The sequence below is a fragment of the Physella acuta genome, unplaced genomic scaffold (assembly GCF_028476545.2).
Source record: "Physella acuta isolate Inbredline_101_S28 unplaced genomic scaffold, ASM2847654v3 ptg000264l, whole genome shotgun sequence".
Lineage (NCBI taxonomy): Eukaryota > Metazoa > Mollusca > Gastropoda > Physidae > Physella > Physella acuta.
The window spans coordinates 639,170-783,348 of NW_026731783.1; the positions used below are offsets into that span (position 1 = coordinate 639,170).

The 144,179-nt window shown below is 33.7% G+C and overlaps 2 protein-coding genes, 1 long non-coding RNA gene and 4 pseudogenes across 4 annotated transcripts; 4 read left to right on the forward strand and 3 right to left on the reverse strand.

Annotated features, from left to right (window-relative positions):
* Window positions 1–21,938: 21,938 nt before the first annotated feature.
* Window positions 21,939–22,883, reverse strand: LOC131939097 (eukaryotic translation initiation factor 6-like). The gene is given in 2 exon segments (XM_059297329.1): window positions 21,939–22,375; window positions 22,377–22,883. Coding segments are annotated over 2 exon segments (738 nt in total). The 3' UTR covers window positions 21,939–22,144.
* A 5,146-nt stretch (window positions 22,884–28,029) lies between these two features.
* Window positions 28,030–28,797, forward strand: LOC131939063 (26S proteasome non-ATPase regulatory subunit 13-like; annotated as a pseudogene).
* A 10,795-nt stretch (window positions 28,798–39,592) lies between these two features.
* Window positions 39,593–41,390, forward strand: LOC131939102 (eukaryotic translation initiation factor 1A, X-chromosomal-like; annotated as a pseudogene).
* An 8,173-nt stretch (window positions 41,391–49,563) lies between these two features.
* LOC131939100 (uncharacterized) lies at window positions 49,564–50,919 on the reverse strand. The gene has a single exon (XM_059297332.1). It carries the CDS (start codon window positions 50,759–50,761, stop codon window positions 49,955–49,957), a length of 807 nt encoding a protein of 268 aa, XP_059153315.1. The 5' UTR covers window positions 50,762–50,919; the 3' UTR covers window positions 49,564–49,954.
* A 4,576-nt stretch (window positions 50,920–55,495) lies between these two features.
* LOC131939064 (26S proteasome non-ATPase regulatory subunit 13-like) lies at window positions 55,496–59,192 on the reverse strand (annotated as a pseudogene).
* An 11,749-nt stretch (window positions 59,193–70,941) lies between these two features.
* LOC131939065 (26S proteasome non-ATPase regulatory subunit 13-like) lies at window positions 70,942–75,663 on the forward strand (annotated as a pseudogene).
* Window positions 75,664–81,278: 5,615 nt separating this feature from the next.
* On the forward strand, window positions 81,279–84,799 carry LOC131939046 (uncharacterized). Of its 2 annotated transcripts, none has more exons than XR_009386385.1 (5): window positions 81,279–81,293; window positions 83,524–83,642; window positions 83,810–83,952; window positions 84,302–84,366; window positions 84,683–84,799. It is a non-coding gene; the product is annotated as an uncharacterized LOC131939046 (long non-coding RNA). The 2 variants fall into 2 exon arrangements; XR_009386386.1 differs by lacking the exon at window positions 81,279–81,293 and adding an exon at window positions 82,099–82,117.
* The last annotated feature ends 59,380 nt before the right edge of the window (window positions 84,800–144,179 follow it).

The following is a 144,179-nucleotide window of genomic DNA, read 5'->3' on the forward strand; positions in this document are numbered from 1 at the left end:
TGTAGGAGAAAAGTTTATGTAGGAGATGTGTTTATGCAGGCGAAAAAGTTTATGTAGGAGAAGGTTAATATAGGAGAGGTGTTTATGTACCTCTCTCCGACATAATAAAATATAAATTTTATCCTAACATGAGGTATATGATTAAAGTTTGAACAGTAAAATATACGGATGCGTACGTGTCTCTCTGGGACGGAGTGGTTTAGCGGTAGAGAGCTGGATTGCTAACCCGTAAGTCTCGAGCTCGAATCCGGGTTCAAGTCAGTAAACCGTCCCAGAGTCCACCCAACTGTGATGGGTACCTAATTCACGTTAGGGTAAGTAATGGCGGCTGGGCATAGTGCTGACCACACTAGCTATGCATATATCTACTTCACTTGCCCCATAGACCGTCAGGTTTGAAAGAGAAACTTTACTTTTTCTTTACTTATCTCTCTACTCAGCTGTTAAAATTTATGTTGAATGTATTCAAATTTGTCCTTCAGATATTTTGTATGGTAGTTTTAATGCCCCAAAATTCCCCAAAGTTAAGTGTTTTGAACGGACACAAATTTTGAAAATTCATAAAAAATTAGTTTGAAGATATGCACTTAAAATCTTTAGCTGATTGCCCCTAAATATGGAAGAAGATTATGAATTGATTGTTTATTGGGCTTAAAGTGTAATACTTTATGAATGGTGGAAAACCTACGAAGGGGTTAATTTTTCAAGATGGCCGCCATTGTCATAGTTACCAAGATTTTTCCACCATTTTTTTTGTGGAAATGCCTATGCGGATGTATCTTAATAAAGCTGTAAAGAAATAACTGTTATCTAACGAGTATTAAAAAAGTTTTTTTTTTTTATCGGAGCCTTCCCCCTTAATTAATTTTTATTACGATGTATTAAAACATTTTTTAAACGCGAAATAACAGTTAAAATTCGTTTTCTAGCATTGCTTTTTACAATGCAAAACACCCCCCTCCCCCTCATCTCACAACGTCACAAAATTACGGAACCCTTCTTTCCTCCTAAGAGTGTGACGTCATTTATGGACACCCCTAACCTGAGATAATTTTCTTCTCAATCGGCTTATGATAAATTCCCGAAAAAAAAAATTTTTTAAAATAAAACAATAAAGAATTTTCGATTGTCCGACTGTCTGGAACTAATTTTGTGGTTTTTTTTTGTTGTTTTTTTTTAAATTTAAATACATATCTGCCAAAAACCTTTGCCATTTTTTATATGTGAACAATTACGAGGGAGACAACGCAAAGCTAATGACTGAACTGTCGATTTTAGTAAATTTTAGAAAGATATAATTTTAAAAAAATGGCCTCAGTATGACTTATCAAACAAAACTATTTAAAAGTTTTAGAAAAATATTAAAAATGTGTAGTCAAGCTAATATACATACAAAATCTCTCAGGTTATAAAATTTGAAAACAGTAACTTTAATGGATACATTTTTCTAAGACAAGCAATTTATTCCCCTGAATCAAGGCCAAAATGTCATTTTTGTTTCCCAGAACAATTATTTTAACAATAATACATTCAAATAAGTTTAATTATCAGCCAATAACCCACCCCCCCCCCCTCCCCTCAGGGCAGGAGTCGGTAACCTTTTGCGACGGAAGAGCCAAAAGCTACAATGTACGGAATTCCGAAATAAAAAATAAAACAATAAAGTGATTCCAACTAATACGAGAATTGTGTGAACTTAATACAATATATTTCAGAAGAGATACACGCCTCAACTTAATACAATATGTTTCAGAAGAGATACACGACTCAACCCCCCCCCCCCCCCCCCTTCCACCCACCCCCATCCCTCCATCCGGACTTGCGGATAGATCAAAGCCAGCGCTCGCACACGCCAGGGGCCAATTTTAGATCCGTTTTATTTTCTTATCATTTCATCACATTTAAAAGCTTATTGGTATAGCATTTTATTTTTATTTTGTTTTGCAAGCTTTTCTTTTAGTTTGTAACGTCTGTTTGTTTGCTGATTTGTTTCAAATGTTTTACCTAAATTTAACCCACTTCTAATGCACAATTTCGTTTAAGCTCCATTTCAATTAAAATAAAAGTTTATCTATTTTTAAATTTAATTAGATGTTTAATATGTCATTAAAATTAACTAAACGATTTCGAAACTAAGGGGTGATAACAAAATAAATCGTTTGTTAGATTACTATTTTTAATAACAGAAAGGAGATAATATGCAAAATGCTATCACTCTAACAGTCTGATGAGCTGTGGTTCACGAAATGTTTACAATCATAGAGCTAGTAGATCTAGTTAAGGCAGGGGTCGGCAACCTGCGGCTCGCGAGCCGCATGCGGCTCTTTTGGTGTCCAGTTGCGGCTCTTCAGCAGAGCAGATAAATAACAAACAGCAAATAATTTTCTTTCCAGCCAAACAAGAGAATCAGGAATAGACGTTACTGCATGTTTTTATTTATTTTTATTTTTTTTTAAACACAGTTTAACTAATTAAGAATAAACCATGGGTGATTAAAGGACCGTAAAAACGGACTAAAATTGATCAGCTGCCTGTGATTGTGAGGTATGTTTCACCAGATGATGAGCTACCCGTTACTCGTTTTTTTAAATTCCCTAGACATGGGTAGCTACACGGGGAATGTATGGCTGAGGTTGTGTACACCTACCTTTATAATGTGTTGTATTAATGAGTGTTGGATAATATTGCTGCCCGTGCCACTATTCTCTACATGATGGATCATGGTTTTAAGAAAATTTACTTTGTTTTTAGAATGTGACCGTTATAAAATTAAATATCAAATCTTGTCGATTAAAAACGCTAACTAACAACTGTGGGTTAAACTATATAATGGACTATTTCGGTGCATCGATTCAGTTCAGTCAAATAAATGAAGTTGGAGCTATCTTTCATGTATCATAATTTAGAAAGTCAATATTTTTTTTTAACCAATGGCTTATCTATAGATGTAAGTAAAGATGGGAATACGGTGCATGTTTGGTTGTCTGTTTGTCTGTCAGTGTGTCTGGTGTAGACTAAATAATGTAATTAATTTTAAAATTCATTTCTATTTCATGCGTGTCTTCAACCTTCACTTGCATTTGATAACTGACAGTGTCATTTAATACAGTTAAAAATAAAACACAACTGCAATAAATCCTTCCGAAAAAAATGTATTTTCCATCACACTTAAATTTAAATGTGCTGCCCACACTATGAAACAAATTAAATTTGACAAATTTGACACCAAAACATATCCCCTCACATCAGCATGTTTTATTCCCTGTGTCGAGTGTAGACAACATGTTATGAATTTTAATCCCAACAAGTCTATAACAGTGAAATGTTGGTGGATTGTATCTTGGGAGTGTGCGTGTTGAGGGAGGCGATATTGCATCAGAGAGACAAGGAATGTGCGCATGCGCGAAAGGAACAAGTGGAGAGAAAGGAGGCAAGAAGATGGCGTAGCTTGAGTGAACACGCTGCCTGTGTGAAAACGAAATAAATATGAAAACTGCAAAAGAAGGCTTGTCTTTTGATTTTGTATGTGTAATATAAAAGGTAGGAGAAAGGCCTGTGACAAAGTCATACTTGTCAAAATAATTGTATTGACCATTACAACTGTCCCTTATGATAATTGTTTTTTTTTTTGGTCTAAATAAAAAAAAAATAGTCATTTCAATTATAATTTATTTTACGGGCATTTAAACAAATGATAAGTGACTAAATTAAATTATTTCTCCTTTAAAGTATCTAAACTTACAATCATAAATGACTGTTGTTTCTTTACATATAATATAGCAACATACCTTTATTTATCCTTATATAATTGCGATTATTCATGATTAATGAAAAATAAAGCATTATAACACACAAAGTAAAAAACAAGGTAATTAAAAAGTCTAGTGACAATTTTAGCGCAATTTCCTTATGTTATCTAAAAATAGCTCTGTCGTAGCGTAAATCAAGAGCAGGGTTAGTAAAACCATTGGTTAAAATACATGTTTTATTTACAATAGAGTTACATGACTAAAAACCATTGCGCGCCTAGTTACTGAACGTGATGACGCAGCCATTGAACGTGATGGCGCAGCTATTGAACGTGATGACGCGTGTGGTGTGGTTGGATAAACATGCCTACTAATTCGGTCCAAATTTTAATTAATTAAAAAAAAATTGTGACCGAACGAAATGATATTTTTGAAAACTTTCTTCGGCAATATTGTTCTAAATTATAGCAGGAATCGATTGATACATGTTTCAAGTCGCTAAGTGGTCTGGTTGCCAAGATATGGGCCTACAACTGCATTTTTTCGAGGTTTTTTGGCTTTTCCGGGAAATCCATGGAAGAAACCCGGAATTTTTTTGGCCTATGTTCATCCTCGTAATTTGCTTTTGGAACTAGTCCTCGATATTGCTTCGTTGAGGAGGAGATACGACTTAAAGCTGCGGACACACCTCCATTCATTCATACATTCATACATTCATACATCCAGAAATGACGGGTTAATAAACGCAATTCTCCAGAATGGAAATTGCGCTAAAAAGTAATTTTTTTTTGGACACAAACCACTTCTTCAAACATTACATGGGATAGAGTTTTCTTTTCTTTCAATTTTACTCTTAGCTTGTTTAGTTTCTTTGTGATATACATTATGAAGTTGAATGTTTTAATTCGTAATGGACAATGTAATAGAAAGTACATTAAGATAAGGAGTGGCTAAATATTCTTTTAGAATAGTGAATGTTTATTGTTTATATTAATTGTTATATCGTTTATTACCGAGTGTTGCAGACTAATATTTTTATGAGTTTTGAAAATAAAATAAATAAATTATTAATATTTGTGCAAGGAGCTGAAGAGCCGCAACTGGACATCAAAGGAGCTGCATGCGGCTCGCGAGCCGCAGGTTGCCGACACTTGGTCTATGTCAGATCCTTGCTTAGGGGGTCGGCGTGGTCGAGTCGGTAAAGCTCATGGTTGCTAAACCGAAAAGTCTCGAGTTCGAACCCTCGGGCAGATGAGGCTCGTTAGCTGGGGACAGCCACTCTTCTAGGAGAGACAACTCCAAAATTAAACTACTGCTGCCTTGTAGTTTGTTCTTGGTTGGACAAAGGCTATGGAAGCAAATCCAAAAAGAAAAGCAGGCTGAAATCGGAGTCAATGGCCTCAATGGCGCATAACCAGTTGATACGTAACGCTTAATTGTGTTGGAGACGTGGTCGAGTCGGCAAAAAGCTCATGGTTTCGAGTTCTAACCCACTGGCAGATAAATCTCGATCCCCTTCAACACTAATAATTAAGAACGAAGAAGAAGAAGAAGAGAAGATCCTTGCTTTACCAGATATGATTATGTATCGGATATTTCCAACAAAATGTTTCTTCAGGACAATACTTCAACGTACCGACATTGCATGTCATGTTTTGCATTTCTCAGAATCATGTATGCATACAGTTCACTGTTTCAAAATATATAATTATATACTTTTAAATTTTTTATATTAGCATACAGCTTCACAATCTTCACGGTTTTAAAAATAAAAAATAGTTTTTATATATTTACATCGTATTTTTCCTAAAACGTTTTAATTCTTAATTATGACGAATTAGATAGCAATTATTATGCGTTTTCTTAATGTTACCTCCCTTGTTTAGTTTAAGTAAAAGAAATTGCAACTGACATGCAAGTTTAGATTTGTATTAAAAAGTGATATTAAAAAAAAACAAGCCACAAAATGACTCAACAATAGACTGCCAACAAGCAGAGCAGATAAATCATAAACAGCAAATAATTTTCTTTCCTGCCAAACAAGAGAATCAGGAATTGACGTTACTGCAAAGGTTTTTTTTTTTTTTTTTTTTTTTTTTTTTTTTTTTAAATACAGTTTGACTTATTAAGAATAAACCATGGGTGATTAAAGGCATACAGAAGATCAACCATCCATTCTTTATCTGTGACCTTCAAGGATGCCAAGATATCATTGGCAAGGAGCTCACCAAAACTGTATACACCCTCGCCGATTACAGCTGCTAAACCAATATTAAAAGCCCTCTTTGCCTAATCGGCTATTGGCATGTCTATCAGATATATGCAGCCTAAGAACCTAAGGGCCTTTTGATAGTACTGAGCATGGTTGCTCATTAGTTTATGATATTTGCTCGTTAGTTCATAGAAGCGTTTATGTACTGTGGTCACTCTCTTCATCTATATCATTTAAAATCTTCTCTCACTCTTCCATTAGGGCCTTCACTGGAGGAAATTCTTTATTCCTGAGACATTTTACCCGTTCATTTTTATTGCGTTATTAAAATTACAAAATTCTAGCCTAATATGTTACAACCTTATACAACCTAATCACACCCTCATCCCGTTCTGTATGTAGCTTACCGCCTTGAATATTGAAACACTGAGTTGGCATAATATGACGTTGTAGTAACTTCTTTCAATGTCAACTGCTTGAAATAACACATTATTAGATGACCTGACATATGCCAGATTAAGATTGCATCAAGCCATCCTTAAACAAAAACATGTCATATGAAACGTGAAATTGAATTATAAATGTAAACCACATGTTGTATTTATAATTATAAAGTTGGATAGTACTTAACCAATCAGTAAATAGCATGCACTTGATTAGAACAATCAGTAAAACTGAAACATTGTCTCTAAAAAAAGCACTGTTTCTTGCAATTATATAAAGCTTATTAACACGAAAAATATGATTGTATAGACAGCGGTATCATATCCCCACTGACACCCCTGTCTATAACAACATATTTACAAATAAAGAACATTCTAGAAGTTATTATCGTATAATGTATTTAATTAAAGTTTATTAAATGACATACACGTGTTTACAGTCACGCAATGTATTTATACGCCGACCCACATAATATGTTACGAAAATGTATGCAGTAGTGTCCCAATGTTATATTTTATACTGAGTTTGAATTTGAGTTTAAAAATGTTCATTACAATTAAATTCATAAGATTAAATTGTTAATTGTGTAAAGAATGTTGTAGCACTTGAATAGAAAAGTTGATTATATTATTTGTTTTGTTACTATCTAGTGCGTTTTATTATTGTTAGGAATATGATAGAATGTACACTTCATACTTTTTTGATACACCAGTTTTTGTTTTTAAATTTCTCTTTTTACACTTAAATATATGATAGAGTTAGCAAAACGATTATGTTATGGTTACTTATAGTTTGTACGATGCCTAGTCACTACGAGTATGCATAAATATATCTATGACGTATTTACCTTTCAGTGATACTGTTAATCTCTAACGTTTGAGGAATAGCTATATATTTCACCACTACATTTTTTAATCTTAACATTATTCATATCATTGTTCAGTCTAAATTTTCTCTCAATCACATTTTGCAAGTAAAAAAAAATTGCTTCTTTAGAAATCATCCATAAATGACCTAAATTCTTTTTTTTAAGATTTGTATCTCTCCCTCCCCGCGACTCCCCTTAGTCGCACAGATTCACAAAAAGCCAGACCCTCCCCCCCCCTAAAATGACGTGACACCTCATCCTACAACCCCCCCCCCCCCCCCCCCACCTCCCCTCTCAAAATCACCGATGAATGTTCCTTAAAACCGAGATATTTTCCCATTTTTTGTCTGAACTCTGTGAACATAGAGCACGGGTTCCCAACCTGGGGGTCGCGAAGGTCTTTCTAGGGGGTCGCCAATTGGTATACTAAACCTTAGTAATTTGAAACAAAACATAAATATTTAGAACAATTTTTGAAATTCGGCTTCATTAACATCACTGGAAATGTAATAGAGAAGAAACAAAGCGCACTGTACAAAGTTGTTCTCAGTCTCGAATCTATGAAATCTTCAAAACTAAAACGTCATTTGAGACGAGTCATTCGGAACACACCAAAAAATATATGGAGTTCTTTCGTCGGTAAGAAGCTAGTTGCAAACGCCAGAGACTTGATCGAACAGGAAGTTTTCACCAGCATTAGTGCAAGCATCAAATGAAGTCGCGATTGAAAATGCCAAGCAAAAAAAAAAAAAAAAAAAAAAAACAATGGGAGAAAATCTCATCAAACGCTGCATGTACGTAAATGTTAAATAACACATTTTTATTGAAATTAAGCCTTCACCATTGTTTGCTATTCAAGTTGATAAATCAACAGACGTGAGTTCGTGTTCGCAGTTGCTGGTCTGTGTCTATATTCATGCGGATGATAGCAAAGAAGAGTTGCTCTTTTGTGAAGATAGCATGGAGAAAATAAATACGTTTTTTGAAACTGGATGATTAAAATGTTTTAGAACGGCTGTGGGGGTTTGTACGGATGGTGCGCCATCTATGCTTAGCTCAAAATCGGGGTATCAGAAAACAGAAAAGATTTAGCTCCTTAACCACTGCCCTAACCAATTGACATCAAGAGTCCATTGCTAGTATAAGTCGTAAATTATATAAAATCTGGAGCCTTCAAAGAACTGAGCAAAAACATTAATATAGATCACGAGGTTCTGCTCTTCTACACTACAGTACGCTGGCTGTCAAACGAAATGTTGTTAATTGTGTTTTTGAATTGAAATCTGAAATCAAATTTATCTTGGAAGTGCAAAGGAAACAAGACTTTTTGGTATACTTAAAACGACATAGAGTGGTTGGAGAGAGTATCATACCTAGCAGATGTGTTCGAACATCAAGATAGGCTTAACCCATATTCTGCTAGTAAATTATGTTTCATTGTATTTGAAAATGGTTAGCCTATTGAATTTGTGTGTGTTTTGTGAAAAAAAATAATTTAGAAAAATGTTATAGTGCCGGATTTGCAGGACTTGTCAAAATGGAAAAAAGAAAACATGCGCACAGGAAAATGCATATCTTCTAAAATATTAACATTTTAAGTGCAAAATACATTTGAAACTTGTAGCAGTTCCATATTTCTATCTGATAAAAATTTAAGAATAACAATTTTTTTTTACTACTTCGTTATATCAAGTGTACGACAAGCGTCCCATAAGTGGGACGCTAGCAACGAATGGCCCATGTAGATTGTTACTCAAACGTCACATTTATTGGACGATAGCGAGAAACACAGATGCAAATGTTTATGTTAAATGGTTATTTATGGTGAAACAATGGTTGACTTTGTTAACTGCTGACTTTGGGGTGTTAAGTAGTATTTATAGATATTTAATTATGACTTTGATCTATATTTTATGCAGATTGTTACACAAACGTCACATTTATTGAACACTAGCGAGAAACACAGATGCAAATATTTATGTTAAATGGTTATTTATGGTGGAACAATTGTTGACTCTGTTAACTGTCGACTTTGGGGTGTTAAGTAGTATTTATAGATAATTTAATTATGACATTGACCTATATTTTCTTATATATTATTTTATTAAAAAATTGCAAATATTGAAAAACTTACATTTTATTTTTAAGTTTTCAGAATTACACTTACTGAAGTATTTAATACTATTGAATACAAACTAATTTAGTATTGCTGTAAATTTACTAGCGCGTGGTATTAAAATTATAACAAACCAGAATAATAACAATGGCCACGATTTAGGTGAAACGATTCAGTCATGGGGGTTGGTTAACTCTCTTTATATAAGAGAGCTTAAGCTACATATAGCAGAGATGTGAATTAGCTGTGTACAGTTGTCATGCCCCAATAATATTACCCTGCAGAGGTTCCTGATACCAGTTTTACTTTGTTAACTTTTTAAGGAGATTCCTGGTGTTAGATTGAGAGATGTTCGCATAGTGAGGTGCATACACGGATGAGAGCCATGAACACTCAATACAAGCCCCCAGAGACGGATCCGTGGCCTAGAAATAAGATGTCTGATGTCCTAATGTACGCCTGTGAGGGGGGGGGGGAATAGCGAGGGTAACAAAAGAGAAGATGCCTGGATGACATCTGAGACTGGACCGGATCATCTTTTGCAAATTCACTGATGGCAGAGTTTCTTTCAGGCATCATTTCGGAGGAGGGGGAGGGGGTGCTCTGCCCCCAGAACAAAATGGAATTTATATACAAAACATACTTTTACCAATGTCCAACCTTCCCCTGAAATTTAAGTCCCCACCTCTGAAAATTTCAAGTACGCCCCAAAAAAATCAATTATTTATATTTAATTATATTACAGTTTCGATGAATAAAAACAATATTTGTGATCATGTGTGTATAATTAGATGTAGGTCTACTAGTCACAGCTTTACTTATTTCCAAGTGTTGTTCACTTTGATGGATGCTAGATTGAAAGAAAACTAGACTTTTGAACATAATTTCTGCATTTTCGACAATGGTATGGCTAACCCAATTGATCATTATCAGAATTTTTAGCTGTCCTAAACAATGTAATCATTGGTCTAACAATACAAAATCAGTATACAGCTTAATTTTCGCGTGATTAGCCATATTTTGTGATAAATGATTTTATTTTTCAATAAATGTACATGGGGCCGTTCGTTGCTAGCGTCCCATGGGACGTTTTTTAAAAAATCGATATTTTAAAAAGTATTGATTTAAAAAAAAATCCATAGTCATTCCTTCATTCAGTGCCCAAAAACTAAACCATATCAAAAAATTATAAAAATTTGAGACCTTGGGATAATATGGGTTAACCTGAGGCTTCAGGGAAAATGGACGAATATTATAACTTTCCATGATAATCTCGGAGCATTTTTTATCAAAACTGCAAAATCGGTAAAGAAAATAAATCTTGGAAATATTGTAAATTTGAGAAACTCTGCGGTGTGGTAGATGAATCTGATTGTGAGATAATTAAAATTTTGAAAGAAGCAGTTTCTGGGCATCTTAAATCTCTTAAAAACGAACTGCTTCGCTATTTCTCTGAGCTGAAAAAAAAAGAAGAATCTGCATTTACGCATTACCCATTCTCTTCTTCCCTTGATGTTGCCAGCATTCCCGATGAATTACAAGATGAATTCTTTGATTTGCAGAATGATTCCGAGTAAGATGAAAAACTGCAGACACAATTTTGGTGTAGCATTCACCATTCATACCCAAACGTATAATTTATTGACTTTTCGCAAATATATTTTCAACACTATTCTTCGATTAAAAACAAAATTAAGATAATTATAACGACATAGGTTGGCGTTAACAAAAATAAAATTAATTAAAAAGTTAACCACGAAGGTTTAGTAAATAGTATGCAATTTTACTCATGCTATTAAAACAATTATCAAGAGTAGTTCATATTGAAAGTTTACTAGAGAATCTTATTTTAGTGCTTATTAATTTCTATACTAATTTCGGCTTTTTTAATTCTATGGGGGTCGCGGGTCACTTACTTTTTATAAAATGGGGGTCGCCACTCGAAAAAGGTTGGGAACCACTGACATAGAGTGTTGTAGTTAATTTTTATTACTATTTAATAAAACTATTTATTAAAAACAAATTTTAGCTTTTATTTCGCGTTTTAAACGCAAAATAAAAGCTAAAATTTGTTTTCTAGCATTGTTTTTTAAAATGCAAAACAACCCCCCTCCTCCCTTCATAACAAATTCCCAAAATAACATTGACGAATATTGTTTGCCCGAACGCCGTTTGAGGGAAGGCCGTTTTACCAAAACGTAATTGTGACAAACTAAGTCTTAAGCGTTGCGGTGTTTCACACTTGGACTTAAATATGTATACATTGGAGTGCTACGAATTATTGCAACATGTGTCCAGTAGGTTTGTCCCGCATATCTCTAACGGGCCCAGCATATGTCTGGCAAGGGTCTAACATAGACGTTGTCAGGATCGTGTGATATACTGGAAGGTAAACCGTCTAGTAACTTGTCGTCTGAGTTATAGAAAGCTGAAAGAATTATTGTTTTCTCTATATACGGTATGTAAACAATAAAAGTCGAATGTGTTCTGACACCGTGCTATGAAACTTTGACTCCATTAGAACACTCCATGGGAGGTTTCTGTGAATATATATATATATATATATATATATATATATATATATATATATATATATATATATATATATATATATATATATATATATATATATGTATATATATATATATATATATGTATATATATATATATATATATATATATATATATTATACATTTCGCAAGGGTGATGATATAGTTGGGCCAGAACGACAATGAGACAGAGGTCAGTGATGTGATAATGAAACATGTTGAGAACTATTATTCTAGCTAAACAAACCATGGTGTATTTTTGTTTAAATCTCTTAATTGATTGGTGTGCATGGTTTTAATATCGATCAACGGAATCGATCAATAAGTTAAGATGCGATGAGACTAAACTTGTTTACGACTAACAGTTATTATAAATACGTAAGAATAACTTTACACTCGTTCATTTATAACCGACAGTCTAGAAATTATTTAAATATGTAGTTTGCTCATAAAAATGCTTGTATTACAAAAAGATACAGTAAACATATATAAAGAAATATAACAGCTGCAATTGCATAGATATGAATTCATCATCTGTTTAAATCAACAATACATGGCTAATAACTTTACACTCGTTCATTTATAACCGACAGTCTAGAAATTATTTAAATATGTAGTTTGCTCATAAAAATGCTTGTATTACAAAAAGATACAGTAAACATATATAAAGAAATATAACAGCTGCAATTGCATAGATATGAATTCATCATCTGTTTAAATCAACAATACATGGCTAAATAATAAAACCAATTTTCAAATTTAAAGGGAAACAACGCACAGAAAATAACTGAGCTTTCAGTTTTAGTAAATTTAAAAACATATATTAAAATTAAATGTGCACAGTACTAATAAAGCAACGAAACAATACGTGTATGCTAGAAAATATTAAAATAAATATGTACTTTCGCTAATATACATTTAAAATCTTCTCAAGTTAAAAAAAAATGTGAACACAGTGACATGAATGTATACATTATTATGTGACTAGCTATTAAGTCAGATTTATAAATATCACTCTCTTTCTTAACATGTTTTAATGAACATAATGTCACATATTATTTTCTGGAGATATTTTCTGATGGGCCAAGACACAAAAACAAAGAACGGGTGAAGATAACTTGTTCTTTGACGACTGCTAAAGGGGATTCAAAGTCTTCTTTCACGAACCAAATACGGTAGAAATTACAATCCTTCAAGGCCGTTGGCTGACCACAATTACAAATGCCGAGTTTCTAACTCAATTTGCCAACATAATAGGCTGCCTGGAGTTCAAAAGGGTCTACAACTATGGAGAAGTGAATGTCTGGTATGCCACACTGGGTTCAAGGAAAATGTACGAGAGTCTTATGCTCACTGAATTCTACGAGCCAAAGACACTAACCAATGAAAGGTCGCAGAGGTTATTTAGAGTATGCCATAAGCAGGCAAAGAGATTTGGAAATGTGAAATTAGGACATGTCGAGCAAGAGTTCAATAGGCTACGTGATCAGATAGTATTATAGGTGTGATCATAAAGATGTTCCTGCCAGCAAAGAAACGTAAACATTATGTTTGTGTTGATGATGCAATAAAAACAATAGTTTAACGTTACAAACCTGAAGAGTAAATTTGTTATAATTTTTACTTTTTCAAATCAAATGCTACTACACAGTTTAATAAATCTTTTGATGGTTTGTTAGGTTTAACAAATTCATTTTATTCACAATTATTAAGCGTAAAATAGTAAACAAAACCATATTAACAGTCAATAAAAAAGTTCAAATCATCTAGGGTCTTCGTGCATACTATTAAAATTGCGCTGTGAGATATTTTGTCTGAGATATTTTGTGAGATCATCTGTCCGTGAGATCATTTGTCCTGAGATCATTTGTCCTGTAACCAATTCAATAATTTATAATATTTGTGCATGTAGCTCGAGAGCCGCCACTTTAAATCAAAAGAGCCGCAGGTTGCCGACCCCTGGCTTATATAGATGTATTATTATTATTATTTTTTAATTTTATTTTTGTTAAAATATTTGTAAATCATATCAAGCAAACCGTTTAGTGTTGATATATCTAAATAAATTGCTTGTCTTAGAAAAAGGTATACATTAAAGTCACTGTTTTCAAATTTTATAACTTGAGAGATTTTAATGCATATTATTGGGGCTACTAACTTTCTAATATTTTCTAATATTTTTACGTATTTGTGTCTTATAATTTGTTTTATGTTTTTTTTTTAAATATACATTTTTTAAAATTTACTAAAACTAACAGCGGCTAGTAGTTTGCTTTGCGTTGCCTCCCTTGTAATTTTTCCCCATATAAAAAAATAGCAAAGGTCTTTGGCAGATATGTATTTAAGTTTAAAAAAAAACACACAATTTGTTTTAGACAACATTTTAATGATTTAGAACTCTAACCAATAGAGTATGAAATATTAATTGTAATGGTATAACTGTAAAATTTATGTATAGCGTTTAAATAGCGTTATTATTATTTTTTTTTTTTTTTTAACTTTAACACCGCAACGCTTATGAAGGAGTTTGTCGCAAAATACGTTTTGGTAAGACGACTTGTACCCGGGCGCCGGGAAGGGTCGCTAAGCCTCTGAGGGGGTGTTCAGATAGTGTGACGACCCGGGCGCCGGGAAGGGTCGCTACGTCTCTGAGGGGGTGTTCAGATAGTGTGACGTCACCAATTTAAATTGTAATAAATTGTAAAAAGATAAGGGAAAAAGATCGCTGTTTTAAGGAAAATTCAACAGCAATGTTAAGGGGATGGGGTTGTAGGCTGATGTGTGACGTCATTTTAGGTAAGGGGGGGGGGGGGCGCTTGGCTTTTTGTAATGATGTGTGACTAAGGGGAGGGGGGAGGTAAAATTGTTTTAAAAGCGTGACGTCATTTATGGATGACTTCTTAGGAAGTTTGATGCTTTTGTGGGGTTCTCTGCATGGTTTATTTTATTTGGTGGGGGTGGGGGGGGGGGTGTATGGACTTTCCTGAAACCCTGCTCATATAAACCTATAATCTAACACAGTCTTTTTTATTTTTATTGTATGTATTTACTTTTAAAATTGCAACGCAAACATCAAGTATACTTACAATATTTCAAAGTCTTAAGAAAGAAGAGAACAAGAAAAAAAGTAAGAAAGAGTGTAATCAATAATGTAGTATAAATCTAGAACAAGTACTGTATGTAGAATATGCGTGACGCAAAATAATTAGTAACAAAGGTCAAAGATCTAAACGCTCCGCTAGACTGTAAAAGTTGAAATTCAATAACCTGAAGTGTTTGCTTTGAATGAAGTAGGAGAGTGAAACTAAAATGGCTCTGTATGCTTTTCTCATGCATAAAAAAATTAGACTACATTAAGTTTAACAAAAAAAAAAAAAAGAATAAAGAAAAGTTTAAATGTTAGGATTTATGTGCGACTAAGTATAGAGCCCGACAAAACATGTAAATGATTTCCTCCATGTATGTCGTGCGCAACTGCATTTTCTTCTTATCAACAACTCAACCATAGAAAAATAATTAAAATAACCTATACTTGTTTAGTCGTTGATTTTAGCTAACGTCTGATATAAACATGTCAACGTTCTGAGTGAATGTTCAGTAAACTATCCTACCAACCTTGATATAAAACTATCCTACCAGCCCTGATATGAACTTATCCTACCAACCCTGATATAAAACTATCCTACCTACCCTGATATAAAACTATCCTACCAGCCCTGATATAAAACTATCCTACCAGCCCTGATATAAAACTATCCTACCTGCCCTGATATAAAACTATCCAACCAGCCCTGATATAAAACTATCCTACCAGCCCTGATATAAACATATCCTACCAGCCCTGATATAAAACTATCCAACCTACCCTGATATAAAACTATCCAAAAAGCTCTGATATAAACCTATCCTACCAGCCCTGATATAAAATTATCCTACCAGCCCTGATATAAAACTATCCCACCAGCCCTGATATAAACCTATCCTACCAGCCCTGATATAAAACCATCCTACCAGCCCTGATATAAAATTATCCTACATGCCCTGATATAAAACTATCCTACCAGCCCTAATATAAAACTATCCTACCAGCCCTGATATAAAAATATCCTACCTACCCTGATATAAAACTATCCCACCAGCCCTGATATAAAACTATCCTACCAGCCCTGATATAAAACTATTCTACCAGCCCTGATATAAACATATCCTACCAGCCCTGATATAAAACTATCCTACCAGCCCTGATATAAAACTATCCTACCAGCCCGATTATAAAACTATCCTACCAGCCCTAATATAAAACTATCCTACCAGCCCTGATATAAAACTATCCTACCAGCCCTGATATAAAACTATCCTACCAGCCCGATTATAAAACTATCCTACCAGCCCTAATATAAAACTATCCTACCAGCCCTGATATAAAACTATCCTACCTGCCCTGATATATTGACACCATACAGTCGGTGACAATACCTTCCAGAGATTAAGTCCATCAATGTATATGCTGCTATATCATATATCATATGTGGGGAAACTCAGCTAGGCTCTCTATATCAAGTTTAGCGGTATGGGAAGGGGGGGTGGCATGTTAGCGTTGTATCTCGTTAGACATTTGGTTAATCTTTTCCCCATAGGTTGCCCCTGCTCTCTCTTTCATTTAGGAAATATAGTAGACTTTTAATTAACAAGTCCATGTTTTTAGGGATATGTAGATTCTAGCTACTTTTTATAGTTAAAAAAAATAACCGAGGTAAAACATACGGAGAGTTAACAGTGGTTGACTAACTAAAAAATTCAACTGTATTTTTAAAAAAAAATGATTATAAAATTGTATGTATATTTTTATTAACTAATATATGGAATCAAGGCTGATACTCTTTATATTTCGAATTATTTTAATTTTAAATGAAAATTGAAATTTACCGATCACTTACTATTTCTTGTGAAGAAACATTTACTAACACATTGATTCGTATAACTAGCTCTATCAGTGAATGTTTAAAACAATAAACATATAATTAAACAATGTATTAAATTTCTGAAAAATAGATTTTGCGTTTTGAAAACGATTTTTTTTTTATTTTAATATTTCCAAAATACTTGTATTTGATTTAATTGCATTTTTTGAAACGTAAATGAAAACTTTGAGATACATTTATCATTGTTTAAAAAAACTATTATGAATAAGCAATATTCCTAGACATATTAAGTTTGTCTAATTCTATTTTGACTTCATAATCACTACTCATTAGGGTGTCGTCTAAGATGTTTAACTTCATTATTGTTCAAGATGACTGAAACAACTAAAAACTATTTTTATTTAATACCTTTAATGTGATACCAATTTTATTTATCAAATTTAATCGAAAGAAGGTTTTCTTTTTTTTTAATGGCTACCATGATATGACTAATTTTCTTCGGGGGGGGGGGGGGGGGGGGGTTCATGACCCGCTTACTATTAGATATTCACAGCAAGTATTATATTAGCTCAGTGGTTCTTAGACTAGGTTCAATGAAATACCAGGGGTTTGGCGAGTCAGTCTTAGGGGTTGGGCGCGGTTTAAGACACACACCCTACTAACGATCGGATTTTCTCAGTTCTGACGATATCACTATTAAGAACGTTTCGGCGAATGCGCATATGAAACTGGTAGGGTTGGGTACATTCAAAAACTTTGAGAACCATTGTTCTAGCTAGACTAACCATGATTTATGTGTGTCAATCTAATAATAGATTGTTGTGCATGATTTCAATATCGATCAACTGAATCGATCAATAAGTTTAGATTTGACGTGGCTAAAACGAGATACCCTGCACATTTATGTTATTGAACATTTCTAGCCTTAATAAAACCCGAAGTCATTTTGTACTAATTTCACAAGCAGTATAAAATAATAGTATCTATAATAATAGTTTCGCTGTCTGTCTATCTATCTATCTATCTATCTATCTATCTGTCTGACAAGAACGCTCTAGAGAAAACACAAGGAAAATAAAAACATGCATAGTAATTCGAAAAACGAAGTATGACGTCGACACATTTAGCGCACAGAGTAGAAAATAATCTCGAGCCGGATAGTGCACACATTAATATGACGTCATTGATTATCGACAGACAGCGAAACTATTATTATAGATTCAATACAAAGGCAATTTGGTCTAATCTAAGTGGTTTGCGTGAAGAGTTTCTTGCATAGAATTCTTCGAGTAGGGGCGAAGCCCCACCCCCCGCGTAAGAACGTCTGAGCCCCCCCCCCCCCCCCCCCCTCCCCAACTCAAAAGAAATTTCCTCATCGATACTCTATAATAAAATTACCGCCTAATTAATGTGTCTAATCTAAAAAGTGGTTTTCTTGCAATGGGACGGTAGACATGTTTTTTTTTTGGGGCGGGGGGGGGGGGGGTGTGTGGGGGGGGGGGGTGGTGTGTGGGGGTGGGGGGTGGTGTGGGGGGGGGTTGGTTTCATTGTTTCTTTCAGACTTTTTCCTCCCCGGAGAGGGGTGGGGGTACTTGAAATTTTCGGGGGCGGGGGTAGAATTTTCTGGGAGGGGGCGGACACTGGAAAAAGTATATAATTATATTTCGTTGAATGGGACGGTAGACATGTTTTTTTTTTTTGGGGGGGGTGGGTGGAGGGGTGGGGGGGATGGTGGAGGGTGGGGGGGTGGGGGGCGGTGTGTGGCGGGGTGGTGTGTGTGGGGGGGGGTGGGGGTGGTGTGTGGGGGTGGGGGGTGGTGTGTGGGGGGGGGTTGGTTTTAGTTTAGAGAAAAGAGACAGCACTATCAGCCTAGCGCCCGTTGTACCCTTCCTCAACGGGCCATTTTTCTCGTTCTATAATAATAGTTTCGCTGTCTCTCTATCTATCTATCTATCTGTCTGACAAGAACGCTCTAGAGAAAACACAAGGAATTTAAAAACCTGCACAGTAATTCGAAAAACGAAATATGACGCGACACATTTAGCGTAGAGTAGAACATAATCTCAAACCAGAGAGTGCACACAGTAATGTAATGACGTCATTGAAACATTGACAAAAAGGAAATGTTGTCTAATCTAAATGGTTTGCGTGAAGAGTTTCTTGCATAGAATTCTTCGAGTAGGGGCGAAGCCCCACCCCCCGCGTAAGAACGTCTGAGCCCCCCCCCCCCTCCCCAACTCAAAAGAAATTTCCTCATCGATACTCTATAATAAAATTACCGCCTAATTAATGTGTCTAATCTAAAAAGTGGTTTTCTCGCAATTTCTTTAATGCAATTCTTCGCGTAGTGGCTAAGCACGACACCAGTGTTTCTTTCAGACTTTTTCCTCCCCGGAGAGTGGTGGGGGTACTTGAAATTTTCGGGGGCGGGGGTAAAATTTTCGGGGAGGGGGCGGACACTGGAAAAAGTATATAATTATATTTCGTTGAATGGGACGGTAGACATGTTTTTTGGGGGGTGGGGGTGGGGTGGGGGTGGGTGGCGGTGGGTGGGGTGGGGTGGGGGGCTGGTGTGTGGGGTGGGTGTGGGGTGGGGGGTGGGGGGTGGTGGTGTGTGTGTGTGGGGGGGGTGGGTTGGTTTTAGTTTAGAGAAAAGAGACAGCACTATCAACCTAGCGCCCGGTGTATCCTTCCTCAACGGGCCATTTTTCTCGTTAAATAATTAATTTTGGTTGAAACATATGCTTTCTGGCAACAACGAATTGGAAGCATTTTGAACAAGCTGTTCAAGAATACTGTTTACATTGCAGTAACTAAAGGAAGACGAGAAATGGCACCGTATCGTTATTCGAGCTGAAATTATTATTATTATTCAAAGTTAATGTACTTTGTCTCAAAGGTTTAATTTTTAAATTTATATTTCAAGTTTTAACGAAAATGGCACACATCTAAAAGTACAATTTAGCATACGTTTTACTTATTTATTATAACTAATATTCTTAACTACAACCAGTACTTTTATTTGATTTTATTAATTTGATTGTGTTTGTTCTTATATATTGTTATTATTAAAGAAGTTGTTTCCCTTGAAAGTTGAACGAAAAGCACGGACCTTGAAAGGTTTATTAATTTTTTTAAATGTAATTAAATATTTTTTTTTCAAGCAATTTTCACTGAGTCGAGTAAAACAAAAAATACCTGTCATGACGAAATGGTATAAATTAACCGCCCATTGATAGTGTATGCCTCAATAGCTTAAGGCGTTGAAGTCACGTTTTTTTTAGTTCTATTATTTTTACTTTATTTTAGGAGCTATTATAATATACAGTACTTCACCCTTATCTTTCTGTGAACTAAATAAGTAATTTGTGTATGTCAACACTAGACACACTGACCATTGCATTCATATGTGGTTGGATTCATTATTCACATTTTACGTGTGACCATTGCATTCATATGTGGTTGGATTCATTATTCACATTTTACGTGTGACCATTGCATTCATATGTGATTGGATTCATTATTCACATTTTACGTGTGACCATTGCATTCATATGTGGTTGGATTCATTATTCACATTTTACGTGTGACCATTGTATGCATATGTGGTTGGATTCATTATTCACATTTTACGTGTGACCATTGCATTCATATGTGGTTGGATTCATTATTCACATTTTACGTGTGACCATTGCATTCATATGTGGTTGGATTCATTATCCACATTTTACGTGTGACCATTGCATTCATATGTGGTTGGATTCATTATTCACATTTTACGTGTGACCATTGTATGCATATGTGGTTGGATTCATTATTCACATTTTACGTGTGACCATTGCATTCATATGTGGTTGGATTCATTATTCACATTTTACGTGTGACCATTGCATTCATATGTGGTTGGATTCATTATTCACATTTTACGTGTGACCATTGCATTCATATGTGGTTGGATTCATTATTCACATTTTACGTGTGACCATTGCATTCATATGTGGTTGGATTATTATTCACATTTTACGTGTGACCATTGCATTCATATGTGGTTGGATTCATTATTCACATTTTACGTGTGACCATCGTATGCATATGTGGTTGGATTCATTATTCACATTTTACGTGTGACCATTGGATTCATATGTGGTTGGATTCATTATTCACATTTCACGTGTGGGAGATAGTGTAATTAACTGCTAGGTAATGAGACGGTCTAATGGTAGAGCGTGTTACTACACTGTGAAGCAACAGAAAATGTATCTGGCCAAAGCTGAAATATCAACCTCATCAAATACAACATTGTTCTAATCCAAACCCAAATCAGAATAGTCAGATCATATGGAGTCAACACAAAATGTACTAGTAATACTTATCCAAACTATAATAAGTATTCACTAAAATACTCAACTAAGTTATAGTGCTGAAATCGACGTACTTTATTTTTGCAATAAAAGTACTTAAAATTTGACATAAGGCAGAGAATTAGATATTTTACTTACATGCGAATTTTCATTTATCTATCTGAAATAGTACCCAAGTTAAAGGCTTTTTGAAAAATTGAAAGTATAAAAAGTTTCACTTCCGGTTTCGGAAATCGCTGAAAAGTTGAGAGATCTACAAATTTGATTTAATACTTATATATGAAATTTCATTAACCAAGCTGTAAAGTTAGCTTGTTTACAGACAAACACTCAGACACACAGACTCTCTCTCACACACGCACACACACACACACACATACACACACACACACACACACACAGACATACGGACAAGATTGTAAAACTGTTTTTCGGACTTAGGGAGGTGTAAAACGTCGAGATTTGCAAAATTCTAGATTTTTTTTGCACGATTAAAATACTTTCTCTTTATTTTGTATACGAGAAAGTAAAAATGTACGGATGTCGATTCGCGTTGCTACATTGTTGATTTCAGTTGAGGCAATATTTATGAGATAGCAATTTAATGTGATAGATACAATAATTCATTGACGATTTAGTCATATTTATACTTAACAACTAGATTCTAGATCTGTATGGAATATTGGTATGGTTTTATTTTTTTTATTTTTTTTTTGTACTTATGGCATGATGAATCTTTGAATGATGTACCATAATTTATTGGCAGTATTATCAATGGTAGTCAACATAACATGAACCAGATACAGGATAAGATACAAATGTTTTGTACAGAAAAAAATGCCACTGGTTATGTATACAAATGTAGTCCTGTTTCACAATCCCTAGAGGTTTTTCACATCTTGCTTCCCTTTCATAGTAAACCTTATGACAGCGTGTCAGTTAAAGAATCTCTCATCTGTGTCTGTATCTGTGACGGCTCATGATCACTCAGCTTGAAGACATTCTCTATGACCGAGACTTCTGTGGAGGTGGTATCATGGCCGCAGATGGCCATCCAGTCATTGACCACAAGGCCCCCAGCCAGAACCTCACTGCCTCTGTTTACTGTACCTGCCACAAGAGGTACTTGAAGCAGGGACGAGAGCTCATCTAAAATCCTCCACTGATGTTTTAGGGGGGACCATGCCTCCTTGATCACTAACTACTGTGTAACTGCCAACCAAGACGTTGTTGGCGACTGTGTGACGAAAGACTTCAACGTTGAGTTTGTCAACCAGTAAATCTTCTGTTTCGTTGTCTAAATCTGGGTGTACCAGTTCCACATAATCATTGCAGGCAATCACATTCCCCAGGGCAGACAACTTCTCTTCAGCTCTGTAAATCTTGACTGTGTCTGGCAGGGCATTCCTTATGTACTGCAGCTCTTGGTCTGTTGTTGTGTTTGGGACCAGCAAACCATGACGATTTCCAACACACATTCTGCCTATAACACGACAACCAGCAATGCTCGCATGGACACCAGGAATTGTGTCCCCTATTTCACCTTCAAAAACACTGAAGACATTTTCAGAACCTCCAATCCCAACTAAGCAATAACTATTTGTCAGTTTGGCAAAAACTCCAACTTCATTATTTCCTTCAAATTGAGCGCGAACTGCCATTTTTTTTATGTAACAGACAAATATTTGACGATTTTGGGAGTAGATCTTTTGGAAGAGTCATTACGAGTCCGAACGTGGTTTAAATGGAAATGTTCACGCGTCTTAGAGAAGAGCATACAAAAAAGACAAAGGTTTTTAAATATGTAACTACATAAAGTTTTTAATAAAATATTATTGTTGTTAAATATATTCAATTTTTCCTACAAAAATTTTGTTTTAATTTAACAGGTATCAACTATTATTTGTGTAATATTTTAATTGTTAGAAGACATATTTGAGAGTTTTCTTGTTTTGTCTCCCTTGTAGTGTCTCTAAACGCAACATGTAAATTAATCTGTAAGTATGTATTTTAACGACATAATTTTTATTCGGACATCTCAACTGATTAAAACAATATTATTAATAGGATATATATTGAAATATTTGATATCAACGTAATAATGTATACGATATTAGACATATGTATATAACTGAGACAATATTAACATAATTATCTCAAACAAAGAAGTGAAGTAGAATAACTTAGAATATATTGTCTTTTATAAGCAGTCTAAGTAGGTAGGAGTAAGTACCAATCATACAGCCGACCAATCAAAAGAGAGATGAGCAGTCACGGTCAGTTGGTCAGAGATAGCGTCAGTTGGCAGTCAAGCGTGTAGAAAGTCAGTCGAGTGTTAGAAGCAGTTGAGCAGAGATAAGTCAGTTAAGTTACAGTTGTGGTGTTTCAGTTGATAGAAGTGTGAATATATTGTCAAGAAATATGGAATATATTTTATTGAATGAGAAGTTCAGTATTCTAGATATCGATATAATTAAGACTTTGGTATTTGAAATTGTGTAGAAATAAAAACGTTATTTTATTTGGAACTTGGAACACTGTCAGTGGTGCTATATTTTACAATGAATAAACTCTCAGGCCTCACATAAGAAAGTCAATCCCCATACACATATACATTATAAACACAGAATGTATAAACATTCTCACACCACAACATATGGTAGAGCTGTAGAATTTTCAGCCTTTACAGAATTGTGTGCATGTAGCGGATTAGCACACAGTGGACGAAAAAGTGGCGCTGTCGACTTAAGTGAAAAGATAAGAAATTTCCTTAATCGCTTTAAACGTATGGGATTAGACCCGTGCTGGATTTGTTTTGTACCAGATGTGTTTCTGTCTTATGTGTTTCCTGTGTTACTCATGTATTTTAATTCTTATGGTCCAGTGCAGTTATTTGATCTATTTTTAGTAACACATCACAAGCACTAATGGGAGTATATATTTAGATATATAGATTTTAGTATAGTTTGTATGTGCTATGTAACTAGGATAAATAATATACATTTACAATTAGTAAGTCAGCTTTCAGCTTTTCTCAAAAGTAATATGCAAATAAATAGCAACAAAACAAGATTTACTTTGACCGGCGAATGCACTTTTATTTCATTTACCGACATAAGCACTTTCTTTGCTTACCCTGACCGTGAGATCGTTTTAACAGATTGGGCGAACCACGTGACATAATTATCCAATCAGACGCTGAGATGGATTTAAAGTCTCTGACCTAGCCTGGTTTGTTATTTCCGTAATTTTTTTCTTTTTTTTTTCGGATAAATTATACACGACCAATAAACATAAATTTAAAATAAATAAATGTATAAATATAAAACACGTATAAGATCTTATGAGCGAACGGAGCTTTTGCTAAAGAATGCCCATTAATTGTATGTAGCCAACTAATTTTCAGAGCATTTAAATAGCTTGTCGCTGTAAATTTTTATTTTTTTTATTATTTGTTTTATTTTCTTCTTTATTTTCTACTTGATTTATGAAGTAGACACGACAAAAAATATTTGCTTTAAAATACCACCAGTAGGTCGCGATATCCGAAAGACGATTTTCTGCCCTGTGAAAGCAGACGTCAGGGACCACAATGTACAGACAAAACCATGCTGAGAAAACGAAGGATAGTTCTTTATCCTACTACCTCCCCTTAAATTTAAATAGTTTAAAACGTTTTTGTCTCCCCTTCCCCATAATGTCCTTAACTAGATCTACTAGCTCTATGATTGTAAACATTTCGTGAACCACAGCTCATCAGACTGTTAGAGTGATAGCATTTTGCATAGTATCTCTTTTCTGTTATTAAAAATAGTATTCTAACGAATGATTTATTTTGTTATCTCCCCTTAGTTTCGAAATCGTTTAGTTAATTTTAATGACAGATTAAAATTCTAATTAAATTTAAAAATAGATAAACTTGTATTTTAATTGAAGTGGAGCTTATCTAGAACGTTTAAACGAAATTGTGCATTAGAAGTGGGTTACATTTAGGTAAAACATTTGAAACAAATCAGCAAACACAGTCGTTGCAAACTAAACGAAAAAGCTTGCAAAACAAAATCAAAATCAAATGCTATACCAATAAGCTTTTAAATTTGATGAAATGATAAGAAAATAAAACGAATCTAAAACTGACCCCTGGCGTGTGCGAACGCTGACTTCGATTTATCCGGATGGAGGGATGGGGAGGGGGGGGGGGGGGTTGAGGCGTGTATCTCTTCTGAAATAGGTTGTAGTAAGTTTACAAGGTCCTCGTTTTAGCTGGAATCACTTTATTTAATTTTTTTTTTTATTTGGGAATTTCGTAAATTGTAGCTTTTGGCTCTTCCCTCGAAAAAATGCTGCCAACCCCTGCCCTGAGGGGGGGGGGGGGGGAGAGGGTTATTGGCTGAGAATTATATAATTTATGAATGTATTATTGTTAAAATAATTGTTCTCAAAAAAGAATTAACCGGTGTAATGTTAATTTAGCCGAATAAATTGCTTGTCTTTGAAAAATGTATCCATTAAAGTCACGGTTTTTAAAACTTTATAACCTGAGAGATTTTTGAAGTATATTATCTAGGCTACAAATTTTTAATATTTTCCAAAATCTTTAAATATCTGTGTCTGATGAATTGTACTGAGACCATTTTTAAAAAAAAATATATCCTTCTAAAATTTACTAAAACTGACAGCTGAGTAATTACCTTTGCGTTGTCTCCCTTGTACTTTTTCCCATATAAAAAATGGCAAAGGTTTTCAGACAGTATCTTTACTAATTTAGAACTCTAACCAATACAGAATGAAATATTAATTGTGTATAACGTTTCAATTTCGTTATTTTTTTTTTTAACTGTTAAACACCGCAATGCTTAACAACGAGTTTGTCGTAAATACGTTTTGGTAAAACAGCAGTACGGCAAACTTCGTTCGGGCAATCGAAATTCGTTAATGTTTTTTTTTTTTTTGGAATTTGTCATAAGCCGATTGAGAAGAAAATTATCGCAGGTTAGGGGTGTCCATAAATGACGTCACAATTAGGAGGAAAGAGGGGTTTCGTAATTTTGTGACGGTGTGATGATGGGGAGGGAAGGGTTTACATTATAAAAAGCAATGCTAGAAAACGAATTTTAACTGTTATTTCGCGTTTAAAAAAAACTGTTTTAATAAATTGTAATACAAATTAATTAAAACACTCTATGTTGACAGAGTTCAGACAAGCAATGGGAAAATAGTACTTAATTTTGGGGAATTCTGGGGCATTAAAACTAGTGTTTTGAACGGACACACACTTTGAAAATTCATAATAAATTATTTTGAAGATATGCCAGAGGCGTAGCGACGGGGGGGGGGGGGGGGGCATATGTCCACGGGCGCGGACCTTAGGGGGGCGCCAAATTGAAATTTTGAGGTGGAGGGGGTGCAAATGAAAAGTTCGATGGTGGTGCAAATCTATAGTTTGAGGGGGAGAGAGGGGTGCAAATGAAATGTTCGAGGGGGGGGGTGCAAATCGAAAGTTTGTCCCCGGGCGCCGGTAAGGGTCGCTTAGCCACTTACAATTTTTAGCTGAATGCCCTTAAATATGGAAAAAATATTATGAATTCATTATTTATTGGGCTTAAAATATATTTTATGGATGGTGGAAAACCTACGAAGGGGTTAATTTTTCAAGATGGCTGCCGTTTTAATAGTTACCAAGATTTTTCCACGATTTTTTTATTAGTGGAAATGCATATGTAGATGTATCGTAATAAAGCTGTAAAGAAATAACTGTTTTCTAACGAGTATTAAAAAAGTTGTTTTTTTTTTTTACCGGAGCCTTCCCCCTTAAGGCACATTCAACGGCAATTTTGAAGGGGGGGGGTTGTAGGCTGAGATGAGACGTCATTTTAGGGGGGAGGGGTCTGACTTTTTGTGACTATATGTGACTAAGGGGAGTGGCGGGAGGGGGGGGGGGGTCGTAATAAAAGCGTTAGGTCATTTATGGATGACCCCTAAAGAAGCAATTTTTTTTTTGCCTTGCTTAAGATGGAAAAACTAATCAATACAAAATGTGATTGAGAGAAAATTTAGACCGGACAATGATATGAACAATCTTATGATCAATAAATGTAGTGGTAAAAGATTTGCAGTATGACTTAAAGGTAAATACGTCATAGATATATTTATGTATACTCGTAGTGACTAAGCCTCGTACAAACTATAAGTAACCATAACATAATCGTTTTGATAACTCTATCATATATTTAGGTGTAAAAAGAAAAATTTAAAAACTAAAACTGTTGTATAAAAAAGTATGAAGTGTGCATTCTATCATATTCCTAACAATAATAAACCGCACTAGATAGTAACAAAACAAATAATAGAATCAACTGTTCTATTCAAGTGCTACAAAATTCTATACACAATTAACAATTCAATCTTATTAATTTATTTGTAATGAACATATTTAAAATCAAATTCAAACTCAGTATAAAATATAACATTGGGACACTACTACATACATGTTCGTAACATATTATGTGGGTCGGCGTAAAAATACATTGCGTGACTGTAAACACGTGTATGTCATTTAATAAACTTTAATTAAATACATTATAAGATAATAACTTCTAGAATGTTCTTTATTTTGTAAATATGTTGTTATAGACGGGTGTTATTTCAAGCAGTTGACATTGAACATTACTACAACGTCATATTATGCCAACTCAGTGTTTCAATATTCATGGCGGTAAGCTACATACAGATTAGGTTGTATATGGTTGTACCATATTAGGCAAGAGCTTTGTAATTCTAATAATGCAATAAAAATGAACGGGTAAAATGTATCTCCAGAATAAAGAATTCCCTCCAGTGAAGACCCTAATGGAAGAGTGAGATAAGATTTTAAATGATATAGATGGAGTGACCACAGTACATGGACGCTTCTATGAACTAACGAGCAACTATCATAAACTAATGAGCAACCATGCTCAGTTCTATCAAAAGGCCCTTAGGTTCTTAGGTTGCATATATCTGATAGACACGCCAATAGCCGATCAAGCAAAGAAAACTTTTAATATTGGTTTAGCAGCTGTAATAGACGAGGGTGTATACAATTTTGGTGGGCTCCTTGCCCATGATAACTTGGCATCCTTGAAGGGCACAGATAAAGAATGGCTGGTTGATCTTCTGTATGCCTTTAACAGCGGAGATATTGACAAATTCATAGGACTGAAGGTAAAATGGTCTACTCAGCCGGATCTGAAAGTCAATGAACTTGTAACTAGGAAACAAGATCAATCTGTTATGTTTGGTGGAGATGACATTCCAAAGGCCAGCAACAGATACACAACGGACATTTGATAGTATTGCCCAGACTGTCAAAATTAACAAAAAATCTGGTTGAGCTGTTAGTCATGAAAGCTGTGAGGCTTGGGTTAGTGAGAGAATCTATTGATGAAATAGAACAGAAATATCACATGACATGGTTACAGCCTAAAGGATCGCAAACAGATTTCCGGCATGCAGAATCGCCTTGAGTTGTTTGGAAAAGATATTGGCTTGATGGAACGCTTGGTACAAACAGCTACTTATGCTATTCTCAAATAATTATTGAGGCAGTAGCCTATTGCATTTTTTCTTCTTTTTTTTTTACTCTATTTGGTTTAGATCGATTTTTTTTTGATTAACCATAAACAACTGCAAGTATATAAGTATAAATAAAGCTAGGTTGCTTTATTATATGTAAAGAACTAATAGTCAGTTATGATTGTAAGTTTTGATACTTGTCAAGGAAATATATAATTTGGTCACTTATCATTTGATTAAATGCTCGTGAAATACATTACAATTTAAATAATAAAAAAAAAAGTTTATTTTGACAAAGGAACAATTAACATAAGGGACAGTCGTAATGGTCAATACAATTATGTTCACCAGTGTGACTTGTTGGGATTAAAATGCATAACATGTTGTCTTCAATCGACGTATAATATGTTGTCTACACTCGACACATAACATGTTGTCTTTAATCGACACATAACATGTTGTCTTCAATCGACATATATGTTATCTACACTCGACACATAACATGTTGTCTTTAATCGACACATAACCTGTTGTCTATATTAGACACAGAGAGTAACATGTTGGTGTGAGGGGATAGGTTTTGGTGCAGTCTATCAAATGCAATTTATTTGATTGTGTATGTGTGTGTGTGTGGGCGTGACACATTGAAGTGTGATGGAAAATAGATTTTTTTTCGAACGGACTCATTGCAGTTGTGTTTTATTTTCAACTGTATTAAATAACACTGTCAGTTATCTAGTACCAGTGAAGTTTGAAGACATTCATTAAATTGAAATGATTTTAAACTTAGTGACATGATTTAATATACACCAGACACACTGACAGACAAACAGACAACCAAGCATGCTCCGTATCTGCATCTTTACTTAAATCTATATATAAGCCATTGGTTAAAAAATATTGACTTTCTGAATTATAATACATGAAAGATAGCTCCAACGTTTAGTGAAATATTGAGTGCAATATTTGTGGAGTACATAATTTCATATATATATATATATATATATATATATATATATATATATATATATATATATATATATATATATATATATATATATATATATATATATATATATATATATATATATATATATGTTTTTTCTAACATTTTGTAATTTATCGAGAGTAGAAAATTAACCACACGTACATGAAAACAAAAACTTTTTTAAAACATTCTTTCATTTTTTTTTTAACTTCAAACTTTGACTTTCAATTAAATAAAACGTAAATGAAAACACATAATTAAGTTGCGTCTCTTCATTTATTTGACTGAAGTAAATCGGTGCACCGAAATGGTTCATTTTACAATTTAAACCACAGTTGTTAGTTAATTCGCGTTTTTAATCGACAAGTTTTGATCTTTGAGTTTATGACTGTCAGATTCTGATAATAAAGTAAATTGTATAAAAAAAATAGCCATCATGTAGAGAATAGTGGCACTGGCAGCAATATTATCCAACACTTATTAAAACATATTTCTCCACATTCTAAAGATAGTTCTGCACAACCTTAGCCATACATTCCCCCGTGTAGCTACCCATGTCTAGGGAAGTTAAGAAAAAACGTGTAACGGGTAGCTCATCATCTGGTGAAACATACCTCACAATCACAGTCAGCTAATCAATTTTCGTCCGTTTTTACGGTTCTTTAATCACACATGGTTTATTCTTAATTAGTCAAATAAAAAGAAATAATAACATGCAGTAACGTCTATTCCTGATTCTCTTGTTTGGCTAGAAAGAAAATGATTTGCTGTTTGTTATTGATCTGCTCTGCTTGTTGGCAGTCTATTGTTGAGTCATTTTGGGGCTTGTTTTTTTTAATATCACTTTTTAATACAAAACTAAACTTGCATATCAGTTGCAATTTATTTAATTTAAACTGTACAAGGGAGATAACTATAGGGAACGTGCATAATAATCGCTATCTTATTCGTTATAATAAAGAATTAAAACGCTTTATGAGAAAATACGGATAAATTTTAGTAATCTACTTTATTTCTTTAAAACTGTGAAGATTATGAAGTAGCATGCTTATTTTAAATTTAAAAAGTATATAATATTATATTTTAAAACATTGATCTTTGCGCATACATGTTTCTGAAAAATGCAAAACATGACATTCAACGACGTTTAGACCTCTTTCATTACTTGGGAAACAATTTTTTTTTCAGAGAAAATATTAACCTGTACAATGTATCGATATGATTATGTCATAATCATAACTAGGAAAGCAAGGGTCTCACATAGACGTTGTCAGGATCGTGTGATATACTGGTAGGCAAACCGTACAGTACATATTCATTTAGTCAATGTTGATGTTACATCTGTTACATCGTCACCATCAAGTCGGCCAGCTTGCTATTTTGTTATTTTTTTTTTAAATTAAGTAAACATACAATTCTATACAAAATTATCTTACATTACATTATATCTACTTATATAATTATACGTTACTCTTGCTGAAATGTGAAGATCAGCCAGTCTACATCTATTATTAGCAAATCCTAAATGTTGTTATAAGACTAATATATTCTGACAGACTGAAGTTAAATATAGGCCTACACATAGCGTGTCGTCCGCGTTATAGAAAGCCGAATACATATGTTGTAGTTGATGCGAACATAGTTTTCTGGGGGAATATGTATACCAGTGTCCGATAATAGAATCTTCTTTAAAAAAGGGGTGTTAGGTTACTGGTAGTTAACTAAATCCACACATTGCTGGCTAATGTCAATGCTAACCCTGTCCCTAACTCTAACCCCAACCCTAGTCCTACCATACGCCTGACCCTAATTTCAAACCATAAAATTAGTGGAGGTTATAATTCTACTAACAACCCAACACACGTATTTTATTATTGGACATCAGTATCTAAAATCATCCGTTTCATGTAACATCGACAAGTTTTGTTATAACAATAAGTGTAAGCATATACACTACGTTGTATCAAAAGCAGATTACATATATGTGATTTGTCACATACAATTTCTATTTTTTTTCGAAAATCTAAGGGAAACATCACCGATTAAATAATGCTTTTAGAAGCATCAGAATGAAACGCATATTACAAATAAGCGAAATCAATATTTATAAAAACATGTAGCCTCGTGGGGATAAGTTTGACCGTGAATGAAATATTACTTTTATTTATAACTAATACATTAATTTACTTTTAAGTCATAGTTTTTAATTATTTTTTATTAACGGTAAAAATTGTTTGTATTCCATTATTAAACTTAATTTTTCTGTTGTTATGTTTTATTATTTTATTTCTAACATAATCAATTAATTAAAAAGTGTAATTATAAGATATATTATATATTTTTTTCGCAGATATCATCAAGCATGGTAAATATTTAGAACTCTCTTCCCTTGATATGTAAATTTGGACGGCGGGTGTTGGTAAATAATTATTTTAATAGCAAAACAAAATAATTTTTAAAAATATTAATTTCTACTGCAATTTTCAGTGAGTTAGCTTAGACAATTTGCAGCATACCCGCCTCATTGATCGTGTGTCTCAATAGCTTTAGACGTATCAGTATATTTCCAAATGTATCTTTAAACATTTGAGCATAATACAAGAACAATTAAAAAAATTGACTATGTATCTTTAAAACATTAAAATTAAAACAAAATAAACACCCACACAGGTCAGCAATTCGGGTGGTATTATTTATGTAGTTGTTCTCTTCCCGGGTTTTTTAGTTACTTTATTAAAACCATAACAAAAACAACAACACAAATACCATTACGTGTGCCGTGAGAAAGTAGAACAAAACATGTTACAGATGTTCTAGAATCTAGAGAGATGTGTACAAAACGAGAGCAGTGATTCTTAACCTGGTTTAAATATCTAATTCATAAAAAAAGGTGACATTTGTTTTACAGAGCCATTATAGTGAGACTCTCCTAGTTCATTCAAACCAAAACCTTAGACAATTGTCTATCAACTTTTACTGTCTAGAGTAAATCATGAAAAAGCTATCATCTTTAAATTAGCCGTAGGTCAGTTTGGCAATCATATAAAGCTAGAAACAACACATTATACGCAACCATTTCTACATATCTGTTTTGGATAGCTATATAATTCCCACATATAGAGTTACATTGAACTTAAATTAGTCCGCTCCAATTTGGCGAATTTAACCCGTTTTATAAAAAAAAATATTTTAAAAAAAATCGTGTTCAATCAGAGGCGTAGCGAGGGGTGGGCGGTAAGGACCGCACCGGGTGACACCATTTAGGGGGGTGACACCAAGGCAAAAAATAGCAAAATTTAAAGAGAAAAACTTGATGGGGGGTTGCAAATCGAAAGTTTGAGGGGGGGGGTGCAAATCAAAAGTTTTAGGGTGGGGGGGGGGGGTGCAAATCGAAATTTTAAAAGTTTGTCCCCGGGAAGGGTCGTTATGCCTCTGGGGGGTGATACCATTAAGTGCCGCACCGGGTGACACCCGACCTCGCTACGCCACTGTTTTCAATACTAGTAAATTACATGTGAAATTATTGTTATTAACTAAAATATTCAATCATGATAGATAATTATATTTTTTACTATTTTAATTTTTAACGAAAATTAATATCTACCAATCACTTACCATTTGTTATTCAGCAACAATTGCAGGTAGATAACCAACATATTTGTATAACCAACTGCATTAATAAATAGTTTAAACAATAGTAAGAAGTAATCGAAGAATTATTACTGTGATAAAATAGAAAATGCGTATTAATTAATTAATTTATGTATTTATTTATTTTTTTTTTTTAAATGTGTGTATTCGATAGAATGACATTATTTAAAACGCTGATAAAAATATTCGGTGTTTTTGTAATTGTTTTAATATATGCGGTAAATTAAGCTTAAGCGATTTTTAGGTCCATTTGAAATTTGCTAATCTAAGATTTTTAAGCTTTACTAACAATTGGATTTTCTCAGTGCAGGCGATATCACTATTAAGAAGGGTTCGGCGAATGCGCATATGAAATTGGTGGGGTTGGGTACCGTCAAAAAAGTTGATAATTTTTGTTCTAGCTAAACTAAAATGTATGTCATTTTGTTGATCTAAAAAATTAATTGCTGTGCGTTTTTTCAATATCTATCGCCTGAATCGATCAATAAGTTTAGATTTGAAGTGACTAACAATTGTTACCCGGCACAGTTATTTGAGTGAATATTGTTAGCCTTTATAAAACCATAAGTCATTTTGTAATTATTTCACAAGTATTATAAACAATCAATTTTGGTTGAAACATGAGCTTTCTGGCAACAATACTTTGGAGCCATTTAGAACCAGCTGTTCAAGCCTATTGTTTCTTTTTCATTCCATTGCATTAACACATTGTAGAGAAGCGTTAGAAGTTGTTGCAGAACAGTGCCGAGTGTAGACAACAGGTTATGTGTCGAGTGTAGACAACATGTTATGTGTCGAGTGTAGACAACAGGTTATGTGTCGAGTGTAGACAACATGTTATGTGTCGAGTGTAGACAGCATGTTATGTGTCGAGTGTAGACAACAGGTTATGTGTCGAGTGTAGACAACAGGTTATGTGTCGAGTGTAGACAACATGTTATGTGTCGAGTGTAGACAGCATGTTATGTGTCGAGTGTAGACAACAGGTTATGTGTCGAGTGTAGACAACAGGTTATGTGTCGAGTGTAGACAACATGTTATGTGTCGAGTGTAGACAACATGTTATGTGTCGAGTGTAGACAACAGGTTATGTGTCGAGTGTAGACAACATGTTATGTGTCGAGTGTAGACAACAGGTTATGTGTCGAGTGTAGACAACAGGTTATGTGTCGAGTGTAGACAACAGGTTATGTGTCGAGTGTAGACAGCATGTTATGTGTCGAGCGTAGACAACAGGTTATGTGTCGAGTGTAGACAACATGTTATGTGTCGAGTGTAGACAACAGGTTATGTGTCGAGTGTAGACAACAGGTTATGTGTCGAGTGTAGACAACAGGTTATGTGTCGAATGTAGACAACAGGTTATGTGTCGAGTGTAGACAACAGGTTATGTGTCGAGTGTAGACAACATGTTATGTGTCGAGTGTAGACAACAGGTTATGTGTCCAGTGTAGACAACAGGTTATGTATTTTAATCCCAACAGTCATACTGGTCAAAATAAATGTATTGATCATTACAACTGTTCTCTATGATAACCGATTTTTTTTGTCATAATGAACTTTAAAAAAAGTCATTTCAATTATAATTTATTTTACGGGCATTTAAACAAATGATAAGTGACTAAATTAAATTATTTCTCTTACAACGTATCTAAACTTACAATCATAAGTGACTATTGTTTCTTTACATATAATATAGCAATCTACCTTTATTTATAATTATATAATTGCGATTAGTTATGGTTAATGAAAAATAAAGCAATTTAAAACGAATAAAATACAAAAAAATGAAGGTAAAATGCAAAAATGCTTTAACAATAATTTGAGAATATCATTAGCGGTTGTTAGTATCAGGCATTCCTTTCATGACTAACAGCTCAACCATCCTTCAAGGATGTCAAGATATCATGGGCAAGGAGCTCACCAAAATTGTATACACCCTCGCCTATTACAGCTGCCAAAACAATATTAAAAGCCCTCTCTACCTGCTCGGTTTTTGGTATGTCTATCAGATCTGTACAGCCTAAGAACCTAAGGGCCTTTTGATAGTACTGAGTATGGTTGCTCATTAGTTTATGATAGTTGCTCGTTAGTTCATAGAAGCGTCCATGTACTGTGGTCACTCCATCTATATCATGGAAAATCTTCTCTCACTCTTCCATTAGGGTCTTCACTGGAGGGAATTCTGTATTCCGGAGATAGATTTTACCCATTGTAGTCATACACAAAACATTTGACTTCTTCACTGGCTTTAACTTTCTCTTTCATTTTCTCAAGAAATTATATGGCTTGTTTTGGATCTGGTAAAAAACACTGGTATAAACACAAAGCTCAGCCAGAGAGGGGGGGGTGATTATGTGCTTAAAGTCGGACAGGGTATTTACATACAGCCGTAGTATTCCATCTCCTTTTCAAAAGGTTTCTTACAAATTACACAAACCTTAGAATTGATGCCATATTTTTTGTTGTATAACTCTTGAGTCCCCATTCAGTAAAAACATCATCCGTACTTTCCTTTGTTGTTCTGCTAGATAACCAGCTACGTTAGGTATGATTGATATGTTTCTATAATCTATTATTTCTATCGTCCACAGATATTTCTTTCTTTCTGTGACAGCATTTGACGTTAACATACTAGGACGCAAGTCTCATCGTAAATTGAACCGACCTAATCTGTTGTCTTTGATAAATGTATAACTCATAGCCACTTATGATTAATTTAGTCACCACTTATTTAAAGACACATATAAAAATAAAGATAGACATGTATCCGTGTATCGAAATATCCTCTTGATAATTTAATAGTATGCAACTATCGGCCTTTTTTAGTATTTAAAAATAAAAGTAAATGACATCAATTGCAGTAGAAGTCAAATTTTCAATTAGAGCCCTTGATATGTTTTGGAATAAGACGGTAGTGTATTGGAAACATTCATTTTTATTGCAGTATTATAATTAAGTATTAAAAAACCGAGTTGGCATAAACAGACGTTATATTAATGTTCCATGTCAACTGCTTGAAATAACACATTATTAGGCGACCTGACATATACCAGATTATGCTGTCATAAGTTGACGTGAAATGTAATTATATATGTAAACCATATGTTTTATTTATAATTATAAAGCTCGATTTTAGTTAATCAATCAGTAATTAACACGCCTTCAATTAGACCAATCAGTAAAACAGAAAGCTTGTCTCTATATACAATCACTGTTTCTGGCAATAATATAAAGCTTATTAACACGAAAAATATGATAGTATAGACAGCGGTAGCTTATCCAAACTGGTACCCTTGGCTATAACAACATGTTTGCAAAATAAAGAACAATCTAGAAGTCATTCGTGTATAATATATTTAATTAAAGGACAGACACGAGTCAACAGTCACATAATGTTTTTCTAGGCCGACCCACATAATTTGTGGCGAAAATGTTTGTAATAGTTTTTCAATGTTACATGTTGAATAGAACATGTGATTATATTGTTTGGTTTGTTTCTATGTGTTTTATTATTGTTATGAAGATATTTAGAGATATGATAGAATGCGTACTATATTTTTTTGACACAACAGTTATAGATTTTAAATTTGTCTTTTTACACATGAATACATGATAGAGTTAGCAAAACGATTGTGTTATGGTTACGTATAGTTTGTACGAGGCCTAGACATTACGAGTATACATAAATACATGTATGACGTATTTACCTTTCAGTGATTACTGTAAATCTTTAACGTTTGAGGGATAACTTTAGATTTTACCAATACATTTTTTAATCATATTATTATTCATCTCATTGTCCGTTCTAAATTTTCTCTCAATACGTTTTGTAATTATTAAATTTTCCACTTAAGTAAGGCAAAAAAAATGATTCTTTAGGGGTCATCCATAAATGACCTAACGGTTTTTTTTTACGATTTTTACCTCCCTTCCCTGCCACTCCCCTTAGTCACAAAAAGACAGATCCCCATACAATGACGTCACACATCAGCCTACAACCCCCCCCCCCCCTCCCCTCAAAACTTCCGTTGTATGTTCCTTAAAACAGTTATATTTTCCCATTTCTTGTCTGAACTCTGTCAACATAAAGTGTTTTAATTAATTTTTATTACAATTTATTAAAACATTTTTTGACTATAAACAACAGCTAAAATTCGTTTCTAGCATTGCTTTTTACAATGCAAAAAAGCCCCCTCCCCCTCATCACACATTGTCGCAAAATTACGGACCCCCTTTTTCCTCCTTAGAGTCAGTGGCGGAACTAGAAAAAAGGGGCCACTCCGCAAAAAAAAAATTTTAGCCCTCCCCCCCATATAAATATATAGGCCTATATATGTACACAGCATACGAACATAGGATACTTATTCATGCTGGCCTGTTCGTGTTATGAGAAATACGTGGGTTTTATTTAATTAAAACAAATTACAACATCATGTCATGAGTGTAAGTGCATTAGTCTGTTTTGTGAAAATTAGTTTTATATTATCTCTGCCATAAGTCGTTTAGCACGATAACGGTCAAAATAATATAAAACATGAAAGCTTTCTGTAAATAATGGTGTCTCGTGTCATGTTTATTGTCATGTTTTTTTGTATTTATTTTATTAATTTTAAATACATTTTATTTTTATACTGTGTCATTCTTTAGTAAATAATTTATAAACAAATAATAGTAAAGAGAAGTAATTGCGTTTTAATTTATTTAGTACAAATCTATTGAAAAGAGGCTTATGAGCATCACTATTTGACTATTTTAAAAAGGGAAATAAGTCATGGAAGTGGTTTGAACGTTTGCTTATCTTTGATAAGTTTCATTGTAGGAGAAAGAGGACTCGGCTTTCACAGTGGTTTAAAAACGAAGGAAAAATGTGCGTGGGGTGGTGTATATAGAATAAAGATAATCCAACCGCAGCTACGGTAATCTTTTTTACAAAACAAACATTAAGTCAAAAATGCAAGAACATTTTTTTTAACTATAACACTTTTTTTTTTCATGGTCGGCCTTCGGCCCCTAAATGGCGTGGTCCCCCACGCATTGCGGGATCTGGCGGCACTGTAGTTCCGCCCCTGCTTAGAGTGTGATGTCATATATGGACACCCCTAACGCGATATAATTTTCTTCTCAATAAGATTATGACAAATTCAGAAAAAAAAAACATTAATTAATTTCGATTGCCCGAACGCCGTTTGCTGGAGGCCATTTTACCAAAACGTATTTGCGATAAACTCATTCTTAAGCGTTGCGGTGTTTCACAGTTTAAAATAAAAATAAAAATAAAAATAATTAATAACGCAATTTAAACGTTATACACATATTTTACAGTTATACCATTACAATTAACATTTCATACTGTATTGGTTAGAGTTCTAAATCAGAAAGATTATGGCTGGAACAAAATGTGAGTTTTTTTTTTTTTTTTTTTTTTTTTTTTATTTAAATACATATATGCCAAAGACCTTTACCATTTTTTATATGGAAAAAAATTACAAGGGAGACAACGCAAAGCAAATTACTAGCGGGTGGGTTTTTGTAAATTTCAGAAAGATATATTTTTAAAGAAATGGTCACAGTATAAATTATCAAACACAGTTTTTAAGTACTTTAGAAAATATTTAAAAAATCAGTAGTCACTGTAATATTCATTAAAAGTCGTTCATGCTTTAAAATTTGAAAACAGTCACTTTAATGTATACATTTTTCTAAGACAAACAATTTATTCAGCATAATCAATATTCAGCCGTTATTTCCAGTCGGGAAACAATTATTTTATAAATAATACACTCATATCAGTAGTACATATCTGCCAAAGACCTTTGCCATTTTTATATGGAGAAAAAATTACAAGGGAGCCAACGCAAAGCAAATTACTAGCCGGTCGGTTTTTTTTGTAAATTTTACAAATATATATTTTTTTTTTCAAAAATGGTCACAGTATAAATTATTGCACACAGTTTTTAGAGGTTTTAGAAAATATTAAAAGTTAGTTGTCACGCTAATATGCATTAAAAATATTTCATGTTATAAAATTGAAAACAGTGACTTTAATGTATATTTTTTTCTAAGACACGCAATTTATTCAGCTTATTCAATACTCACGAGACGCATTTCTGTCCGGAAATAATTATTTTAGCAACAATACATTCATAGATAAATCTAAACACACTGACTTAATGGATGCCTTAAAATAAAGGAAAGGGAGGTAAAAACAGGAGAATGGGTAAAAATGAGAATGAAAATGAGAAAAGAGAGTTGATCTTCAAAGAAGAGGGTCAGGAGTATGCCCAAGTGACACAAATGTTAAGCAATGTCAGACTTGAAGCAATGTGTTTTGATGGAGTCAAAAGGTTATGTAACATCAGAGGCAAGCTAAGGAAGAAGGTTTGGATCAATGGTGGTGATGTCTGTGTCTATGGTAGCTAATGAGTTTTGTGGTTGCTAGGTTTGGATCAATGGTGGTGATGTCTGTGTCTATGGTAGCTAATGAGTTTTGTGGTTGCTAGGTTTGGATCAATGGTGGTGATGTTTGTATCAATGGTAGCTAATGAGTTTTGTGGTTGCTAGGTTTGGATCAATGGTGGTGATGTTTGTATCAATGGTAGCTAATGAGTTTTGTGGTTGCTAGGTTTGGATCAATGGTGGTGATGTCTGTAACTATGGTAGCTAATGAGTTTTGTGGTTGCTAGGTTTGGATCAATGGTGGTGATGTTTGTATCAATGGTAGCTAATGAGTTTTGTGGTTGCTAGGTTTGGATCAATGGTGGTGATGTCTGTAACTATGGTAGCTAATGAGTTTTGTGGTTGCTAGGTTTGGATCAATGGTGGTGATGTTTGTATCAATGGTAGCTAATGAGTTTTGTGGTTGCTAGGTTTGGATCAATGGTGGTGATGTTTGTATCAATGGTAGCTAATGAGTTTTGTGGGTGCTAGGTTTGGATCAACGGTGGTGATGTCTGTAACTATGGTAGCTAATGAGTGTTGTGGTTGCTAGGTTTGGATCAATGGTGATGATGTTTGTATCAATGGTAGCTAATGAGTTTTGTGGTTGCTAGGTTTGGATCAATGGTGGTGATATTTGTATCAATGGTAGCTAATGAGTTTTGTGGTTGCTAGGTTTGGATCAATGGTGGTGATGTCTGTAACTATGGTAGCTAATGAGTTTTGTGGTTGCTAGGTTTGGATCAATGGTGGTGATGTTTGTATCAATGGTAGCTAATGAGTTTTGTGGGTGCTAGGTTTGGATCAATGGTGGTGATGTCTGTAACTATGGTAGCTAATGAGTTTTGTGGGTGCTAGGTTTGGATCAATGGTGGTGATGTTTGTATCAATGGTAGCTAATGAGTTTTGTGGGTGCTAGGTTTGGATCAATGGTGGTGATGTCTGTAACTATGGTAGCTAATGAGTTTTGTGGTTGCTAGGTTTGGATCAATGGTGGTGATGTCTGTAACTATGGTAGCTAATGAGTTTTGTGGGTGCTAGGTTTGGATCAATGGTGGTGACATTATCTTGCTGGGTCTCAGAGACTACCAGGACACCAAAGCTGATGTGATCTTAAAATATACAGCTGATGAGGCTCGTAATTGAAGGCATACGGAGAATTGCCAGACTCAGCTAAAATCAATGAGAACACCTTTGAGGATGAAATTGATGAGAACATCACTTTCGATGGTTTTGATGATGATGACGACGACGATAACATTGACGAGATCTAGCAGTCAGTGTATAGTTGTTTTAGATATTCTTTTGTCAGTCACTTCACCATAGCGGATTACAACTTGGCACATCTTGCGCAATTTTAATAAGTATTTTCTGTCATCATTCACATGTTGTTTTTGTTTTATGTTTGTACATTTGTCTTTAACTGAATGGTTCAATTGACAGTTTTAAAACCATAAATTAACAATTTTACAGATAGGAATGTTTATACCTAATTTATTATAGCAGAAAAATATGTATTCTTATGAAACTCGTTTTAATTAAAAAGTTATATTGGAATATTTTTCCATCTATGTTAGACTAGGCAGAGAATCGAAATTATCTGCGCAAATAATTTAAAGTAACGGCCATGTGACAATTATTTATTATCAAAAAAGTTTTTTTATCACATATACTCTCATACAACTAGTTGTAGTAGTGTATCTTTCTTCTTTACTACATTTTCTCTACTCCTAATGGAAGTTTTTCTATGGGCAGTTGTTTGATAAAAATATCCAGAAGTGGTCAGGGTTTTTAAAATAAAATTTCTAAATAAACTTGTGAATTATTACTTTACAATTTGTTACTTACTGTAGGCCTATAGTATATCTAGCGAGGTAGATCTTTGGTTGTTACATGGGACTGGTGTCCCTCAACTGATGGCATTGTAATTGTACAAGAGATGGAATGAGCTTCTAAAAATAGGGAAGTTCTAATAATACTTTTGATTGTTGAAATAGAACAGCACAGATATTGCATTTTGATATTTTTAATCAATTTCTCGTTTAAAACTAATTTTTTCTTTATATGTTGGGGTTGATTAAAAACAGGTACTGTAATATTATTGGGGTTTATTAAAACATGTACAGATGTAAAAAAAAAAAAACCAAAACAAAACTTTTGCTGCAACAAGAAAATGGATGTCTGGCTAGTAACCTGAAACACTTTAAAACAAAAGTTTGTACATATGACATGCAAGGTGTATTTAATAAAGTATTAAAATGTTCAAAAAAAAAAAAAAAAAAAAAAAAAAAAAAAAAAATTAACAATAATACATTCATATAAGCTATAATTCTAATTCTCAGCCAATAACACCCTTAGGGCAGGGGTCGGCAACCTTTTGCGACGGAAGAGCCAGAAGCTACAATTTACAAAATTGCCAGTTTTTAAATCTTTTAATAAAAAGAATTAAGTAAATACATTTGATTTATGATTTGAAATACATAGCGACAAATATGAAGTCATATTGATTCATATAAAAACATACATATGTTTCGCACAAAAGTGTTTTAGCTAGCTCTACTATGATAATATTAGTAATCGTATACTATAACTATATAACTATCCCAATACACTTTAGAAGCCAATAACTTTTTTTTTTCTTTAAGAAAACCACTGGCCTAGTCTGTGTCTCACACGGCCTACTTCGACTAACTGGTTTGTATATCGGTTTGCTTATAGTGCATCCGTCGCTTCTGTCCTTTGTTTCGCACAGGGCTTATCTCCCGCTCTACCTGTACCAAAAGTCCGATAAAAGGCTCAACCGTAGGAAACTAATAACTAAAATACGTCACTCCTTTCAAATTAATGCATACGGACAGGTATATGAATGTATTTGGAATAAAATAATATTCCCCATTCAACAATATTCGAAAAAAATAAATAACATACAATACATCTTTATAAACTAAATAAAAACACAATCACGCTTTTTTGCAAAATCATAAAGCCTACTGAAATTTTTATAATATCGTATAATTCGAATTCTAAATACGTAATTGTTATATTATTTTGTATAGTCTTTAATTTAGTATTTTCTTACTGATGTACATTTTAGTTTTATTTGTGTGTATCTATCATACTTTAACAACACAGTCAGGTATGTGTTGTTGATTTACCTTGTACTTGTATTATTATACTTGAAAAAAAGTTCATCAAATGTGTTTGCCTTAGGAGTAATTTCAGTTTTCATCATCAGCTTATGAGGACTGATACAGATGACTGATACATATTTGCAATAGCAATACTTCTCTGACATGTGCTTTCCATCTAAGAAGAGTTATTTATACCCAATACAAAAAAAGCCTCATTTTAAAATTACAATTTTTTTTTAAACCTAAAAATGCAAATATGTAATTAAATTTAGATAAAAAAATATAATTTTCACCGATTCAGATAACATTCGTAGCATTGATTGAACCAACGATTTATTATAAGTACAATTACTCATAAAAAAGTATCAATGTTACATGTTTTAAAACACGGAGCGTTATTATATTTATTTAGAAGTGCTGCATTAAATATGTGCACTCTTTTTCTATAAATTTACAGTTTTAATCATATTCTTTTATAAAACAGTAGCGAATGTAGTTATTTCTGCCCGTAAGTGATGTATATTATTTAATTGATTTTGACTAAGATAATTATTTAAAGGTTGTTTTCCCTTACCAAACTATAAAACAAAACATGAAGTGATTTAAAAAAAAATTGGTTTAAATGAAATACGTTTTACATAATTAACAACTAAGTGATGATCAACTATGTAATCACGGCGTTTATATTGTTGCTAGTTTTTAGACGATTTTGAAGTTTCAAAAATTAATATGATTGACAATTTAAAAAACGATAAAAATTGTCTCATTTTACACAATATTATAACACCACTGTTATTTATATTACTTTATTTTATTTCCAAATTTATTCCAGAAAAAGTTATTTTGTTAATACTACAAAAGCCAAATCCACACAATACATTGATTAGCCTGATTCGGTTTTTACGACTATCTTAGCCCATATCCTCTCTCCACAGAATAGCAGATTACTATTTAATACATTATTTAAAATAAGGCGGCTTCAAATTAGGTGTGTTTAATATAATGTTTAAATAAATAATTGCCCAAATCAAATAACATTGTTTATCACATACACCACACATGAATGCCATACGGCAGACCCGTAATACATTACAAGACACAAGTAACATAATCTTAAGTACTAGTAATTCATGACACGACATATATATGTAAAACGTATTATTGTTATATTTGAGTACGCTATTTCCAAATTATAAGACGCATCTCAATTGATTGTATTAAATCTATTAAGAGGTCATACAACCAGTAATGGCGATCTAAAACAATTTAAATGTTACACCCCCCCGCTCAGTCCTCACCCAGTCCACACGTGTCACGTGTCATCAACCAACACCACCCCGCACATCTGATGCTAACGTCCATAAAAAACGTGTTGGAGCCTTAAAAGAAATTCTTTTGTTTAACTAATTTTTAACTAATTTTTAACAGACTGAATTTAGTGAATTGTATTTGGGGTAAAATGTGTGTGATAGTTGGATACCTGGCCATCGGGAGTGAATGACTAAAGGGGTGAATGTAGGGCTATATTACTGAAATGAACTGTTAGAACTTGAAATGTATTCAGTATTATTCATATGATTTGTATCTTTTTGTATTCATACACTTTAAGTATAAGTACTGTATCAAACGGTGGATGTTTGATTACTGAAATGAACTGTATTCATTGTGGATTTAACTACTCTAAATACAGAAATAAAGTTGTGAAATGAACTGTATTCATTGTGGATTTAACTACTCTAAATAAAGAAATAAAGTTGTGAAATGAACTGTATTCATTGTGGATTTAACTACTCTAAATAAAGTTGTGAAATGAACTGTATTTATTGTGGATTTAACTACTCTAAATAAAGCTTTGAAATGAACTGTATTCATTGTGGATTTAACTACTCTAAATAAAGTTGTGAAATGAACCAGCAGTTTATCGTCTGTCTTTAAAGAACGAAAAACTCACAATAACAACTAGTTGTCACTAAAACAACAAATTGTTACATAATTCAATAACACGTAAGGTGTACCTTGTAGCGCCATTAATTAATACTTTATTATAATTTCCAATTGTATATAAACATATCAAATGGGTGATACATATATATATATATATATATATATATATATATATATATATATATATATATATATATATATATATATATATATATATATATATATATATATATATATATATATATATGTTACGGTCAAAGCCCGAAGTGCGGCCAAACCCCGGATTGGCCGGCCAATGCGCGGATTGGCCGGCTCTCTTGGCCAAAGCCCGAAGAACTTAGAACTAAGATCGTATTTCGTACATTGGCCGGCCAATGCGCGCACTGGCCGGGACGTACTGGCCAAAGTCCGAAGTACTTAAACTTGACAGCGTATTTTGTACATTGGCCGGCCAATGCGCGCATTGGCCGTGATGTCCTGGCCAATGTTGTATCTAGACTAAGTTGTGATCGCGTTTTAATTATTCTGGGTGCGGTTTCATTGTGAGTAACGTATTGTTTAGCTCTTGTTTGTATAGCATTCTATATGCAAGGCGACATGGGCCGTCAGACCAGGAGACAGACATAGCAGATGGCTGTCAAAAGAAAAAAAATGTAAATCCATGTTAGTTTAATATATGGGCTACAACTGTATGTGACAGCCTCCTCCATGATGACGAGGTGAGACAATCATCAAAGAACAAAAGACAGTCGGCGTCACCGACCACGTGCAACAAGACGGAACGTTCAAAAGACTTTTCCGCGTTCCTAGATGTTCAAAACATGATGATGACATGGATGCAAACAAATGAATCAGCTCATTGGGCTGAGAGTCTCAAATTCATTCAATTTATGAAAAATCGTTCTTTTCATCAAGGAATCCAACAATCACCATACGAAGCCTTGTTTGGATGCAAAGCAAAAGTGGGACTTAGCAATTCAAATCTACTAAGAGAGGCTCTCAATAAAATAGCTACTGAGGAAGATCTTGAGAACATTGAACAAGAAATGGAGGTTGCCATAAATGCAACTACATCCTCAGCTCACACATCTACTGCCGTGGCGGAACGTCCAGACCAGTTGCGTGACAATAATGTGGCCAACAGATTCTGTATAGTTTGTGAAAAACATTGTAGTGCAGCATATTCTTGTGGATCCTGTGGCAAAGATGTCCATGCTATTTGTGGAATACCCAATGAAGCAGACGAAGGGTACGGAGGGAACATTACCTGCAGATTGTGTCACAACAAACAAGACATCATGGAACACAGGTCAGCAGCTCATAATGGCTTGCAAAATCAAGGTGCTAAGATGCTTAAAACATCAAATACAAAATTTAAAGATGGTGAAGTGGGTGACAATGTACGCATCCGTGTTCCAGATGTTGACAGAGGTCGCGGTGATCCCCGAAGCGTGATTGCAGTTGTCATGAGCGTCGAGGGCGGTTTCTACAAATTAGGAACCGAACATGGTGTTCTAAAACAACTGTATGCTAGAAGTGAGTTTTCAATTCTTCACGAAAAACTGCTCTTATTGTCGTCAGTTGGCACTGAGGAAAAATCACTACGAACCATCGCATCTTCATCGCATCTTCACAATCATTGACTGGGGGCCAAGGCTACACTCGCTGCAATTGCACAACCAAGTGTGCAACAAATCGCTGCCATAAAAGTTCAACTTGTTGTAACAAATGATAATATTGATTGATTGAGACTATAGTACAATACAAAAACTGAATGTTTCTGTCATTTACTTTAATTAATAATCAATAAAGACTTAATTTCATGATCCTACCGGCATAAAAAAAAACCAAAATCTGCTCATGATCTTCTAATTAAGACTTTGGCCGGTCCACCATGGCCAGTCCGCGGACTGGCCGGCCAAAGGCCGAAATCAAGAGCTATTTCAGACTTTGGCCGGTCCACAATGGCCAGTCTGCGGATTGGCCGGCCAAAGGCCGAAATGAAGCAAAGTTTCGGACTTTGGCCGACCTATGGGAGGCGATATTGGCCAATGCGCGGATTGGCCGGCCAATCCTAGCATTGGCCGACTTCGGGCTTTGACCGTAACATATATATATATATATATATATAAAACAAAACAACTAAGATTTAAAATTAATTTAATTTTTAACACACGCGATAATTACGGTTTCATCTGTACTATCTTTATTTTATGTAAGGAGTCTACATTTTATTACGTTTAAAAAAAGGCAAAATAAAATGGTTAATGTAAAATGTCAAAGCAACAGTAAACTGTTTCGATATTCCTTACATGTTGTTACGCTTATTTCTTTTAAAGTTTATGACATTAGTAGACTACTATACTATAACAGACCACAGTGAGAGATACACATAACCTGTCATAAGGATCTACGATTTTGATATAATACTTATATGGATGAAGGGTCCCACTTATATTTTTTGCATAGGGGCCCACAAATCCTAGCTACGCCACGGGGCGTATGCAGTGCATAATTTACCTATAAACTGTTCATGAGATAATTGTAGCAGTCATAATTACTCAGTCACATCATGGTTTACCTTTCAAATCGGACAGTGAACCAATTTGTTCTAATCTTCTAATGACTTTTTTAAGCTTAAAATATATATTACTATTGCCATTTCTTATTTCGAAGAAAATGTGAAGGGAGATAAGTCAATAAAGCAAACAAAGCTATTTATTTTATTAAATTTAAAAATTATAAATTTTAAATTTTAAAAAAATAGCGAAATACAAATAAATTTAAAAACAGTGACTTGAATGTATGCTTTTTTTAAAGACAAGTGATAAATTCTGATTTATTTTGTTGTACATGTTATATAGTGGTCGATTATGAAATACATTTTAACGTTAGTACATTTATTAAACACTAGTTATAAAACAATAACCCCCATTGACCTGTCACGTGTGATGGTCAGCTGACCAAGCTCTAAGAGATGGTCAGTCTGATCTGAAAGATAAACATTATATAACTTAGTAATTATGACTTCCACATCTTATCAAAAGTACTTTCGTATTGTATTTATCTGACGATTTGAATAACTATTCAATAGTGGCACTTTAAAAACTGGGAATTTTGTAAATTGTAGCTTTTGGCTCTTCCGTCGCAAGAGGTTGCCGACCCCTGCCCTAGTGGGGTTATTGGCTGAGAAAAAGTATCATAGCTTATATGAATATATTATCGTTTAGTTTTTTTTTTTTTTTATATATTTTAAGTGTTTAATGTTTAACACAAAAAATAGTTTTGTCATTATCAATGCATAATCTTAAATAAAGACAACATTCAATAACAAATAAAGATGATAATAACATTATGAATGATTGAGCTAAAAGTTACTATGCTAATGTGAAGAATAAATTAGGATGTCCTTATTGTAAGGAATTATAAGACTATTCAAAGTAAAAGTATTTTTAAACCAGTACTTAAAACAAATTTAAATTAATTTTTTTAATGGCTCATTGGGGAAGAAGAGAGAAAAGCAGTCACTTAAACACCATCACCTAACAAATAAAAGTATACAATATATATAAATGACATTCAATGCACAGAAGCAAATTTTTCAAGTCAATAACATGAGATTATGTGGAGTCTGTCTCACTCTCCAGTGTAACACATTAAATATACCTGGCCTATTGTAATAGTAATAGGAGAAAAATATTATGCAGATATAAAAATCAGTTGTTATCACAGAAATAAAAATCTTAACACCTACCTACAACACACTAACAATAACAATTTACTTTTTAGTAGGCTAAATGTTTTTTTTATAATCATTCATATTTTATGCTTTCAGTGTAACTGTAAGTGAAATTGTATCAACCTTATTTAACTTCTGTAAATAAATGTAAACAATAAGACTTTACTTGCTTGTAACATTGAAACATTAGTTATTTTTTAAATGTATTTTATTTTTTGGTACCACTGAAAATGTGACATTCTGGCTGATTAAAAAAAAACGTTATTCTAAAATATAATAATTATTTCTTCTTACATGTACTTTCTATTCAAGAAAAATCTCTATAAAATGACTAAAATACATTTTAGGTCAAGCTTTGAATGACACGGTTTTGTTTCAGTGTTTCTTGACGACCAGCCAGTTGGCTCTCCACTTTGTCAGCAAGTCCTGGGTTGGTAAAATATTCTGCAGCAAATTCTCTAATGCTTTCTGGTCGCTTTGTGAGGACATCACTTTAAACTCCAGCAATCAAACACTCTACTTCAGGGTGATCTCTTAAATATTTTTCATTGCCAATTCTTGTTTTCACCTTAAATTGATTAAGGTCCGCTAGCTGAGCATGACTTAAGCCACCAAGATCATCATGTCCACCTAAATCATGTTTTTCCATCCCATGGGGAGGTCCATGTTTAGGCTGGTTGGACATTTTGAGAAAATTGTTAATTTTTTTTTTTTTTTTGCAGTTTCAGAAATTTATTTTCCCATAGTTATTTCTTGATAACACTACTTACACATGCAAATTTTAACATCAATTTTTTACATCTCGTAACAAAATATTAAGCAGTATGTGCAGTGCGACATAATAATATCTTATTGAAATAGTGAAACAGTATGAAGAATATTTTTTTTATGGCTACCACAATATTGATAAAATTTACAGAATGTACATTTATTTTAGACAAAAATACATGCGATTCTATGAACCTTTAAGTAGTTTAAAGACTATTGTTATTAGAATGACAAGCTTGGTTGATAACTTACTAATTAGATAGAGTGCAGGTTTGTGAGTTTATTGTGTGCTGGGTTTTGACCAGGTTGAAATATATAGTTTTGGTTAAACTACTGAAACACAAGGAAAGAAATACAAATGTATGTCTTTTACATAAAGTTTATATCACTGGCTTTATCAAGCTCTATCTAACCTGTAGAAATACAGAATACACAAAAAAAATCTACATTATTTTCTAATATTGTGCAGCTTCAAAAACCTGAGTGTATTTGAATATTATTATTAGCCTGATTCTTTCATCAACTTATCTTCCAAGGTAGGTTTTCCAGGTGACTGATCCATGCTGTAAGGGTAGTTTGTGTTGGGGGCTTGACATCTTTAACTGTAATTTCATTGCTGGGGCCCATAATGCTTTCCAATGTAATATCACCCTCAGCAGGGTATTGTGGGGGAACAGTTAGTGTACACACAACACTGCAGCTATTCTTCACCATCAGATAGAGAAGATTTTTCTCAGGTATCCAGTCAATTGCATGCTTTTTTCTCAACTGCTGAATCTCAGTGATTAATGGAACCTGAGACGACCAAAGAGTTTTCAGCTCCAAAATAAGTTTATGAACGTCTTTGTCAGCCAGAGCAGCTTCAATGATGGATTCTGACCCACAGATCACTTGGTTAGTCTTGGCGTTGGTCAGCTGAAGAAAACCTAGGTGATCCTCACACACCTCCAACAAGACAATCAGTCGTGATTTGTCACTTGAAGATTCCTCCTCAATTTTCTCAAGTGGGGACAGAAATTCCACCTGCACATTCTTCTCATCTTTAACCTGGCAGCGAATACCTGATAAGTTTACAACATCTTCCAGTCTTGCTTGTATTTTAGTTAAACATGAATTCCACGTTGCCTCTTCCTTTTTTGTTTCAATAATTTCACGTCGTTGACGCTGCAAGTTATTTTCTATTCTACCGAGCCTGTCTTGCAGTAAATCATGTTGTCTGGTCACAGACTGTAGGAGCAGCTTAACCTTTTCAGCGTCTGTTTTAACATCATCGCTGAGGGTCTGAATGTTTACAGCACTTACTAAAGATGGATTTTTCTCTCTCATTTTAACATACTTTTTTTCCAACTGACATTTCTTTTCAGACAATAAGGTCAGCTTTTCTTTCAGTGTATCAATCGCTTATGTTGCCAGTTTAGCAGTTGCTTCCAATTCACTTTTTCTCTTGTTATACAGTGATACAGCTTTATTCAAAGGCTCATCTAATTCAGGCATTTGAAAGTTGTTGACCAGTGTTCCATTGGTTTGTTAACTTCAGACATTAAAAACAAGGATGCTAAAAGTTCTAAATACTTTGATTTCATTTCTGTCTTTTTCTTTTTGGCATCATGCAGAGCTGTGGCCAGTCAGACTGACTTGGTAAACCATAATACTTGGAGCATTTGTTAGTAGCCTCAGCATACAGCTTCTCAGCTTCGCTTAAAATCTCTGATTCCATTTTAAATTCCCCGCATCAGCCAAAACAGTCCAGATTTTTTTTTATTCATTAAACATTATTGACAATCGGACAACTAGAGTCACCCAGTATTGATTGGACTGGTTGAATCTCAATTATTAAAAACAATATGCATTCAAGTTAAAGTTTTATTAATTATATAACCTAATACGTTTTTATATAAAATTTAGCTTTTTTGCTTAATTTTTTAATATTTTCTAAAACTTAATAACTGTACATATTTATTTTATTAGTAATATGCCTATTTCTGAAGAATATGTTATTAAAGTTTTTATAATAGATAGCTCTATTAGTTTGATTGATTGGTCTCCCTTTACCTTTTCTATGTAATAAGAAATGGCTATTGTAATATGTATTTTAAGTTAAAAAAAAGGCCATTTAGTTTTTGACAGTATCTAAACTGTTTGAGAACTCTCATCAATACAGAATAAAATTTTTAATTTCCAGATAAAACAGTTTGTAATATTTATAACGTTAAATGCGTATTATTTTTTGTTTGTTTTTGTTTCACTGTGAAACACACTGCAACGCCAATTTTAAGGAGTTTATCGTATTCGGGGCATGTCTTACGACACTAAGAAAACGGGGTTTGTTCAAGTCCATTGAGAACAAAATGAGCTCAGGTTAAGCTGCAACTTTTTTTTTTTGTTTTTTGCTGAGCTCAAAAGGGGAGCAACGATTATGACGGAAGTAAATTAAGAGACAATTAAACCAAAATTGTTTTGGAAAAGTCTATGGTTATACATCAAACGTCACATATGTACAGTATTTGTGAATGGTATTACGCTGTTTTTATATTTAAGCACAGCTGTAATGGCTAGACCTCGTTAAAACTACAAACATTGCATAATTGTATTGTTAACTTTAACATATAAGTTTATGCATACACATTTAAGTATTATAACACTTTTATCAAAATAGAATACAAATAGATATGGCTAACTATTTTTCATGTTTCAGCAATGGACTTTATAATTATACAAAACAAACAGCAAGTTGACCGACCTGATGGTGACGATGTAACAGATGTAACATCAACATTTACTAAATGAACCTCTACTAGACGGTTTACCTTCCAGTATATCACACGATCCTGACAACGTTTATGTTAGACCCTTGCCAGACATATGCTGGGACCGGTAGAGACACAGTTCTAGTAATCCGGTGAAATAGCCATTAAGATTAGAACACAATGGTTAATTATCTGATTGGTAAGGTAAACCATGATATGACTGAGTAATTATGACTGTCGCGATAGTTTGTACGTTAACCATGCACTTCATACATCATTACTTTGAACCCGTTCACTAATTATTTAACAACAGTGCCGCAAAGGTTTCTATCATAGCCCTAACCTGGTTTAAATATTGGGGTGTCGGCGCCCCACGTACATGTGTGGTTGAGCGCCCAAAGTTTTCTATCATATCCCTAACATGGTTTAAATATTGGGGTGTCGGCGCCCCACGTACATGTATGGTTGAGCCCCCAAAGTTTTCTATCGTAGCCCTAACATGGTTTAAATATTGGGGGGTCGGCGCCCCTTGTACATGTGTGGTTGAGCGCCCAAAGTTTTCTATCGTAGCCCTAACATGGTTTAAATATTGGGGTGTCGGCGCCCCACGTACATGTGTGGTTGAGCGCCCAAAGTTTCCCAGTGCCTGTCTTAGCACACGGGGTCCGCCTATTGGATGACCTGCACAGCGGGATCAGTCGCGATACAATAGGGTTCTCCTCCGGCGCCCCGGGCTCCCATATGAGCACTATGGCCCCTACATTCGTTTAAAAGGTGTGCTCTTCTTCACCATTGATGAGGGTAGTCAGAGTGAACTAAATATTTATTTACTGCACATTTTGATGCGTCTCGGTGGTAGTGTGGACAAACTAGCGACCTAGTAACTACCATAACCAAAGAAATACAGAGCAGACACAATTAACTAAATGAGATCTGAAAAACAGGATTAACATGATTGGTGAGCTGACATATATGGATCAGTTAGCATTCAGACGAATAATTGCATAATCGTATTTACAAGAGAAAAGTACAAAAAGTCGTCAACAGTTCCTACAGTGGATTAAAACAAATTATGGTCATAATCCAGAGCAAATTGAAAACCAATTGCGTTGTGTTTTTTGCCATAGTTGGATCCGCTGGCGATGTGAAAAATGCAAAAAAACCACTTTGTGTTGAACGACCTTGTTTTGGACAATTTCACTGCTAATCTGCCCAGTGTAACCAGCTGAGTACACCCCTTTACCTTTTTGGCTATGTGAGTTTCTCTGTATTTTTGTAATAAATGTGGTAATCTACCCAATATGCCTTGATAAATACAATTAAATGTAATTTGTATATGTTGTTTTATGTTGGGCTTTAATGGGTTAATCAGCTTTTGATACAACATAGTGTGTATGCTTACAGCTGTTGTTATAACAAAACTTGTCGTTGTTGCATGAAACAGATGATTTTAGATACTGATGTCCGATAATAAAATAGGTTTGTTGGGTTGTTAGTAGTATTATAATCTCGACTAATTTTATGGTTAGAAATTAGGGTTAGGCGTATGGTATGACTAGGGTTGGTGTTAGGGACAGGGTTAGCATTGACATTAGCCAGCCATGTGTGTATTTAGTTAACTACCAGTAACCTAACACCCCTTTTTAAAGAAGATTTTATTATCGGACACTGGTATAAATATTCCCCCATGGCACTATGTTCGCATCAACTACAACATATGTATTCGGCTTTCTATAACTCGGACGACACGCTTTGTGTATATTTAACTTCAATCTGTCAGAATATGTTACTCTTAAAACAACATTAATAATAGATGTAGACTGGCTGATCTTCACATTTCAGCAACAGTAACGTATAATTATATAAGTAGATGTAATGTAATGTAAGATAGTTTTGTATAGAATTATATGTTTACTTAATTTCTAAAAAATAACAAAATAGCAAGCTGGCCGACTTGAAGGTGACGATGTAACAGATGTAACATCAACATTCACTAAATGAACCTCTAGTGTACGGTTTAACTACCAGCATATCACACGATCCTGACAACGTCTATGTTAGACCCTTGCTTTCCTAGATATGATTAATAATCATATCTGTACATTGTACAGGTTAATATTTTCTCTCAAAAATAATTGTTTCCAAGCGCTATCAGTATAGAGTGAACGTCATAGAATGTCATGTTTTGCACTTTATAGAAACATGTATGCACACATATCACTGTTTTAAAATATAATATTATATACTTTTTAAATTTGAAATAAGCATGCTGCTTCATGATCTTCGCGTTTTAAAAGATAAAAAATAGGTTACTTATATTTATCCCGTATTTTCCTAAAACGTTTTAATTCTTTATTATGACGAATTAGATGGCGATTATTTTGCACGTTCGTTAATGTTGTTTCCCTTGTATAGTTTAAGTTAAACGTGATATTAAAAAAAAAAAAAGCCCCAAAATGACTCAACAATTGACTGCCAACAAGCAGAGCAGATACATAACAAACAGCAAATAATTTTCTTTTCAGCCAAAAGAGAGAATTAGGAATAGACGTTACTGATTTTTTTTATGTTATTTCTTTTTAAACAGATTGACTAGTTAAGAATAAGCCGTGTGTGATTAAAGAACCGTAAAAACGGATTAAAATTGATCAGCTGACTGTGTTTGTGAGGTATGTTTCGCACAACTACCTTTACAATGTGGAAAAAAAGTTTTAATGAGTGCTTGATAATATTGCTGCCAGTGCAGTGCCAGTGCCACTATTCTCTACATGATGGCTAATGCTTTTAATACAATTTAATTTATTATCAGCATCTGACAGTCATAAACTCAAAGATCAAAACTTGTCGATTAAAAACGCGAATTAACTAACAACTGTGGTTTAAACTGTATAATGAACCATTTTGGTGCATCGATTTACTTCAGTCAAATAAATGAAGAGACTCAATTAAATTATGGGTTTTCATTAACTTTTTCTCTCTCTGTCTAATGTAGACAACATATTACATGTAGATTGAAGGCAACATGGTATGTGTCTAATGTAGACAACATATTATATGTAGATTGAAGACAACATGTTATGCATTTTAATCCCAACAAGTCACACTGGTGAACATAATTGTATTCCCCATTACAACTGTCCCTTATGTTAATTGTTCATTTATCAAAATGGACTTTTTAAAAAAAAAATTCAATTATAATGTATTTCACGGGCATTTAAACAAATGATAAGTGACCAAATTATTTATTTCCTTGACAAAGTATCAAAACTTACAATCATAATTGACTATTATTTATGCAATACTTGCTCAATAATTATTTGAGAATACCATAAGTAGTTGTTTGTACCAAGCGTTCCATCAAGCCAATATCTTTTCCAAACAACTCAAGGCGAGTCTGCATGCCGGAAATATGTTTGCGATCCTTTAGGCTGTACCCATGTCATGTGACATTTCTGTTCTATTTCATCAAGTGTAGACAACAGGTTATGTGTCGAGTGTAGACAACAGGTTATGTGTCGAGTGTAGACAACATGTTATGTGTCGAGTGTAGACAACAGGTTATGTGTCGAGTGTAGACAACAGGTTATGTGTCGAGTGTAGACAACATGTTATGTGTCGAGTGTAGACAACAGGTTATGTGTCGAGTGTAGACAACATGATATGTGTCGAGTGTAGACAACAGGTTATGTGTCGAGTGTAGACAACATGTTATGTGTCGAGTGTAGACAACAGGTTATGTGTCGAGTGTAGATAACAGGTTATGTGTCGAGTGTAGACAACATGATATGTGTCGAGTGTAGACAACAGGTTATGTGTCGAGTGTAGACAACAGGTTATGTGTCGAGTGTAGACAACATGTTATGTGTCGAGTGTAGACAACAGGTTATGTGTCGAGTGTAGACAACAGGTTATGTGTCGAGTGTAGACAACATGATATGTGTCGAGTGTAGACAAAATGTTATGTGTCGAGTGTAGACAACAGGTTATGTGTCGAGTGTAGACAACAGGTTATGTGTCGAGTGTAGACAACATGTTATGTGTCGAGTGTAGACAACAGGTTATGTGTCGAGTGTAGACAACAGGTTATGTGTCGAGTGTAGACAACATGTTATGTGTCGAGTGTAGACAACAGGTTATGTGTCGAGTGTAGACAACAGGTTATGTGTCGAGTGTAGACAACATGTTATGTGTCGAGTGTAGACAACAGGTTATGTGTCGAGTGTAGACAACATGTTATATGTCGAGTGTAGACAACAGGTTATGTGTCGAGTGTAGACAACAGGTTATGTGTCGAGTGTAGACAACATGTTATGTGTCGAGTGTAGACAACATGATATGTGTCGAGTGTAGACAACAGGTTATGTGTCGAGTGTAGACAACATGTTATGTGTCGAGTGTAGACAACAGGTTATGTGTCGAGTGTAGACAACAGGTTATGTGTCGAGTGTAGACAACATGATATGTGTCGAGTGTAGACAACAGGTTATGTGTCGAGTGTAGACAACAGGTTATGTGTCGAGTGTAGACAACATGTTATGTGTCGAGTGTAGACAACACGTTATGTGTCGAGTGTAGACAACAGGTTATGTGTCGAGTGTAGACAACATGATATGTGTCGAGTGTAGACAAAATGTTATGTGTCGAGTGTAGACAACAGGTTATGTGTCGAGTGTAGACAACAGGTTATGTGTCGAGTGTAGACAACATGTTATGTGTCGAGTGTAGACAACAGGTTATGTGTCGAGTGTAGACAACAGGTTATGTGTCGAGTGTAGACAACATGTTATGTGTCGAGTGTAGACAACAGGTTATGTGTCGAGTGTAGACAACAGGTTATGTGTCGAGTGTAGACAACATGATATGTGTCGAGTGTAGACAAAATGTTATGTGTCGAGTGTAGACAACATGTTATGTGTCGAGTGTAGACACCATGTTATGTGTTGAGTGTAGACAACAGGTTATGTGTCAAGTGTAGACAACAGGTTATGTGTCGAGTGTAGACAACAGGTTATGTGTCGAGTGTAGACAACATGTTATGTGTCGAGTGTAGACAACAGGTTATGTGTCGAGTGTAGACAACAGGTTATGTGTCGAGTGTAGACAACATGGTATGTGTCGAGTGTAGACAACATGATATGTGTCGAGTGTAGACAACAGGTTATATGTTGAGTGAAGACAACATGTTATGTTGCAATACTGCAATACTGCCTCAATAATTATTTGAGAATACCATAAGCAGTTGTTTGTACCAGGCGTACCATCAAGCCAATATATTTTCCAAACAACTCAAGGCGAGTCTGCTTGCAGGAAATCTGTTTGCGATCCTGTAGGCTGTACCCATATCATGTGACATTTCTGTTCTATTACATCAATAGATTATCTCACTAACCCAAGCCTCACAGCTTTAATGACTAACAGCTCAACCAGATTTGTGTTAATTTTGACAGTCTGGGCAATACTATCAAATGTCCGTTGTGTATCTGTTGCTGGCCTTTGGAATATCATCTCCATCAAACATAACAGATTGATCTAGTTTCCTAGTTACAAGTTCATTGACTTTCAGATCCGGCTGAGTAGACCATTTATCCTTCAGTCCTATGATGTTGTCAATATCTCCGCTGTTAAAGGCATACAGAAGATCAACCAGCCATTCTTTATCTGTGCCCTTCAAGGATGCCAAGATATCATGGGCAAGGAGCTCACCAAAATTGGATACACCCTCGCCTATTACAGCTGCTAAATAAAACGATATTAAAAGCTCTCTCTACCTGCTCGGTTTTTGGCATGTCTATCTGTACAGCCTAAGAACCTAAGGGTCTCTTGATAGTACTGGGCATGGTTGCTCATTAGTTTATGATAGTCGCTCGTTAGTTCATAGAAGCGTCCATGTACTGTGGTCACTCCATCTATATCATTTAAAATCTTCTCTCACTCTTCCATTAGGGCCTTCACTGGAGGGAATTCTTTATTCCGGAGATATATTTTACCCATTGTAGTCATACACAAAACATTTGACTTCTTCACTGGCTTTAACTTTCTCTTCCATTTTCTCAAGAAAGTATATGGCTTGTTTGGGATCTGGGTATTGCTGGACAACATAAACACATAGCTCAGGCAGAGAGAGGGGGGGGGGGGTGATTATGTGCTCACAATCGGACAGGGAATTTTCATACAAGCAAAAAAAAAATACTTTCCAGCAATTACAAAATGTAAGAACAAACAAAATATGTATATGAAATTAAGTAGGCCTACTCAACAAGTATTGAACTCAATATTTCACTATACTTTGGATCTATCTTAATTTATCATAATTCAGATGACTAAATTTGATGACTGTTCAAACTTTACTGGTACTTGCATAACTGAAAGTATCATTTAGTACAGTTAAAAAAAAATGTGTAAGTCCAAAAAATGTATTTCCTATCAAACTAAAATGTCCCCCCCCCCCCCCCCCCCACAAAATGAATCTAAAAACTACATCTGACAGAATGAAGATATTGTTTACGGCAATATAATGACCAACTTGTACCGTCAATAAAGCTGACCTGATCGGTTGTCTTTGATAGATGTATAACGCTTTGCCACAGTTTCAGTAATTGATGTATTCACCGCTTTTTAAGACAGATATAATAAAAAGATAAATTATGTTTGCTAGTATCAATATATTATATTGATAATTTAATTGCGTGCAATTATTGGCCCTTTTTGTTATAAAAGAAAAAAAAAATGAATGATATCAAAATATCATGAAGTTAATTTTTAAGTTATCGCCCTTAAAATGTTTTCGAAAAGACTAGACATTTGGAAACATTTATCTTTGTTGCAATATTACTTGCGTATTTAATTAATATTGGGATATGTTAACTGAATGTAACGCTGTATGATATTTATCACGTTAGTATTCCATATGTTTAGATAACCTCTTATTCATACAATTAATTTTGAAGCGTTTTCTAACTAGTGCACCCGAACGTAAAAATATTATGTTTTAAATGCATACGTCTTGTCATGCATAACTTGTGTTTTAAATATTACGTGTCTACCATGTGTGGTGTATGTGTCAAAGAATATTATTTGATTTGGCCAATGGTTTATTTAAACATTATAATAAAACACAACTCGTATTACAACATTTTAAGCCCCATTATTAAAAAAAAAAATGTATTAATTAGTGATTGGTTATTCTGTGGAGACAGGGTATACGCTAATATAGTTGTACAAATCGAACCTTACTTATACATGTATGTACACATGGAACCTGGCTTATACAATATGTATGTACAAATAAAACCTGGCTTATAAATGCATGTAAAATTAACACTTGGCTTGTAACTTTTTTTGTTTTGATTTGTGTTGAGTGGTGTGGACTAATAACTATTAATGAAATACATTTGAAAATTAAAAAAAAAAATAAAATAAGATAAGTAACTGAGTTTTTGTAGCTTCAACATTTCTCAAACACAGCTTCGATGTAAAGGCTGTGATCACATAGTTTAATCATTGTATTATGTTAATAATGTATTATAAATCTGCATGTATTTAAAACATGTTTTTTTTTATCACTTCCCATTTTGCTTTAAAAATGTTGTAAGGGAAATAATTTCTAAGAATGTCTTTAGTGAAGAAAAAAAACAACAAAACACAGTACAACCGTCAAAGCTAAATAACAACATTGCTATGTATTCAATATATATTAATTTTAAAAAATGTTTTGTTACGAACATATATTATTATTTTTGCAGAATATCTAACAAATATATAAAATTGACTCATAATTTAAAAAGTGTAACGGTATTTATATATTTTAAATTGTATTACTTGAGAGAAATCTTCGGTTTTAATTTTCATGACATATTTTACGTGATATTTCTACAATTGCAATTGAAAATAAAACAATAGTTAGTCAACTACACTGTGAACATGATGTGCGGCGCTACAAGCGACGTAAAGGAAGCCAATGAAGAAATCCATGAGCTGGTTAAAGAGATCCGTGAAGAATTAGAGAAGAAAGTGGAGAAAACATACCCAGATTTTAAAGCCGTGTCTTTTAAATCACAGGTCCAGATTCTTGTTAATGATGGTGAAAATGTCAATGTAAGAATTTTCCGTCCTTTGCCACACACAAATGACGGTCCAAAAGTTCACAGCTATCAGGAAAACAAGACTAAAGATGATGCGCTTGCATACTTTTAATTAAATTTTAACAAGTGATTTTTTAGCGCAATTTCCATTCTGGAGAATTGCGTTTATTAACTCGTCTTTTCTGGGAATGTGTGTCCGGGCTTTAATTCGTATCTCTTCCTCAACGAAGCAATATCGATGACTAGTTCCAAAAGCAATTATGTTAAGCAAGATACCAGGATGAACATAGGCCAAAACAATTTCGGGTTTCTTTCATGAATTTCCCGGAAAAGCCAAAAAATATCGCAAAAATGCAGTTTTTGGCCCATATCTCGGCAACCAGACCACTTAGCGACTTGAAACATTTACCAATCGATTTCTGCCATAATTAAGAACAATATTGCCGAAGAAAGTTTTCAAAAATATCCTTTCGTTCGGTCACAACAAATTGTTTGAATTAATTAAAATTTGGACCAAATTAGTAGCATGTTTATCCAACCACACCACACGCGTCAATAGCTGCGCCATCACGTTCAATGGCTGCGAGATGACGTTCGGTAGCGAGGAGTGCAATGGTTTTAGTCATGTAACTCTATTGTAAATAAAACATGTAAAATACTGAAAAAAATTAATAAAAAACGTTCTAATAACTAACCAATGGTTTTACTAACCCTGCTCTTGATTTAGGCTACGACAGAGCTATTTTTAGATAACATAATGAAATTGCGCTAAAATTGTCACTAGACTTTTTTTAATTACTTGTTTAAACTTATGTGGTAATTTTGATAGCCTTTATTATTAACAAGCAGGGAATGGTGTATGATGATCATTGTACTGCTTATTTCATTGCATTTATATTAATAAAAATTATCTGTTAAAAATAGATTACTATTATTTCATATATTCGCTACTAACATATTTGCTTAGCTTTATGGTACAAATAATTTAGAAAGACATTTGCTTATCTGAAATTTTAAGCTGTTTGGCATTAATTCTTATGTTGTCCTACATCTGGCTGAAGGAATCTGTGAATAAATATTTTAGTGATTTTTGCCTTATTTTCCTACATAAATGATCTCATTTGATATTATATACATTACTGTCAATTTTATTTTGTGTTTTTTTTTATTAAATCTGTCAAACAATCAATTAAAATTTCACTTTAGAGGGAGGTAAATATGATGGAAAAGTAACAACTAAAGACAAAAAGGTATCTACCTTTACAAGTTACATTTAAATCTATTTTATTTGTCAATTATGTTTGTGTATTCAAATTAAAATATTCATACTTCAAAAAAAATTCAAAAAAAAATTAATTAATTAAAAAAAAAAACAATTAAAACTAATGAAAGTAACTTCTTCTTCCATTCGAAGTAACAACCTGCATGCGATGTGGCAGATGAAGTAGAGATCAACTGTTTCTTGAGATAATACATTATCAGATGACCTGACATATACTAGATTAAGGTGTCATCATACCATCTTAAACTAAATTAATCTATCTGAAACGTGAAAATGAACTATATATGTAAACCTAGTCTGTTGTTTGTAATAAAATAAAACTCAATATGCATTAATCAATCAGTAATTAAAATGTCTTTAATCTGACCAATCAGCAAAACAGAAAGTTGGGCACTAAATAAAATGACTGTTTCTAGCAATAATATAAAGCTTATTAACACGAAAAAATATGATTGTATAGACAGTGGGAGCTTATCACAGACTGATAACTGCTAACAGTATCATACTATTTTTTTTAATTTAGAAAATATTTCCCGATACTAAATCTTGCCTAGCCCAGGTACCCAAGGATCAATATATAGTCTGTAATGCTTGCAATCTGGTTCTGTACGAAAAATATACTAAACGAGTTAGCAATCAATGCAAGCAATAACATTTTCTGACATTTTCTGAATAAACCTAAAACTCGCCTATGATATAGTGCAACATGTATTTGAACGAACGAACACAGTGTCCAGAGTTACTTCCAGGCATCTCTTCGGGGGGGGGGGGGGGACTCTCTAGCGACCCAAAACACTTACATGTAACCTCCGTAAACAAGGACGCCAAAGGGTGTATATTGTGGTACCATACATATTTTTACTTTCTCGTACAGATTTACCATTTCAAGTATTTCATACTATATTGGTTAGAATTCTAAATCAGTAAAGATACTGCCTGGAACAAAATGTGGTTTTTTATTTTACTTTCTCCGTTCATAATATTACATCAGTATCAGGATTGTGCTGACACCAGATGGTATATGGGTGGTAGGTGCGGTGAGATGGGTGGATGGGTGATAGATACATGAGTGGTTGGTGTGGGGTGATGGGTGGATGGGTGATAGATACATGAGTGGTGAATGATGGATGGATACAATAATGGCCCTCGCACAGACACACTTGTTAAAACTAACACTGGCGACTGAAATCAATTAAGAAACATGCAAGGCACATGTAAAACACGTTTAAGACAAATTTAAGACACATTGAAGACGCGCTTCTACATTGTAATATATATTAAACACATACATGATTTAAACGTGTGTGTTAAACAATTCGTTGTATTAATGCAATAACTATCAACTTCGTAAGATATTGTATCGGGAAAATGGCAAGCTGCTATAACTGTCAACGCGGCCAACTAAGTACTGGTAGGATTTCAATTTAATTATGAAATAACAGTAGAAATAACGCGTTTTACTAATGTGATAAATATCATACAGTGTTACATTCGTTGAAAATATCCCAATATATATTAAGTAATTATGCCATTAGGCTAGAATGAATGTTTCTAATATACTACTGTCTTATTCGAAAACATTTCAAGGGCAATAACCAAAAAAATATAACTTCCACAGTACTTGATATAATTGAATTTTCTTTTTGTATACTAAAAAAGGCCAATAGTTTCAAACAATTAATTATAAAGATACGATGTTGATACATGGAAACAGTTTTAGCTTTATTCTTGTATGTGTCTTTAAAAAATGGATGACTAAATTAATTACAAAAACAGTAGCCAAGCATTTTACATGTATCAAAGACGATCGATAGGGTAACTTCATTTTTTAGTTTGGAACATCTGGATGATTTCCTACATTCTTTTCATCTTAGTGTCAAATGTAATTATTAGTTTAATTTTGTTGGCGCACATTTTAGTGTGATAGAAATAATTTATTTTGGACGGTATTTTTTTTAACTGTATTGCAATATACTGTGATTTATCAAGTACGAGTTAAGTTTGAAGACATTCATCAAATAGAAATAAATTTAAACTGAGTGACACTACTTAGCCCAGAGCAGGCACACTGACAGACAGAAACCAAACATACACCGTATTCCCATCTTTATCTATATATATAGATACGATATTTGTTTTAAAAAATATTGACTTTCTGAATTATGATACATAAAAGATAGCTCCAACGTGTAGTGAAATATTGAGTCAATAATTGTGGAACACACAATTTCAAATACATTGTTTTGTTTGTTTTTACATGTTGAAGTTGATCGAAAGTAGAAAATTAACCACACTTTAAGTACGTAAAAAACATTTTTTTAAATATCTAATTTCTTTACTTCAAGAATTTGACTTTCAAACAAACGGAACATAAATACAAACACATAATTAAGTTGTGTTCATTTATTTTACTGAACGAAACCGATACACCGAAATAATTCATTAAATAGTTTAAACCAGGGGTCTCCAAACTTTTCAGACCGAGGGCCGCATCGACTATCAAATATCAGTTCGGGGGCCAGAGTTTCTTCAAGGCATATCTTCGGTGTTATGGACCCCCCCCCCCCCCCCCCCCCCCAAAAAAAAAAAAAAAAAAAGAAAAAAAAAACTCCACCGCCCCGCACCCAACAACATATAGAGAAGAGAAAAAAAATAGGAAAGAAACATTGTCGAGGGCCGACAACACACTCGAGGTCCATCACACTCGCCATCTTTACCACAGCTAATGTCCATATATTTATCACTCAAAGCTTGCTGATGAATAATAGAGTGCAGGAGCATTGGTTGTAGAATATTTTTCTCATTCGCTTGTCCAACCAAGCCTTTCTTTATGCCACTAATGTACTTTTCCCCATCAACAGTCAGGTAACTGAGGTTAGTCCAGTCTAAGTTATAATCAGCAAATGTTTTCTTTAACTCATTGAATATATCCTTTCCGGTAACAGTGCCATACATATTATGTAGGGAAGCCAGCTCTTGTGTTATGTTCATGTTTTCATCCACACCCCTAATGAACACAAGCAGTTGAGAGGTGGAACAGCTGTCCAGCGACTCATCCATTGCAATTAAAAAATAGTGAAACGTGCTTGTATTTTTCGCTATTTGAGTCACAATGTTTTCACCAATGTCTGCAAAAGTATATGCACCCAAAGATACATTTTCAAATTGTTTTGAATTTTCTGGGCAAAGTTCCTCAGTCACCTCTAACAGGCATTTTTTTCCGTGGACAAAAAAGGGCTCCGCGGGCCGGATGAGAGGACATTGCGGGCCGCATCCGGCCCGCGGGCCGTAGTTTGGAGACCCCTGGTTTAAACCCACAGTTGTTGGTTAATTCGCTGTTTTAATCGACAAAATGTAATCTTTGAGTAAACCGTCAATTTTAGGCCGTCTATTATTGAGTCATGTTTGGGCCCAAAAGAAAGTTGGGAAACTAACCTAATGGCTGTTTAGCTGATACGTAAATCCTACAGTGTATATAGTGTTGTACTAAACTAAACCATTAACTAATTTTAAATTAAAATTGTCAATCAGTTTAAAATTGCCGTGGGTATGTACTTTTTTATATCAATTTTTAAAACAAAATTAAACGATTAAGTAATTTTAATTACAATTGTCAATCCGTTTAGAATTGCCGTAGTTATGTACTTTTATATCAATTTTTAAAACTAAACTAAATTTGCTTAACAGTTGCCTTTGCTTGAATTTAAACTATTCAATGGAGAAAACATTAACAAAAGTGCATAATTATCGCTATTAGGAAGAGTGTTTCTATTTAAAAAAAAAAAACTGACGATATCATTAAGCGAACTACTTAAAAAACAATGTAATTGTCTATAGTTACATAAATATGAAATAGTAGCCTACGTGCACACATTTTGCCTTGAGATCCGAAACATACCATTAAATGTCATTAAAATAATATCTCATTGTTTTAATATTTTTTATTGTTTTTTGCAGAAAGTATGTCAGCATACTAAATCTTGTCTAGCCCTGCACTGATACCCAGGAATCAATGTATTGTGTGTAATGATTGCAATCAGTTTCAGTACGTAGAATATTGCAAGCAAGTAAGCAATAAATGCCAGCAATAACATTTTCTGACAGGGGTTGAAATAACCAAAAACTCGACATTTAGCAATAGTTATTTGGACGTACTAAGCATTGTCATATCTTATTATGTAAAAGTAAATAAAATATTCGAATAAAGTCATGTTATTCTTGTCTTTTACTATGAACCACACTGACCCCATGGTACCAAACACGAGATTTGTTATTAAGGCATCAGAGCAGGCTTAAACAATGAATGGGAAATAAAAATAATAAAACATAATTATATGGTCTATATATTCAACATATTTACTAGCACTAATGCTGCTGAAGTGATACAACAAATAGATCAAATGACTGCACTGGACTATAAGAATAAACTGATTGTAATAAACATCATATTCAACGCAAGTAGATACACAATCTCCTGCATTCAATCTGTGAATGGCTACATAATAATACATAGCTATATGTCAAGTGTAGACATCAAGTTATTAGTTAAACTAGTTGTTTCGTTGAGTAGAAGTGGAACAGGCATTAGTTAGTTAGGTTAAAGTTTAGGAGTTGATAGAAGTCTGGGAATAGAATCAAGATGTATAGTTGAATAGGTTTTAGAACAGATGTATTGTAAAATTAGAAATATTATATGTTATATACGTGTGTAATAATTAACTTTCACTCATTGAACTTGGAACCTGATGATTCCTAATATTTCACATTGAGGAAATCCGTTTGCTGTACGTTTTGAAAATGACTTTTTATTTTAAATTTCAAACAAAAATTGTTATTGATTATAATTTTATTTAAAACGCTAATGATTCATCTGATCAACCTGCTTTCCAGACATCAATGAAATAAATGTGCAACTGTATAAAAAGCATACAGTTTAAATTGTTTTAGGAGTGTTAGTTCAAAGTTCTCTCCCATACTATGTTTATTACCACAAGGTAAGGGATGCTACTTTAGAAACAGTTCAGAAACTCTCAGAAACAAATTAATAACTAAATTGTACAATTGAAACTTTGTCGTTATTTGTACGAATTACAATTGCTTTAAAACATAAGTGATATTATTGTATCAATCGAAATGCTTTTTAGGTTTTTATCGATTTTAAAATTGTATCTCGAATATAATTAAATATTGAAACCATAACTTTCTTTGAAACCCTTAGTGTCAAAGTTGAGAACCTTCTGATGCATGACATTTGATTGAATGGATTGTGTAGCATAACACTTTGTATTTCTTTGTATTTGATTAATAATGTTTGACATATGTGGTTAATGTGAATAAATTGAAAAAAAAAGGTTGTAAAAAAAAAAGTATTTCTTTGTATTTCTTGAATTACGAAATATCTCAGACAAAATATCATTCGATTACCATATTCACTTTAAGTCAATTATATAGAGTGGATGTATATCTTTTTCTAAACTAAAATGGAAGATTTAGATAGATACACTGTCGATTACGAGCTATTTTTAATTTAAATTAATATTTTCCAATCACTTACCATTTATTGTTTAGAAAAAAAAGTAAGAGATATAACACACTGATACATATATCCAGCTTTATGAATGGTTAAAACAAAAGTAAAAAGAAAAGACGCAGCGATATAAAAACAACAGTTGACTTTATCTTTTTAAATGATTTTTGAACACAATATTAAAAAAAAAAATTGACATTGATATGCCCTTATTAAAAATATATGCAATTGTTATAACAACATTATTAAAAATGCTAATAAAAACAGTGCATTTATTTTGTCCTTGTATTTTTTTAATGCGACAACGTCAGATTAAGCAGTACTATGACTACCTTGGTAAAAGGTTTATTTTGTTAAGTATTAAAAAAAAAAAAAATCTTCCCCGCCCTCATGACCCTCATACCCTAGGGGTCGGCAACCTGCGGCTCGCGAGCCGCATGCGACTCTCTTGATGTCAAGGTGCGGCTATCCAGCTCTTCGCACAAATATTAATAGTTATACTATTTCATTTTCAAAACTCATAGCAAAATTACACTGTAAAGAAACACAAGTTTAAACAGTAGAATAAATTAACAGAGTGGGAATAAATGCAGTAGAAAGTATACAGACAGCTGACAGCGCTTGGTCACCAGACCCAGCCGTGCTGTGGACAGTCGCCTAGCAACACTTCCATGCTTGCCACTGCAAAAGTGCCGACTTTTTCGAATATCTTTAAATAAGGAGTTATTTTATCCAGAATGCATTTCCCTATCTGTCAGTAATCATTAATTTGATCTGAGTGACGTAGTTTTTTTTTTGGTTATTAGCTACCTACTGTTGAGCCGGGTACTGGACGGTGGGGTACGAGTTTACCCTGCGTTCAGTGGGGTGGAAGATAAGCCTGGTGCGAACCAAAGGACAGCAGTGACCGATATACGGTAATCAAAGCGATATGTAAGCCAGTTGGTCGGAGTTTGCCGTGTTGAGGCCTGCCTGGCTAATGGGAGACACCTCCTGAGCCGGTGATATCCGTAAAGAAAGAAAAAAAAAATAAGCTTACTGCTTCTAAAGTGGATTGGGACAGTCCTATAGTTTTATTTTTTGATTACTAAATTCATTATTCTGCCGAAACAAGTGTATGTTTGTGTATGAATAAATATTATTTCATATTTAAAGCTATTTATTTTAAAAACTTGGACATTTTAACTTTTGGCTCTTCCGTCTCAAAAGGTTGCCGACCCCTGCCATAGCCCATAACCCCCATATCTGCATCTCATTTGTCCCATGACCCCACCCCTGTTGTGCAATACTGTATTAAAGATAACAGAAAAAGAAAAGAAAAGAACTATTTCAGACCCTCATCCCCTATACCCAATACCCTCTCCCTGCTCCTATGATATCGTTACGACACCACCCATCCCACCACTAGCGTCGAATTGTTTTTTTCCCTCAAATGTTGCTATAATTATGTTCTCTGTTGTCAATGTAATATCTTAAATTATTTACTCCAACTCAACACGGCTTTTGTAAACTTGAGATGAACTTACGACGTCCGGACGTTGTACTCCACAGGCACGTCGCTTGCTTCACGCCTGCCCACCCCTACCCCATACACAGCAATCACACAATGTATAAACATTGTTAAGATACACATCATTGAACCAGAATCCTCACATATATCCACCCACATTTCAATATTTTTGCCTCCATAACCCTCCTCTAAATCAACTCTACTTGTACATGTTCCATTTGTTAAGTAGGCCTTCTTGACTAGCACACACGTATATTTATTACCTCCCTGTATACCGATTGTAAATACATGTTGTTAAAGATGGTCTAAACCAGGGGTCTCCAAACTTTTCAGCCCGAGGGCCGCATTAACTATCAAATTTCAGTTCGGGGGCCAGTTTCTTCCAGGCATGTCTTTGATTTTTCTGGGCAAAGTTCCTCAGCTATCACCAACAAATGATTTTCCCTTGGACAAAAAGATCTCCGCGGGCCGGATGAGAGGACTTCGAGGGCCGCATCCGGCCCGCGGGCCGTAGTTTGGAGACCCCTGGTCTAAACAATATTTCTATTTATTGTTTGTAAGCATACATTTGAAAACCCATCTTCAATATTATTTTTTTTTCATTACGCAAATTTCTGTTCCATTACATGATTGAAATTATGTAAACATGTTGATATGCTTGTTTTAAATTGCAAATAAAAGCATTTACAGAATTCCATAAAAATAAAAATTTAAATTAAAAAAAAAATACCTTGTGTAAGGCTATGTAAATAAAATTAAGGAACTGTTATCTTATTACTGTTGGTGAGTAGCCTACTATTTTGACTAACATTTTTATAGATAACTAGTATGTGTAAATGAATAATTGATTTATGAGAATTGAATGAAATACATTACGTGAGAATATATATATATATATATATATATATATATATATATATATATATATATATATATATATATATATATATATATATATATATATATATATATATATATATATATATATATATATATATATATATATATATATATATACACATATATATGAAACACTATTTCGCATGATGGACAATTTACGCTTATCTGACCGTTGAAAACTGTTTCTTGATATTCCACCACTCATTTTAGATAGTGATGCTTCTTATCGAATTATGATTTGTATTGGATTCAGTTTCCTATGTATTGCCATGTTGATGAAGGAAACTATAACATCATGGATTAATCAACAGTCCTGAATCTTAAAATGATTGGATCTGTTGTGCATTTGTCAATATTTTATTATGTAAAAGTTCAATGTTGATATTATTTGACATTATTGTGGGCATACTAGTGGCTAAAGTTGCGCCATAACATTGCAGTTCCTATAAGTTTAAATGTAGGCTACAAGTGCTACACAATGAGACACTTTGTCATTTGATAAAAACTAGTGTCTTGGGACACATATTTGGAATACAAATGCTACATAGAAACACTTACCCTATATACCACATTTATTTGGATTCTCGTAGTCACATTGCTGATTTTAGTTCAGACGTATAAATAGTTATGAGGTCAAGCAGAAGAAAGGAGAAACAGAGCATAGAGTAGTCAGGTAGAGCAATAGAATTACTGGTCACGTGAGACGGTCAGATGACCACTGAAGCGTGTGGTACTGTTAGCAGTTGGAGATCTAGGGTGTAGCGGTCAGTTCTAGAGTTGGTCAGTAGAAAGTGTAACGGTCAGTTTTAGAGTTGGTCAGTAGAGGGTGTAGCGGTCAGTTGTAGAGTTGGTCAGTAGAGGGTGTAGCGGGCAGTTGTAGAGTTGGTCAGTATAGGGTGTAGCGGTCAGTTGTAGAGTTGGTTAGTAGAGGGTGTAGCGGTCAGTTGTAGAGTTGGTCAATAGAGGGTGTAGCGGTCAGTTGTAGAGTTGGTCAATAGCGGGTGTAGCGGTCAGTTGTAGAATTGATCAGTTGAGGGTGTAGCGGGCATACGTTTTAGTTCAGTCACAGTTTGTCAGTAGAGCGTGTAGGACAGTTGAATTGTGGGTAATGTTAGAGTAGGTCAGTAGAGTATGTAGGACAGTTGAAATGTAGGTAGTGTTAGACCATGCAGGTTTGCTACTTTGAATGGAGTATTTAGGTCATTTGATTTGTGTTAGTTATAAAACTATCACTTTACCACATGATAGAGACATTGAAGAGTCGGTTATTTATTAGAAGATTTATCGTCATTACAAATTTAGTATAAAATATTAGTTTTGTAAAAATACGAAGAAACATTATATTTATTTAAAAGTACTTCGACGTGTTTTTTTTTACGTTTTATTGTTTTTAAACATACTTTGTATAAATAAAAAACAGTAGCGAATTTTTATATTTTAGCCTATTTTTTATTGCCAAATGTTATTAAGTAAGAATTATTTGTCCATATCACTCAACCCAAATCCAGCCACATCAAAGTCTAGAAAAACTGGAAACTTTACTACGGGTGATTATTGGAAAGGTCATGATTTAGAAATAACACAAAGTGATGCTGAGGATGAACAAAAAGAATCCTCTCACACTAATACAAAAATGTTGTAGATCTGTCAGGCTGCGACAAATAGTGAGGGAGATGTGTTCAGGAAAATGGGAAAGTTGTATTGATCTCACAACTAAGGTACCATACTTAATTAAGGACATAGCGGTCATTGGGAAAACCATTTGCGAGAAAAAAAAAAGCAAGAAACGAATAGAGGATTTTTCAGAGTTGTAAAAAGTTAGAACAGTTCTTAATTTTTAAAAACACGTATTCAAAAAAGTAAAAGTTTCCTTATATATTTAATTGCTTTACAGTTTTAATAAAATATTGACTTTACTATGCAATGTATACCATTTTTCATACATTAAACTTACTTTTATTTTTTATAGTCATTTGACCAAGAATGGGTTTGTCTGATCTGAAAGGTAAACGATGCTTTTAATCATAAATTATAACAGTGAGATATCAAAAATGTAAATGTCCATATAAGGCAATGTAATTATATTTGATACATTTAAAATGGTTATATAATACGATGTGATCATATTTGCAATATTTAAAGGAAACATAATAAAATATAGCACTATCTATGATATGTTATACGGCCTATATACAGTATAACCATACCTAATTACGCCGGGACTTTAAAATGTTTACATTGGAGTGCTACGAATTATTGCAAGGTATGTCTTGTATGTATCTAACGTGCCCAGCATATGTCTGGCGAGGGTCTAACATAGACGTTGTCAGGATTGTGTGATATACTGGAAGGTAAACCGTCTAGTAGAGGTTCATTTAGTAAATGTTGATGTTACATCTGTTACATTGTCACCATCAGGTCGGACAACTTGCTCTTTAATTGATTTAAAAAAAAAAAGTAATTCACTAATAATGCCAAATGTTATTTTACACTTTCTTTTCATGAAATCCTGAACTACTTGTATAATCATAGTTTATGGCTGCTGAAATCTGAAGAAAAGCCAATCTACATCTATTACCCAGTTTTTAAAGAGCCACATTTTTGTTTCAATATTTGGTATTTGATTGGGATTACGTAAATAAATTAGATTTGTTATTTTAAATAATTCGCTTTAACTGTGATATAATATTTATTCATACAAAAACATACACATGTTTTGCCAGCGTGATAAAATTAGACATCAAATAATATAACTAAAGGACTCTCCCCATCCACTTTAGAAGCTGTTAACTTTTTTTTTCTTAACGGATATCACCGGCTCTGGATGTGTCTCCCATTAGCCAGGCATCCATCGACACGACAAACTCAGACTAACTGGCTTGGGTATTGGGTTGATTACCGTGTATTTGTCACTTCTATCCTTTTGTTCTCACCAGGCTTATCTTCCACCCCACGGAGCCCAGGGTAAACTCGTACCCTACCGTCCAGTACCCAGCTCGACCGTAGGAAGCTAATAACTAAAAAAAATTAAAATGAATTAATATAACTATTAGTATTTGTGAAAGCAGCTGGAGAGCACATTTTGACATCAAAAGAGCCGCATGCGGCTCGCGAGACGCAGGTTGCCGACCCCTGGCTTATACTACTTATATGAATGTATTATTGATAAAATAATTGTTTCCGGATAGGAAGCTGCGAGTAAACATTGATTCAGCTGAATAAATTGCGTCTCTTAGAAAAATGTATACATTAAAGTCACTGTTTACAACTTTTATAGCATGAAAGATTTTTAATGCATATTAGCATGACTACTAATTTGTTTTATATTTTCTAAAACCATCAAATATTTTTGTCAGATATTTCATACTGTGACCGTTGTTTTTCAAATATATCTTTCTAAACTTTACAAAAACCGACCGGCTAGTAATTTGTTTTGCGTTGTCTCCCTTCTAATTTTTTACATATAAAAAATGTATTTAAATTAAAAAAAAACATACATTTTGATCCAGACAGTATATTTACTGATTTAGAACTCTAACCAATAATGTATGAACTATTAATTGTAATGGTAAAACTGTAAAATATGTGTAGGCCTATAACGTTTAAATTGCGTTATTAATTATTTTTTTTTTTTTTTAAATGTGAAACACCGCAACGCTTAAAAAGGAGTTTGTCGCAAATACGTTTTAGTAAAACGGCCTTCCGGCAAACGGCGTTCGGGCAATCGAAATTCGTTAATGTTTTGGGTTTTTTTTCTGAAATTGTCATAAGCCGATTGAGAAGAAAATCATCTCGGGTTAGGGGTGTCCATAAATAACGTCACACTGTTAGGAGGAAAAGGGGGGGGGGGGGGGGGTCCGTAATTTTGCGACGGTTTATGATGAGGGGGAGGGGGTTGTTTTTTCATTGTAAAAAGCAATGCTAGAAAACAAATTTTAGCTGTTATTTCTCTCAAAAATGTTTTATAAAATTGAAATAAAATTAATTAAAACACGCTATGTTGACAGAGTTCAGACAAGAAATGGGAACTATAACTGCTTTAATGAGCATTTAACGGCAATTGTGAGGGGGGGGGGGGGGGTTGGCTGATGTGTGACGTCATTTTATGGGGATCTGTCTTTTTGTGACTATGTGTGACTAAGGGGGGTGGCAGGGGGGGGTAAAAATTCTAAAAAAAAAGTGTTGTGAAAAAATGAAAAAAAAAATTACAAAAAGTGAATGAGAGAAAATTTAAACCGGACAATTATATGAACAATGATATAATTCAAAAATGTAGTGGTAAAATCTATAGTTATTCCTCAAATGTTAGAGATTTACAGTATCACTGAAAGGTAAATACACCATAGATATATGCATGCATACTCGTAATGTCTAGACCTCGTACAAACTAAAATTAACAATAACATAATCGTTTTGCAAACTCTATCATATATTTATGTGTTAAAAGAGAAATTTAAAAACTAAAACTGTTGTATCAAAAAATTATAAAATGTGCATTCTATCATATCTCTAAATATCTTCATAACAATAATAAAACGCATTACATAGAAACAAAGCAAACAATAGAATCAAATTTTCTATTCAAGTCCTACAACATTCTATGCACCATTAAAATGTAATTTATTTTTAATGATCATATTTAAAATCAAATTCAAACTCAGTATAAAATATAACATTGGGCCACTACTATATACATGTTCGCAACTTATGTGGGTCGGCCTAGAAATACATTGTGTGACTGTAGACTCGTGTATGTATTTTAATTAAATACATTATACAATAAAGAATTCCAGAATGTTATTGATTTTGTAAATATGTTGTTATAGACAGGGGTGTCAGTGTGGATAAGCTCCCACTGTCTATACAATGATATTTTTTCGTGTTATAAGTTTTATATTTATTGCCAGAAACGGTGATTTTATTTAGAGACAATGTTTCTGTTTTACCGACAATGAGACTTCCGTCCTAGTATGTCAGCGTCGAATTTTATCACAGAAAGGAAAAAATATATGTAGACGATAGAAATAATATATTTTAGAAACATATCAACCATACCTAACGTAGCTGGTTATCTAGCAGAACAACAAAGAAAAGTACGGGTGATGTTTCCACTGAATGGGGACTTAAGAGTTATACAACAAAAAATATGGCATCAATTCTAAGGCTTGTGTAGTTTGTAAGACACAATATACTTTCAAAAGGAGATGGAATATTACGGCTGTATGAGAATTCCCTGTCCGATTGTGAGCACAAAATCACCCCCCCCCCCCCCTCTCTGGCTGAGCTTTGTGTTTATGTTGTCCAGCAATACCCAGATCCGAAACAAGCCATATACTTTCTTGAGAAAATGAAAGAGAAAGTTAAAACCAGTGAAGAAGTCAAATGTTTTGTGTATGACTACAATGGGTAAAATCTATCTCCGGTATAAAGAATTCCCTCCAGTGAAGTCCCTAATGGAAGAGTGAGAGAAGATTTTAAATGATATAGATGGAGTGACCACAGTACATGGACGCTTCTATGAACTAACAAGCAACTATCATAAACTACCATACTCAGTACTATCAAGAGGCCCTTAGATTCTTAGGCTGCACAGATCTGATAGACATGCCAAAAGCCGAGCAGGTACAGAGGGCTTTTAATATTGGTTTATTTAGGAGCTGTAATAGACGAGGGTGTATCCAATTTTGGTGAGCTCCTTGTCCATGATATCTTGGCATCCTTGAAGGGCACATATAAAGAATGGCTGGTTGATCTTCTGTATGCCTTTAACATCGGAGATATTGACAAATTCATAGGTCTGAAGGATAAATGGTCTACTCAGCCGGATCTGAAAGTCAATGAACTTGTAACTAGGAAACAAGATCAATCTGTTATGTTTGGTGGAGATGACATTCAACATTCCAAAGGCCAGCAACAGATACACAACGGACATTTGATAGTATTGCCCAGACTGTCAAAATTAACACAAATCTGGTTGAGCTGTTAGTCATGAAAGCTGTGAGGCGTGGGTTAGTGAGAGAATCTATTGATGAAATAGAACAGAAATGTCACATGACATGGGTACAGCCTAAAGGATCACAAACAGATTTCCGGCATGCAGACTCGCCTTGAGTTGTTTGGAAAAGATATTGGCTTGATGGAACGCCTGGTACAAACAACTACTTATGGGATTCTCAAATAATTATTGAGGTAATAGCCTATTGCATTTTTTCTTCTTTTTTTAACTATATTTGTTTTAGATTGATTTTTTTTTCATTAACCATAAACAACTGCAAGTATATAAGTATAAACAAAAGTAGGTTGCTTTATTATATGTCAGTTATGATTTTCAGTTTAGATGTCATGTTTGGGAAATATATAATTTGGTCACTTATCATTTATTTAAATGCTCGTGAAATACATTATAATTGAAATGAATTTTTTAAAAAAAGTTCATTTTAACAAAAGAACAATTAACATAAGGGACAGTCGTAATGGTAAAAACAATTATTTGACCAGTTTGACGTGTTAGGATTAAAATGCATAACAAGTTATCTTTAATCGACACATAACCTGTTGTCTACACTCGACACATAACCTGTTGTCTACACTCGACACATAACCTGTTGTCTACACTCGACACATAACCTGTTGTCTACACTCGACACATAACATGTTGTCTACATTAGACACAAGGAGGAACATGTTAATGTGAGGGGATACGTTTTACTGTACTTTGTCAAATGTAATTTATTTCATTGCGTGGGACACATTTAAGTGTGATGGAAAATACATTTTTTTTTCGGACGGACACATTGCAGTTGTGTTTTACTTTCAACTGTATTAAATGACACTGTCAGTTATCAAGTACCTGTGAAGTTTGAAAACTTAGTGACACTATTTAATTTACACCAGACACACTGACAGACAAATAGACAACCAAACATGCACCGTATTTGCATCTTTTCTTAAATCTATATATAAGCCATTGGTTAAAAAATATTGACTTTCTGAATTATGATACATGAAAGATAGCTCCAACGCAGGGGCGTAGCGAGGGGGGGGGCGGGGGGTGCGGACCGCACCGGGTGACACCATTTAGGGGGGTGACACCAAGGCAAAAAATAGCAAAATATATAGAGAAAAACTCGAGGGGGGGGTGCAAATCGAAAGTTTGAGGGGGGGGGGGTGCAAATCGAAAACTTGAGGGGGGGTGCAAATCGAAAACTCGAGGGGGGGGGGTGCAAATCGAAAGTTTGAGGGGGGGGTGCAAATCGAAAATTTGAAAGTTTGTCCCTGGGAAGGGTCTCTATGCCTCTGGGGGGGGGGGGTGACACCATTAAGTGCCGCACCGGGTGACACCCGACCTCGCTACGCCACTGCTCCAACGTATAGTAAAATATTGAATGCAATATTTGTGGAGTACATAATTTCATATATATATATATATTTGTTTTTTTCTAACATTTTGTAATTTATCGAGAGTAGAAAATTAACCACACGTACATGAAAACAAAAACTTTTTTAAAACATTCTTTAAATATTTTTTAACTTCAAACGTTGACTTTCAATTAAATAAAACTTAAATGAAAACACATAATTAAGTTGCATCTCTTCATTTATTTGACTGAAGTAAATCGATGCACCGAAATGGTTCATTTTACAATTTAAACCACAGTTGTTAGTTAATTCGCGTTTTTAATCGACAAGTTTTGATCTTTGAGTTTATGACTGTCAGATTCTGATAATAAAGTAAATTGTATTAAAAAAATAGCCATCATGTAGAGAATAGTGGCACTGGCAGCAATATTATCCAACACTTATTAAAACATATTTTCTCCACATTATAAAGGTAGTTGTACACAACCTCAGCCATACATTCCCCCGTGTAGCTACCCATGTCTAGGGAAGTTAAAAAAACGTGTAACGGGTAGCTCATCATCTGGTGAAACATACCTCACAATCACAGTCAGCTGATCAATTTTAGGTCGTTTTTACGGTTCTTTAATCACCCATGGTTTATTCTTAATTACTCAAACTGTGTTTAAAAAAGAAATTTAAAAAAAATAAAAAATGCAGTAACGTCTATTCCCGATTCTCTTGTTTGGCTGAAAAGAAAATTATTTGCTGTTTGTTATTTATCTGCTCTGCTTGTTGGCAGTCTATTGTTGAGTTATTTTGGGGCTTGTTTTTTTTTTTTTTAATATCACTTTTTAACACAAATCAAAACTTGCATATCGGATGCAATTTCTTTAACTTAAACTATACAAGGGAAATAACATTAATAAACTTGCATAATAATCGCTATCTAATTCGTCATAATAAAGAATTAAACCGTTTTAGGAAAAATACGGGGTAAATATAGGTAATCTATTTTTCTATCTTTAAAACCGTGAATATTTTATAGCATCATACTTATTTTAAATTAAAAAAGTATATACTATTATATTTTAAAACTGTGATCTGTGTGCATACATGTTTCATATAAATGCAAAAATACATAGCACCTAATGATGGTAGTTCGAACAGTTGTTAGTTGGGAAACATTTTGTTTTGGGAGAAAATATTAACAGATACATAATCATATCTAGAAAAGCAAGGGTCTCACATAGGTGTTGTCAGGATCGTGTGATATGCTGGTAGTTAAACCGTACATTAGAGTTTCATTTAGTAAATGTTGATGTTACATTTGTTACATCGTCACCATCAAGTCGGCCAGATTGCTATTTTTTTTATTTTTTTTAAATTAAGTAAACATATAATTCTATACAAAACTATCTTACATTACATTATATCTACTTATATAATTATAAGTTACTGTTGCTGAAATGTGAAGATCAGCCAGACTACATCTTTTATTAGCAAATCCTAAATGTTGTTATAAGACTAATATATTCTGACAGACTGAAGTTAAATATAGGCCTACACAAAGCGTGTCGTCCGAGTTATAGAAAGCCGAATATATATGTTGTTGTTGATGCGAACATAGTGTCATGGGGGAAAATTTAACCAGTGTCCGATAATAGAATCTTCATAAAAAAGTGATGTTAGGTTACTGGTAGTTAACTAAATACACACATTGCTGTCTAATGTCAATGCTAACCCTGTCCCTAACCCTAACACCAACCCTAGCCCTACCATATGCCTAACCATACTTTCTAACCATAACATTAGTCGAGGTTATAATACTACTAACAACCCAACACACCTATTTTATTATCGGACATCAGTATCTAAAATCATCCGTTTCATGCAACAACGACAAGTTTTGTTATAACAACAGCTGTAAGCATATACACTATGTTATATCAAAAGCTGATTAACCCATTAAAGCCCAAATGAAAACTACATGCACAAATTACATTTTAATGTTATTTAGTATGACATATTGGGTAGATTAGCACATTTATTACAAAAAATACAGAAACATTTACATAGCCAAAAAGGTAAAGGGGTGTACTCAGCTGCGTACACTGTGCAGATTAGGAGTGAAATTGTCCAAAGCAAAGTCGTTCAACACAAAGAGGTTTTTTTTTGTTGCATTTTTCACATCGCCAGCGGATCCAACTATGACAAATAACACAACGCAATAGGTTTTCAATATGCTCTGGATTATGACCATAATTTGTTTTAATCCACTGTAGGGACTGTTGATGATGTTGAACGACTGTACTTTTCTTTTGTAAATACGATTATGCAATTATTCGTCTGAATGCTAACTGATCCACATATGTCAGCTCATCAATCCTGCTAATTAAAACATGCAACCGCCAAGCATTAGCAATGGTCATTTTTCCTCATAGAGACACCTTCGCATAAAACGGAATTAGTAACAACTATTTTAAGCTTTAAACCAGGGGTCTCCAAACTTTTCAATCCGAGGGCCGCATTAACCATTAAATTTTAGTACGGGGGCCAGTTGCTTCCAGGCATGTCTTTGATTTTTTCTGGACAAAGTTCATCAGCCCATCACCAACAAACGTTTCTTCTGTGGACAAAAAGATCTCCGCGGGCCGGATGAGAGGACTTCGCGGGCCGCATCCGGCCCGCGGGCCGTAGTTTGGAGACCCCTGCTTTAAACAATACATAAGAAGATTAGAACACACTGGTTCACTATCTGATTTGTAAGGTAAACCATGATGTGACTGAGTAAATTTGACTGTCACAATTATCTCAGGAACAGTTTATACGTAAACGATTCACTACATACAATATTACTTTGAACCCATTCACTAATTATTTACCAACAGTCCCGCTAAGTTTTCTATCATAGGCCTAGCATGGTTTAAATATTGGGGTGTCGGCGCCCCACGTACATGTGTGGTTGAGCGCCCAAAGTTTTCTATCATAGCCCTAACATGGATTAAATATTGGGGTGTCGGCGCCCCACGTACATGTGTGGTTGAGCGCCCAAAGTTTTCTATCATAGCCCTAACATGGTTTAAATATTGTGGTGTCGGCGCCCCACGTACATGTGTGGTTGAGCGCCCAAAGTTTCCCAGTGCCTGTCTTAGCACACGGGGTCCGCCTATTGGATGACCTGCACAGCGGGATCAGTCGCGATACAATAGGGTTCTCCTCCGGCGCCCCGGGCTCCCATATGAGCACTATGGCCCCTACATTCGTTTAATTGGGGTGTTCTTCTTCACCATTGATGAGGGTAGTCAGAGTAAACTAAAGGTTTGTTTACTGCACATGTTGGTGCGTCTCCAGTAACTAATAATATCAAAGAAATAAAGTGCCGACACAATTATATAAAGGGAGATCTGAGAAACAAGGTCACACATTTAAAAAAATACATTATTGGAAAAAGTTTGATGACAACATTTTTAAAAGCTTCCTCAGTTTTTCTCACGTAGGACTAGTTCTAGACTTTAAAAGACCGTGTTTCTCACATGGACAATTCTATGTGGCCATCTCACGTGTTGTTAAAATGTAAGAATAATGTTTTTATTTTAAAAACTGTGGATATAGTGTTTTATTGTTGTTAAAGTATTATACGGAAAACGAAGTATAACTTAAGAGGAGTGTTTTATTTTTAAAAAAGCGACACGAGATCATTTAGCGAGCTAATTATGTGTTGTTAAAATATTATACGGTTACGAATTTTAAAACACTAACATGTGTGCATATATTTTATCTTAGAGATGTGACAAATAATAGTCGATGAATGTTACATTCAGCATTCTCCTAAAATATTATTTTTTCAGCAGGAAGTATTTTCAAATATCAAATCTATTCTAGCCCTGCCTTGCATGTGAATCACACCTTAATTTTGGAGCGGCTATTTTAAAACTTGGTTAAAAGTTTAACTTAAAACAATGCTTGACTTTATAGAGGTGTGTAAGTCAATATAAGGCATAGGTAATTATAAAACTCATTATGATATTATACATGCATTTCTGGTTAATTTACACTAAGCTAGTTTATAGAACATCTTGTAGTAAACCAATGTTATTGTGTTAGACTCATTCGAATGTTTATAGAATTCCCCACCCCATGCGGATCATCTCAACGACAGAATCGTTGAGCCTCTCTCCGACTGTGTCGCTGAGAATAAAACCCTTTGGTGGTTTCTCAGTCAACACTGTCGTTGAAAATAAACATGCTCTCCACAATTAGGAAAGCATAAACTGTAGGTGTTTTGAAGCTAATATTCCAGCCATTTTGTTTTGACGAGAGCTAGATCTAGTCCAGATCTAGATCTAGACTAGATCTACTTGATCAACGATTTTTACACTGATGTAAAACCTACGTAAATCAAATCTACAAGATCAGGATTTACATTTAGATCTAGAAATCTACATTATTGACTGAGAGAAAAAGTTAAAAGTATGCCTAGTGCGTCGAAAGTAAATGATAGAATTTAGAATCTAGATCTAGATCTAGAAATCTAGATCTAGAAAATCTAGTAATTTTTCAGTAGCACTAGCTAGATCTAGATCTAGTCTAGATTGACTAGATAGAAAGATAATTATTTCTGTGGCATAGCTGTCCTTTAGCATTTAGGATCTAGATCTAGAAGTCTAGATCGACTCAATTTTAAATCTCTTCTATTTCAAATTGTTTGTAGATCTATATCTACAAGATTAGGCTTAGTTAGGTCTAAAAATATACTAAAAATATACTAAAGTTAAAGCTACACAAGTACACATCATTCCTAAACTTAATGCCATTAATGGCTAAAATTCACTGAGCATTGTTGCACTTAAGACTTAAACGTAAGGCCTAAATAAATACTAAATAAAATTATTACGTTAGCTTAATTTTCGTGACAGCTTTTCTCTTCTTTTTTGCCATGCTTAATTTAAGTCACTTTCATGTGCTGGTAGCTTAAAATAAAACTTGTTTAGGAAGTTTATTTCTTTCTCCCTTTCATAATGCTGCAAATATGAGTAAGACGCTTATTATTATAATTAAATAGCTGCGATAAATAATCATTTGCATCTTTTTGGGGGTATTTCTTTTACATGAACTGTGAAATACGGTATCTCAAATTTTGCGCGTAACTCAAAGTGAAATATTACTCGCTCAACTGCTCGTATTTAAAAAAATCTGGTATGTCGAGGCACTAGAATGTTGATCTACAGGATCTAACTATGTATTGAAAGAAAACATAAATTAATTATAGAATAATAGGCAAATATAGTAATAAAGTAGGCCTTATAGCTTTAGATTTTATTCAGCCTACTAATAAATAATTAAATAGGCCTAAAGTAGTACTAGATATTAGTTAAATCACTAGTATTGTGTAGGGTTATTTTTATAAAAAAAGCAGATCACATCTTATACATTAAGGCGGGCTCAATAAAATAAAAATAATTTATTTAGGACCTAGGCCTATCTTTTGGAGATCTAAAATTCTAAATGAAAAATAAATTATTAATTAGACCAACAATAGGCATAGTATGCTAAATCTATTTTAGTATTTAAATTTAAGGCTCGGCCATCTACTAAAATTTTTATAAATGTCATAAAATGGCCTACTTAATTATAATTACTAATTACTATTAGGCCTAAGTTTAAACTAGAGATAGCCTATTTTATTAGTAGAAAAAGTATTAGTCATAGTTAAGATGGTATAGCCTTATGTAAATTAATGTAATCAGTGTTAGATATTATGATATCGATCAAGCAATTATTATATAATATCGGAAAGGGGCCTAGCACTCTCTTAGTCATTAGTCTATTAGGTCTTACAAGTAGTTTAGCCTATTTATATATTATAGGGCCTATAGGCTGTTATTTAAATTAGGCCAAAGGCTTATTAGGAAAAGGCTTAATAGGCTTTAGTTTTTAATTAGGCAACAAGGCAGAGGCTTAATGTTGCTTATAGATTTAATTTGAAATTATTATGATATACGCTACTCTGCGACTATCACTATAGACTGCTATAGATTATATTATAGCCTAGGCCTATCTAAATAAAATAATTCAACTCACTTAGCTTACTATAATTTTTAAAAATGTTTAGTTAAGTATTCAGCTCTCTATGTCAGCTAAGGCTCATAATTGTAATTATCCTACTGTTAGTGTTAGATCTATTAATTATTTAATAATTAGTAGGCCTAATTATAGGAATTAGGTCTGATACATTAAGTCCTATACATTGGTCGTAGAGTAATACTATTGGGCTAGTAATTATATACAATATCTATACAAGCCTACTTATCGTTAATTTGGAAGTCTTTGCATTGACCTTAGTTTTCAGATGTAGCAGCCTAATTTTTATCAGATTATACCATAAAATCAAAACTAGACTTGCAGATCTTTTTAAAACAAGGCATGAAATATTAATTTAAATAATATAAATTAAACAAATAGCCTAAATAACAACTACACAAAGTTAAAGTCATAATAACTTTTTATAAAGGTATCTTGAATTTCAACTGGAGGTAGTTTTGATAAATATTAGTATTCTGAACATTAAAATAGGTAGACTTAACATACATTTGTTCTGAAAACATATTTAGAAATTGGTTTTAAAAAATGAGGTTAGGATTGGGGTGATAACTAGTTGAGGATTAGATATGATATCCATGTTGTAATTTCTCTTTTACAGGTTCATCCAAAAAAAAAGGGAAGATCTGATTTTTACCAGTAATAAGACTACAGCATACTAAATGACACAAGATGTTCTTTCTCTATTACCTCTTACATTTGACATAAAAGTAGGAAAAGGTATGACAATTATTAATAAGCTGCTTTAAATTTTATAATTTGTTTTTTTATAACTTAATTGTACCATTTTTATTTCCAATAATGATAAATATAATTTAGTGTCATTTATATTTTAAAATATTTATATTATACTAGATATAATTTACTTCTATAATATTACTATCCAGGTTTAACAGTCTATGCCTACAACATAGATCTCCAGGACTAAAAGTACACAAAATGGCAATCAGTATATCACAAGTGTAATAACACATGCATCTAATCTGCTTCAGTGGCGAGAACTGGGTGAATCCTCTCAAACATTAATCAGGTAAGTTATCACAAGTTTGCTTTGGTTTATTTTGAACATGTTGATTGAGATAGATTTTTATTTGTATAAATATTGTATTTAAAAAAATATTTTACCTAGTAAAACCAAGTCAGTGGTGATGATTGATACAATATCATTATGTATTTTTTTAAATATTTGTTTTGCAAAATATGCTGATTTGCAGGAAGGATATATATATATATATATATATATATATATATATATATATATATATATATATATATATATATATATATATATATATATATATATATATATAACAGTATCATTTAGTGGTTTGTCTTACAAATTTGAATTATTTACTTAATCTGTCTTAACTGCTCAACAGGAACTAGGCATACCTAATGAGCGTCAAGCTGATACAGTAGATGTACAGAAGAGTTTATACACAAGGTAAATATTGATACATTTTAAGTTTTCTTTTTTTAAGGATACATGTAGTGTTTTGGGAGAAAGGAATTAAATTATTTAAATTAGGCCTAATAGTTTATTTCTCTAGCTTATGTTTCACTTAAAATAACTTAAATTTTTCCCCCTTTATCACTAAAGCAAAATTTTATAGATATCTATGCCATGATTCATCTCATTCAATCACTTTTTTCTTGTTTTGTTTTGATGTATTAAACTAATTTAAACTAAAGATTTTTTTTTTTTGCTCATTTTATTATTTCAGATGGATGATTAAGAAAATCTTTTTGTTTTGTTTCAGGAAGTGAAAAGTGATGTTAAAGGCAACTAATACTTCCATCTACCATAGTTAAACAAGAATCTGCAAATGGTGATAATTGCAATAATCTTGATATATTAATGTTTGGCTTTATAATTATATGCAGTTGTTTCATAAATAAATTATTTCTCAAAATTTGATGTTTTTGGTTTTCATACTTTGTACATAAGATGCAAGTGATTGAAAGCTGAAAAGGGTTGTATGTAGTTATAGTATTCCCAGCACAAGTTGACATTAAAACAGCTGAAGCCCTTTAAAAAAAAAACAAACAAAAAAAAATAATCTAGGAATGCTGTTTCTATTAGCTGAGCATATATTTGGAAAAGAACTTAATTGTTTACCAGAGAATACTGTGACCCAGTTTGTACTCCAGGCAAAAAGTGTCTATGGTTAATATTATTAAGTTAAAGAAAAGTGTCAAACAAACAGGATAATATTAATAAGCAAGACCTCCACACTAGAGAAGTATGGAATGAGTGTTGCATGGAATTCAAATCAACTTTGATGTTGCTAATTGCTACACTGGCCATAATTGGCCTACATTGATTTTTGCTGAGGTAGGCAACTGTTTTTGTTTAACTTTAGATGTCGACTAAATAAAGAAGAAAACTGACACGCCAATACCAAAATCAAGAACTTGTAAAGTTCGTGGTTGCTAAACCGAGAAGTTCCGAGTTCAATCTCCCGTGTAGATGAGGCTCTATAGTTGGGGATAGCAACCTATCTTGGGGATACAACACTTGTTCTTGGATTGACAAAAGATAAGAAAAGAAATCCAGAAAGAAAAGCAGCTGAACGAAGAAGAAAAAGGCTGGATATATTCGGTATCAACTGTACAATTTTAACAGACATGCATTTCAAACTACACATGCATTTCAATGACAAAGTTCAGTGAAGCCATAATGTTGAGTTTGACTGAATGAAGAACGATATTGTTATTTCAAGCAAAGTTAAGGTTTATTGTCTTAAAGACATTGTCGTGGATTGATTTAGACTAAGACTTCCCTGTTAAATAAGCCGACAACGATGGCTCTTTTTATTTCTCGTCTTTGATGTTGCTTTCAAGAACTTGTATAAGATTAGATTACCTACATACATAAGGCTACACAGTTTGGAATCTTGGCTTTCTAATAGTGGACCTGGCTACATGACATTACCCCCACCCCGTCAATTACCCCCCCCCCCCGGAGGAGACCCCCCCTCCCGTATTTACCCCCCGGGGCAATTACCCCTTGTCAATAACCCCCCTGGAGAATCCCCCCCCCGGCCTCAAGTTATGATCCTAACTCAAACTCTATACCTATGTATTTCCTTAATCCTAATCGATAAAAAAATGACCAAACCCTAAGCATTCACCTCAGCCTAAAACTTAACACATAACCAAAACCAACTCTAGACTTAGGTTTCAGCCTAACCTTGACCATAACACTAACCCTAATCCTAGCCTTAATCCTAACCCTGACCATAACACTAACTCTCATTCTGAATCTAACCCTAGCCCTAACCTTAGCCCTAACGCTAACCCTAACCTTAGCCCGAACGCTAACCCTAACTCTAGCCCTAACTCTAACCCTAGCCCTAACTCTAACTCTAACGCTAACCATAACCCTAACCTTAGCACAAACGCTAGCCCTAGCCCAAACTCTAACTCTAGCCCTAACTCTAACCCTAGCCCTAACCCTAATCCTAACCCTAGCCGTAACCCTAACCATAATCTTAACCTTAGCCAGAACGCTAACCCTAACTCTAACCCTAGCCCTAACGCTAACCCAAACCCTAACCCTAGCCGTAACCCTAACCATAACCCTAACCCCAGCTGTACCTTAAGAGGTGTGTGCGTGGGGGGGGGGGGGAGAGATGTCCTCCTTGGCGGGGGGGGGGGGGGGGGGGTAAATGACAGGGGGTAATTGCTTCAGGGGGGGGAGAGAACTAATAATCTGTAAGTCCTACTATTCAATACATTTGGTTAACACAATGTCGTCACACATGTAAAACAAAATAAGCAGTGTTTTTATTATTTGTATCCTTAAAAAATGCAAAATAAATGCTACGCCATTAACTCAACCCTCTTTTTTCTCGTTACATATCGTCACATAAAGCCACCGCCCAAAATGATGGTGACGTCAATATACAATCATAAAGTGGTCACCCATTAACCACGACTCACTCTTCAGACGATTTTGCACCAAACCCCCCTTCTCTAATTGTAACAAATTTTCACAAAAAGCCAGATCTTCGCTCCCCCCCCCCCCCCACCACTCTCTTTAAAAACACTACACCTCAACACATAACCCCCTCCGCCGTTCCCCTGAAACTGCATTTTTACTTTCTCGTATATACGAAGTATAGAGAAAGTCTTGTAATCGTGCAAAAAAAAAAAATCGAGATTTTTTACAAATCTCGACGTTTTACACCTCACTGATACGGAAAAACATAATTTTGCAATCTTGTCCGTATGTCTGTGTCTGTGTGTGTCTGTGTGTAAACACGATTACTTGAGTACCGATACAGCTAGGTTGATGAAATTTCATATATAAGTATTTTATCAAAATCATAGATCCGTATAAACTTTTGAGTGATTTCCGATAACCGAAAGTGGTACTTTTTCTACTTTGAATTTTTCAAAAGCCTATAACTTGAGTACTATTGCAGATAGATAAATGAAATTTCACATGTAAGTAAAAGATCTAATTCTCTACCTTCTGTCAAATTTTAAGTAATTTCTGTTGACAGGAAGTATTAATTTACGCTATTTCCGATTTCTCAAAAAACGCACGTAAATTTATAAAGTACTAATAATGTTGCGCACTTTTATGCACATCTTTATTTGACGTTCACTTGGTGTGCAATTCTTTTTTCTACGAGGTTTTATTCTATTTTAAAAAGTTTAAGTATTTAAAATGGATTAAAAATCATGTCTATATCCCGAGTTGCCATTCCCCGTAGTGTTATATTAGAATATTCGAGAAAGTTTAGGGGAGATCACTCCCGGTTTAATATAATATTATATAATATATAATAATATTATATAATATAATTATTAATATAATAATTAAAAATTAAAGCAGCGCAAAATTTCAGCCGCTATCATACGCCGCTATTTTGTTGTTTCATTTTCTACTTTTTAGTAATTCATAATTTGTGAATTTGACAGTAACAATGCTGCCACTGAAAATATTTGCTTTAAAACACTATCAGTAGCTCCTTAAGGACGATAACCCCCCCCCTCCCCACCCTCCTTTCCCAAAAATCCTACCCCCCCCCCCTCCTCGTGAAAGCAGCCCCCTCTGAGTTACCTCCACTAAGTTTAAAATCGTTTCAAACTAAATTATCTGCCCCTAATAGCTGTCACTAAACCCGGCTCTACGATTGTAAACATTTAGCTTGAACCACAGCTCACCAGACCATGTAGGGATGGGGGTGGTAGGGATAGAGAGAAAGAGAGGGGGCTGCTAGGGGCGCTTACAGCTTGGTGTTTTCTATGGTATCCATGAAGAGAATTATTTATATAGAAGAAATATATATTAAACCAGCGTACCCGTCCCGCGCGTTGCTGCGGTCTCAGAAGACAGACTGACGCAATATTTTAAGAGGGTTCCATAATAACATTAGCAATCACGTATTTTTTTACGCTTGACATTGATTTCTAAATCTAAACAATTTAAATGTAATCAAAGCCGGTGTTATATTGCTTTCATCATAGTTGTTGAGGCGCAAATTCTACCGCACACAGTAGCCCATTGTATCCATAATGTATCGCACTCTTTAAAACGAACGTAGGCGCAATAGTGTTTATGAGGGACCCACACAGGGGCGCTAGACCACACGCCAGTGGTGCAGTAGACAAAAAATTTCCCTACTGTAGGGCGCTCTTTTAAAACTCATAGTGTTCCTCCCGAAGCCAGTGGCGCATCGGGTCAAACGAATTGTCATCGAATGTCGTGTGCCACAGGGTCAATATTGTAGAGTGCTCTTTAACCCAACCTTAGGATATCTCAGGGCGCCAAATCGCTTCCTGCCGGGGAGCCGGCAGACGCGCCTGATTCCATATAGTCAAAAATTATTGTTGCCCATCGTGTCTTTAGTGTATAAATTTAAAAAAAAAACGAACGTAGGCGTCATAGTGTTCAAATGGTAGCACGGTGCGCTTCGGGTTACGTAATATCCGGGGCGCCGGCAGCTGCGCCTGTTGTTGCTTTTTTACCTTAGCCCCCATGCAGTTTTAATATCGCCGCCCTGGATTTTCAGGCGCCAAGCCGTTTATTAACAAAAATCGCACCCTCCAGGGAAACGCCCACAATAAATTTTAATTTTTGTTTTCGCAGAAACCTTCTCGTGAGTGTTTTCATTAACTCTCGAAAGTTTAACGGCACTCAGATAAACGATGTCAAACAGCATCCGTTTTGTTTTTTACAAACTGTGTAGAGAAAAATTGCACCCTCCAGAAGCGCCGCCCTGTTAAAATTAAAAAAAAATAACCTCCCCTGAAGTTTTATGGCGAGCGGATGAACGGGATTAAACCGCAATCTACTTTTACGTATATATACCCTATATAGGGATCTATATATAGAATCGATTCGCGCCCTGCTGGGGCACCGTGCTTGTGAAATATATCCAGTGGTATTCTTAACTTAAGTTGCATGGCCATAGGATGAAAGGTGTAGTGCTGCATAGAGGACATAAACAAACCCACAAACAAACAAGCAAAACTTCATTATATATATACATAGAGAGAAATATAAATAATTCTACATATGCATATATATATATATATATATATATATATATATATATATATATATATATATATATATATATATATATATATATATATATATATATATATATATATATATATATATATATATAGCTACATTTGGTGACTTCCCATTTTCCCCAATGGCGTCAAATTTTGCACATAATCCACCTATTAATTCATGTGAAAAAAGCATCGTTTTCATCGTAAATTATTAGATTTTGGTATCAGCCTCTCTCCGGTCGTCGCTTAGCAAATCTGTTATCCAAAAATTCAACAAGCATGTATTCACCTGTACATTTTGCAGTTTGTGTCATCTCCCCTCACCCCCCCCCCCCCCCCCCCCCCTGAATGATAGTTTTTAAACGTGCACAGTTAATTGTATATTTTTTTATCTGCAGTCAGTTATTAGTACAGTTAACTCTCATTAGTCATTTATTGAACTGGCAAAATGCTTACTTCTTCTATATATTTTGCTATTTTTCGCCATGGTGTCACCCCCGAAATTTTGCCACCTTGCGCAGTCCTCAGCCCCGCCCCCCCCCCCCCCCAACCTTGTGACGCCTCTGGTTAGGGATACTACTTGAGTACAGTAAATATGTATATATATATATATATATATATATATATATATATATATCGGGGGGGGGGGAGTATAGCCCCTTGGCACACCTTGTACCTACGCCACTACATAATCATGTTCTTAAGATTATATAGCACATTCTATGTATACATTCGATAAAAATAGCTATTACGTATTCTGCAATTTTATATTTGTAATAACATATTGTAAACGAAATGAGTCTTAAATTCGATTTAAAAATGGGCCTTTATATTATGTATTTTTTCTATTTTGCAATCATATCATGTATTACTTGTTGTATAGCCTAGATTCTATAATAATATACTAATATATTCTATATTACAGAATCCTATATTACATCGTTTAGTAATCTCTACCCTAATGTTTTCTATACCGAATAATCAATATTCTGTAATTCTAAATTGTGTATAAATTAATCATACAATCTCTAAAATTAATCATAACTATGATCACAATTAAATTCAGCAATCCACTGTATTAATTTATATTGCTAAAAATAATTTAATTTTCAATTTTAAAGACAAAAGATACATTTTTTATAATATTAATTATTATTAGCTCTGTAAAATGAATGGTTGTTTAATTTTTCTTATATTAAATATTTTAAGCGATTAATTAATCGAAATGGTTTTATTCCGTTAGCTAGTTTTTACAGTTTATAACTATAATTAGAGTCTCAACGACAGAATCAAATGAGAAAAAATCTATAGCGTTATTATATACCGACACTGTTGATAAGCCACTCAACGACAGTCTCGTTGAGAATAGTGTAGGATCGGCTGAATTCCCCCATCAGTAAATACATACTATTGTATTAGACTCATGCGCATGTTTATAAAATTAACATTACGATGTGAAAATTGAAAAAAAAAAACAACATTGTGTTGAACGACCTTGCTTTGTTATAATAAAACTTGTCGTTGTTACATGAAACGGATGATTTTAGATACTGATGTCCGATAATAAAATAGATGTTGGGTTGTTAGTAGTATTATAATCTCGACTAATTTTATGGTTAGAAATTAGTGTTAGGCGTATGGTATGACTAGGGTGGTTGGTGTTAGGGTTAGGGACAGGGCTAGCATTGACATTAGCCAGCAATGTGTGTATTTAGTTAACTACCAGTAACCTAACACCCCCTTTTTTAAAGAATATTCTATTATCGGACACTGGTATAAATATTCCCCCATGAAACTATTTTCGCATCAACTACAACATATGTATTCGGCTTTCTATAACTCGGGCGACACGCTATGTGTAGGCCTATATTTAACTACAGTCTGTCAGAATATATTAGTCTTATAACAACATTTAGGATTTGCTAATAATAGATGTAGACTGGCTGATCTTCACATTTCAGCAACAGTAAAGTATAATTATATAAGTAGATCAAGACCCAATAGCAATGTAATGTAAGATAATTTTTGTATAGAATTATATGTTAACTTCATTAAAAAAAAATAGCAAGCTGGCCGACTTGGTGGTGACGAAGTAACAGATGTAACATCAACATTTACTAATTAAACCCCCACTAGACGGTTTACCTTCCAGTATATCACAAGATCCTGACAACGTCTATGCGAGACCCTTGCTTTACTAGATATGATTATGTATCGGTTTATATTTTCTCCTAAAAAAATGTTTCCAAACGAACACTAAGTACTGACTATTCAATGAGTGTCATGTTTTGCATCTCTCAAAAACATGTATGCACACAGATCACTGTTTTAAAATAAATATAATATTATATACTTTTTAAAATTTCAAATAAGCATGCTGCTTCAGGATCTTCACGGTTTTAAAGATAAATAGTAGGTTTCTTATATTTACATCGTATTTTTACTAAACGTTTTAATTATTTTTATGAGGAACTAGATAGCAATTATTACGCACGTTCGTTAATGTTGTCTCCCTTGTATAGATTAAGTTAAAGAAATGTGAACTTAAATGCAAGTTTAGATTTGTATGACAAAAAGATATTAAAAAAACAATTTTTAAACATTTTGTTTCAATATAACACTATATAAAGTGCAGGATTTACTTATCAGCTAAACAGGCATTATGTTAGTTCCTCAACTTTCTGTGGAGCCCCAACACAACTCAATAATTGACTGCCAACAAGCAGGGCAGATAAATAATAAACAACAGATAGTTTTCTTTCCAGCCAAAAAAAAAAAATAAATAAATCAGGAATACATATAACAGCATTTTTATTTATTTATTTTTTTTTTTTTTCAAAACACAGTGTGGCTCTAAGAATCAACCATGGGTGATTAAAGAACCGTAGAAACGGACTAAAATTGATCAGCTAGCTGACTGTTGTTGTGAGGTATGTTTCACCAGATGATGAGCTACCCGTTACACGTTTTTTTTAACTTCCCTAGACATGGGTAGCTACACGGGTGAATGTATGGCTGAGGTTGTATACAACTACCTTTATAATGTGGAGAAAATATATTTTAGTAAGTGTTGGATGATATTGCTGCATTTGCCACTATTCTCTACATGATGACTAAGGATTTTAATACAATTTAATTTGCTAAAATTATCATAAACTGAAAATCCTAAACTCAAAAGATCAAAAGTTGTTGATTTTAAAAAAAAAATGGTTTAAACAACAACTGTGGTTTAAATTATATAATGAGCTACTTCGGTGCATCGGTATTGTTCAGTAAAATAAATGAATAAATACGATTTAATTATATTTTTTTTTTATTTGTTTAAAAGTCAAAGTCTTGAAACAAGAAGATTTAATTTTTTTTTTTTTAATGCTGTTCTTTTCTACTTTCGGGCAATTACAAAATGTAAGAACAAACAAAAAAAGTATATGAAATTAAGTACTCAACACATATTGCACTCAATATTTCACTAAACGTTGGAGCTATCTTCATTTATCAAAATTCAGAAAGTCAATATTTTGTAAACAAAAATCGTATTTTTAGATATATTATAAAGGATAAAATACGGTGTATGTTTGGTTGCCTGTTTGTCTGTCAGTGAATCTGAATTAGATTAAATAGTGTCACTTTAAATTAATTTCTATTTGATGACTGTGTTCAAACTTTACTGGTACTTGCATAACTGACAGTATCATTTAGTACAGTTGAAAAAAAATGTGTACGTCCAAAAAATGTATTTCCCATCAAACAAACATGTTTCCCCAATACATGGATCTAAAAATTACATCTGATAGAAAGAAGATATTCTTTAAAGCGATACGATAAAGAGCTAATAACGTCAATTGAACCGACCTGATTGGTTGTCCTTGATAGATGTATAGCGCTTTGCCACAGTTTCAGTAATTAATTTATTCATAATTTTTTAAAAGACATATATAAGAAAAAAGATAAATGAAGTTTGCTATTATCAATATATTATTTTGATAATTTAATTGTGCGCAATTATTGGCCTTAGGGGGCGCCAAAATGGGTTAGCAAAATAAATTGAAAGTTGAGGGGGGTGCAAATCGAAAGCTTGAGGGGGGGGGGATGCAAAATCGAAAGTTTGAGGGGGAGGGGGTGGAAATCGAAAAGTATTAACTTAATATTGGGATACTTTCACTGAATGTAACACTGTATGATATTTATCACGTTGTAATCTACGTCATTTCTACTGTTATTTCAAATTTGAAATCCTACAAGTACCTGGCTAGTGTCGCGGAAAGTTATAGTAGCTTGCCGTTTTCCTTACAAACTCTCTTAGAAAGTTGATAAAATATTACATTAATACAAATGTTGATCGTTAATAACACATCAAACGAGTACAGCGAATGATACTTTTAAAGGGAAGAATAAAAAAACAATAAAAATAAATCAAGAGTTTTTATATTTATACTTTGAAGTTTAAAATAATGTATTTATTCTGTGTTTTTTTTTTTCAAGTCTATGTTTTACTTTCAGTTTGTAGTGCTAAAAATAAACATGACCTACAATTAGTCACTTTATTAAAGTGTTAATTAATGGCGCATAAAGGTACACAATACATGATATTGAATGAGTTAATTAGGTGTAATGTTTAAGTGGTGTATTAAGTTTTTGTGGACGTTAGCTTCAGAGGTGGGAGGTTAATTTGGTTGTTGACATGTGACACGTGTGGACTGGGTGAGGACTGAGGGGGTGGGGGGAGGGGTGTAATATTTAAATATTTTCGGTCGCCATACATGGTTAGATTACCTTTTATTCGATATCGTACAAGTCATTTTGAAGCGTTTTATAACTAGTGCACCCGAATGTAACAATAGTATGTTTTAAATGCATACGTCTTGTCATGCATAACTTGTGTTTTAAATATTACGTGTCTACCATGTGTGGTGTATGTGTCAAAGAATATTATTTGATTTGGCCAATGGTTTATTTAAACATTATAATAAAACACAATTCGTATTACAACATTTTAAGCCCGATTATTTTAAATAATGTATTAGTTAGTAATAGGTTATTCTGTGGAGACGGTATACGCTAATATAGTTGAACACATTGAACCTGGCTTATACAATATGTATATACAAATCGAACCTGGCTTTTAAATGCATGTAAAATTAACACCTGGCTTATAACTTGTTTTGTTTTGATTTGGGTTGAGTGGTGTGGACTAATAACTATTACTGAAATACATTTGAAAATTTAAAAACTAAATAATTTTGTAGCTGCAAAATTACCTAAAACACAGCTACCATGTAAATGTTGTAATTACATTGTTGAATCATTTTATTGTGTTAATAATGTATAAAAAATGTGCAAGTATTTAACAAATGTTTTTTATCACTTCCCATTTTGCTTTAAAAACGTGTTAAGGGATATAACTGTTATGAATTCCTTTAGTAAATAAAACCAACAACAGTCAAAGCTAATTAACACTATTTGCTTTTTTTCATATATATATATTAAATGTGTTATAACTTATTGTTATAAACAAATATTAATATTTTTTCAGGATATCTAAAAAATATATATAATTGACTCATAATTTAAAATGTTTAACGGTATTAATATGTTTTAAAATTTAGTACTTGAAAGAAATCTTCGATGAATATGTTTCAATTATTTACCATTTTGGCTTGGTACTTTTGCAATTATAATTGAAAATAATGTCTTCTTCCATCCGAAGTAACAAACCTGCATGAGATGTGGCAGATGAAGTAGAGATCAACTGTTTCTTGAGATAACACATTATTAGATGACCTGACATATACCAGATTAAGGTGTCTATCATATCATCTTAATCTAAATTAATCTAGCTGAAACGTAAAAATGAATTATATATGTAAACCTAGTCTGTTGTTTGTAATTATAAAGCTTTATATAAATTAACCAATCAGTAATTAAAATGCATTTAATCTGACCAATCAGCAAACAGAAAGTTGGGCACTAAATAAAATCACTAGCAATAATATAAAGCTTATTAACACGAAGACATATGATTGTAGAGACAGTGGGAGCTTATCCCCACTGATAGCCCGGGCTATAACAAAATATTTACAACAACAAAAATTTAAAAAAATATATACATACATAAATTTAGAAGTCATTTAATTAAAGTGTATATGTTTCCTAAAAATATGCTGATAAGATTGAAAACATTACATAAATCAAATATCTACTTAAAACATACACGATACAATTGTTTTAGTCGACTGTGTACATTTGTAAAACAAAATCGCTATAGATTTGTTTTACAGTACATAAAGACAATAAAACACAGTTAATGAATGTGAACATTTTTTTTTCAAAAATCTTTAACTGTACCAAACTCTTCAAAATGTTCACCTTCGGTATACAGTTGTAGTCTGTAGAATAGTTTGACAATCAAATAGAAGTATAGAGAACATATACACAACCAGAGTTTCTTCCAGGCATCTCTTTGGGGGGGGGGGAAGCCCCCCCCCCCCCCGAACGAAATGAAATTTATATAATTTATATAGAAAATGTATACTTTTAACAGTGTCCGCCCCCCCGAAGAAAGTCTACCGCCCCCCCCCCCCCCGAAAATTTCAAGTGCCCCCCCCCCCCCCCCGGAGAAAAAAGTCTGGAAGAAACACTGTACACAACCCATTCTACATACAGCTTTTAGATAGGTATACAAGTCACTCATGTAGGATACATTTAACATAATTATTGTGAATTGAGCCTTTTATGTAAAATACTTATGTTACATTTTAGTCTATTATAGTAAAATAAACGTTTATTTATGTTTATAATTAAAGTATTAAATCATAGATACCTTAATATTTACTTAGCTTTTACCATTTCTTGTTCAGATACAATAACAGGGAGATAACACACTGATTTGAATAAACTAAATGTTTAATTTAATGTTAAAAAAAATGTAAAATATATACTAAGTATTAAAATAGTGATGAAATATATTGTTTAGTTTTGTTTTAATTAATTTGTATTTTGATTTTACAAAATATATGTAATTGTTTTAATAACGTTATTAAAATGTTAATAAAAGCAGTGCACTTTTTTAATACTGGTTTCCAACAGATGCGAACAATTAAGATTAGGCAATGTTCAATGCAATGTGAACATGTTCCATCTGTTAAGACAGTTAAGTACTTATATATTAAAAAAAAAAACACACACACCTTCCCCGCCCTAAAACCTCAGGACCCCCATACCCCAGGGCCCCCATATCTGCATCCCATTTGTTACATGAACCCACCCATATGTTGAAATACCGTATTAAAAATAACAAAATAAAAAGAAAACGAAAGAACAATATCAGACCCTCATCTCCTATACCCACATGACCCTCTCCCTGCTCCTACGATCTCATTACGACTTGTTTTTTTTTTTTTCTCTCTCAAATGTTGCCATAATTATGTTCTCTGTTGTCAATGTAAAAATGTATCTAAAATTGTTTACTCCAACTCAACACGGCTTTTGTAAACTTGAGATGAACTTACGACGTCCGGACGTTGTACTCCACAGGCACTTCGCTTGCTTCACGCCTGCCCACCCCTACCCCATACTCAGAAATCACACAACCTTTAAACATTGTTAAGAAAAACATCATTGAACTAGAACCCTCACATACCCTACCCCCTATTTTAATGTTTTTTCCCCCATAACCCTCCTCTCACCCAACTCTGAATTTTTCACCAGCACACACTTATATTTATTACCTCCCTGTATACTAATTGTAAATAAATTTTGTTAAAGATAGTCTAAACAATATTTCTATTTATTTATACATTTGAAAACCAATTTTCAATATATTTTTTTTTCAATACTTCCATTTGTAAAATACTTCGGTTCCATTACATGATTGAAATTATGTAAAATATGTTGATGTTGGTATACTTGTTTTTAATTGCAAATAAAAGTATTTACAAAATTCCATGAAAAGAAAAACATAAAATAAAAATAAACACATTAATATGTATTGAATATTTTTACTAATTTTAGGAACCGACCCACGCTTTTCTTTATAGTTATTTAAATATTAGTACCTTATTATATTTATTTTCTACTTTGTTTTTAATACATTATTATATAGAAGCTTGTTATTGAAACGTTTGTCTGTATTTTTTCTGTGCTTTATTTTTTTATTTTTTTTATTTACAATTTCAGTTGCATGACTAACAACTATTGCGCACCTAATAAACATGATAACCCTCGCATAATAGTGCGCAATAGTTGGATAAGGCTGCCTACTAATTTGATAAAAACAAAATTCATAAAATATTAATTAGGTACTCCATTAAGTAAAATCTTCATTTCTTGACCCAAATACCAACTTTGAAACTTAATGACAGAACGACGACAAACTGACGACAGACTGACGACAGACTACGACAGAATGACGACAGACTGACGACACACTGACGACAGAATGATGACAGACATACGATAGACTGACGACAGACTGACGACAAACTGACGACAGACTGACGACAAAGTGACGACAGACAGACAACAGAACGATGACAGACTGACGAAAGACTGACTGGACGAGGAAGCGTGTTAAATAAAAGCTTGTAAATAGGCTGCTTCTTAACCTGAGCTAATTTTCTTCTCAAAGGACTTGATCGAACCCCGTTTGCAGGAATAAAATACAATACAAATAACATAATTTTAAAGTTATACATAACATCCCCTTCCGATGGCCATATATTCAACTATCATACACATTTTACCCCAAATACAATTCATCAAATACAGTCTGTTACGAATTAGTTAATCATAAGTAATTTTTTTAGTGGTCTAACACGTTTTTTTTTTTTTTTTTTTTTTTTTTTTTTTTTTTTTTTTTTTTTTTTTTTTTTTTTTTTTTTGTGGAGGTTATCATCAGATGTGCGGGGTGGTGTTGGTTGATGACATGTGACTCGTGTGGACTGGGTGAGGACTAAGCGAGGGGGGGGGGGTTGTAACATTTTTATCTTTTGAGATCGCCATTACTGGTTGGATGACCTCTTAATAGATTTAATACAATCAATTCAGAAGCGTCTTATAATTTGCAAATAGAGTTTTCGAATATATCAATAATAAGTTTTTATTATTTATACCGTGTCATGAATTACTAGTACTTACTTGTGTCTTGTAATACATTACGTGTCTGGCGTATGGCATTCACGTGTGGTGTATGTGACAAACAACGTTATTTGAATTGGGCAATTATTTATTTTAACATTATATTAAACACACCTAATTTGAAGTCACTTTATTTTAAATAATGCATTAAATAGTAATTTGCTATTCCGTGGAGAGAGGGTATGTGATAAGATTGTCGTAAAAACCGAACTAATCAATGTATTGTGTGGATTTGGCTTTAGTTGTATGAACTAATTACTGTTTCTGAAATAAATTTGGAAATAAAATAAATTAATATAAATAACAGTGGTATTATATAAAGTAAAACGAGATATCTTTTATTGTTTTTTATATTGTCAATCATATTAATATTAAAAAGTGAAAAAGCATATAAAACATTGCTATGATGTAGGCTTATACGTTGCGATTACATTTTGAACATCATTTGATGAACTTGTTTTTTCAAGTATAATAATGCAATTACAAGGTAAATTAATAACACCTAGTTGTCTGAGTTGTTAAAGTATGATAGATACATATAAATAAAACTAAAAATTACATCAGTAAGAAATTACAAAATTAGAAAATTACAAAATTAAAGATTTTACCAAACAAATATAAAATTATGAATTTAGAATTCGAATTATACGATATTAAAAAAATAGCAGTAGGCTTTATGGTTTTGCAAAAAACGTAATTGTGTTTTTATTTCTTATTTAAAGATGCATTGTATGATTACATTTAGGTTAAAGAACATTATTGCATACAATATAAACCGATTTCTACTTACATATTTGATTACATTCACGGTTGTTTAACTGTTCCAAATAGTATGTCTATAGATAGTTGCCGTCCTTGTTATTTGCTCTCGGTATGTTTTTTTGTCTTCGTTTAGGGATTTTGTTTAGAGTTATGACTATGTCGATATTGAAATCATTAGTCTTCTTATTGTTTTTTTTTATATAAGTCTCAGGGTTGTAGTTTTTTTTTTCTTTTCAGCGTGCCCAGCCATTGTGTGGTGGCAGTTGCTGATTTTTACAACTTTCATCATCCGACTTATGAAGACTGTTGCAGATTAACAATTTCAAACTATTCCTGAAACTTTCATTCTCAAATGTACATATAATTTACAGAATAAAGGGTAGGTTTTGTGGGGGTGGGGGTGAGGGGTGGATGGGGGTGGGGGTTGTTTCCTGGAACGTTAGTGATTTGCTGATAAAAGTTATAAATTGTATACGATTTGGCTATAATAATAAAAGTGGTGGGTTATAGAAAACTTCATATTAGCGAATTTAACTCCAAAGGTTGGTATGGGCTTCCTAAAAGAGGGAAGAAGTACAATTAGTTATTCATGAATTGTACATCAAACATAATATATTATATACAGTAGTTGATCATTATCATTCATACTTTTCATTTGTACCTATCATCTGCAAACAGTCTTCTTTTTATTTTTTTATTTTTTTTATTATTATTTTTGCTGTGTTTATTATTTTATTTATTTTTTAATTGTTAACAGAATCAACATTTTAAAAATATATAACTTCAGAACAAATTATTTCATTAATGAAGCTGGTTTGTACAACCAGCTGTATTAATGAATATTTAAAACAATAGTCCGAAATAAACAACCTATCTATACCAACAGTGTCACTATAGACATTACGTTTTGAAAATGACTTTTTATTTTAATGTTTCAAAAACAATTGTAGTTGATAGAACAATTTTATTTAAAACGCTAATGATTCATCTAATCAACTTGCTTTCCAGTAATTAATGAAATAAATGTGCAACTGGAACTGGTATTACTGTATAAAAAAACACAATGTTAGTTGTTTTAATAGGGTTAGCTCAAAGTTCTCTCCCATTCTATGAGTATTATTTCAAGACAAGGGATGCTACTTTAAAAACAGTTCAGAAACTCTAAACAATAAATCAATAACTAAATTGTAGAATTGAAACATTGTCTTTATTTGTATATATTAACATTGCTTCCAAAATATAAGCAATATTATATGTAGTATTTTATCATAATCGAAATATCGAAATATTTTTAGGTTTTTATCGATTTTAAAATTGTACCTGGAATAAAGTTAAAAATAAAAACCATAGCTTTCTTTGAAGCTCTTTGTGAATAATTCGAGAACCTTTTGTATGTGAATGATTCCTCTCGAAGACTCTGTGCAGCAAATTATATTTCCTTTGTATTTTAATGTATTAAAACAGGGGCCGGCAACCTTTTCGAGATGGAAGAGCCAAAAGTTACAATTTATAAAATGTCCTAGCTAATAAAGAGCCACTAAGATTTTAAGTTCAATTTTTGGTATTTGATTATGATTAGGTAAATAAATTTGATTTTATTATTTGAAATAGCTATACATTTGAAATAATATGTATTCAAATAAAAACACATAATTTTGTTTGCACTAAACATATAACAGTATTTTTACTAGTTCTGCTGGAGTAATATAATTGAAAATCATATAATATAACTATAATTATTAAATACTATTTAAAGTAGTTACATCAATGGAAGCATTAACCTTTTTTAAAGTTTGGTTAAATCTGACTTATAACTTGTTGTTTACAGTTTGCAGCATGCCTCTAGATTTGTATTTGTTAATTGGCTTCTTACTTTACGTTTTAATATATTTATGCAAGTGAACGCTCGCTCTCACGAATATGCTTATCTAAAGATCGTTAGCACTCTTGATGTCAACTTCTCCTACCTTAGTGTTACATTCTAGAATTCCATGCGTCACATATGAGTGCCTCAACTCGCATCCTTTAATTTTAGAGCTGTCCACTTGTGCTTTTTTTGACCTCCAACTCTTTTTAATTTGCTCTTGAACTTACCATTCCACAAATGTTTCGTTTTCAAATATTGCTATCGCATTTGAAGCGAACCAGCATCAATTCTAAAAGTCTCAATATTGATCTCGTGTGTATCTGTGTTAAGAGGGTTTACATTGAATGCCAGAGTACTTTCATTTGTTTTAAATTGCTCACATATTTTAGAGAATCCTTCCTTCATTTTGCTTGTGGTAATTGCATTGCTTCAGATTTTCCAAATGAAGTCATTTACCGCTTTGATTTAGAACTAACCAATACAGTATGAAATATTAATTGTAATGGTATAACTGTAAAATATGTGTATAACGTTTAAATTGCGTTATTAATTTTTTTTTTTTTTTTGAAACTGTGAAACAACGCAATTCTTTACAAGGAGTTTGTCGAAAGTAAGAGACATACATTTTAATCAATATATTATACTGTCTATGTAGATATGATACGGATATACGATTTTGATAAAATAATTAGGCCTATATATGAAATGTCAGCAACCTAGCTGTAACGGTACTCAAGTTATCGTGTTTACACACACACACACACACAGACACACAGTCATACGGACAAGATTGCACAATTATGTTTTTCCGTATCAGTGAGGTGTAAAACGTTGAGATTTGTAAAAATCTCGATTTTTTTTTTGCACGATTACAAGACTTTTTCTATACTTTGTATATACGAGAAAGTAAAAATATTCGTGGAAAAATCTCGGTAACTATGACAAAATGTTGTTGTTTTTTTTTTTTTTTTTTTTTTTTTTTTTTTTTTTTTTAATTTTAATACATATCTGCCAAAGACCTTAGCCATTTTTTATATGGGAAAATATACAAGGGAGACAACGCAAAGAAAATTACTGAGCTTTCGGTTTTAGTAAATTTTAGAAAGATATATTTAAAAAAAAATATCACAGTTTAAAGTTTCTAACAAAGCTATATACAAGTTTTAGAAAATATTAAAAATTAATAGACACGCTAACATATATTAAAAATCTTTCATGTTATAAAATTTGAAAACAGTGACTTTAATGCATACTTTTTTCTAAGACAAGCAATTTATTTTACTTAATCAACTATTTTGGATGTTTGGGGATTTCGAGATTAATTATTTAAACAATTACAAGCAATCAAAGATCCTTAGAATTCAAACAGAATGAAATTGGTTCCATTTCATTTATGATGTCTATTATTTGCATTTATATTGTTTAAAATTGTGGAATTTATAACGATTCTACATGTAAACTAAAATATGACAACTTATAGACACGGAAAATTTTCTTTTTGGAAAGTGGTCTCCAGTGATTCCAAAGTAATATCTATATAATGGTTGTTGTATCTTACAATCGTGTTCATAATTATAGGTAACGGCTTAAAATTTGTATGCTAATTTTTAACACTGATTTTTTAGTATGATAACAAGAAATTATGTGTTTTTAGCAAAAACATAGATATTATACCAATCCCTTTGTTTATGCATAGGCAACTTTGGAGTTGCATACAGTTTTACTATTTATTGTTTTATTTGTTTCTTTTTACATGTTCAAATTATTTTTAAAAACATGAAAACTTGTAGAAAAAAAATAGTAAAAATTGAATACAAATATTCTTTACACACCAAGTAACTTGCTTTGTTTGTTTATAATTGATGAAAAACAGATATTTTATGTAATATTTATAATATATAAAAATTTTCAACCAATGAAAAAAAATAAAATTAAAAAAATAAAATAAAATAAACAATTACACATTCATATAATCAATAGTTCTAATTCTCAGCCAATAATCCCCCTAGGGGCAGTGGTCGGCAACCTGCGGTTCGCGAGCCGCATGCGGCTCTTTTTATGTCAAGATGCGGCTCTGCAGTTTGATGAACAAATAATTATCAAATTATTTTATTTTTAAAACTCATTAAAAATAGGAATGTAGGACAATATGTTGATCAGGAGTAAGTAATGCTCATGGTTGTTTGCTAAAACAAAAGGTTAGAGTTCGAACCCTAACCCGAACCCCAAGACAGATGATGCTCGATTGCTATGGAAAGCAACTCTTCTAGGAGAGACAACTCCAAAATCAAAAAAAACTGTTGCCTGTTAGTTTGTTTTTGGTTGGCCAAAAACTATGGAAGCAAATCAAAAAGAAAAGCAGGCTGAACAAATAAAACGGTACAGTTTTGTTTTTTTAAAGTACAGTTTTCTTATTTTCATTGATCTAAATACCAACGGACGTAGCGACAAAACATTAGCAATACCGCTTTCCTCGATCTTTAGATGTAAACCTCTACTATAATGCATTAAGAAAAAGATGAATTTCGTAGCTAAAAAAATTAAACTCAAAATCGTATAATTTTACTGACATCGAACTTAGTCTCATTATTTTTAGTTTAAAATGATTCTATTCATAACTTAATTTCAACTTTGTTTTGAGTTGTAGTACGCCTAATTCAATCATTAGGAGCACGTAGTACAGGCCACATCAAATTAGCTCAATTCATACAATGTTTACTATTTTAAAAAGATTAATTTATTATCTTTGAATCTACTCATTTACTAGTTTAATTAAAACATTATTTGAGAAAATATAATTTATTACAATCGGTGACATAATCCCTATAAAACAAAGGAACATGAATATGCGGTATCGATATGGTACCTAGTTTGTGAGACATTTAGCATATCATACTAAACGAATAAACCTAATATTTAATAATGCTAGTTCGAAAGTTTAATCAATAATGAAGATACTCTCACTAAAAACAGAGTTAGTTTCAATGTTTTACTATTTTAAGTAAATTTTTGAAAACTCACCTTTTAAACTCAATATTAGATTAACATAAACAAGTAAAAAGTTGAAATGAAAATTATACGGCGGTAACGGCCAACAACCTCTGCTAAGGGGTCATCCATAAATGACCTCACACTCGTAGGGGGGAGGGGGGGTCCGTAATTTTGTGACGATGTGTGATGAGGGGGAGGGGGGGTTCAGATGTTGCGACGTCACAATTTTGCATTATAAAAAAGCAATGTTAGAAAACGAAATTTAGACGTCATTTCGCGTTTAAGATAATTGTTTTAATAAGTACTTTTTAAAATTAAATCATGAGTTGTGGATTACAGAATTAGCCACAACCAGTTTAAATGGTTTAAAATAATAGCTAAACCCTCTAAAGAGTATACAAAGCAACATGGGACATTCCAAACTATAGGGTATGGAATTGCCCCACACCATGTGTGTGAAATTGCCCCACACCTACTATTGAGAAAAATATGCTTTCCTGTTCTAAATTAAAGGCTGAATCTAGCATCATTAACTGTTACTATTAACAAAAATAATTAAGTTTTCATAAAATCAATAAATAATTAACAACAATTAAAAATAAGACAAAACAAACTATTTTTAAAAAGTGCAGGGGTTGTACTTAAGTAAGGATGTTTGAAGATAGATGCAGAAAAAAATAAAATTATTGCTCTCATTGTAGATGAACGCTTCTCTAACAATATTAGAAAGTACAGAAAATGACCTCTTAGAAACAGGAAATAGTAACTTTTAATTAAACTTGACTCCCTTTTAAAATAGAGAGTATTCAGTATTTAGTGTGTGGAATTACCCCGTGTGTCGAATTACCCCGGCTTACCCCTATGTTGTATTTTTTTTTCTATGAATGAATATTATTGTATATATAAAGCTATTTATTTCGAATAAAAAAAAACATGTATTCAACAATCCTAATTAAATGCCATTATATTAGAATAAAAATGTAAGTGGATCTTTAAAAGCTGGACAATTTTGAACATTGTAACTTTTGGCTCTTCCGTCTTAAAAGGTTGCCGACCCCTGGTCTAAGCCCTTTTAACACGTTTCTAAACGTCCATATTTGTTTTTTTTTAATTTGATATAACTGCATATAATGATATAAACTAAAAGAGTAGCTAGCTTTGCATGTTATGTACGCGTTAATTTTGGAGCAGCTATTTTAAAACTCGGTTAAAACAATGCTTGCGATTATAAGGGTGGGGAGGGGGTCGATATGAGGCATACGTAGCTGTAATCTCCTCAAGACATTATATATAAACTTCTGGCTATATTTTTATATTTATATATATATATATATATATATATATATATATATATATATATATATATATATATATATATATATATATATATATATATATATACATATATATATATATATATATATATATATATATATATATATATATATATATATATATATATATACATTTCTTTTTATAACTGGCTAAATTTGCCAATTTAGAGCGGATAGTTTTAAGTTCAATGTAACTCTATATGTGTGAATTATATAGCTATATAAAAGAGATATGTGGAATGGGTTGTGTTTAATGTGCTGTTTCTACTCCTATAACATTGTCAGACTGGCTTACATCTTATTAAAAGATGATCACTTTTTACGTTTTGGGCTCATTTAGGTATTGTAAAATGGATGACGGAGTACGGCGAAAAAAAATGGAAATTAAATGTTTTATACTGTATTGTTTAGAGTTCTCAAACAGTTTAGATAATGACAATGTCTAATAACTAAATGCCTTTTTTAAAACTTAAAATACATGTTACTATTTCCAATTCGAAGACAATGAAAAGGGAGATAAATCAATCAAACTAAAAGAGCTATATATTATAAAAACTTTAATAACATATTCTTCATACATAGGCATATTACTAATATCCTTTTTTTTTAAATTTAAACATTGAAAAACATATTTAAAAATTAAGCAAGAAAGCTAACTTTTATTTAAAAACATATTAGGTTGTACATTTACAAACATGTGTCACTAGAATGTATATCGTTTTTAAGCACTTAGGATCCAACCCGTTAAATTAACGTTCGCAGCTCATTATCTGTTGCTTGTAAATAGTTTTAACTTTAATACAAAAAAAAAAAGTACATACAAATTCATATTTTAAAATACATTTTTATTGTCAACACTCCCGCTAATGGCCCTTTCCGAAAAAAAAACGAATAGTAAATGGCGTCACCGACAATCTCACGCGTGCGCCATGGATTAAATACAAATCGGCTGTATCAGATGGTGAGAAAATCTGACTCAACAGTTGTAACAGATTCAGGGTCCTCAGAGTGGCTCGCTGTGAAGGACAAGTTTGAACAGGAACGAGCCGCCGCCCTCAGATATGAACAGACCCTCAAGTCCCTGTTGCTGGACGGTCCACAAAGACCCACCACCCCCAGCCACGACAACCTCCTGGCCACAGAGGTCACGCCCATCTACAGGGACGACGACAGGGCCAGGCCAGTCAAGTGGGTGGCCCCGTCAACCCCACGCAGTCGACACTGTGGCGCCGGAGCTAAAACACCCCAGCCTCCACTGGGTACCCCACCACATAACTTGACCGCCTGGCTTAACTCCCCTCTCTTTCCTCAACAAGGAGTCATAGAAGACGACATCCTGGGGCCATCTTTGTCTGAAATAATTTCTGACCTGAAATTTAAGGTCCAAAGTGAGATGCAGGCGGATGTTTTGTTTGAGCTGAAACTACGAAGTTTACTGGATCGTCCTATTTAACACTAGTGATATTGCCATGTAAATTCTCTACTAAAAAAAAATGCATACACATTTAGCAATCTCTTATAGATATTTAGATAAGGCAGAAACAACATAATAATAGTACAACGAACTGACCTTTCACGTGGGACGGTCAGCTGACCAAGAGTTCGTCAGTCTAATTTGAAAGGTAAACTATGCTTTTAATTATAAAATAAAACAGTGGGATATTAAAAATGTAAATGTCCATATTAGACAATGTTACTATATTCGATACATTCAAATGGTCATATAATAACATGTAACCATATTTGCAACATTTAAATGGCTACATAATACAAAATAGCACTAAATGTGATATGTCACACAGCCTATATACAATATAGCCATACCTAATTGCGCCTGGACTTTAAAATGTATACATTGGAGTGCTACGAACTATTACAAAATCTGTCCAGTAGGTATGTCCCGCATGTCTCTAACGGGCCCAGCATATGTCTGGCAAGGGTCTAACATAAACGTTGTCAGGATCGTGTGATATACTGGAAGGTAAACCGTCTAGTAGAGGTTCATTTAGTAAATGTTGATGTTACATCTGTTACATCGTCACCATCATGTCGGTCAAAGAAAAAAAAAAGTTCTCTTTTCAAACCTGACGGTTTATAGGGCATGCGAAGTAGAGTTCACTTGTTTCTGTGACCTCGGAATATGAAGAGATAGTGTGGTCAGCCCATCCGCCTTTACTTTCCTTAACGTTAAAAATAACAGTGTTTGCTAAATTACTACTGTATTAATAGTAATTAATCCCTTGACTATTTCTAGCTTTAATGCAACCGGAAGTAATTACACAAATATTATAAAATAATCAATTTTGGTTGATTAATTTGTTTTCTGGCAACACAAATTTGGAACCATTTCATGTCTATTGTACACTCTGTTGTAATGGAAGCTGTTAAATATATTGTTTCAGTCACTTACCATTTCTAATTTTTATCAAAATTCTAAGGGAAACAACACAAAAAAATAATAAAGTTCATTACCATCAATATACTAGTGTGGTTTTAAAAATATTCAGAAATAAAAATATATAAGACATAAAATAAAAAAAAAACATTTACAATGTAATGACAAGTAACTTGGTAATTGTGAGCTACCTACGTTTTTATTATTAAAAGCTGACTTTACAATAATCGTATTTTAAAAACAAATGAACATGTCCGTCGAACATTGTTTACGTTATTATCCTTTCTTTCTTAAAGTTGGATTTTGAATTTACTCAAAGCTGCCATGTACATGAACATTGGGCAGGGGTCGAAATATGCGGCCCTTTTGATATCGAGATGGGGCTTACCAGCTCCTTGCACAAATATTAAGTCATATTATTTTATTTTCAAAACTCATAACAAAAGTTATACTGTAAAGAAAAAAAACCTTTAATCAGAATAAAAAAAAAAAAACGCACCAGAGAACAGTGCTAATATATGCACTAGAAAGTATACGGACAGCCGTTTGGGCACCAGGCTCAGCACCACATCCGTGCTGTGGCCAGCCCCGGGGCGACGGTTCCAGATAGGTCAGAAGCGACCGATACACGGTAATCAAACTGATACTCAAGTCAGTTAGTCGGAATTTGCCGTGTTGAGGCCATTGATTTACGTAAAGAAAGAGAAAAAAAAGGTAACTGCTTTTAAAGTAGACTGGGATAGTCCAATAATTTTTTTTTTTATTACTAATTCCATTATTCTGGTGAAACAAGTGTATGTTTTTATATGAATAAATAATATTTCATATTTATGGAAAACCCTAACCTGTGATAATTTTCCTATAAATGGGCTTATGACAAATTCACAAAAAAAAAAAAACGTTGATGAATCTCGTTTGCCCGTCTGCTGTTTGCCGGAAGGCTGTTTTATCAAATTGTATTTGCGACAAACTCATTCTGAATAACGCAATTTAAACGTTATACACATATTTTACAGTTAACAAATGACAATGAATATTTCATACTGTATTGGTTAGAGTTCTAAATCAGTAAAGATACTGTCTGGAACAAAACATGTTGGTTTTTTTTTTTTTAATTTAAATCTGCCAAAGATCTTTGCATTTTTTATACATGGGAGATAATGCAACTTTAATTACTTAGATGTCAGTTTTAATACAATTTAATAAAATATATTTTAAACAAAATGGTCATAGTACAAATTACTAGAAAAAATTATTTATACCTATAAAAAAATTATTAAAAATTAGTATTCACGAAAATATGCATTAAAATTATCTCAGGTTATAAAACTTGAAAACAGTGACTTTAGTGTATATATTTTTCTAAGACAAGCAATTTATTCAGCTTAATTTATACTGCGACGGTCTGATTAATTCCGAAAAAAAATATTTTAACAATAATACATTTATACAAGCTATAATTCTCAAACAATAACCCACTAGGCCCTAGGGAGAAGTATATGCAATATGATAGCATTGTAACGAACTGACTGGTCACGTGTGACGGCCAGCTGACCATTTTGTAAATGATGTATTAACCTTGACTCAAGGTTAACATATCGTAGAGAAATAAAACGGTACAGTTTTCCAAAAAAAGTACAGCTTTGAATAATATGATGTATACTTATATGTAAATAAACTGTAATGTTATTTGAACTTGTCACTGTGTCGTTGTGTTGTAAATTGGAGTAATATTACAGGCCTTAACAAAGCTAAGTGAAGAAGAAAGTCGATGTCCTGACACATATATAATAAAACCTTAGACTTCTCCCACCACACTGGGGTTGTTGGGTATGTTTCAGCAAAAAGATAAGTTGTAACAAAACGGTTTTTGTTCCCACTGTTGGTGTATGGCTTGCAGGAAAATGATCCCATGTTGCTACAAGTTCGAGTAATCCAAGGAAATAGCCATTGAGAGTAGAACACACTGGTTTATTATCTGATCTGAAAGGTAAACTATGATTTTAATTAGTTATTATGACTAAAACTACTCGTTCAAAAATACACTCCAGTATTGTCGAATTTTATGTATCCACAGCTAAAGATGATTGAAGTTTTAGACATATAAAACAATCTCTGTATACCGACATAGGTTGTATTTATAAGAACAATGTAATTATTGTCAATATGACTGTCAATATGATTTGTAAAGGAATATATTTGTAAGCATCAGGGACTTTATTGAACATATGGTTGCCATGGCATTTGATTGAATAAGACGAACGATCAATCCGGTTGAATTAAAGTTGTTCCGATGATACTATTCCATGACATTTTTTTAAACGATAATACGTAAATGTACGCTATAATGACCAGATAATAACCCCGCATTGGTCAAGCAGAAACAATATAAAAACAGTGGAACAAACTGACCTGTCACGTGTGACGGTCAGCTGACCAATCGTTAGGAGTTGGTCAGTCTAACGTGTAGGACATAGTCGCATATCAGAGAGCAGTTGGATATTGAGTACAGTTAGGAACATTCTCATATGCACCACCGATACATGAATAAACTGTAATATTAATTTGCTCTTGGGACTTTGGAGACGAAGGAAAATACAACTAACAAATACCTGACAGATTCAATATGATGGCGAATATCAATTTATTCTTACGGGATAAGTAGGATTGAAAACAGTGTTTTTTTTTTTTTTTTTTGGTTAAGAGGGTCATACGTATCGTTAATTAAATACGTACAAAAATATCATTAATGTCAATACATTCTTAAATGTAAAGCTAGACACATGATCAAAAAGAGTAAGTCACACATAATGTCGAACAATCAGACTTGTATTGCATGTGTACTGAATGTATCCCATTAAAGGAAAATGTACATGCATAAGACACATTTAAAAAAAAAGATTTATCACATTTAAGGTGCAAAAATAACAGATTTTTTAGCATCCTTTGTATTACTTTTTTTAAGGTTCAAAATTTTAAGTAATTACAATAATCGAAAAAAAGTTTCTGAAAAAAAGTGTACATATTGTTGGCTGTTTATGCTGCTGATAAAGATATTCCTAAGGTGATGAAAGTTACATATTAAGTCTTTTCTATTCTGGTATATGAAAACGTGAGCTAATGTCTCAAGACATTTTCAAACTGGTCAACATACAAAGAGCTGTGTGTCAAGGGTGAACTTTCTGGTGTGTTAGGTATAGACATAGAGAAGGTGGACGATCTAAACTCGACTTTGTTAAAGCTGACTCAACTTTCTGGTGTGTTAGGTATAGGCATAGAGAAGGTGGACAATCTAAACTCGACATTGTTAAAGGTGATTCAACTATCTGGTGTGTTAGGTATAGACATAGAGAAGGTGGACGATCTAAACTCGACATTGTTAAAGCTGATTCAACTATCTGGTGTGTTAGGTATAGGCATAGAGAAGGTGGACGATCTAAACTCGACATTGTTAAAGCTGACTCAACTATCTGGTGTGTTATTAATCCAATTATGAAATAACAGTTGACATGACGTGGATTACTAACGTGATAAATCTGATACAGTGTTGCATTCAGTAGAAATATTCCTATATATATTAAGGAGATACGCAATTAGGCTAGAGATTTGTAATTTTAAAATTGCAAAAAAAATGAATGTTTCCATACCATCGTCTTATTTCAAAAACATTTCAAGGGCAATAACTTAAAAAATAACCATAACAAATATTTATATCATTAGATTTTCTTTTTAAATACTAAAAATTGCTAATATTGCACAAAATTATAATATCTAAATAACAGATTGAAAAAAGCAAACAGACTTTATAATATTTTTTCATGTGTCTTAAAAAAATAGGTGAATAAATTAATTTCAAAACAATGGTCAAATGTTATACATTTATCAGAGACAACCGATTAGGTCGGTTAATTGTATAGTTGGACTTGTCCTAGGTTTATTGTCTTAAAGAATTTTTTCTTTATGTCAAAAAAAAACTGTTTGAGGACTGTATAGATCAGGGGTCTGTAACCTTCGGCTCGCGAGCCGCATGCGGCTCTTTTGATATCAAGATGCGGCTCTCCCGCTCCTTGAACAAATACTAATACTCTCAATAAAAAAAAAAATATTTGAAATAAAGAAAATGTTAGTGGCTCTTTAAAACCAGGGACATTTTGAAAATTGTAACTTTTGGCTCTTCCGCTTTAAAGGTTGCCGACCCCTGGTATAGATATAGATGTTTGAAAGGGAAGAATGTTTGCTTAGATGTGTCTCATTGTAATAACATAACTTTTCCGATTGTTTAAAATGTGTATAATTTTAATTCTCGGTAATCCCAATTTTTTTTCAGCTCTACTTAAAAACCCAAATTCCACCTCCCCCCCCCCCCGTCCCCCGTCCCCTCAGCCCACCACGCACGCCGAGAAAAAAAAAATCCCTTGAATCATCATTTAATTACACATTTGCATTTCCAGTTTCAGGTTGGTTTTTAATTTTTATTTTTTCTTTATATTTAGACGTTTTGTATTAGATATATGTATAAGTAAACCATCTTAAATGAATGAAAACAGGCTACAAGTAAGAAAGAAATATTACTAAAGTAAATCTGTATCAGTCCTCACAAGCCGATGATGAAAACTGTAATACTAAAGCGAACACACAACCGACGCTATAAATTACATGTCTGAGGCGGAAAAAGAAGAAAAAAAAAATAAAAATAAAAATAGAAAAAAAAATGTATGAGGGATATATATGACGGAGTGTCAGCACCTTAGTCCAAGTCATCGAAGTGGAGCTAGAAATATAATTGGCTGAGATTTGAAACATTTTACTACACAGCTGTTGCAATCTTGTCGCCTGAGTTGTGTTGCAGTTTTAGTTCTGTTACTGCTGTTGGAGTGCAGTCCCAGTATGTCTACCTATGGTGGGAGACTCGGTGAGGTCCAAACTAAGGACGACGGACAGCATGTGCTCAAGTCTGCTCACGTTACAGAAACCGTAACATCCTGTAACGGTTGGGTCGTGAGGTTGTTACGGAAGCGGACATGCGTCTGCTATCTCATCATTGTACTGAGTGAGATACTTTCCATTCCAATCACACAGACCCTGGTCATCGACCAGGCTGACCCGACCAACAAGCAGCTGATGGATCAGGTCAGGTACCTGGAAAACGTAACAGCACCACCCATTCCCTGCAAGCCCATCACCAACGTCGCTTTCGTCAAAGTCCATAAAGCCGGTAGCTTCACGATCGCCAACAGCGTTACGGGATCCTGAACTACTTGAGCTTCGCGCTCCCCAACACCAAGTTCCACAGCTACGGCTACAACTACATATCACGTGCGGGCGATGTACTCACCAAGGACAAGGTGATGCCGCTCGCATCGGGGAAAGAATACAACATCATGTTCAACCACGCCATCTACAACAGGACAGCATTCCACCTCATCATGCCTGAAGACACAGCTTATATCGCTACTCTACGGGAACCTTTCCAGCAGTTCGTATCCGTCTTTGAGTACTACCCCAAAATTAGAAAATTTGCTTTAAAACTCACAAAACTGCAAAACGCCACAAATCCTATTTCCATGTACCTGACCAATCCTAAACCGTTTGATGAGATAAAATCAGATTTATCCTTTATTAAAAACAAACAATCGGAAGACTTGGGACTAGGCCAGGACAGTCCGTTAGAACTAAACGCTTATCTAGACCAAATGGACCACGATTTTAAGCTAGTCATGATCTTGGAGCACTTCGACGAGTCGCTCCTGCTTCTTAAACACGAGTTGTGCTGGAGTATTAAATATATTTTGTACATTCCAAAAAACGCCGACAAGAAAAAACCGCAGAGAAACTTCACCGACACCGATTATGAAAACCACAGGAAATACAACGACTTAGTTAGACAACGCCGTGTACCATTACTTCATGAGGAAGTTCACCGCCAAACTCAACGCTCAGAAACCGGAATTTTTCCATGATCTTTCGCACTACAAGCAATTACTACAGGACGTCAACAAAAGTTGTCTGAATAGCTCTTCGTATTACGTCACACAGACAAAATGTTACGATTCGTTTCACGTCACGGAAAAGGATTGTAAACTCATGCTCATGTCCGAGTTATCGTTACTTGATTTGTTGTTGCTGAACTCCGGACATGTCTCCACTGAAGAATATAGAAAATTTGTAAAAACTTAAATCCTAAGTGCGGGCGTCCACAGAGTACAGAGATGTCGTTTAACAACAGCCATTGACTTAATTAGTACCAGTTAGCTGTTGTGTAAATGTTATAAATTCAGCGGCGTGCGGTACGATTTCACACGAGGGACTAGCTAAAGGGTTTGGGACGGAACTTTGTTCATTAAATATGTACATAATACAACGTAGATAGTAGTACAAGCAAGCAACTAATGAGAAGTGTTTTATTATAATTTTGGAGCAACAAATAACACAGCTGGTACTGCTTACATGGTGCTGACTGAGGTGGAAGAAAAACTCGTACAATGATGACCAAGACTCGCAACACCGTGATGGATGTCATACTCTATACACAACCACGACGTCACATATCAAACCTTTTGATGTTGTATGTACAATTGCCAGTGTGTAATGAACTTGTGGATGATGTGCTCAAATAATAAATTAAATAAACCGGGAGTGATCTCACCTAAACTAAAAAAAATAAATGTCAAATGAAATGGTTAGTTTCAATTTTAGGGGTCACATTTTAGTGTAAGGAAAAAATTATTTGTTTGGACGGACACATTTGATTTTTCAACTGTATTAAATGATACTGTCAGTTATCAAGTACCAGTGAAGTTTGAAGATATTCATCAAATTGAAATAAATTTAAAGTGACAATATTTAATCTACACCAGACAAACTACAGACAAACAGACAACCAAACATACACGGAATTTCCGTCTTTATTTATACGTATACATCAGACAATTGTCGAAAATTATTGACTTTCTGAATTATGATAAATGAAACAAAGTTAACTAAATTACTGAGTGCAATATTTGTTAAGCTCACAATTTCATATGCATTGTATGTTTGTTCTTACATTTTGCCATTGCTCGAAATTAGAAAATTAAACCAAACACTTTTCATGTGACAATATAATTTCTTTTTTAAATTATTGAACTTTTTCTACTTCAAGACGTTTAATTTTAAAGAAATACAATATAAATAATAGCACAAAATTAAGTTGTGTCTCCTAATTTATTTGACTGAACTGAATCGATGCACCGAAATAGTTCATTATATAGTTCATTATATAGTATAAACCACAGTTGTTGGTCAATGCGTTTTTTAATGAACAGGTTTTTTTCTTTCAGTTTAGAACTTTAATTAAGATTATGATGATAAAGTATATTTTATTAAAATAATAAGCCATCATGTAGAGAATATTGGCACTGACAGCAATATCACCCACTTTCTAAAACTTACTTTGTCCACATTATAAAGGTAGTTGTACACAACCTCAGCCATACATTCCCCCTTGTAGCTACACATGTCTAGGAAAGTTTTAAAAAAAAACAACAACGTGTAACGGGTAGCTCATCATTTGGTGAAACCTACCTCACAAAAACAGTCAGTTGATCAATTTTAATCCGTGTTACGGTTCTTCAATCACCCATGGTTTATTCTTAATTAGTCAAACTGTAAATTAAAAAAATAAAAATAAAACATACAGTAGCGTCTATATTCTCTTGTTTGGCTAGAAAGAAAATTATTTGCTGTTTGTTATTTATCTGCTCTGCTTGTTGGCAGTCAATTGTTGAGTTATTTTAGGGCTTGTTTTTTTTTTTTTTTTTTTCAATATCACTTTTTAATACAAAACTAAACGTGCGTATCAGTGGCAATTTCTTTAACTTAAACGTTACAAGGGAGATAACATTAAGGAACGTGCATAATAATCGCTATCTAGTTCGTCATAAAGAAGAATTAAAATGTTTTAGGAAAATTACGGAATAAACATAAGCAACCTTTTTTTCTATTTTTAAAACCGTAAAGATCATGAAGGAGCATGCTTATTTCAAATTTAAAAAGTATATAATATTATATTTTAAAACAGTGATCTGTATGCATACATATTTCTGAAAAATGCAATACATGCCAATCAGTGACGGTTTTTGGTGCAATTGCATAGAAACATTTTTTTTTATGGAAAATATTAGCATGTACAATGTATAGATATGATTATGCCATAACCATATCTAGGCAGGGGTCGGCAACCTGCGGCTCGCGAGCCGCATGCGGCTCTTTTGATATCAAGATGCGGCTCTCCAGCTCCTTGCACAAATACTATTAATCTTAATAAAAATATAAAATATTTGAAATAAAAAAATGTTAGTGGCTCTTTAAAACCAGGGAAATTTTGAAAATTGTAACTTTTGGCTCTTCCGCTTCAAAAGGTTGCCGACCCCTGTATCTAGGAAAGCAAGGGTCTCGCATAGACGTTGTCAGGATCGTGTGATATACTGGTAGTTAAACCGTACACTAGAGGTTCATTTAGTGAATGTTGATGTTACATGTGTTACATCGTCACCATCAAGTCGGCCAGCTTGCTATTTTTTTCGGATCCCATTGGGATCAGAACCTACCATTCCACACGGCACCGATTCGCCTCGCCCTCCATGCCAATTAGCTCTACTGTTCTGTCTGACTGTTCTGTCTTTACTTGGACTATATTCTGTACCTTTGTCTACCCTTGGCGTTGAAATATCATTTTCTGTTTACATTGCTATTTCAGTTACAACGCCTGCTTCCACCCCTCACCATGTTTACACTATACCCATTGAAATAAGGAAGCTACTATTTGTCTGTATCGTCGCCCCTGTACTTGTGTCGCCTGTGTGGTCAAATAATGGTCATTGTTGTGTTTATGATGCTAGCGGTCTGACCCTTTATTTTTAAGTTGATTAAAACATTAATACTTCAATCACATATTTTTATTTCCCCCGTAAGTTACAACATCATCCTCTCATCGAACCGTTTACGATTGGAAAATAACACAATAGACAACATGTTAACTTTATTCTGTGGGACTCATAGATCTCACATCAAACCTAATCATGACCCGTTTAATATTAGATCTACACAGCAATTAGTATTTAAGCTCAGTGGTTCTTAAACTGGGATTAGGGTTAGGGTTAAACTAATAAATCAATAAAATAATTAAATCTAGCATGTCGCCAGGGGGGGGGGGCACTGCTAATAGTATATGATTTCAATATACATTTCATTTCGTTCGGTGGGGGGGTAGACTTGTGGAGTGGTAAGTTCAAGAGCAAATAAAAAAAGAGTTGGAGATCCAGAAAGCACAAGAAAACTCTCCTTCCCTCCCCGAGGCTCCCGGTCAAAACCCGCCTGGACATAAACCCCCCCGACATAAACCTCCTGGACATAAACCCCCCGACATAAACCTCCTGGACATAAACCCCCTGGACATAAACCCCCCGACATAAACCCCCTGGACATAAACCTCCTGGACATAAACCCCCCGACATAAACCCCCGGACATAAACCCCCTTTAAGAATATCAACTAAACCTTGAAATGACAATTATTTATAATAATGCATTATTTTTTTTTTCTTTTCAATATTTTTTTTAACAGGGGTCGGCAACCTTTTGAGACGGAAGAGCCACAAGTTACAATATACAAAATGCTCTAGCTTTTAAAGAGCCACTAACATTTTTATTTCAATTTTTTGTTTTTGTTTAAGATTAGGTAAATACATTTGATTTTCTTATTTGAAATCGCTTTTATTATAAAATAATATTTATTCAAATAAAAACACACAACTTTCTCGCACTAAACCTATCACATTTTTTTTACTAGTTCTGCTTTGGTAATGTAATTAGAAATCACATAATCTAACTATAATTATTGAACTACTTAAAGTAGTTACATTAATGGAGGCATTGACCTTCCATGACTTTTGAAAGTGTGGTTAAATCTGGCTCATAACTTTTAAGGCCGTTGGCTCCAATTTCAGCCTGATTTTCTTTTTGGATTTCCTTCCAGAGCTGTTGTCCAACCAAGAATAAACTACAAGGCAGCAGTTGTTTGATTTTGGAGTTGTCTCTCCCAGAAGAGTTGCTTTCCATAGCAATCGAGCATTATCTGCCTTGGGGTTCGAACTCATGACTTTTCGGTTTACGAGCTTTACTTACTCCTGGTCAACATGTCGTCCTACATTTCTATTTTTTTATGAGTTTTAAAAATAAAATAATGTGATCATTATTTGTTCATCGAACTGTAGAGCCGCATCTTGACATCAAACGAGCGGCTCTACAGTCTCATGCACAAATATTAATAATTATCTAATTTCGTTTTAAAAATTCATAAAAAAATATTATTCAGTAAAAAAAAAAGCAACTTAAAAAACATAAACAGGATAAAAAAACTCATCAGAGAACAGAGGGATTAGGTGAGGCAGATAGTATACGGACAGCGGACAGCCGCTTGGCAGCAAGTCCATGCTTGCCATAGTCCAAGTGCCGATTGTTTAAATATTGTCGAAGGGGGAATGTTATTTTATTCCAAAAGCATTCATATACCTGTCCGTATGCATTGATTTGACCGGAGTGACGTGTTTTAGTTATTACTTTCCTACGGTTGAGCCTTTTACTGGACTCTTGGTACAGGTAGGGTGGAAGATAAGCCTTGTGAGAACCGACGGACAGAAGCGACAGATGCACTCTAATCAAACCGATATACAAACCAGTTAGTCAAAGTAGGCCGTGTTGAAACACATTCTAGGGCAGTGGTGTCCGTAAAGAAAAAAAAAATATATTGGCTTCTAAAGTGTATTGGAATAGTTATATAGTTATATTATTTGATTACTAATATTATCATAGTAGAGCTAGCAAAAACACTTTTTGCGCGAAACGTATGTATGATTTTATATGAATCAATAGCACTTCATTTTTATCGCTATTTATTTCAAATTATAAATCAAATGTATTTACTTAATTCTTTAAATTTATAATAATGTTAGTGGCTCTTAAAAAAATTGTTAATTTAAAAAAAAATTGTAGCTTTTGGCTCTTCCGTAGCAAAAAAGGTTGCCGACACCATCATTAAGGGGGTTATTGGGTGAGAATTAGAATTATAGCTTACGAGCCGACCCGCGGCATATCATACACCGCCATTTAGTTGTTGTTTTTTCTACTTTTCAGTAATTCATAATTTGTGAATTCGACAGTACCAACGCTGCCACAGAAAATATTTCTTTAAAACACTATACGTAGCTCGTTAATGACGATAACCCCCCCCCCCCCCTTTCTCCCCCCCCCCCTCCGTTAAAGTAAACTCCACTTAGTCCCCCCCCCCCCTACGTTTAAAATCGTTTAAAACTAAATTATCTGCCCCTAATAGTCGTCGCTAAACGCGGCTCTGCTTTTAAACATTTAGTGTGAACCACAGCTCACCAGACCATGTAGAGGTGGGTGTGGTAGGGAGCGTGCTTACAGTTCGTTTTCTAGGGTCTCCCAGAAGAGAATTATATACATATATATATATATATATATATATATATATATATATATATATATATATATATATATATATATATATATATATATATATATATATATATATATATATATATATATATATATATATATATATATATATATATATTAATGTATTAATGTTTTTTTTTTTTTTTTTTTTTTTTTGCCTCAGACATGTAATTTACAGCGTCAGTTGTGTGTTAAAGATACATTTAATAACAAAAGAATTATGTAAACTAAATTATGATGCAAACTGCCTATATCAATGTATTATTGTTAATATAATTATTTTCGGATCAGACTATAGTTCAGAAATGTTGTTTATGCTAAATAAATTGCTTGTCTTAGAAAAATGTATACATTAATGTCACTGTTTTCAAAATTTATAACCTGAGAGATTTTTAATGCATATAAGCGTAACTACTAACCTTTTTATATTTTATGAAACCTTTAAATAATTTTGTTAGATAATTCATACTATGAACACTTTTCTTTTTTAAATATATCTTTCTAAAATTTACTAAAACCGACAGATCAGTAATTTCGTTTGCGTTGTCTCCCTTCTAATTTTTCCCATTTTAAAAAAATGGCTACGGTCTTTGGCAGATATGTATTTAAATTTAAAAAAACAAAAAAAAAAAACAACACATTTTGTTCCAGACATTATCTTTACGGATTTAGAACTCTAACCAATTCAGTGTGAAATATTACTTGTAATGGTATTACTGTAAAATATGCGTATAATGTTTTAAATTGCGTTATTTATTATTTTTATTTTTTTAAACTGTGACTCACGCAGGGGCGGAACTACAATGCCGCAATGCGGAGAGGGGGGGGGGGGCACGCCATTTAGGGGCCCACAGCCGACGATATGAATGTTTTATTGTTGTTTTTAATTTTTTTTTTTTTTTTTTTTTTTTTTTTTTTTTTTTTTTTTTTGACTTGATAGTTGTTTCGTAAAAAAAATACTGTAGCTGCGGCTTGATTATCTTTATTCTATAGACACCAACCCATGCTCTTGTATATTCTTTTTCCCTTTCTTTTTAATTTAACTACCCAAAAACGTGAGAGAGACACACTTTTCTCCCAATAGTGTAGTAATAAGAAGTGCAAGAGGTGGCTTTTAGTTAGCATCAGCTGCGTTTTTTTAAAATCGTGTCTACATTCCAAGTTATATAAGAATATTCGAGAAAGTTTAGGGGAGATCACTCCCGGTTTATTTAGAGACGCAGTTGATGTAACTAACAATCACCTCTTTGCCCTTCATACCCCTGCACTATTGGGATAAAAGTTACAACAGATGGAGAATGTGATTAACAAACTCTCTAACGACCCAAAGCTTTCACGTGCCACTGTTGTTACTCGAGACTCAGCTGATCTTATGTATCTAAACTAGTATGATATTTTAGCGGGACCAACATTTATTTCCTCAATGTCTAGACATCAAGCTAACCGTCTGTATGGTGCCAATGTCTAGACATCAAGCTGACCATCTGAATGGTGCCAATGTCTAGACATCAAGTTGACCATCTGTATGGTGCCAATGTTACAGAGCTAACTTCAAAATGTACACACCCTTACGTCATAACTGTTTGGTGTCGACATTTTGCTTCAGCTAAACAGTATTTTAAATACCGATGTAAAAAGTAATGTTACTCTTCACCGACATACATTTTATTTACATGAAACCTGCTAGTTGGGTTTGGAAAACTAATATGGATGGTAACCACAACACACTACCTTTGGCGTTCTTGTTTACTGAGGTTACATATGTTTAGAGTCGCTATGTGCAATAACATTTTTTTTTTCAAAATGTGTACAACTTTATTATTTGTAACAAGAAATTGATAAACACCATTTAATGAAGACACCTACAGTCTTAAGTTGAAACTCTGGTTAGTGTTACGAAGTTTCCAGTTTACATTTGTTTTATTTACCATGTTGTGCAATAAAAATTAATAAATTATTAGAACAAAGAATAGGAGACACAATGACAATACATGTATGTTTCGGGTTTTAAAGCAAAATGTGTGCAGGTAAATTACTGTTTTTTAATATATAACTATAGACAATTATAATTTTAAAAGTAAGTAGTTTTCTTAATAATATCGTCAGTGTTTTGAATGCAATCCTTTTTTTTATTAATAATGCGTTTTGTTTCTATTACATTAAACGTAGATTTTTTCAATGAACTTAATATCGATATTGTTAATGTTGTCTCCCTTCTATAGTTTCAATTCAAGCAAAGGCAACTGTTATGCACTTTTAGTTTGTTTTAATAATTGATATAAAAAAGTACATATTTACATCGATACTAAACAGACAATTTTAATTTAAAATTATGTAATCGTTTAGTTTAAATACAACACTATATAGCCCTACACTGTAGGAGGTATGTTTCACCAAATGATGAGCTACCCGTTACACGTTTTTTTTTAAACTTCCCTAGACATGGGTATCTACACGGGGGAATGTATGGCTGAGGTTGTGTACAACTACCTTTATAATGTGGAGAAAATATGTTTTAGTAAGTGTTGGATGACATTGCTGACTGTGCCACTATTGTCTACACGATGGCTAATGCTTTTAATACAATTCACTTTGTTAAAATTAATATAATCTAAAAGTCCTACACTCAAAGATCACATTTTGTCGATTAAAACAGCGAATTAACCAACAACTGTTGGTTCAAACTATTTAATGAATTATTTCGGTGTATCGGTTTCGTTCAGTAAAATAAATGAATAAACACAACTTAATTATGTGTTTGTTTTTTATGTTTCGTTTGTTTGAAAGTCAAAGTCTTGAAGTAAAAATAATATTTATTTTTTAATGTTTTTTTTTGTACTTAACGTGTGGTTAATTTTCTACTTTCGATCAACTATAACATGTAAGAACAAACAAAACAATATATATGAAATTGTGTACTCCACAAATATTGCACTCACTATTTCACTAAACGTTGGAGCTATCTTTCATGTATCATAATTCAGAAAGTCAATATTTTTTTTAAATATCGTATCTATAGATATAGATAAAGATGGGAATACGGTGTATGTTTGGTTGTCTGTCTGTCAGTGTTTCTGCTGTGGATTAAATAGTGTCACTCGGTTTAAATGTATTTATATTTGATGAATGTCTTCAAACTTTACTCGTACTTGTCTACTGACAGTATATTGTAATAAGGTTGGGAAAAAAAATGTCCGTCCAAAATAAATTATTCCAATCACACTAAAATCTACACCCAAAAAAAGAAACTAAAAATTACATTTGGAACTAAGAAGATAAGTGTATTATATATTGGAAACCCTAAGTACATGTCCTATAATGTCAATTGGAGTTACCCAATCGATGGTCTTTGATATAAGTATAATGCTTGGCCACTGTTTTTGTAATTAATTTAGTCATCCATTTTTTAAAGACACATATAAGAATAAAGCTAAAAATGTGTACATATATCAATATAGTACCTTAATAATTGATTGTATAAAACCATTGGCCTTTTTTAGTATATAAAAATAAAATTCAATGATACAAATTACTATGGAAGTTATATTTTCGGTTATCACCCTTCGAATTAGACAGTAGTATACTACAACCATCATTCTAGCCTAATTGCGTAATTAATTAATATATTTTGGGATATTTTCAATGAATGTAACATTGTATGGTATTTATCTCATTAGTAAGCCACGTCATTTCTACTGTTATTTCATAATTAAATTGAAATCCTACCAGTACTTAGCTAGACGCGTGGAAAGTTATAGCAGCTTGCCATTTTCTCTATACAATCTCTTACGAAGTTGATAGTTATTGCATTAATACAACTGTTTGTTTTTTTTAAAACACAAATGTTTAAATCATGTATGTTTTTAACATATCTTACAATTGAAATGCGGAAGCGCGTCTTCAATGTGCCTTAAATGTGTCTTACACGTGTGTTACATGTGTCTTGCATGTGTCTTAATTGATTTCAGTCTTCAGTGTTAGTTTTATCAAGTTTGTCTGCGTGAGGGCCATGATTGTATCCATCCATCATTCACCACTCATGTATCTATCACCCATCCACCCATCACCCCACACCTACCACTCATGTATCTATCACCCATCCACCCATCACCCCGTACCTACCACTCATGTATCTATCACCCATCCACCCATCACCCCACACCTACCACTCATGTATCTATCCCCCATCCACCCATCACCCCACACCTACCACTCATGTATCTATCACCCATCCACCCATCACCCCACACCTACCACTCATATACCATCTGATGTCAGCACAGTCCTGATGAGATTACACTGATGTAACATTATGCACGGAAATCATGTTTAGTAATAATCGTACAAAATCTCTGGGTCTTTAGTTTTACTTGCGCCAATATTTAGTTGTTGTTTTTTTCTACTTTTCAGTAATTCATAATTTGTGAATTCGACAGTACCAATGCTGCCACTGAAAATATTTGCTTTAAAACACTAACCCCCCTCCTTTCCCCTAACCCCGACCCTACACCCCATCCCCCCCCCCCCCCCCCCCCCGTGAAAGCAGCCTCCTCTTAGTTACCTCCTGTAAGTTTAAAGTCGGTTGAAACTAAATTATCTGCCCCTAATAGCCGTCACTAAACCTGGCTGTACGGTTTGTAAACATTAACGTGACCACAGCTCAGCAGACCATGTGGGGGTGGGTAGGGTGGTAGTGATAGAGATAGAGAGAAAGAGAGGGGACTGTAAGGAGGCGCTTGCAGCTTGTTTTCTAATGGCTCGCAGAGGAGAATTATATATATAGATTATATAGCGGTCTAAAATGCTCAATAAAATGTTTCCATGGATCAATTTAGTAATAATAACAATTGAATATTCTAATGTCATCCAAAACAAAGCTTCCCTGAAAATTTCAGCGCGCTAGCTAACTGGGAAGTGCCAGAAATTTCGATCGCAAGATTTGATTGGAAAGACAAACAGAGACGAAAGCAAGTTAAAGAAAACGTCGGAAAATAGTCATTAATTATACATTTTTTTTTCATTTTGAAAGAATAACATAATGTATTGAATTAGTATATTCAACAAAATTGTTTTATTCCATTAATTAGGAAAACAAGATGGCCGCCGTAGCAAGTTATTGTAAATAGTGATCCGTATATTTCCATTTTTAATGTGTTATTTGTGACACTTTTGTGTTTTCTTTATTTCAAAATTTGGATTTTAATGAAAGTGATTGAATCGAAACACCCTTGTTATCTTAATTTAGTCTGCGTGTTTTTATTTCTGCCTGTGGACTTCATTTGTAAGTAAGTTTGTAAGTAAGTTTTCATACTGAACAAAAACAATTGAAACTTGTTGAGTGTATTTTGGTCCTGGTGGGGCCAAAACACAAAAACAAAGAATGGATAAAGATTACTTGTTCTTTGACGTCTGCTAAAGGGGATTCAAAGCCTTCTTTCACGAACCCATTACGGTAGAAATTACCATCCTCCAAGGCCGATGGCTGACCACGATTACAAATGCCGAGTTTCTAACTCAATTTGCCAAAATAATAGGCTGCCAGGAGACTGAGTTCAAAAGGGTCTACAACTATGGAGAAGTGAATGTCTGGTATGCCACACTGGGTTCAAGGAAAATGTATGAGAGTCTTATGCTCACTCAATTCTACGAGCCAAAGCCACTAACTAATGAAAGGACGCAGAGGTTAATTAGAGTAAGCGTCACTCACGTCGACAAAAAGAACTGTGTTAAATGTACACTGAGATGCGTTACCCCACACATTAGTAAGGCTGAACTGGAAACAGCCCTTCAGGGCCTATGTAAAGAGGGGACCACCCCAAACATCAAGACCGAAGACCAATGGAACAACTATAAATTCACATTTAAGCCCAAAATGGACAAAGAAAAATTACCACACTATAAGATTTAAAAACGATGAAGGCGGGGGGGGGGGGGGTGCACAGATGGTAGTGATCCACCTCTCAGAGAGACGGATATTGTGCCCCAACTGTAAAACAGATAGGCACTACCCCACCATGTTTAACCAACTTTACGCCCGGTTCATGGACGGGATCCAAAAGAAAGACGGGAGGTGTAATGTAATAAAGACTTTTGAGGGGGGGGGGGGGGGGGACACGAAAAGGTAGCTCAACGACAACAACTACATAAAGACAATCGAATAGTATAACTATAAGACTATCCCAATCCATTTTAGAAGCTGTTAACTTTTTCTTTCTTTATCGACATCACCTGTTCAGGATGTGTCTGTCATTAACGAAGCAGGCCTCAACACGGTAAACTCCGACTAACTGGCTTAAGTATTGGTTTGAGTACGGTGTATCGGTCGCTTCTGTCCTTCGGTTCTCACCGGGCTTATCTTCCACCCCACTGAACGCAGGGTAAACTCGTACCCCACCGTCCTGTACCCGACTCAACAGTTGGAAGCTAATAATTAAAAAAACTACGTCACTCAGGTCAAATTAATGATTACTGACAGATAGGGACATGCATTCTGAATAAAATAACATACTCCATTTAACGATATTGGAAAAAGTCGGCACTTGGGAAGTGGCAAGCATTGCACGGCTGTGGGGCTGGGCTTGGTGCCCAAGCGACTGTCAGCTGTCCGAATACTCTCTACTCCCACCTATTCTCATTCGCTGATTAGAGTTTTTATTATGTTTAAAGTTCTGTTTCTTTACAGTATAATATTTGTTATGGGTTTTGAAAATAAAATAATACAATAATTTCTAATATTTGTGCATGGAACTCGAGGGCCGCCACTAGAAATCAAAAGATCCGCATGCGGCTAAGGCAGGGGTCGGCAACCTTTCGAAACCGAAGAGCCAAAAGTTACAAATTATGAAATTTTCCAGTTTTCAAAGAGTCACTAACATTTTTATTTCAATATTTGGTATTTGAATAAGATTATGTGAATATATTTAAAATAAATAGGTTTAGACCCCTAAGTATAGTATAACTAAAAAAACTATGTCACTCTGGTCAAATGTATACATGCTGACTTATAAAGAAATGCAATCTCAATAAAATAACATTCACTATTGAACGTTATTCGAAAACAAAGTGTTAGCATAGTTGTAGGGCTGGGCCAAGTGACCATGAAGCAGCTGTCCGTATACGTGTTTTTATCTTTTTTGTAGGTGGCTGTTTTTTTTTTTAAATAACATAGTTTTGAAAATGAAATTATATAATTTGTATTATTTGTGCATGGAACCGGAGAGCCGCATTTTGACATCTAAAGAGCCGCATGCGGCTCGCGAGCCGCAGGTTGCCGACCCCTGGGCTAAGGAGCCACAGATTGACGTATATGAATGTATTACTGTTTTTTTTTTAATTTTTTGTTCAAATAAATTTCGTAATCAAATCATCAAGCCGTGTCTAATATTTGATTAAGTTGAATAAATTGCTTGTCTTATAAAAATGTATACATTGTAGTCACTGTTTTCAAGTTTTATAACCTGAGAGATTTTAAATGCATTTTAGCGTGAATTCTAATTTTGTTAATATTTTCTAAAATGTTTAACTAATTTCCTTGATAATTTTTTTCTATGACTATTTTTTTTAATATAAATTTTTAAAATGTACTAAAACCGACAGTTCAGTAGTTTGCTTTGCATTGCCTCCCTTGTAATTTTTCCCATATAAAAAACGGCAAAGGTTTTTGCAGGTATGTATTTAACTTTAAAAAAAAAAACATTTTGTTCCAGACAGTATCTTTACTGATTTAGAACTCTAACCAATACAGTATGAAATATTAATTGTAATGGTATATCTGTAAAATATACGTATAACGTTTAAATAGCGTTATTATTATTATTTAAAAAAAAAAACAACTTTAACACCGCAACGCTTAAGAAGGAGTTAGTCGCAAAATACGTTTTGGTAAAACAACTTTGTACCCGGGCGCCGAGAAGGGTCGCTACGCCTCTAATAGGGTTTTTCATATAGTGTAATTATTCAAAATCGACAGTGTATTTATCTTGATTGAATATTGTAGTTGATAAAAATAAATACGCATACACTTTACTACTATTGACTTAATTTAAACTCGATTTTAAAAAAATAAATAGTTACATAACAGGTTAAATTCGCCAAATGGGAGCGGACATAGTTAAGTTCTATGTAACTCTATGTAGAATGGATTGTGTAAATGTGCTTTTTATACTTCTAAATGGCTGTCAAACTGATCTACAGCTTATTAAAAAATGATAGCTTTTTACGTGACAGCCTCAGTTAGGTATCGTTAGATGACAAAGTATGGGGAAGCGAGATAACCTACTTGGTTAGACACTTCACAGAGTCACAGATCAAAACTTTAGACTGTTAAAGTTTATTGACCGTTCTCTAAGTTTTTGGTTTGAATTAAGTGGGAGAGTGCCACATAATTGCTCTGTAAAACAAATGTCACCATTTTCATAGGTTAGGTATCTAACTCAGTTTAAGAACCACTGCTCTAGGATATAGTTTGATGTATTGATTTTAGAACGTATACTAGTGGCTACTTTGACTAAGAACATCTAATAGAAATAGGTGTGATATTTTGTATGTAGACCTTAAAATGGTAACTTGTGATATGTTGTCTTTAGATTATATAATGTTTATTTGATTATTTAACTTAAAAATATTGACATAGGAATCTCTTCTGGGGAATGTGAATCATTGTATCCGAAGGACAAATATATAACTATTTAATGTTAACTCTGTCTTAGTGATTAACGTGCCAACAATCTTGACCGTTGAAGTAAAATACCTGACTGTCCAGTAAATTAAAAAAACAAAAACACGTGTGCATGTATAATACATTCGATGGTTACTGTTTAATCTAACAGGCCAAAATGACAGAGACACGTGCACACGATTTAAAAAGACGCAGCCAATGCTAACTAAAAGTCACCTCATCGTTCTTAACATTCCTGCACTATTGAGAGAACTGTGACAACAGATGGGGTTTGTCGTTAACAAACTCTCTAACGATCCACACCTTTCACATGCCACTGTTATTACTCTAGATACAAAGAGCTGGTCTAATGAATCTAAACTAGTATGACGTATTAACAGGACCAACATTTATTTCCTCACTGTCTGGAAATCAAGTTGACCATCTGGATAGTGGCAATGTTTGGAAATCAAGTTGACTATCTGGATAGTGTCAATGTTCGGAAATCAAGTTGACCATCTGGATAGTGCCAATGTTTGGAAATCAAGTTGACCATCTGTATAGTGCCAATGTTTGGAAATCAAGTTGACCATCTGGATAGTGTCAATGTCTGGAAATCAAGTTGACCATCTGGATAGTGCCAATGTTTGGAAATCAAGTTGACCATCTGTATAGTGCCAATGTTTGGAAATCAAGTTGACCATCTGGATAGTGTCAATGTTTGGAAATCAAGTTGACCATCTGGATAGTGCCAATGTTTGGAAATCAAGTTGACCATCTGGATTTGGTTGTGACAAGAACCTAATAAACAATGTCGTCAAATGAAACAAGTTAAAAATGATGAAAAAAAACACAACACTAATGGCGGCATCTTCCAATTTTAGAATATGAAGAAATTAACAATTACATTCACATTTGATTTAGATCTACATTCTATAGATCTTCTTATCATGACATAGGCTACTCCCTGAAATGTATACATTTTTCTCCGTCGAACTAATATATTTACTTTAAAAAACAGTATTTTAAATTCAATAAACTGCAACTGATAAGCAAGTTAAGATCTGTATTAAATATTGATATTAAAAAAGTAAATATATAAACGGTACATCTAAACGGATTGACAATTTTAATTAAAAAAAATATTAAAGCATTTTGTTTAAATTTAACACTTCATACATTATATGATTTAGGTATCAGCTAAACAAGCATTATGTTAGTTCCCAAACTTTCTTTGGAGCCCCAACATGACTTAATAATTGACTGCCAACAAGCAGAGCAGATATATAATAAACAACAGATAGTTTTTTTTTTCAGTCAAACAAGAAAAACAGGAATACATGTAACATCATTTTTATTTATTTATCTTGTTTTTAAATTTTACCAGATGATGAGCTACCCGTACTCGACACATAACATGTTGTCTACACTCGACACATAGCCTGTTGTCTACACTCGAAAAATAACCTGTTGTCTACACTCGACACATAATCTGTTGTCTACACTCGACACATAACCTGTTGTCTACACTCGACACATAACCTGTTGTCTACACTCGACACATAACCTGTTGTCTACACTCGACACATAACCTGTTGTCTACACTCGACACATAACCTGTTGTCTACACTCGACACATAACCTGTTGTCTACACTCGACACATAACATGTTGTCTACACTCGACACATAACCTGTTGTCTACACTCGACACATAATATGTTGTCTACACTCGACACATAACCTGTTGTCTACACTCGACACATAACCTGTTGTCTACACTAGACACATAACATGTTGTCTACACTCGACACATAACATGTTGTTTACACTCGACACATATCCTGTTTCCTACACTCGACACCTAACCTATTGTCTACACTCGACACGTAACCTGTTGTCTACACTCGACACATAACCTGTTGTCTACACTCGACACATAACATGTTGTCTACACTCGACACATAACCTGCTGTCTACACTCGACACATAAACTCTTGCCAACACTCGACACATAACATGTTGTCTACACTCGACACATAACCTGTTGTCTACACTCGACACATAACCTGTTGTCTACACTCGACACATAATCTGTTGTCTACACTCGACACATAACCTGTTGTCTACACTCGACACATAACCTGTTGTCTACATTTGGTTCTTTGCTTCAGTATCCTTTGGAGCAGCTCCTTTCTTTTTACCACTATCACAGATCTAGAAATATTTTTAAATTATTAAATCTAGATATATTTAGTCTCTATAATCTATCAATCCACTCCAGCTCATGACTAGATCTAGATCTATGTTATTTCGGATTACCAGTGGTTTGAATATTAGATTTGTAGATCTAGACGGCTAGGTTACCACCACAGCCATTGCCCGGCTAGCAATACTAATAATATTTTAATACATAGACTAATTCTATATAAGCATATCAACTAAACCTTGAAATTATTTATAATTCATGTGATGGTAACGGTTTAATCGAACAGCGAAAATGAGAGATACACATGAACGCGATTTTAAAATACGCAGCTGACGCTTCATATACCTGTACTATTAGGAGAAAAGTGACAACAGATGGATAATGTGACTGAGAGAAAAAGTGACAACAGATGGATAATGTGACTGAGAGAAAAAGTGACAACAGATGGATAATGTGACTGAGAGAAAAAGTGACAACAGATGGAGAATGTGATTAACAAACTCTCTAACGACCCAAAGCTTTCACGTGCCACTGTTGTTACTCGAGACTCAGCTGATCTGATGTATCTAAACTAGTGTGATATTTTAGCAGGACCAACATTTATTTCCTCAATGTCTAGACATCAAGCTGACCATCTGTATGGTGCTAATGTCTGGAAATCAAGTTGATCATTTGGATGGTGCCAATGTCTAGACATCAAGCTGACCATCTGTATGGTGCCAATGTCTGGAAATCAAGTTGATCATTTGGATGGTGCCAATGTCTAGACATCAAGCTGACCACATGGATGGTGACAATGTCTGGAAATCAAGCTGACCATCTGAATGGTGCCAATGTCTAGACATCAAGTTGACCACCTAGATCAGGGGTTCCAACCTTTTTTTACTCTAGAGCACATTCTGAAATATCGGTAGGGTGGAGGGCACCACCTATTTTAATTCGACAAACTCTTTCCATTACTTCTCATTTTCCCATAATTTATATTCCTATTCTTCTTTCCTTATAGTCATAATGTATTAATAAATAATAAACAAAAATGTTTCAAAATAATAAAATTATTTGACATTTTTTTTTCAAATTGCATACACACAGAGATATGTATTTAGAAAACGTAAAGAAAGTAAACAAAACACATAAATACAAAGAAAACATTTAATCGGCACCAGTCAAAAATAGTTCCTTAAACAACTCAGCATCAATGAAATGTTTCTTTTTCTTTTTTTTTTTTTTTTGCAAGCATGTGAGATATTTTGGAAGAAGCAATAGTAGCATTTTTAGAATTGTCCACATGACTAGTGAAAACAGACTTGATTTTAGATTACACATTTTTTTCTTTCTTACTTCAGATTTAAGAGGATAATTCACATTAAAAAGGCCATATTTTGTCTGAAAGTGTCGTTCAACGTTATGTTTTTTTCGGCACTGCAATACTACTACCACCAAACAAACAAACGCATTTATTTTTCAAATTAACGAAACAATATGATTCCTCCAAGTCAGTGTTAAAATTATAAGCTTTTAGCCGGTTCAGTTTTTTTATAGAAAACTCCTAATTCGTGTGACGTCTGACGAACCTATCTCTTATCTAACTGTCGCGACCCGAACAGGGCAGCAATCACAATGACAACAACGCGGTTCCAGGCGGGGGATGTTTTTTGCACATCCCTCCATGTACACGCGGAAAACCAGAAGTGAGCCGATGATAGCCGAAGCAATCAGAGTTATGTGCCTTGTGATTTGGCGTTTTCGGCGTTTATCGGATCATTTCGTGGCGTTCGTTATATTCGTTCACTTCGGGTTTTCTGCGTGTACAAGGTGTGATGTGCAAATGGCACTAGCCGTTCCAGGCTAGCGTAAATAGTGCAGTCTGGCCGCCGTTAGAAAAGTTGGGACAAGTATCGAACATATTTAATGAATCTTGGCAGTAAAAAAAATCAAAACTGTAACAAATGGATCATATTTTAAAATGTTTATGAAAAAAATTCTATCTCTGTCGAATAGTGAGAGGCGGGTACATACGTGTTTGGTACCATGGGGTCAGTGTGGTCCAGGGTGAAAGACCAGAATAACACTTCTTTATAATTGTATGTGGTTTACCTTAACAGAATACGATATGACAATATGTCAGCTGGTCCAAGTAAATATTGCACAATTTCATGAGTGAGTTTTTGGTTATTTCAACCCCTGTCAGAAAATGTTATTGCTGGCATTTATTGCGTACTTGCTTGGTGTATTCTTCGCACATAAACTAATTGCAAGCATTACAGACTATATATTGTTTCCTGGGTACCTGGGCAGTGCTAGGCTAGATTTAATATGTGAAATATTTTCTGCAAAATATAAAAGTAAATTATTATACCAAGGAAAGCCAAAGTGAACGATATTAAAACGTATGTTTCGGAATCTAAGGCAAAATGTGTGCACGAAGGCTACTGCTTCACATTATATAACTATAGACAATTATTATTTAAAAAAGAAAGTAGTTTGCTTAATAATATCGACACTTTTTACAATAAAAACATTTTTCTACATTTAATGCGTGTTGTTCCTATTATGTTAAACGTAGACTTTTTCCATGAACTTGATATTGTTAAGTATGTACGTGTGCTATTGTTGTCTCCCTTGAATAGTTTAAATTTAAGCAAAGGCAACTGTTAAGCCCGTTCAGTTTTGATTTAAAAATTGATATAAAAAAGTACATAACTAAGACGATTCTAAACTGACAATTTTAATTTAAAATTATGTAATCGTTTAGTTTTGTTTAAAAAAATGATTTTTAAAAGTACATAACTACGGCAATTCTAAACTGACAATTTTAATTTAAAATTATTTAATCGTTTAGTTTAGTTTTAAAAATTGATATAAAAAAGTACATAACTACGGCAATTTTCAACTGATTGACAATTTTAATTTAAGCTTATTTAATCGTTTAGTTTTATTTTAAAAATTGATATAAAAAAGTACATATGTACGGCAATTTTAAACTGATTGACAATTTTAATTTAAAATTATTTAATCGTTTAGTTTGAATACAACACTATATACACTGTAGGAATTACGTATCAGTAAAACAGGCATAGGTTAGTTTCTCAACTTTCTTTGGGGCCCAAACATGACTCAATAATTGACGGACTAAAATTGATCAGCTGACTGTGATTGTGAGGTATGTTTCACCAGATGATGAGCTACCCGTTACACGTTTTTTTTTAAACTTCCCTAGACATGTGTAGCTACACAGGGAATGTATGGCTGAGGTTGTGTACAACTTCCTTTATAATGTGGAGAAAATATGTTTTAGTGAGTGTTGGATAATATTGCTGCCTGTGCCACTATTCTCTACACGATGGCTCATGATTTTAATACAATTCACTTTGTTAAAGTTAATATAATCTAAAAGTCCTACACTCAAAGATCACATTTTGTCGATTAAAACAGCGAATTAACCAACAACTGTTGGTTCAAACTATTTAATGAATTATTTCGGTGTATTGGTTTCGTTCAGTAAAATAAACACAACTTAATTATGTGATTGTATTTAGGTTTTGTTTTGTTTGAAAGTCAAAGTCTTGAAGTAAAGAAGTTAAATACTTAATTTTAAAATGGTTTTTTTTGTACTTATTGTGTGGTTAATTTTCTACTTTCGATCAACTACAAAATGTAAAAACAAAACAATGTATATGAAATTGTGTATTCCACAAATAGTGCAACAATATTTCACTAAACGTTGGATCTATTTTTCATGTATCATGATTCAGAAAGTCAATATATTTTAAAAACAAATATCGTATCTATAGATAAAGATGGGAATACGGTGTATGTTTGGTTGTCTGTTTGTCAGTCAGTGTGTCTGCTGTGGATAAAATAGTTTCACTCAGTTGAAATTCATTTATATTTGATGAATTTCTTCAAACTTCACTCGCACTTGATAAATGACAGTATATTGTAATACGGTTGGAAAAAAAATTTCGTCCAAAATAAATTATTTCAATAACACTAAAATGTGCGCCCACAAAATGAAACTAAAAATTAAATTTGACACTAAGAAGAAAAGTATACGGGAAATTTTTGAGAAGTAAAGGTATCAGTATTTCAGAGTTACCCAATCGATGGTCTTCGACATGTGTATAATGCTTGGCTACTGTTTTAGTAATTAATTTAGTCATACATTTTTTTAAGACACATAAAACAATAAAGCTAAAACTGATTCCCTGTATGAAACAGTATCTTGGTAATTGAATGTATGCAACTACTGGCCTAGTTTAGTATTTAAAAAGAAAATTGAATGATATCAAGTAATAGGCGAATTATATTATCGGTTATTGCCCTTGCAATATTTTCGAACAAGACGGTAGTATACTAGAACAGGGGTCGGCAACCTTTTGAAGCGGAAGAGCCAAAAGTTACAATTTTAACAATTTCCCTGGTTTTAAAGAGCCACTAACATTTTTTTTTATTTCAATTATTTTTTTTTATTAAGATTGTTAGTATTTGTGCAAGGAGCTGGAGAGCCGCATCTTGATATCAAAAGAGCCGCATGCGGCTCGCGAGCCGCAGGTTGCCGACCCCTGTACTAGAACCATTCATTCTAGCCTAATTTCGTAATTACTTAATATAATAATATATTAACAACGCTAATTGCGTCCTCTTCCAACTTTAGAATATGAATACATGAACAATTACATTCCCATTTGATTTAGATCTACATTCTATAGATCTTCTTATCATGACGTAGACTACGCCCTGAAAAGTATACATTTTTCTCCGTCAAACTAATGTATATTACTTTAAAAAACAGTATTTTAAATTCATTAAATTGCAACTGATAAGCAAGTTAAAATATGTATTAAATATTGATATTTAAAAAAAAAGCAAGTACATATTTACGGTACATCTAAACTGATTGACACTTTTAATTAAAACATTATTAAACCATTTTGTTTAAATTTAACACTACATACAGTACATGATTTACGTATCAGCTAAACAGGCATTATGTTAGTTCCCCAACTTTCTTTGGAACCCCAACATGACTCAATAATTGACTGCCAACTAGCATAGCAGATAAATAATAAACAACATATAGTTTTCTTTCCAGTCAAACAAGAAAATCAGGAATACATGTGACATTATTTTTATTTATTTTTCTTGCTTTTAATTTCCCCAGATAATAGTCTACCGGTTACACATTTGTTTAAACTTCCCTAGACATGGGTAGCTACACGGGGGGCTGCGGTTGTGTACAACTACCTATAGAATGTGGACAAAGTAATTTTTAGAAAGTGGATGCTATTGCTGCCAGTGACACTATTCTCTTCCAGATGGCTTATTATTTTAATAGAATATACTTTATTATCAGAATCTTAAAGTTCTAAATGAAATATAAAAACATGTTGATTAAAAAACGCATTGACCAACATCTGTGGTTTTGGTGCATCGATTCAGTTCAGTCAAATTAGTAGACACAAGTTAATACTGTGCTTTTATTTATATTGTATTTCTTTAACAATAAAAAAAAGTCTTGAAGTAGAAGAATTAATTTTTTTTTCTTTGCATCACAATATTGTGTGGTTAATTTTCTAATTTCGAGCAATTACAAAATGTAAGAACAAACATACAATGCATATGCAATTGTGCATTAAACATATATTGCACTCAATATTTTACTAAATTTTGGAGCTGTGTTTCATTTATCATAACTCTGAAAGTCAATAATTTTCGACAATTGTCTAATGTATACGTATAAATAAGATGGGAATACGGTGTATGTTTGGTTGTCTGTTTGTCTGTCAGTTTGTTTGGTGTAGATTAAATAGTGTCACTCAGTTTAAATTCAGTTTAATGTCATGAATGTGTTCACACTTAAATGGTACTTGATAACTGACAGTATCATTTAATACAGTTGAAAAAAAAAACTTCAAATGTGTCCGTCCAAACAAATATATTTCCTTTAAAATGTGACCCGCAAATTGGAACTGAACATTTAATTTTACAGAAAGAAGAAAATACTTTAAGGCAAAAACTGTAAGTGTCATCACTAAGCGGTAATTAAAAATTAAAATTTGGTTAGTTTCATAGAGTGTGTCTGTGTTAGGACCCTTATTGTATGCAACCGGCATTGGCCCCCTCATGTATCTGTCGCCCATCCACCCATCACCCCGCACCTAATAAATTACGCTGTTTATGATTTAAGTAAATTTTAAAAACAATATAACCTCTGAAACATACCCTGCGCCTACAACTCATCTATCTATTACCCATCCACCCATTACCCCGCGCCTACCACTCATGTATCTATCACCCATCCACCCATCACCCCACACCTACCACTCATATACCATCTGGTGTCAGCATAGTCCTGATGAAATTACACTGATGTAACATTATGAACGGATATCTTGTTTAATAAAATACGTACACAATCTCTAGGTCTCTAGTTTTACTTGCTAACTTTCTATAAGCAGTGTCTTTTAAGCTTTTTTTTTTGTAGATTAAAGAACTCTAATACTTAATCCGTGTTCTCCAACAATTAGATACATTGGTCATATACATTGGTCTCCAAATGGTTACCCTATATTTATGTTTAGTATAACATCAATACTTCAATAACAACATAGTATATCGCCTTGTATGGTACAACATATTGTACCGTTTCCGCTTTTAAAAAAGCGCAATAGACAGCATGATCACTTTATTCTAAAAGCAGCATAGATCTCAGATCAAACCAAATCGTGTCCCGCTTACTATTAGATGTTTACTGCAAGTATTCTAGCCTAATGCTTCTTAAACTAGGTACAATCGAACCCCAATGTTCGGTGAGTCAGTCTTAGGGGGTTCGACGACAGTCAAGACAAACACCCGACTCATATGATTCAAGATCGGATTTTCTCATTCAATAAAACTATAACCTCACCTAAGATGAAGCCAGTTGATCATCGCGATCGACATTAATACATTTGACGTCAATTTTATCCAGTTATTAAATAATTCTAAGCCCTAATTTATGTCACACTAAATCTTTTCCACTCTAAGCTGGCAATAAACTAAAGGTCTTATCAGAGAAGTGGAGACAGCAATCTTTGGTAGCCGTTGTTCAGGGTAAAGTTATGAACATGAAAAAATTAATGGAAAAAATTGAATACACGAATAAACAACCTGTAACAGTGATCATCCATCACATTGTAATTTTAAAATAGTTGACACCCCGTGTTGTCATCTTGTTTTAATCTATCTGTAACTTTGTATTTCAAGCTTAAGTTCTGGAACTGGAATACTCAGTTTAAGAAGAAAATTATCTTTACAGCAACAGTTAGTACAATCTCAACTCACTTTATCAAACAAACAAAGCCATTTTGGAATTCATCTTCAAAAAATGTAGAAACATTAACCACCAAACCTTAACACAAAACTAATTAAATGGACGGATATGACTACATGACAATAGCACACACATTAACACATTAACACTTTTAGACTCAAACACTTAGATTGAATTAGAATAGATACCCATTAGCGCAATACTACACAGGTCAGAGGAATAACACTATATTCAAATAAACAGACACGACACCACATTACGGAGGGACAGACTTAGACCAATTCTACACACACACGCTAGCAATCTTTATAGCAAAAAATAAAATATAGGTAACATTTCAGAAAACATATGACATTAGGCTGAAACAGCATTTTTAAGAACGGCACCATAGAACGAATGTGACCAGAGAAAAGTGAACCGTTGCTATTAGTGCCACGTATAGGGATGTACATAGTAAACACATCGTTTGGGAAAATTGTATTAGATAAATATGAACACATAGGAAAGCTTTCATCTCACTGAAGTGTCCAATTGTCTTTAAAATGTGATTTATGTAAAGATAATGTTTTTAATTTTAATATCGTACCCACTTAGAAAAATCCTAATGTGAAATATATTAGACTGATGTGTGTCTTGACGGCAGCCGAGCACTTTAGACTGACTCACAAAACTCATGGTTTTCGATCCACCCTAGTTTAAGAGCCATTGAGCTAGAATACTTGCTGTGGACATCTTTTAGTAAGCGAATCATGATGTGGTTTGATGTGAGATCTTTACGGCCCACAGAATATAGTTAACATGTTATTTTGCAATCGGAAAGGGTTCGATGTTAGGATAATGTTGTATCTTACTAGGAATATATTATTATGTTTTTGAAGTATCAATGTTTTAATCAACTTAAAAATAAACGACAAATATTTCGCTACCAGCAATCAGTAGGTTGAGAACTAAGGGTAAAGACTCTGAAGTTTACACAAAGAACTTAAAAATAATAATCAGCAAAATTCAATTGACTAAAACATTGCTTAAGCTGAATTTTCAGGTCATTTAAAAAAAAATCAATTACTAACAAACGCAATGTTTTTATTAGCGTTTTAACTAATAATATTCTAGCCGATGCATAGGCCTATACTTTAAAAATAAATAAAACATTATTTTTAACTATAATTCCTATTTTATTATTGTTGTAATTCGTAGTTTCCTTCCTACTATTGTTTTAAATATTTATTAATGCAGTTGGTTTTACAAATCAGTTGAATTATCGCTTTAAAAAGTAATGGCACTCTACACCGACTTACATTTTATTTACACGAAACATGCTAGTTAGGAAAACGAATATGGGTGGTACCACAACACACACCCTTTGGCGTCCTTGGTTACGGAGTTTACATGTAAGTGTTTTGGGTCGCTAGATAGTTCGTTACTGACAGTTATATGATGCAGGAATGTTTAAGGCACTGTATTGTTGAAGTTTGTGTCAATGCTTGTATTAGGCGTTTTATGCATTAGACAACACAATCTTGGACGTATTATCAATGACGAATTAGAATAAAATGATAACCTAAGTAATAACTAACCCTGCTCTGGTACCTTGAAAAAATCACGTGTTGGATACCATGGGGTCAGTGTGGTCCAGGGTGAAAGAATAACACTTCTTTATAATTGTATGTGGTTTACCTTAACAGAATATGATATGACAATATGTTAGCTCGTCCAATTAAATATTGCAAAATTTCATGAGTGAGTTTTCAACCCCTGTCAGAAAATGTTATTGCTCTCATTTATTGCGTATTTGATTGGTATATTTTTATTTTTTTTTTTTTTTTTTTTTTTTTTTTTTTTTTTTTTTTTTTTTTAAATACAAATGTGTAATTAAATGATGATTCAATGAATTTTTTTTTCTTAACGTTGTGGGCTGGGGGGGGGGGGGGCGGGGGTGAGTTGATTGGTATATTATTCGCACATAAACTGACTGCAATCATTACAGACTACATATTGATTCTTGAAAGATATGTTTTGGATTTTAAAGCAAAATGCGTGCACGTAGACTACTGTTTCACATTATATAACTATAGACAATTATAATTTGAAAGAGAAAATAGTTTGCTTAATAATATCGACACTTTTTACAATAGAATTTTTTTTTTTACATTTAATGCGTGTTGTTCCTATTACGTTAAACGAAGAATTTTTTTTCATGAACTTGAAAGCGATAATTATGCCTGTTTGTTATTGTTGTCTCCCTTGGATAGTTTAAATTCAAGCAAAGGCAACTGTTAAGCACGTTTAGTTTTGTTTTAAAAATTGATGTAAAAAAGTACATATCTACGCCAATTCTAAACTGACAATTTTTATTTAAAATTATGTAATCGTTTAGTTTTGTTTTAAAAATTGATATAAAAAAGTACATAACTACGGCACTTTTAAACGGATTGACAATTTTAATTTAAAATTATTTAATCGTTTAGTTTTCTTCTTCTTCTTCTTCGTTCTTAATTATTAGTGTTGAAGGGGATCGAGATTTATCTGCCAGTGGGTTTGAACACGAGACTTTGTTCGAATTTATCAACCATGAGCTTTTTGCCGACTCGACCACGCCTCCAACACAATTAAGCGTTACGTGTCAACTGGTTATGCGCCATTGAGGCCATTGACTCCGATTTCAGCCTGCTTTTCTTTTTGGATTTGCTTCCATAGCCTTTGTCCAACCAAGAACAAACTACAAGGCAGCAGTTGTTTATTTTTGGAGTTGTCTCTACTAGAGGAGTGGCTGTCCCCAGCTAACGAGCCTCATCTGCCCGAGGGTTCGAACTCGAGACTTTTTTCGGTTTAGCAACCATGAGCTTTACCGACTCGGCCACGCCGACCCCCATCGTTTAGTTTAAATACAACACTATATTATTATACACTGTAGGATTTACGTATCAGCTAAACAGGCATTAGGTTAGTTTCCCAACTTTCTTTGGGGCCCAAACATGACTCAATAATTGACGGCCTAAAATTAATCAGCTGACTTTGATTGTGAGGTATGTTTCACCATATGATGAGCTACCCGCTACACGTTTTTTTTTTAACTTCCCTAGACATGGGTAACTACACGGGAGAATGTATGGCTGAGGTTGTGTACAACTACCTTTATAATGTGGAGAAAATATGTTTTAGTGAGTGTTGGATGATATTGCTGCCTGTGCCACTATTCTCTATTTACTTTGTTAAAATTAATATAATCTAAAAGTCCTACACTTAAAGATCACATTTTGTCGATTAAAACAGCGAATCAACCAACAACTGTTGGTTCAAACTATTTAATGAATTATTTCGGTGTATCGGTTTCGTTCAGTAAAATAAATGAATTAACACAACTTAATTATGTGTTTTAATTTATGTTTCGTTTGTTTGAAAGTCAAAGTCTTTGAATTAAAGACATTAAATAATTAATTTTTTTGCGTGTGTACTGAATGTGTGGTTAATTTTCAAAAATAAAACTAAGAATTTACATTTGACACTAAGAAGGAAAGTATATAGATCTAGGACATTTTTGAGAATCAAAGGTAGCGGTCAAATAGTTTCCCAATCAAAGGTCTTCGATTTATGTATACTGCTTGGCCACTGTTTTTTGTAGTTAATTTAGTCATCCATTTTTAAAGGCACATAAAACAATACAGCTAAAACTGATTTCCTGCATCAAACAGTATCTTAGTAATTGATTGTATGGAACTACTGGCCTTTTTTAGTATTTACAAAGAAAATTCAATGATATCAAGTAATAAGGAAGTTATATTTTCGGTTATCGCCCTTTAAATGTTTTCTAATAAAACGCTAGTATACTAGAATCATTCATTCTAGCCTAATTTCGTAATTACTTAATATATATTAACAACACTAATTGCGTCCTCTTCCAATTTTAGAATATGAATAAATGAACAATTACATTCCCATTTGATTTAGATCTACATTCTATAGATCTTCTTATCATGACGTAGGCTACTCCCTGAAATGTATACATTTTTCTCCGTCAAACTAATATATATTACATTAAAAAACAGTATTTTAAATTCAATAAATTGCAACTGATAAGCAAGTTAAAATATGTATTAAATTATATTGATATTTAAAAAAACAAAAACAAGTACATATTTACGGTACATCTAAACTGATTGACACTTTTAATTAAAACATTATTAAACCATTTTGTTTAAATTTAACACTACATACAGTACATGATTTACGTATCAGCTAAAGAGGCATTAAGTTAGTTCCCCAACTTCTTTTGGAACCCCAACATGACTCAATAATTGACTTCCAACTAGCAGAGCAGATAAATATTAAACAACATATAGTTTTCTTTCCAGTCAAAAAAATCAGGAATACATGTAACATTATTTTTATTTATTTTTCTTGTCTTTAATTTCACCAGATAATAGTCTACCCGTTTCACATTGTTTTTAACTTCCCTAGACATGTGTAGCTACACGGGGGAATGTATGGCTGAGGTTGTGTACAACTACCTTTAGAATGTGGACAAAGTAAGTTTAAGAATGTGGATGATATTGCTGCCCGAGCCACTATTCTCTAAATGATGGCTTATTATTTTAATAAAATATATTATATTATTAGAATCTTAAAGTTCTAAACTGAAAGATAAAAACCTGTTGATTAAAAAACACATTGACCAACAACTGTGGTTTTAACTATATAATGAACTCTTTCGGCGCATCGGCTCAGTTCAGTCAAATTAGTAGACACAACTTAATTCTGTGCTTTTATTTATATTGTATTTCTTTAAAAATTAGAATTCTTGAAGTAGAAGAAGTCGAATAATTAAAAAACAATATTTTCTTTGCCTCACAATATTTGGTGGTTAATTTTCTAATTTCGAGCAATTACAAAATGTAAGAACAAACATACAATGTATTTGAAATTATGCACTAAACAAATATTGCACTCAATATTTTACTAAACTTTGGAGCTATGTTTCATTTATCATAATTCAGAAAGTCAATAATTTTCGACAATTGTCTGATGTGTACGTACAAACAAGTTCGGAATACGGTGTATGTTTAGTTGTCTGTTTGATTGTCAGTATGTTTGTTGTAGATTAAATAGTGTCACTCAGTTTAAATTCAGTTTAATGTGATTAATGTGTTCAAACTTTAATGGTACTTGATAACTGACAGTATCATTTAATACAGTTGAAAATAAAAACCTTAAATGTGTTCGTCCAAACAAATATATTAAGATAAGGCAGTGTTAGTTTTATAATGTGTGTCTTCGTTAGGACCCTTATTGTATCCATCCATCATTCACCACTCATGTATCTATCACCCATCCACCCATCACCCCACACCTACCACTCATGTATCTATCACCCATCCACCCATCACCCCACACCTACCACTCATGTATCTATCACCCATCCACCCATCACCCCGCACCTACCACTCATGTATCTATCACCCATCCACCCATCACCCCGCACCTACCACTCATGTATCTATCACCCATCCACCCATCACCCCACACCTACCACTCATGTATCTATCACCCATCCACCCATCACCCCACACCTACCATTCATGTATATATCACCCATCCACCCATCACCCCACACCTACCACTCATTTATATATCACCCATCCACCCATCACCCCACACCTACCACTCATGTATCTATCACCCATCCACCCATCACCCCGCACCTACCACTCATGTATCTATCACCCATCCACCCATCACCCCACACCTACCACTCATGTATCTATCACCCATCCACCCATCACCCCACACCTACCACTCATGTATATATCACCCATCCACCCATCACCCCACACCTACCACTCATTTATATATCACCCATCCACCCATCACCCCACACCTACCACTCATGTATCTATCACCCATCCACCCATCACCCCACACCTACCACTCATGTATCTATCACCCATCCACCCATCACCCCGCACCTACCACTCATGTATCTATCACCCATCCACCCATCACCCCACACCTACCACTCATGTATCTATCACCCATCCACCCATCACCCCACACCTACCACTCATGTATATATCACCCATCCACCCATCACACCGTACCTACCACTCATGTATCTATCACCCATCCACCCATCACCCCACACCTACCACTCATGTATCTATCACCCATCCACCCATCACCCCACACCTACCACTCATATACCAGTTGATGTCAGCACAGTCCTGATGAGATTACACTGATGTAACATTATGAACGGAAATCTGGTAAGGGGGGGGGGGGGGCTCGCTACTTAAAGGGGGGTTGGAAACCATTGCGTTAGACTAACCAACACCGTTTTTTTTTTCACAAATGAGCTAACCTTTACCAATGGTGAGCTGTCTGTAACACGGGACCAGTCAAGTTTGTTCTAATTGTATCATGTTGTATCTGCTTGTTGTCGGCTTATTATCTGAGAATTTTTTTTAAATTCTTTTATTTTAAGGGATTTAGAATAGATCGTCTACCAGGACAAATCTGAGATTATGTTTTTTTTTTTTTTTTTTCTTT

Bases quoted from the DNA above. Each gene is read 5' to 3' on its own strand.
- LOC131939100 (XM_059297332.1), bottom strand. From the start codon at position 50,761: ATGAGAGAGAAAAATCCATCTTTAGTAAGTGCTGTAAACATTCAGACC.